This window comes from Emys orbicularis, chromosome 6, assembly GCF_028017835.1.
Source record: "Emys orbicularis isolate rEmyOrb1 chromosome 6, rEmyOrb1.hap1, whole genome shotgun sequence".
Taxonomy (NCBI): Eukaryota; Metazoa; Chordata; order Testudines; family Emydidae; genus Emys; species Emys orbicularis.
In genome coordinates, this window is record NC_088688.1 from 25,526,159 (window position 1) to 25,670,337 (window position 144,179).

General features: G+C 41.8%; 1 protein-coding gene across 6 annotated transcripts; it reads left to right on the top strand.

Annotated features, from left to right (window-relative positions):
• Positions 1-21,848: 21,848 nt before the first annotated feature.
• On the top strand, positions 21,849-107,441 carry SLC1A3 (solute carrier family 1 member 3). 6 transcript variants are annotated; one of them, XM_065407071.1, is made up of 9 exons: positions 21,849-22,029; positions 46,268-46,405; positions 85,826-86,030; positions 87,874-87,916; positions 95,797-96,092; positions 98,812-99,045; positions 102,814-103,008; positions 104,271-104,405; positions 107,237-107,441. In XM_065407071.1, the coding sequence occupies exons 1-9, from the start codon at positions 21,849-21,851 to the stop codon at positions 107,439-107,441; spliced, it is 1,632 nt and encodes a 543-aa protein (XP_065263143.1). The 6 variants fall into 6 exon arrangements, with proteins under 6 accessions (XP_065263143.1, XP_065263144.1, XP_065263145.1 ...); XM_065407072.1 differs by lacking the exon at positions 104,271-104,405; XM_065407073.1 differs by lacking the exon at positions 46,268-46,405.
• The last annotated feature ends 36,738 nt before the right edge of the window (positions 107,442-144,179 follow it).

Sequence of the window (144,179 nt, forward strand, 5' to 3'; positions counted from 1 at the left end):
AGACACATATGTGTTTATGTACAGGGAGCATGTGTGTGTCAAGAGAATCAAACAAACATAAACTGTCTTGAAAACATTTTTATTTGCACAGTTGTCCTGCTGAGTTTGGACAGAAGTGTGCTATAAAAAACAGAAGATTATAATAGAATTGTTCTTGCTTTTTGAAGACTGCTGTGCAGCCTGAGCTCTGAGCTCTCAGTGGGAAGTAATGCATGGAGATTGTGAATGTCCCCTTTATAGTACTGTGTTCAAGGTGCCTGTATGAAGTGAATAGCTCTGAGATTTTGGAACTGTGGGAGAGGCTATTATAATGTTCCGATACCCTACTGCGGGAAGTGAATATGTTCCCTTCTCCGGAGCTCTTATCTGGAGCACTCAGATAGAAACTGAATAGAACAGTGAATTGTTCTAACACTGCTTGGAAGACCAGAGTAGCAGACCTCCTCTGGGAAAACAGTTTAGTAATTAAAAAGAAATCAAGGGGAAGCTGAAAAGGCCTTCAAATAGCAAGGCTTAATTATTGTAAGCTTTGTAGCCACACTAAAAGGGAAAATTTGAAGGTTGGAACCTACTCCATACTTCTGAAAAGTGCAATGGTAGAAACTGTTATTTACATCAAGTGTCAGTTCAGAGGGAAATGGTTCAGTAAATTTCACCTGTGCAGAGGGGGAAAATATCTCTTACTTCTACTAGAGAATATTTTATATTCATTTTGGGTTCAGTCCAGTTATATGGTCTCCATCACCACAAATGTAACTCTTTCAGCTTCCAGATGATTTCTATACTGAAGTTTAATCACCAAACCCAGACAGCCACTCTCTGGTCAATCTGCCAAGGGGACAGACGGCCTGGTCCATCAACTCATACTTCTTTTCTGTTGTCTGAGGCTAGATAAAATTTTCCAATCTCTTTTTTTGTTGTTTTTGGTGTACCACAGGAAAAAAGTAGTTACACTCCAATCTCTTATTCGATTATATTTAACGTCCAACTAATATCAAAGGCCCTGATCCAGCTCTCATTGAAATCAATGGAATTTGTAATGACTATAAAGTGGGAGTCTCTATTGATGCTTCTGGACACAAATTCTATAGTTCCCCCTGGGTCTACAGCTCCCATACTAATTAAGCATGGCCTGTACTGTCTACTGTCACTCCATAGGGTCACCTTCATGCCCATCCTCAACTAAGCAGTCATGGAATGGACTCCTGACTACCGACTCCAAATGCTGGGCAATAAACAACCACAAACAAAGGGCTATTTCCCTTCCACTTTTCAATAACAGCCCATAGCCACAGAGTTTTACCCTATACCACAATGGTGCACTGATTTAGGTTAAAGCAACTCAAGGCTTTTGGTGCTCTTCACTGGAATTGAATTCCACTTAATAGTACTGTGCCACAATAAATGTGGCCATATATTTCTATTAATATACGTAAACTAAAATAAAATTGAATGGTTCATAGTTGTTTGGTGGTTTGTTCTGTAGTGCACAGCATATGTGCGAGTACAAATGTAACTCCATTTACATGTAGAATATCCACTAATGTTATTCAGGATTATGGGCCCAATTCACCATTGCTCTATACCTTGTGTAGTCATTATACACCAGTGCAGAGTGGGTGTAAAACACTACCAGATTAGAGTATTAGCATTTTACACTTTACACTAGTGCAAATGACTTCATAAGGTTCAGGGCAGGAAAAGATCAGGCCCTGTGTGTATGAATCAGCAAAAGAATGGGGAAATGGAAAAGAATGAACTAATATTTTAACAGAAACTGAGCCATATTCTACCTTTATTCTGTACACAGATGCAGGCCCGCTGATGTGGGGAGAAAAGGGGGCAATTTCTCAGAGGCCTGGGCGATTTAAAAGGGCCCAGGGCTCTTTTAAATTGCCCGGGTGGGCCGCAGGGCTCCTACGTGCATGCGGGGTGGTACCAGCAGCGGCGAAGGCACCCGGGCAGGCATGTGGAAGCCCTGGCCATGCAAGAAGAGTGTGCCCAGCAGCGCAGCCACCAGCTCACTGTGCACCAGCCAGTGCAGGCGCAGCACCGCACACACAAATTCAGTGAATGCCATTGTCACTTCACATATTTGTATCTTAAAAAAATATCTAGCAATATTCAGGAAGGCATCTTTGGCTATGATGTTTTCAGGCAGTTCAGTATATCACTATCAATAAGACTGGTCTCTGTCCAAAGATACAAAGCCCCACATTCAGCACATGCATACAAATGACTTTTCCTCTCACGATCAGATAAAGTCCAATATTTTTCCTAGCAATGAACATTTGTGTTGTATGTTTTATTTCAACTTCCTCTTCCATAGCATATGTACTGCATGCGATCCTTCATATCCTATAAAGAATTAATTTCATACCAGGTAGTTGAAGGCTGCTATCAAATTCCCCCTCATTCTTCTCTTCTGCAGACTAAATAAGCCCAGTTCCCTCACTCTCTCCTCATAAGGCATGTGCCGCAGCCCAGTAATCATTTTCGTTGCCCTCCGCTGGACTCGCTCCAATTTCATTCTATAATGTATTTATTTAATTCAAATATATAATTCAAAATAACAAATTCTACATTTTATATGTAAGCTCACAATTTGTTTAATACTGGTGCTATAACTGGAAAAAAAGTTAACTGCATCAAGCAAAGCCACAACTTTTGTATATTGGGTTCTAATGTGTTATAATAGGATAAAAAGTAGTGTTGTGAACCTCATCCATCCCTTTCAAGGGGGCCCATTGACTGTTCTGCCCTGGGGCCCAGAATTGCTGTCAACGGACCTGCACAGATGTCATCATGACTGAAGATAGAATATTATCTGTACAGTTATTTAAACTATCTTCAATTTTTCTAAATATATTATAAATAGTTATTTTTTTCAGTTTTTAATTAAAATTTTACATACAACTTTAATAGCTCATAGTGATACGAAGCCCCTGGAATCTTGTTTAAAGCTGTTTGAAGGCAACATGAACAATGCTGATGATATTAATAAATTCATGGTATACAGCTCTCATCGGATTCTCCTACCATGAGTTTTGGAATTGTTGGAGTTCTGTTTGTGATAATTTATTAGGGACCTGAGCCTGCAATGTGTTGAGTGATCTCAACTTGCACTGGAGTTACTGGGAGCTGAGAGCACGCAACACTTCTCAGGAAGCATGCAGCCACCTTGTGGGATCATGCTTTAATCACATTATACACCAGTATAAAGCCCTGTCCCAGATGATGTGTTTCAAGATTATGGAATGAATTGAAAGTGCGAGTTAATGGCACAAAAAGGGTTTCTATAGTGATTTTAGAGGCTAAATGAATCATCATCAGGAAATGGAAATCAAGACACAGCTGACTCAGGCCCCTATTCAGCACTTCTGACTCACTCCTTATGCAAGTAAAGCTCCCAGTGAAGACAATGGGAGTTCTGCCTGAGTAAAGAGTGGGTCAGGAGTGTTGAACTCCCATTGTCTTCAGTGGGAGCTCTGCCTGCATGCGGAATGAGTCAGGAGCAATGCTGAATGGGACCCATTCACAGAGCAGCTAAGTAAGACACCCAATACATCACTATTTTGAAGTTAACGGTAGGTGGTAGACATAACTGGAAGAAATACAGGCATTTTGTGGAGTTATGTGAAAGACTTGTATAAAGTGGCATTTTAAATGAATTCACTTGTTTGGCCTTATATCAGCCTTTACATTTTTGTTTTGCAAGGTATCTGGCTGTTTGCTCTTGAGGTCATTTGAGTTTAACAAATTAATTAAAATGATGATTTTTTTACACTCCGTTTGTAGGCTAACGGGATGTCCCTGCTTTGAGGGGCAGATCTTGTGTCCCTTGCTAGTTTACAGAAAATGGGAAATTGTTTCAGATTCAATATATTCCAGGCTTGTTTGATCATCCCAGGGGATTTCCACCTACCTCCACTATTCCCATTATGCTGCTCTATGTACTTCACACAGAAGCATAACCAATGACTGCTTCTCCGCTGATGTGTGTGGCAGAGGGAGTCAGTCACATCTGTTGCTAGTTGCAGCTAAGTGATACAAGCGGCAGCAGGAATAGAGTGGCAAGGACTCCATGTCCACAGCTCGGCAGAAGTAGAACTTTCAACTTTATATCCAGACCCTGGTGAGAATGGGTGTTGTGAGATGGTTTGTTCAGTCAGCAGGCCTAGTGATCTGGGCCTCTGACTCCAGTCTCTCTATCAGTTTGTCACAGGGTGGTTTAGTCGGCCAGCAGACCTACTGTCCAGAAGGAGCACAAAATAAGGTATGACTGGGAGTCGGCGTCAAGGAGCAAGAATGATCAAAGATCAATGGAGAACAGGTTAAAAAGCCTGAAATCTCCTACCTAAGTCAGTGGTAAAACTCTCATCGCATTTCAATGAGAGTGAAGTCTGTCCCCCTAAAAATGGAGCTAAGAGAAAATAATGGGGGAACAAAGAGGTGGAGATGGAACTATAGTCAATGGGTGCACTTGGGAGAAGGAGATCACTGTACCAGACTGACAGGAGGGAGTGAGGAGTTGTGGCTCCACCAAAGAAGGGAGCGTAGGAGGAAGTGTGAGGGACCTACTTGCGAGAGGGAAAACAACAGAAGTGAGAGAGGCAGCAGGAAGGACGGAATGGGTGAAAGGGTGAGAGAGCAGATAAGTGAGTGCACATATGAGTGACTGGACAACTGTGTGGGAAAGAGGGTGAGTAAAATACAGAACAGATGTAAGTGAGGGAAAATGAACCAGTGGAAAAATGAAAGCAATACAGGAGCATTTAGATAAGGGAATAGGGTGGCTAACTTAGGAGAGGGAAGGGGGTTTCCACATTGAAAATCTGATCACCGTACACAAATAAGGGAGGAGCAGCATATGGCACTATGATCCCCACCACATATTTTGGGTATCAGACACCACTCAATGTACTAAGGATCTTTTTGAAGTTTATAAATATTTAATATGGCTTTTTTTTTCAGCTTACAGAAAGATCAGACCAAAACTTTATTATTTATTTTTAAAGCCATGTATGACAAGACAGTTACCTACAGAAACTATTACACTTGGACTTGGATGTGCTTTAGAAAAAAATCACCCTTGCTGCTCACCAAGCAGATTATGCAAGTTTCTGATAGATTTAACTAGTAGTACAATTTAAGGCTACATGGGAAATGAGAACAAAAAAGTCAGACAAACATCCAAGCCTTGATCCTGTAAGTTTTTGCTCTGTGCAAACTTGTATACAACTTCAGAGCAACTATGATAGCGTTGTATGTCAGCACAAGAGCATATGGAAACCATTTATGGATTATAGAGCAGAAATAACATCTAATTAGTACATAAAGTAAATAAAAAACTATTTGATCTCTGCTGTTCTATGTGCTTCACACAGAAGCATAACCAATGGCTGCTTCTCTGCTGATCTGTGAGGCAGAGGGAGTCAGTCATATCTGTTGCTGGCTATAGTAAATTTTTGGGTAGGACACGGTACTGTTTGGGGTTTGATTTTCATTTCTTGGTAGGTTATTGTCTGGTTTGGAGTGGTTTTATTCTTGTTCCTACAATTGTGTTTATAACATATTAATAGTGCTTTATTTATTAGTGAATGAATTTAAATAAATAATATACAATGTAGCTGTCACAGTTGCTGATATGGTTGCCCTCTAAGCAAAAGTTTAAATATACAACACTTTAAAGATCTGTAGTTTTTCTAAAATACATCTTGTCTGTTCCATGAATACTCATGTCACCTCTGACACTTGACATGAGTATTGAAAGAAAGATCACCCAACTGAGCAAGCTGAAACCACATTTCACGTAAGTGACATGTCAGCTTTCCATTGAAAAGAGTTGGCCACTGTGCTGTGTAGCTCTTCTACCAGCCTAATTTTCATATAGGGTCTGAAGGCTGCCCTCTGACCATCTTTTGAGATGGAGAAAGGGTAGTGGGCAGTAAAGGCCTGACCCAATGCCCTTTTAAGTCAATGAAAAGACTCCCACTGTCTTCCATGGGCACTGGATCAGGCCCCAGCAGAGGACAGGCTTTCAGAGAGAAAAAAAGGATGACTACCACATAGCATGAACGGCAGATGCCAAGGATACTCTGAAGCAGAATGGCATTTTGAGTTCTCTCCTGTGTTATATGAAACAGAGACCAACTAGCAGAACATAATGACTTGAAATCATCTCAGTCGTTATGGATTGATTATATACACAGACAGTAACACAAAAGACTTTTTGCCATTCCGTTTTTTAAACTTGAAACTGCATTTTCCCCTTGCTAAAAAATTTGCATATTTTCTCAGAGCTTGTTTCTTTCTCACAATAAACAATGCATAGCCCTCCTGCCAAAAAAGTCCAAATGCTAAACAGTTGCTATAATAGTCATTATAACAGCACTTTGAGCTGTGTGTTTTAAATTATAATTATTTTTTCAAAAGATTTCTATGTGGTCTTGATTGCTATAATTATGATTCTATAACAGTAAACGTATGAAAAAATCCACATTAACATAATGCTCCACATAAATGAGTTTCCTTAATTGAGCTTCATTTAAATGAGTGGTGTTCTTTGTATTTTATTTGCTAATGTAAAAACTACCCAGAATTCATTTAATTTAGACAAAGTCATTTAATTATAGGTAAAATGCAGATGCATAAATGAGAGTGTGTACACAATACGGGCTTCATACAGAGATGCTATTGGAATGAGTCCATTTTAGAAATAATAATTTCCTTTAATCATGCTTCTCGTGGGTCTGTCCTGCTTTCGTGGGGGCAGGATGTCTAGAAAACAGAGGGAAAGAGCAAGGGAGAAGGAGCCAGAGTGACCGTGATCATTGTATGGGCCAGATCATGCCCTGGTGATATTTCTATTAATGGAAGAGAAGTCATCCACTATCTCCACAGCATCATATGCCTCCTGTCTCTGTATCCCATGGATGGGGGGATACTCAAGGTGGGAGGGTGAGCAGCAGGATCCAGGAAATGCACATTGTCCCCTACTAATCCTGTGAGGAATCTGCAGAGAAGTTAGCACAGCCCCAAGCAGGTATTCTCACCCACAGTAAAGGGGGTGAGAAGCCTTGTGCCTTTGCACTGAGGCCTGCTATGGGGTAGCAGAGGAATACATGCACTGAGCTATGCTGGCTCCATCAATAGCACTGGTCTCCCTGGAAGGGGCAGGAGTGGAACTATGGCTCTGTTCCCTTGCCACCTTGGCCAGCACTGACCTAGAAGGATACAGCTGGCACTGCAGTGTGCATTTCCCAGGCAGAACTTTTCCTGGGGACTCTCAGTAGTTCAGTTAATTCACAAACTGGTTAAGGTTAGAATTGATTGGAGAGAAGCCTAAGAAAACAGGTAAGGGAAAACAGAATGGGGATTAAGTGACATGACAGGGAGGAGACTGCAGGATTCTGTCTGCAGTGCAGTCCCCCCTCACCCCCCTTTCCTAATTAGTCCTGAAGCTGCTTTGGAACCCCATTAAGAGGCAGAATGTTGCCAGAAGCTGTGGTGGAGACACTGCAAGGCAGCTTGGAACCAAAATCTCCACCAGCCATTGTAGAGTCCTCCAGTAGATCCCTAATACATGGAGGCCAAACCACCCAGCTTGTTCTATGGGCAAACTACCTCATTGTACATTGTGTATACACACACACACACTCCCTTGATGTAATGCTTTGGGGGGGAAAAAGCCACAAGTTGCATTCTCTACTTGTGTAAATCCATTACGTTTTCCTCTCGCATATCCTAGGAGGTGGTGATCTGTCTCCTTATATTTAAAGGAAACAAGGTTGCCTCTTCAGCTACAGTCATGCATACAATATATGTGAGGGTCCAGTCAATCTATGATGTTGAATGGCGATATCGGAGGTTCACGTTTCTCTGCTGAGAACTTTCGCAGGGCAAAGAGGAACGTTGCAGTTTTAGGTCGAAAGCTGTCAGAAATCTCAGCATAAAGTTACAATTTATATTCATGGCAAAAACCTTTTAAATGTTCTCTAATTAAAATGAAATGGCTTTTAGAGAAAAGAAGTAAAAACAAAATCAGAGGATTTGTCTGCCGGCTACAGTCAGCAGAAACACAGTAACGCAGGGGAACAGCCACCACTGTAATTTGAAAACAAATATAAATTTAGAAACAAACAACTGAAAATATGAGTCCTGCGGACCAGATAGCAACTGTTTTGCCTAATATCAGAGAAGATGTGCTTCCAAAACATCACACTTCTGGGGGCTCAGTAGGATTTTATAATAATATTTTATACTCCATCATCAAAAGAGTGGCCCCTTGGCATTCTCTTCCACAATTTCCCCATCATAAATCACATTGGCTTACTGACTATTTGCAACCAATGAAGTGAAAAGAGATGGCTGAAGTTGCCAGTAGAGGAGGTTTCACATTGATGACCAATTATGACATGAAGATCTTTTGCCATGGCTTAGCAAAGAGGAGGTTCTTTGCCTCCTCACAGCATCTGCGAAATCTTGAGCACCAGAGTTATTCCATGTACTCATTAACTGCTGAATCCATGCTATCTCTCACAGGAGCTGATAAGAGTACCTTCTATTGGAAAGAAACTGCCTTTTATTTTACAAAGAAAATTGTTCAGATTAGAACTGAATGAGGGCCCTGTCCCCCCATTTCACACTGGCTCATAGCGCAGACTATAGCAGCACAGGAACATGCTGCAGTATCTTAAAGGATCCTTGCTCCCTTACATTGATGAGCAGGGCACAATCTAGCCCAGGGATGGCCAACCTGTGGCTCCGGAGCCACATGCGGCTCTTCAGAAGTTAATATGCGGCTCTTTGTATAGGCATAGACTCCGGGGCTGGAGCTACAGGTGCGAACTTTCCAATGTGCCGGGGGGTGCTCACTGCTCAACCCCTGGCTCTGCCACAGGCCCTGCCCCCACTCCATCCCTTCCCGCCCCCTCCCCTGAGCCTGCAGTACCCTTGCTCCTCCCCCTACCCCTCCAGGGCCTCCTGCATGCCACAGCTGATTGGGAGGTGGGGGAGGAAGCAGGAGGCACTGATCGAAGGGGCTGCCAGTGGGTGGGAGCTGATGGGGGGCTGCTGACATATTACTGTGGCTCTTTGGCAATGTACATTGGTAAATTCTGGCTCCTTCTCAGGCTCAGGTTGGCCACCCACCCCTGATCTAGCCCTTCATGATGATTTGAATGGAAGGGGAAATGCTGGATTTCAAACACATTCATACATTTGGTGAAAGGAGACGCCGTCTGATAATGTAATTTTGCACTGGTGTTGATAAACAGCCATCAAAATACTACAACTAGTAATTTGTTATTTATAACTGTACAGTATAGAGGAAAATATTGGATTTCCCTTTACCACATACAGCTAAGTAATAAGCATAGGACTGGGTTTGAAACCACTCCTGCAGGGAATGGCAATGACCACACATTCTTTTTCCTGATGTTACAGCATACCTGTAAAAATGTGTACCTGGCACAAGCCACAGACAGATGCAGGCATGTCTACTGCATGTCAGAATTGGAGCTCTAAAATAACCTGACATATGATTGCCATTAAAGAGTCAGCATTTGCCAATAGTTACCACACAGTGGTATCTGAGCTATAGGAGATAGCTGAAATAATTGTGTGGTGAAAAACTGGCAAATATCAGCCTTTTATGGCTTCCTCTGTATCTAGTACATTAAAGCAATTCTTATGTGAAACAAGACTGGCACTTGTCCATAACTTAATTTTCCCTGGAATCGTGTGTGTTCAATTATAAGACATGGGATAGTTAGGTAAACTTCATATAGTTTTCTCTGCATATACTTACACCTTGTTAGGGGACACCTTACATTTTCAAATATGATCATACCATACCTCCTATCCAGGAAAGAAAACCCAGAATGGTTCTACAGTAAGCTTAGCCTGTTTGTTTGTTTTTCTGTATGAATTTAAATTGTATTCCTTGTTTCATTCTTTCCTTGGCAATATTTAGAAAAAGCAGCACTGAAGCATTTGTTTAGAAAAACAATCAGTCATTATAAAGAATTAGGTGATCTTTGCTAATATATTCATAAAGGTATGCAGAGCACATATGAGTAAATGGACCTGGACATCTTCAGGTCCCACTGGCTTTAATAAGAATTTTGTCATTGGCTATAACTGGATCAGAATTTGGCCCTTAATCACCAGTACTGTACATTTTTCACATCTGATCAGCCAAAAATCAGATACATTAGAATCCACTGTGATAAGCAGAGATGGGTGAACTGGTTTGGATTAAAAAAAAAAAAAAAAAAAAGCCCTAAATTTTCCAACCAAACCAAACCTTGAAAAAATCCTACCCCTTCCGTTAACTCACCTAGACTGGAAACAAAACTGCCAAAATATCCCAAGAGAAACTATTCTCACAACATGGGAGGGACCGTGATTTAGTGGATAGGGGATGAGACTGGAAAGCTAGAGGCCTTCATCTGTCTCCTAGCTTTGCCATTTACTCACTAAGTCACCTTGGACAGGTCATGTAAACTCTCTGCACCTCAGTTTCTCCACCAGTACAGTAGGGGATAATGATACTTACCCACATTTCTAAAGTTGTCTGAGGCCTATGGATGAGTGCTAAGTGCATTCTGTCCCACTGGATCAAAGGCAGGACATATCAAAAACCATATATGAGAACAAGTTCTCATGAGATTTCCATACCAGGTTTTCTGATAAAAGATAATTTGAGTAAGGCCTGGTCTACACTAGGCGTTTATGTCGAATTTAGCGCCGTTACATCGAATTAACCCTGCACCCGTCCACACCACGAGGCTATTTAGTTCGACATAGAGGTCTCTTAAATTCGACTTCTGTACTCCTCCCCAACGAGGGGAGTAGCGCTAAATTCGACATGGCCATATCGAATTAGGCTTGGTGTGGATGGAAATCGACGCTAATAGCTCCGGGAGTTATCCCACAGTGCACCACTCTGTTGACGCTCTGGACAGCAGTCTGAGCTCGGATGCTCTGACCAGCCACACAGGAAAAGCCCCGGGAAAATTTGAATTCCTTTTCCTGTCTGGGCAGTTTGAATCTCATTTCCTGTTTGGACAGCGTGGCGAGCTCAGCAGCACTGGCAACGATGCAGAGCTCTCCAGCAGAGATGGCCGTGCAATCCCAGAATAGAAAGAGGGCCCCAGCATGGACTGATCGGGAAGTCTTGGATCTCATCGCTGTGTGAGGCGATGAGTCCGTGCTTTCCGAGCTGCGCTCCAAAAGACGGAACGCAAAGATCTATGAGAAGATCTCTAAAGCCATGGCAGAGAGAGGATACAGCCGGGATGCAACGCAGTGCCGCGTGAAAATCAAGGAGCTGAGACAAGGCTACCAGAAGACCAAAGAGGCAAACGGACACTCCGGATCCCAGCCCCACAGATCCCGTTTCTACGAGGCACTGCATTCCATCCTTGGTGCGGCCGCCAACACTACCCCACCACTGACCGTGGACTCTGAGGATGGGATATTGTCCACGGCCGGTTCCTCGGACATGTTAGCGGACGGGGAAGATGAGGAAGGAGATGAGGAGGACGAGGCAGTCGACAGCGCTTACCAAGCTGATTTCCCCGACAGCCAGGAGCTCTTCATCACCCTTACAGAGATCCCCTACCAACCCTCCCCAGCATGTAACCCGGACACAGATTCAGGGGAAGGATCAAGCGGTAAGAACATAACATAAGAACATAAGAAAGGCCGTACTGGGTCAGACCAAAGGTCCATCTAGCCCAGTATCTGTCTACCGACAGTGGCCAATGCCAGGTGCCCCAGAGGGAGTGAACCTAACAGGCAATGATCAAGTGATCTCTCTCCTGCCATCCATCTCCATCCTCTGACGAACAGAGGCTAGGGACACCATTCTTACCCATCCTGGCTAATAGCCATTTATGGACTTAGCCACCATGAATTTATCCAGTCCCCTTTTAAACATTGTTATAGTCCTAGCCTTCACAACCTCCTCAGGTAAGGAGTTCCACAAGTTGACTGTGCGCTGCGTGAAGAAGAACTTCCTTTTATTTGTTTTAAACCTGCTGCCTATTAATTTCATTTGGTGACCCCTAGTTCTTGTATTATGGGAATAAGTAAATAACTTTTCCTTATCCACTTTCTCAACATCACTCATGATTTTATATACCTCTATCATGTCCCCCCTTAGTCTTCTCTTTTCCAAACTGAAGAGTCCTAGCCTCTTTAATCTTTCCTCATATGGGACCCTCTCTAAACCCTTAATCATTTTAGTTGCTCTTTTCTGAACCTTTTCTAGTGCTAGAATATCTTTTTTGAGGTGAGGAGACCACATCTGTACACAGTATTCGAGATGTGGGCGAACCATGGATTTATATAAGGGCAATAATATATTCTCAGTCTTATTCTCTATCCCCTTTTTAATGATTCCTAACATCCTGTTTGCTTTTTTGACCGCCTCTGCACACTGCGTGGACATCTTTAGAGAACTATCCACGATGACGCCAAGATCTTTTTCCTGACTCGTTGTAGCTAAATTAGCCCCCATCATGTTGTATGTATAGTTGGGGTTATTTTTTCCAATGTGCATTACTTTACATTTATCCACATTAAATTTCATTTGCCATTTTGTTGCCCAATCACTTAGTTTTGTGAGATCTTTTTGAAGTTCTTCACAATCTGCTTTGGTCTTAACTATCTTGAGTAGTTTAGTATCATCTGCAAACTTTGCCACCTCACTGTTTACCCCTTTCTCCAGATCATTTATGAATAAATTGAATAGGATAGGTCCTAGGACTGACCCTTGGGGAACACCACTAGTTACCCCTCTCCATTCTGAGAATTTACCATTAATTCCTACCCTTTGTTCCCTGTCCTTTAACCAGTTCTCAATCCATGAAAGGACCTTCCCTTTTATCCCATGACAGCTTAATTTACATAAGAGCCTTTGGTGAGGGACCTTGTCAAAGGCTTTCTGGAAATCTAAGTACACTATGTCCACCGGATCCCCCTTGTCCACATGTTTGTTGACCCCTTCAAAGAACTCTAATAGATTAGTAAGACACGATTTCCCTTTACAGAAACCATGTTGACTATTGCTCAAGAGTTTATGTTTTTCTATGTGTCTGACAATTTTGTTCTTTACTATTGTTTCAACTAATTTGCCCGGTACCGACGTTAGACTTACCGGTCTGTAATTGCCGGGATCACCCCTAGAGCCCTTTTTAAATATTGGCGTTACATTAGCTAACTTCCAGTCATTGGGTACCGAAGCCGATTTAAAGGACAGGTTACAAACCTTAGTTAATAGTTCCGCAACTTCACATTTGAGTTCTTTCAGAACTCTTGTAAGTGCTTTAAATATCTAAACCTTTATTTTTTACAAAACTGGAATATTAAGACTAATAACAATGTATGATTCATGATTTCTTTACCCTGGGCGCTTAAGTAATCAGTTCCAACTATTTAAAAAAAATCAAACAGTGTCCGGTTGTGCATGATTCTGCTGCCCAAGCTGCTCCACTCTTTAGTCCCTGCTACTGCAGCTATATTAAAATCCGGTCTATATGTCCGGGGATAGAGCAATAATCCTCCACGGACATCTCCACAAAGCTCTCCTGCAGGTAATGGGAAAGCCTGTTCATCAGGTTCCTGGGGAGAGCGGCCTTACTGGGTCCTCCGAAGTACGATACGTTCCCGCGCCAGGAGACAAGCAAGTACTCCGGGATCATTGCCTTGCATAGCATGGCGGCATAGGGCCCCGGTCTTTGCAGGCTTTCTCGAAGCATCCGTTCCTTCTCGGTGTCCGGGATCCTCATGAGAGTTATGTCGCTCATGATGACCTGCTTTGAATTAGGTAGGGGACTGTTAGTATTGGGACTGCTTGCAAGTTCCTTTACAGAACTGTGACCGCTGGTTTACAGCCACGCGGTGGGGGCGGGAGAGGGGCAGCATACAGGGATCTTTCCCTGGGACATCCGCGAGGGGGTGGGACAGGGCCAGAGTTCCTGCTTGGCCGATTGCTGGCAGCAGAGACTGGCATTGCTTTCAATGTGAAAGGAGGCCAGTGGTACTCCTAAAGTTTTAAGCAGCCACAAGTCTACGGCTTACCATGTTTGCCTGCTACAGAGATTACCGTGTCCTGCCCCGCTTCCCAGATCGGCAGTGCAAAAGCCCAAGCACTGAAGGCGAGGTCCGAAAATTCGACCTTGTCCTGAGTGCGCATGTGATAGGTGCGGGGCATGGTCTTGTTCACAGAGAAAGACTATGTTCTTTGTTCACAACTACATTTATGTTTCGGAGGAATTCACTACCTTTTTCTCATTCCCACAGCCACATCTGCAACTGTCTCCCAACCCAGCCTGGCATCACACTCCCAGAGGCTAGCGCACATTAGGCGGAGAAAGAAGAAGACGCGAGAGGACATGTTCTCAGAACTAATGGGCTGCTCCCGAGCCCAGGCAGCACAGCAGAACCATTGGAGGGAGAATTTGTCCCAAATGCACCGGACACACATGGAACGTGAGGAGAGGTGGCGGCAGGAAGACCAGCAGGCGACTCAAACGCTGCTTGGACTTCTGAGGGAGCAAACGGACACGCTCCGGCGCCTTGTTGATGTTCTGCAGGAACGGAGGCAGGAGGACAGAGCCCCGCTGCAGTCTATCAGTAACCGCACTCCCCCGCCACCAAGTCCCATACCCCCCTCGCCCAAAGTCCAAAGAAGGAGGGGCGGCAGAGTCCGTGAAAACTCTCACTCCACCCCTGCAGACTGCTCAAGCACCAGAAGGCTGTTATTCCCCAAAATTTGAAAAGTCCTTTCCTGCCCGCCTCACCCAAGCCCCCGTCCAAGTTTCACCCCCCAGTTTCATGTCTGGTTGTTAATAAAAAGTACGTTTCTGTTCATTACTGTTTCAGTCAGGTTCTTTTGAGGGAGAGTCTGTCTGAAGGGGGGGAAGGGGCTTGGTAATTGGACAGGACAGTCACCTTTAGCAGGGTACAGAGGCGGGGGCAGGTCCAGCAGCAGGGCACATACACAGTGCAGTGACTAGTTACCCTGGTCAGTCTGGGAGATGGTTTTCATGTTCTGTGCGTGGGGGGGGGGTTGCTCTGTGACTTTGTGGCGGGGGAGGGCAGTTACAGATCTTATGCAGCGGTCCTTGTCCTGGATCACAGAGCCACGCAGCAGGGGATCTGTAACCCTCCTCCCCCTGCCATAAAGTCACATAGCCCCCACATACACGCAGTCCCGCTCAGGAGGGCTGGCAGGCTCCATTGAAACAATCAGTCCGCCCCTGCGAATCCTGTCATTCCTGGAGTTTAGAAGGATCATTTGCATCAGTACACTACACCCGCTCCCCACCACAGTCTGCGTCCCAGGTTTCAAACATTCCCGCGAAAACAGTACTAAAGACAACGGTGTTCAATAACAAAATAAAAATGATTTTATTTTTTTGGAAGGGGGTGGAGGGGGTCTGTAACTGGAGAGGATAGTCATCATTAACTGGGTAAAGAAACGGTGGCAGGTTCAGCTTCTCTGTACAGAAACTTAAAAGTCACTGGTTACCCTGCTCACTGTGGAACCTAGCTTTCAAAGCCTCCCGGATGCACAGCGCGTCCTGCTGGGCTCTTCTAATCGCCCGGCTGTCTGGCTGGGCATAATCAGATGCCAGGCTATTTGCCTCAACCTCCCACCCCGCCATAAAGGTCTCCCCCTTGCTCTCACACAGATTGTGGAGCACACAGCAAGCAGCTATAACAATGGGGATATTGGTTTCGCTGAGATCACAGCGAGTCAGTAAGCTTCTCCATCTCCCCTTGAGACGTCCAAAAGCACACTCCACCACCATTCTGCACTTGCTCAGCCGGTAGTTGAACAGTTCTTTTTCAGTGTCCAGGGCGCCAGTGTAGGGCTTCATGAGCCAGGGCATTAGCGGGTAGGCTGGGTCCCCAAGGATCACTGTAGGCATCTCCACATCCCCAAGACTTATTTTATGGTCCGGGAAGTAAATACCTTCCTGCAGCCGTCTAAACAGACCAGAGTTCCTGAAGACGCGAGCGTCATGAACCTTGCCCGGCCATCCGACGTTGATGTTTGTAAAACGTCCCCGATGGTCCACCAGTGCTTGCAGCACCATTGAAAAGTAGCCCTTTCTGTTAATGTACTGGCTGGCCTGGTGGTCCGGTCCCAGGATAGGGATGTGAGTTCCATCTATAGCCCCACCGCAGTTTGGGAATCCCATCGCGGCGAAGCCATCTATGATGACCTCCACGTTTCCCAGGGTCACTACCTTTGAGAGCAGTACCTTAACGATTGCGTTGGCTACTTGCATCACAACAACCCCCATGGTAGATTTGCCCACGCCAAACTGGTTCGCGACAGACCGGTAGCTGTCCGGCGTTGCAAGCTTCCAGAGGGCTATGGCCACTCGCTTCTGGACAGTCAGGGCTGCTCGCATCCGGGTGTCATTGCGCTTCAGGGCAGGGGACAGCAACTCACAAAGTTCAAGGAAAGTCACCTTCCGCATGCGAAAGTTTCGCAGCCACTGGGATTCGTCCCAGACCTGCAGCACTATGTGGTCCCACCAGTCCGTGCTTGTTTCCCGTGCCCAGAATCGCCGTTCCACAACATCCACATGACCCATTGTCACCGTGATGTCCTCGGAGCTGGGTCCCGTGCTTTCTGACAGGCCTGTGCTACTCTCAGACTTCAGGCCCTCACCGCGGTGCCATAGCCTCCTCGCCTGGTTTATCTGCATCTGCCTCTGGGAAAGGTGGATGATAACCTGCGAGGCGTTGACAACGGCCACAACTGCAGCGATGGTCGCAGCAGGATCCATGCTCGCAGTGCTGTGGCGTCCGCGCTGTCACTGACCCGAAAAGTGCGCGAACTGATTTCCCGCCGGCGCTTTCAGGGAGGGAGGGAGGGCGGTAGTGACAGACGGATGACGACAATTACCCAAAAGCACCCTCGATCCTTTTTTTTTACCCAGAAGGCATTGGCGGCTCGACCCAGAATTCCAATGGGCAGCGGGGACTTCGGGAACTGTGGGATAGCTGCCCACAGTGCACCGCTTCCAATGTCGACGCTTTCCCCGTTAGTGTGGACTCACAAAGTCGAATTACTGTCCTTAGTGTGGACACACACGTTCGAATTTGCAATATCGATTCCACATATTCGATTTAAGTGAAATCGAAATACCCTCGTAGTGTAGACATACCCTAAGACTTTGATAGGCCGCTCATGAGCGTGTCTAAACCTCAGAACTTTTGAGATTCACCCAGCATTAACACACAGTGATCATTTGCTTAGAGGTAAGAATGGTTAAAATGCATATTTCAGCTGGGATCAATGCACTCATTTGTGTTACATATATGATTATTATCATCATCCAAAAAATGGTCATATTGAAGTTTATTATGTATTACTTAATTTCCATCTCTTATGTTTTATACAGCTGGATTGGCTTGGTTGCTGTTTAATAGTTTGATGTATCTATAGAGATATAATAACAATACTTCATATTTATATAGAACCTCTCATCACAGTGCTTCACAAAGGCACTCAGATACTTCAGTGATGGGTGCCAGTAAAACCCTACATAGACAAAGAAATAAGTATTATCTCTGTTTTAGAGCTAGAGAAATTGAGGCATAAAGAAGTTAACGTAATTTGGTAAAGATCATACAGTGAGTTAGTGGCATAGACAGGCATAGATTACAGGTCTCTTAATTCACATTCCCCTACTCTAGCCACAAGACACACTGCCTTCTCTTTCTTATATTCTCTTTGTTGATTAACTTCAGTCTAACATTATCATGTTTTTAAGTACCTTTCCCCAGAAACAATAAAAACTCTAGCACTACTGGAACGATAGGTTGAATTTAAAATGCTAAACTTTGACACAGCTCAATGTCCATTTTCTCATTAGGTTTCAATGTTAAATTCATTCCCTTTCACAAGAAAAGAACAGTTTTTAAAATTGTATTAATACTACATTCTCACAATATCTACAAGTAGTTAAATGAAGAAATACTTGCAAATCACCTGATTTGGTACTTGATCCTCTCCCACTGAACTCAATGGGAGCTTTAACATTGATTTCAATGAGGGCAGGATCAAGTCCTTGTTTGGGAAGTTCCATAGAAAGCTTGCCAGCCTCCAAGGGAAAATCAAACAAGCAGATCACTAAGGCCCACAGGTCAGCTAAAAGGTCAAATCCCAGTTTCAGGCTACATGGCAAAAGCATTTAAAAACTGCATCATGAAAAATACCATTCTGTTGATTGATGGGATAAATAGGAACCCTTAGGCAGGAATTTAAAGTATAGCAGGTACAGTTAAAGAAAATAAATTTGCAACATTACAGTCTGTCTATAATCACTTGCTCATTTTATTAAAATAGATAGTATATAAGGTAATTTTTAATTCAATAAACTATATATGCATTCATCCAATTCATTGGCAGTTCAAAATGAGTTCAATTTTGATGTTTGTTTTCTTTACTCAGTCTTAAATATCTAAGTACCAGATTCTTCAGTCTTTACTCAGAATTTGGACCTAAATTAACTACAAATGTTGTTCTTTAATCCAATATTCTTTACGTCTAAAAGCAACATTGTTAAGCAGAGTAGACAGTAATTATCCATTGACTCTACCTGGTTTTTATAGAGATCTTTTTATGTACTCATTTTATTTAGAATACAGCTGAAACCAGGCACAGTACACATGCTAAATATAGACTTACTCCCTAAATAAGAAAGCAGAAACATTGGTGTGATTTTTGGCAAATAATTCTAATCCTATCAAATTTATTCTCTGAATTTATCCTTATTATGTCTAGTTTGTATGATGATTGTGACATTTAATATTTTTTCTTTTTACAGAAAGCTTATTAACTGAAAGTCCTGTCCTCTGAAATAATATTAGCACCTAGTACATAGTATACTTAACACTTTTCATCTATAATTCTCAATAGGTAGTCACATCTCAGGAATCTGATGAAAGATATGCTAAAATGTAAGACCCTAGTATTTAAACAACAAGATTTATCACCCAGCATCTGTCAGTTACTCAGCCAGCATTTAAAATCAAAATTCATATTCTGAAAAGGTAAAAGATGCTGCTTTTTTATTTATTTATTGCAAAATATTCTTCCAATGGTGCAAGCTTTTAAATGCAAAAAGGGCCACTTATTTTTTAGGAAAAGCTGGATGTTTTGTACTTTTTCCTTTATTAGTCACACTGTGCTGTTGAGACAATCTTTTCTGAACTGAGTTGACTCTAAAAGAGTTTAAATTACTGAACTACAGACAAGTCTCATCTTGCTTTTTGAGTAACAAGAAAATTACAAAGAACTATGTCTCATCATATTCTGATCGATTCTTGATAGTGTTCAGTTACTCCTGAGAAATGTAAAGCTGTTTCCCACCTTACAGAAAGATGCTTCCTTAAATAAGTGTCATTAAGGATTAGAAAACACTTTGGAACCAGAAATCAAAACACTTATAGTAGACTAACATCCTCAGATATTTCACCGTTGTTGTTTTTTTAAAAGGTAGTGGAATAATGTTATATAATTATGTTTAACTTTTACAGACTCCTGGTTTGGAATCTCTAATCACAAAGACTTCCAGCCTTCTGTGTTGTGTCATTCTTCAATTCTTCCTGAGTCCTGATTTTGCATTTCTAATGAAGCTGAACTGACAAAGCGTGAAAGTGGTCTAAAGGGGAAAAACAAAGAAAGCAACCCTGTTTTCACTGTGCCAAGATTAATCAATATTCCAGAAGCTCAGCTCCCCCCCCCCCCTTCAGTTGTGTTTTTTATTTTTTTCCAGAGTTGGATTAATAGTCTCCTCCTCTTTTCTTAAATTGCAGTGATAGTAAGTTGCAGTATCCGGAGCACATGCATATTGTCAGTCTTCTCCTTCTCTTGCTCACTGAATTTTTCATCTTTTTTGTACCTACTGGGAAATTTACCTTGTTGCTTGCCTTTTGTGCTGGGAACATTGCAGAATTTGAAAAGGTGAGCTTGTTTACTTTATTGGTGTTTTTTGCTTTTCATTCTCTTCCTTTGTAAAATACTTTTCTAGGTCATTTGATATAATGATGCTTTGGGGGTATACTGAATGTTCTTTCTTGATCTTAATCTTACTTTTAAAGCGCAGATTGGGGTGATATTGTGTTAAATGGGGGAAAAGAGGGTTGGGTGAATCTATAAGCTTGTTACAAAATATTCCAAACTAATTTTCCTAAGAAAAATCTTTCAAACACACAGCAGTCATGCCTCCAAGATCAAAAATACCATACACAATAAATTTAGCTCAGCCTAAGAACTTTCCCCCTACTCTGCAGCCAATTAAGAAAAGACTAATTAACTATTATAGCTTTTTCCAATTTAAAATATACATTTGTTAAAAAAAAAAGGAGAGAGGGGAGACAGGAAAGGGGGAATGGAAAGTGTATAGACAATCTTGTTAAAAAATATATTACAATGTATTAAAATGCAGGGAGAACAGTATATTAACATATTAGTTTTAAATATATATTTAACTTCAAAAGCAAGACCAAATCCCATCAAAAACATTTTCTTGCCTTTTTAAATAACATGATAGCCCCTTCAATCATCCTTCTTCTAAAACTTGAACTTTCTAAATGCTTTCTGCAAAGCTCATTAGGCAATAGATGTAGCAGGGCAGAAAGACATAAATGATCTATATAATTGAGAATGGATGTCAGTGGTGCAGCCAGCTATATCCATTCATGAATTTGTGACCCTACCAGAGAAATACTGGAATAGATAGCAGGCATAGTTGTGTTATCCAACATTATGGAAAAGCAGATTCCCACTTTGCAAAATAGTTTTGTACAGATTTAATTACAGAATAAATTAATTTCAAGTGGTCAAAAAAGTTACAGCGTGTTTGAAATGAAAAGTAGATTATCTTGCGAACATGTCCCAACTATTTTAATGAAAGCTTTAAAAAAAAAATCTTAAAGCCAAATCTGTAGTGTGATTTTTATCAGATCATATCAATGCTTTGCCAGTCAATGCAAAGCATTATCTTGTAGTGTGAACTTGTAATAAACATGAAGTAACAAGCGAACTGGGTTACATCTTCTGATGTTTTACAGATGTGTTCAGAGTAGCTTACACACTTCAAAGATGAATGTTACTATCAAAGACATACCTCCTGAGTAGTAAGTAAAGAGAGAAACTATTCCTGCTGTGTTTTGCAATATAACAGGAGAGAAATCAATGCAGGACAAAGCATTAAAATTATCTAGAAACATCTGAAATACATAATATTCTGAATGCTATGATTTAAAAAGATATTATTTATCAGAAGTTTCATTGGAAAGGTGGGATAGGCAGATTCTGTTCAGATAAATGTGTGCCTGCTAAATACATGAAAATGAGGCTTGATCAATAGTTATAGATATACAGCAGCTGATTCTCCTGTGACATCCATTTTATATTATTGTAACTCCATTGACTGCAGTGAAGTTACTCCTCATTTATACCAGCGTGAAAGAAGAATCAGGCCCATTCCCTGCAGATGCAGAAATACAGATCTGAACAAAATCTGTATTTTCAAATCAGGGTTGCACCAAACGTTGCACATATTTACCACATACTGCAATCAAATAATTAATCTAAATAATCCAAGTCTGATTGTTATATGATGAGTATTTGCCTGCATGTGTAGATATGACTAATCATTCCTCTGAAGTTTAACTTATTGTGACATTTGACATATCTTGTCTTCTAGCTTCCTCCTGCACTTCCCAAGGAAGAAGGTCTTCTGTCTTTCTGGGGAGATTTTAACAGCAGTAAATTATAAAAGAAGAAATCACTTTTCAAAATATAGATGACTAAAAGTAACGGAGAAGATCCAAGATCTGGAAATAGGATGGAGCGCTTTCAGCAAGGAGTACGGAAACGTACACTCCTGGCAAAAAAGAAGGTGCAGAGCATAACTAAGGATGATGTTAAAGGTTACCTAGTGAGGAATGCCTTTGTGCTCTTCACCGTCACTGGTGTCATTGTTGGTGAGTAATTTGATCAATAGGGATATTCTGTTTCTCCATTGCATTTGACAGCCTTAGAAAATGTCACTTGGCCTCAGCAATTAGCATTCTGAAAGAGATCCCAAATTCTTCTCCACTGATAATAACTTGCTGGCTTGGAGCATTTTTGGCTATGAAAGTGTATGTTAAAGTTTTGGAGAAAGTGTAATTTTAGTTATTCTAGTATTCAAAGAGGTGAATCATTTCGGTGAAGGACATTAATTCCTCTGTTTTATTAATTCCTCTGTTTAAGAATCAACTGTACTATAACAGAATCAAAAGGACTGAATAATCAAACAAAATCTGTTTCTGCCAAAAAGCAGTTGCAATACAATGCCCCAGAATGTCACTTTCCACTAACCCATACAATTAACATGTTGAAATGAGAGACAGAAGTCCCCAATATTAATTATAGGGTCATTTGCTTCTCAGACAAGCCAAATATCAGAGACCAGAACCCAGAGTTTTAACCTTTTGTGTTTTCCCTTGACGAATATAAAATAAAACACAAACCTAAATCCAAGGTCATGCTTTCTCAATTACTCTTATTCTTACACTTGCATCTTTGAGATACAATCTGAGAGGCAATAAGAGTTCTACCTGCTCAAGGACTGCAGGATGGTGCCTGATTAGACATTGTTTTTAATACATGGTGGAAATTCAGTAGATCAAATAGCATGCTCAAACTTCCATTGACTTCAATCGGAGGGGGTCTGGCCCGCAAAATGAGCATTGCTGGATTTAGAATGTGCCAAAATTTAAAAATATTTTAAAATATTTTTAGCTACATAAAAGATTGATTTGATGGAAAGACTTTTTATCTGAAGACAATGAATTTTCACCAAAAAGTGTTCTATATAGAAATATTTTATCATTATTCATAATTGTTATTTTTCTTAACTGAAACTTCGCTATCTAAACAATATCATCTTGCACTGAATAAAACAATTCCTTCTATTGTGGAGCAAGTAGATTTTGGTTATATAATAAAAAAAAATTGTGATCAGATTAATTTCAAGCCTAAACATATTAACCCGCTCACCCACATGCCAAATTTTAGAGTTTACAAATGAGGCCAAATCCTGCTTGGGTGAGCAGTCCCATTAATACCTTGTAGAAACTGCTGTAATGATGCTTTCTTATGTGGATTTGATTGCTTCATTTCCTAAGCTTCCTTAGGAATCAGACATCATTGTTGCTTTTACAGTTCCTCATATCTGTAGGATTATTTGTAAGAAGTCCCATTTTATTGGTGGTCTTTTGCTGACAGAAAATGCAGTCTGGGGGCCAAATACAGTACCTACTTTATATCCCTAACAGAAATAGCACCTTTTCGCTTTTTATTAACAGTAATTGGTTAACAGTGTTTTGATTCCTAAGTAAGAATTTGCCACAGTCAACAAAAAATTAATTAATATCAGTAACGTAAAACATAAAGTGTTTTTAACTGGTTGTCCACTAAGGAAGGTGCATTATAGGATCTGAAGTTAAAAATATGATCTAATTCAAAAGCAATCTAATTCTTAGACTGTAATCTGCTCACAGCAGGGTATATCATTAAGTCTACACTGAGGCACTAGCAATTCTCCCAGCATTGGTCTAGCACTGGTGCAGTTCCCCCAGCACTAGCAATGGTGGGAACATTAATATAGGCTCTCATGTTCACTAGCGCATCCACCATTGCTAGCACTGGTGGAGCAGCAGTGATGCTTGAACTGTTGAAAATTCCCAGTGTAGAAAAGGCCATTGTGACAAATTCTGACTACTCATACACTGGTATATCTGGAGTACCTCTCACTCCAGCACCTTCAGAAGAGTTACTTTGGATACACTAGTGCAATGGAGAGCAGAATTTGCCTATGTTTGTAAAATGATGTGTAAACTTACAGTATATGCACAAATAAAGGGAAGGCATATCTATGGCTCTCAAAAAAGCAACTTCACTCTTTAGTAGTTATAAATAAGTAGACCTCCTGTTACTTGTATGCTGAGGTAGAAATATATATTAATAGGGGACTGGATGGTTTAACAGTATGAACACCTCTAAATTGTCACTCTGAATCAGGTTGGTAACGACTAAATTTTGTTACTATCTCTCAGTTGTTTGGCAATCTACATAAAATCAGATGGTGGGCTTGGTCTAGTTCCTAGTGGACAGTAGTCCACATCACAAAACTAATCACCATTAGCACGAATTGACAACCTTGTTGGCTGTCTCAGTAAAAGGACCAGGGTTTGAATGAACATGAAAACTGAACTGTGTTTTTGTGCCATGGCAGGGTTGAAACATCACCAAGGGGTAGCAGGCAGGGCACATTTGAGGAAGCTTTCATTGCTGACAGCCCAGGCTCTAACAATTAGATAAATAAACCAAGGGCTTTAGTTTCCAGGGCTGTCAGTACAGTAGCTTTCAAAAGGACTCAATTCACTAATAGTGAAATCAAACGTTACATACCAACACTTTCCTGCAGGCCATTTTGTCAAGGTGAGAAAGCAGGTTTAATATGGCACTTCCCACTTCATTTGTTAAGCAGGACTGATTCTGGTAGAGATTAAATTTGTAGGATCATAGGTCTTAGCCCACAGTTTCAGGACCATAGTTTCAAATGGGCATCTGAGTTCATGTAACAATTGTTATGAATGCATAGATACATATTTGCTCATAGAAAGTGAATACATATTTATATGATTTGTGCACATATATTTTGTTGACTTAACTGACATTACCTAGCACTCACCTATAAGCAAGAGCATAGTGCACAGGGAAATAGCATCATGATCCTCACAAGATAAGGGGAAGTGTATCTATTACCTCTAACTTCAGGTGCTACTGCAATGAAAATTGAAGAGAATGAACAGAACTGATGAAAAAGGATGGGTGTATACATGCTATTGCAAAGCATGAAACATGAGAGAAGGCAATGCAAAGTGCCAATTATCTTTGAGGGGGAAGCACAGAATCAATTGCCCTAGGGTACAGATAAAAGGCTTCCGTGGCTGCTGCAATAAAAACAATTACATTAAAAAAATAAAGCTATTGATATGGAGATGTCAGAAGTTTCTCCAGAGCTAAAGCTGAGACTAACTTCTATAATATGCCTGGTTTTGGCACCTTTTCTGAAACCTTCAAGAAAGTTCTTTTTGGTGTCAAATGTATGGTCTGTGGCTCATTATTACTATTATTATATTTTTATAAAATTGGAGCTGATTTCAAACAAGCTATCTTCGAGAAATATGATGTGGAAAAAATAGGTCATTCTAAAGTTTTGAAAACTTCTGTAAGTTTTTTTGTCTGCAAAATGAGTTGTCTAGAAACTTTAAATGAGCTTTTCAGTGAATCTTGGCAAGATCTAGGGTACAGGACCTATTCTGAGATGGAGAAAGGCATATTTGGGGAGTTGTTCACTAGTGAATTGAGTATGACAAAATGATCAATAGTACTTCTAAGGTGTGCTGCAGGTCCTGATGGCTTTTGGAAAGTTTGCAGGAGGTCTTACAGACTTTGAAATGTTCTCCAAAAACTTTGGCATAATCTCAACGGCTGTTCCATTCCCCCATGCTTCCCTCCTTGTATAGTCTCTCCTGATTCCTGTTGCCCACCACCCAGTTTTCAAAACTCCACAGGAGTCCAGATTTTTTCCAGAAGAACTCTGAAACTCCACAGGAACTCCAGTGGAGTTTGGTGGCTACCCAAGGGAAAAGCTTAAGTCACATAGAGTTTATGAGTAGAACTCTTGTGAAGCTGGTCACAGGGGAGCACTACTAAAACTGAGAAGTCCAGTGGTGCTAAAGAAGATGGGGAGTACATAAGATAAGCAATAGTTCCTGCATATTTTGTGAGGTGATCATGACCCTAATGAACTCTCTAGCTAAAATCTTTTCACAGTGCCCAGTCTAACTAATCTAGTTGTGCACTGGGACACTCCATGGGGGAAAGGGAAGGAATCCATTCCCCAGTCCATGGAGTGAAAACGGTGCTGCTTTGTTACTGCTAATTAAGCCTAATGGCTGGAATAGGTGAAGGACCAGAGCATGTGCACAGCAGAAGATCCTCCTGCCTCACCCCACAAAAGAGTAGAACTCTGAGCCATACAGGTGATGTGCACCCCAGCATGGTGTACCCAAATTTTACCTCGCTGGTGTGGTGAAACTGCTCCTCTTCTGCTGTTCAAGGGCCCTCTCCAGCCCGAGAAGAGGGATGTAATTTTCCCCATGTAAGATGCACATGACCCCAATATACACTTCGTAAGTGCACATGGCCACAGTGCCTGAGGTAGGGAGCTTAAAATTCACATGGGACCAAGACATCAGGCTATGATAGTAAGGAACCACACCAAGGTGTGGTTTTAGGTGAGCAGGCATGAGCACATCACATAGGGCACAAAGGGTTCACCTGGAAGCGAGCAAAAGGGACAGAGACACATAAGAAGACACTGAAGAACCTGCACAGTTCACAAGCTCCTGCACAGTTCACTGACTCCTCTCACTGAATAATTCCAAACTTTTCAAAAATGCCTCAAGCATATTCCCAAACACTGAAATTGGAGTTAAGATTGAAAAAAAATCACTATGGGAAAAAAATGTAAAAGATCACTTTAATTTTCTTACAACAGAACAAAATCTGAAAGTTCAAATGTACCAAGTTTTCTTTATCAGTTACTTCTTCTTACAATACTACCATACCTTTAATTTTACAGTTACTACACACTCTCATATTTTGAAACTAAACAGAATCCAAAATTTCAAATGACTACCATTTTATTTAAAGCCACATGCAGTACAGAGGAATCACATACTTGGTCAATTTGGGAATCAAAATGTACATATTGGGGACAGATCAACCAAGGTACAAGTGCTTTTAGATAAATAACTAGATGTACAAACTTCCTATGCTCCAAACTCTGGAACTATCATAGGGTAGAATAGTGCTGAAAAATACCATTTTGGAGGAGTCATAAAATCTGTGTGCAGAAGTACACATTTACTGCACTCTACATACAAATTGTACTAATATCATAACTTTTTCTAAATAGATATCAGAGACCTTCTAAAAACTCATTCTAAGTTGTTTAAAGCTGATTTAAGACTACTTCTTACAGACTAGATTTGAAGGCTATGTTGCATGGAATGTGAGAAGTTGGCATGAGCACAGCATTAAAGATGTTTGTGTGGCTTTAACTATGATTTCAATAAGAAATTCTCTATGTGAAAAGATAACAGGACAGGGCAAAGGCTCTATGAAAAAAAATATGTTACAACAGATAGAATGGGTCACCTGAACTTTGTCTGAAGGTCATTTTATGGGCTGTATATTTTCATGACACCCAGCATATGCCTAAAGGGGATTAAAAACACTATTTTAGCTGGAGCTATTGTAAAAACTATTGTTAAGGTTGCCTGACCCTTTCTAATCTATGATTCAGTTGCTTACAAATTTCTGAAACTTTCATCTTTCAGGCTGAAATTTTCACTATCATTTCCTTAACATAACCTGGAATCTAAAAGATTATATTAATATTTAAACCATATTTCAGGGTAATTCCAAAGACACCATGATATGGCAGATTAAGTAACATTTTATATGTAGCTATTATGTTTACAGATGAATTGTGAGGGAAAGTATTTTGGAAAGTAAATAAAGGGCTCCTGGTTTTAAGGATTTTAGTATGAATCATGAAAAAAAGGAACAAGAAAATTGTTAGATTTCTGTGTCTATCTGGTATATCCTTGGCTACATAAGGTAGGCTGAGTGACAGCCAGTGATAGCTAACTAAGACTAAAAAGACATCCAAAATAATTGCATTTTGAGGAATTTTTTGAAAGAGGTGATTTGGGGCAAAGGAAGAGGTGATAGTTCTAGGTGAAAAGTACACCTGGAAAGAGGAGCAGGGTTGTAAGTAGGAGAAGAGACAAAGGGAATTGGAGGTAGTTCAAACAATTAACATTAAACCTTCATGTATAGAAGCAGTAGGTGTGTTTTCTATGAATTTTCTTGTTTGTTTGTTTTTTACAAATCTGGAGATTGGCTATTGGGATGGGTTCTAGGTCATAAATAGAAATCAGTCAGATGGTCTTATACTTATTCTTACCAGATATTGGCATGGCTTCCACATTTCTTTGCAAATTGGCAGAACTGACACAATGTTTGTTCAAGAAAGGTGTAAGATTGAATAAGAGATGTGTTGTGCATCCTGGTTGATCTGTTTTAGGTGAAATACTGTATACAGAGAAGGTTACATGTGTCTACTTATACCCCTAACTGCATCTAGTTCATTATAGCCGTTCCTCAATTTCATGAGGACCAACTTTACAAACAAAACAAAAAATGCCACACACCTGTCTGGGTATCAATCTATCAAGACTCTACTTAATCAGATATTATTGGAAGTACCGAAAAGGCAACTCACAGATGACACTGTCTAGTGCACAGATTTTGGCGTTTCTTACAATTATTTTCACCTAGCCTTTTTTGCCATTAGTGTAGTCTTTAGGATAAGTGAGTTGTAGCCCTTTCTGAAAAACGTTTAACAGACCAGGAGATTTATTTGTAGATGCCATATCTGCAGGTGATGTGAATATACATTCATTAATCCTGTATGCAACAGGATTACAGGAGCATGATTCATGGACCACCCTTCCTAGAGGTGTGATCCTTCAAGAGGTTGAGCACCAAAGAGAATGTTGGGAAGATACAGATGAGAGACTCTGAGGCTGAAATGTTAACAGAAGTGCTGTAACAAATCGATACATTAAACAGACTGCACTCTCAGTAATACTGGACAGTATTCATCCAAGAATTGTTAAGAAATTTAAGAATGAAGTGGCTTAGCAAATATATGCAACTTATTAAAAATCAGCTAGTATACCAGAGAGCTAGAGGGTTGCAAGTGTTGTACAGGAACCTATCTATATTTTAATAAGTTGCTAGAGGTGATCGTGTGAATTACAGATCAGAAAGTCTTACTTCAATACCAGGAGATATGATTGCAATGATCATTAAAAATTATAAAAACACTTAAATAAGCATGATATAATAGGGACAAACTACCCTGACTTTTGTGACAGGAAATCCTTGCTCTAACCTACTCAGATTGTTTGTGTGTGTCAAGAAATGTTGGCTAAACGAGAACTTGGAAATATAATTGAACTGGATTTTCAAATCTCCTTTGACAATGTCCCTCACAAGAGTCTATGTTGCATGAAATGAAACATCTTTACTCCCTAGTGTTTACAGGCATAAAATACTTTTGGCACAAGCAGAGTTTGATTCAACAAACATTTCTTTAGCACTGTGACAGACACCTCAGTTACACAATTAGACTACCCAAGTACTAGATTTCATACATTAATGAGGGGTGGTCATTGCAGGAATCAGGAGTTATGATAGGTCTCTACAGAGATCATGTATTCTGGATGTTAGAGCAAACAGTTTCAGGAACTAATGAAAATAATGAGCATATTATTTATAACTGGGATTGTGACATGGTGCCTATGACTCCCTCCCAATAGAGTTAGAGGGAATGAGTGATAGGAGTTAGAGTATGATATGAAGCTTGATGTCATATGAAGTATGATATGAAGCTAAAGCAATATTGGAACTACTAGCAATTATCTTTGAGATAATTGATGATTGGAGAAGGGCAAACATAGTACTTATCTTTAAAAAGTGGAACAAAGAGGACCTAGGGACTGGTCATCTAACTTTGATATCTAGAAAGATACTGGCATAAATTATTAAATAATCATTTTATAGGCACCTAGATGATAATAAGGTTATAAGTAATAGCCAACATGGATTTGTCAAGGACCAATCTAGATTTCCTTCTTTGACAGAGTTACTGGCATCATGAATTGGGGAAAGATGTAAATGTGATATGTCTTGATTTTAGTAAGGCTTTTGACACAGTCCCTCTTGACATTCTCATAAGAAAAATAGGGAAATGTGGTTTAAATTACCATAAAGTGGGTTAAAAACTGGTTCAAAAAAGTAGTTATCAGTTGTCAAACTGGGAGAATGTATCTAGTGGGATCCCACACAGGTCTGTTCTAGTTCCAGTACCATCCAATGATACAATATTTTAATTAATGATTTGGACCTGGAGTGGAGAGTGTTCTTTAAAAAATTGCAGATAAGAGGGATTAGTAGCACTTTGGAGGACAGGAATAGAATTCAAAATAATCTTGACAAATTGGTCTGAAATCAACAAGATTAAATTCAATAAAGACAAGTGCAAACTTTCCTACTACACTTAGGAAGGAAAAATCAAATCCACAACTACAAAGTGGGGCATAATTGGCTAAGTGGTAATACTACTGAAAAGGATCCAGAGATTATAATGCATCACAAATTGAATGAAACTCAACAATGTGATACAGTTGTAAAAAAGGCAAATACAATTCTGGGGTTTGTTGAGAAGCGTCATATGAAAGACATGGTAGGTAAGTGTCCCACTCTATCTTGAAGTAGTGAGGCCCTCGACCAGAGTACTGAATTCAGTTCTGGGTACCACACTTTAAGAAAGATGCAACAAACTAGAGAGAATCCAGATGAGAACAATCAAAATTATAAAAGGTTTAGAAAACCTGACCTATGAGGAAAGATTGAAAAAGCTGGTCATGTTTAGTCTTGAGACAAGACAGCTGAAGGAGACCTGATAACAGTCTTCCAACAGATTGGGCAAACACCTGTCAGGGATGGTCTAGGTTTACTTGGTCCGCCTCAGTGCCAGGTGCTAGATTTGGTGACTTCTCAAGGTTTCTTCTGGCTGTACATTTCTATGATTTTATGAAAGTGGGCACTTTCCACAAAGTATCATGCACAACTGTACATCCAAGAAGTCAAAGCTAAGATGTACTGATTAGGTAAAACAGGTATAAGACAGAACCAAAACATGTGTATCTTTTGTGGGAAGGACTCCTACCTGTAGTTATGGATACGCTGTTCATACATTTAGACAAAATGATGTGGGATATTTTAAACACAAATACAAGACACTGTAAAATCTTACATAAGACTGTCTCTTAAATTAGATCGTTAACTCTTTAGGGAAAGGACAAAGTGTGTTCCCGGGTGTTCATACAATGCCTGGCTCTACGAGACCTGGATCCTACCTGTGGCCTTTGGATGCCTCACCAATATAAAGGAAAGATTATAATGGATGTGGATATTTTGAAATTGTTGTACAGTAAATGGGAAAGAATCATAAACTGTTAGAGAATATGTCAACTTCCAATCCAGGGAGAACTGGAAAAGAGAGAAATGTAAAGTTAATAAAGAAACTCTGTAAACTGACCAGTATACTAAAATCAATATTCCATTCTGCTTAAGAGAGAATAACGTACTTATCTGTTGGAAGCCATTATTTTAGGGACCAAAAATATGAGCACTTGTCAAGAGGGTGCAGCAGGAGTGATATCCAGACAGAAAAGTATGTCAAGATAATTGTAAAAAAATATAATAATAACAACTATAAAGTGGCTAACAGGACCTTAATTGTACATAAAACTTTGTAACACATATAATGGGATATAATCCATGAGCCAGATTCTGATCTTGCTTACACTAGTAGTGATCTGGTGTAATTCCAGTGACTTCAGTAGAATTATTTAGGATTTACATCAGCATAACTGACATTAAAAACTGTCCCTCTACTTCAAAACAGATTTTAAAAATAGGACAGTATTATTCTGCACTTCTAAATAACTTCCATCTGAGGATCTCAATGCATATTAATGAACTATATTTCATAGCAGCCCTGAGAGTTCTGACAGAATTATTCAGTTCATCAAAATCGAAACATCCTGTGTAGATTATTTTATTTCAACAAAGTTCCAATGGAACTCTGCCTGCCAGGCAACTTTTGAAACATGTCTGGTTTCCTGCCAGCTTGCTTCTCAGTCCCAGGGCTTCCAGTGTCTACAGCCTTGGGGCAGCCAGCCAGAAAACCTGCTCCAGAGTTGGTGTCCCAGGATCCATAGCTCAGAGGAAGCCAGACAAATGAACTGCCCCTGAGTCAGGGACCCCAGATCTTCTAGGGTCTGCAGTTCTGAGGAAGCCACCCAGGTGGACTGCCCTGGAGACACAGACTCCAGGACTTTCCTTTACCCAGAGATTTTCAAAATTTTTAGTTTTCATTCCTAATTGGAACAAAATCAAATTTCAAAATATTGAAATCCCCTGTGAAATGGAGACAGGTTTCAGAGTGGTAGCCGTGTTAGTCTGTATCAGCAACAACAACGAGGAGTACTTGTGGCACCTTAGAGACTAACACATTTATTTGGGCATGAGCTTTCATGGGCTAAAACCCACTTCATCAGATGCATGGAGTGGAAAATACAGTAGGAAGATATATATACGTAGTACATGAAAAAATGGGAATTACCACTACAAAAGTGAATTTTCCTCCTGCTAACAATAGCCCACTTTAATTGAATTGTCTCGTTAGAATTGGTAAGGCAACCCCCATCTTTTCATGTACTATGTATATATATATCATCATACTGTATTTTCCACTCCATACATCTGATGAAGTGGGTTTTAGCCCCCACAAAAGCTTATGCCCAAGTAAATTTGTTAGTCTCTAAGGTGCCACAAGTACTCCTCGTTGTTTTTTCTGTGAAATGGAATTACCTTCTCCACACAAGTCTACTGGCTAGGTACAGTAGTTACAGCATTATTATCCCAATTTCGCAGATGAGGAAACTGAGATACAAAGAAGTCATGTGACTCACAAGAAATCTGTGACAGTAACAGGAATGGAAGCCACATCTGATGATTCCCAATCCTATGCTTTAGCCACATGACCCTCTTTCCTTGTAGTTCAAGTAAAGGAGAAATCAATGGTGAGAAACCAATGTAAGAAGGATTCATGGAAGAAGAGGGTTTTAAGGAGAAACTTGAAGAATGACAGAGAAAGCATTTGGTGGCTAAGAAGCAAGAGAGTATATAAGTTCTAGGTATATAGGGTACCATAAAAGATGTACTGAAGCCAAAAAGTAAGGAGAGTGAGGTGGATGAGAGATCTGAGAGTAAACAATAATGTACAGCACAACTCAGTAGATAAGGAACATCTGAAGGTAGCAAAGGGTTGACAGTGATTGTTTTTAAAATGTTTATACAGCTCTACCCCAATATAACATGACCCAATATAACACGAATTCGAATATAACGCAGTAAAGCAGTGCTTCGGGGGGTGGGGCTGCGCACTCCAGTGGATCAAAGCAAGTTCAATATAACGCGGTTTCACCTATAATGCGGTAAGATTTTTTGACTCCCAAGGGTCAAGTGTTATATCGGGGTAGAGGTGTAGTTGCAGCTTGCAAGTAATTAGCCTTATCATGGCACTTGCAATATCACCCAATACAAATAGAATTGGCCAAAACATGAGTTCAGGTTCACAGGAAATTTTGCTATTTTAAAATTTTGTGAAAACCCAAATTCCAAAAATATTTTGTTTCAGAAACACCAAGACATGGCGTTTCTGAAACTAAATTTGCTCCCAAGGACTCTGACAGCCACTGAGTGAAATTGATGTCCTTGATAGTTTCACTCAGCAGCTGCCTGGAGCTCCCAGGGTCTGTGGCTCTGGGGAAACCTTGACATGTGAGCTGCCCCGGACTAAAGACAGTAGGGCTTCCAGACTCCCAGACCAGCTGGCAGCCTGAATCATCAGTAAGCCTGAGGGTCTTAGGCAGTCCATATGGCAGGGCTGCCTCAGAGCCACAGATCCAGGAATAGAAAGAATGAAATTTTGATAATTTGAGATCATCCATTTGATATTAGGGAAGATTTCAAATATATGTATATGTTATAAGAAAGCATCCAGGTGATTCTGGGAGCACAGAAATGCAGAAGGTCAAACAGTATTAAGAGTAGAAGTGTTGGGGGTGGTGGTGTTTGTTTTGGTTTATTTATTGTGGGAAGAGTCTCCGATCAAATCAGGAATTAAAGGTCATATCTGTGATAGCTGATGTCCCACCAGATAGTTTCATTTTTTGGAACCTGAGCCTCTAATGATTTTTATGCCCTCATCATGGAGGAATCTGCAAAAGATGAGACATGCTCTTGATCTCAGATGAGACATGCTCACATGTAGAGGTTAGTAAAGGGGAAAGGAACAAGTAAGGGAAGTAAGGATGTCATACAAATGAATAACCAACCAATCCCACAGCAATAAACACTAAATGCCCACAAACTAAGTAAAAATAACAAAAATGCCCTCATAGTCTCCCCACAGGCCATAGTTGGTTGGTGGAGTTGGAGATCAATGAGAACTAAAAGGCTGGTGGTGTCCTAGCTCTTCCTTCTGGAAGAGAGGTCCTTGGTGGCCACAAGCCTTGGCCATCCCTGGTTTCTAGTTCAGAGGAAACTTAGCAGGCTTGGGTGGCAGGCAGCCCTCACAGGCAGTGGAGTGAGAGGATTCAGTCTCTTCCATGTGGAGCTGTGGGCTTTGGGTCAGTCTCAGGTCCCCTGGCTGAAAGAGACAAAACAGCATCTTACTTTCTGCTGCACTGAGCAACCCTTGGGTTGCTTCCCTCCAACTGCTGTAACTTGTCACTTTGCAGCCAGTTCTATCTTCACAAACTGTTCCTGCTTGTGCTCAGCTCACAGGTGGGGCAGTCCTAGCCATGTGCAAGCTATCTGGGGCCTGCAGTTGAGTGCCTGGCTTGTCCATAGGGTGGCTGGTTTGGCCCCAAGCTGTTTCTGTCTCTCAAGCAGAGGGGGAAGCAAGCAGTCCCTATTTCAATTCCCCCAGTTTCTGCTATGTGCTGTAAGAAGTGCTGGGAGCCGCTTCTATCAAGCCCCCAACTGGTAAGGGACTACACCCAGATAAATTAGGAGGATTATACTACCAAGAAAAATATATTGGGTGATATTCTGTGCTGCATCTTTAAAAGAAAACACACAGATCTTTTAGCCTAAGAGAACGGGAATTAAAGTGGCTTTAAGCTATCTTAACACCCTCCCAATTCTGGGCTGCTCCAGGGTCTGACATAAACCCCAACATAACTTTGTCCTTGGGGCTTGTGTGAATTACTGCAGTAGGCATCAGTGCAGCCCAGAAACACTATGTGCTACAGCCCTACCCCTGACAATCCCCTCCTGCTCCTAGCCAATCCCAGGCATGCCTCATACTCCAGAGCTTCCAGAAGACAGCTTGTAGAAGGAAGACAGCATCCTCCTGCACCAAGGGAATTCTCCCCTGGCTAGAATAAGGACTTTTAGAACCTGATTAAACTATTTCACCCCTTTTACCTGAAATGAAGGGGCTGAAAATGGGGTTAGAATCTCCCCCACTGAGCACACAATATTAAGGAAAATCAAAGAGGCATAATAAAGCAGTAATAATGGATGATTTCATACCCACATATAAAGTGGTCATATGTCACAGTGGAACAAGGTTTAGAGAATCAATTTCTCGACAATTTAAATGATTGCATGATGGAACAATTAGTTCTCATGCTCACAAGAGGCAAGACTACACTCAGCTGAGTCCTAAGTAAAACTAGAGTTGGTTTAAGAAGTAAGAAGAGTAAGAGTTTAAGATAGAGACTTTAAGACTAAAACTAGAGTTGGTTTAAGAAGTAACTACTACTTTAAGAAGTAACTACTGAGCAGTACTGACAACAATATGATCAAGTTCATCTGGAGGTGAGAATCTAGTCAAAAAGACCCTAAAGTAAAGAGTATATTAAAATCCATAGGTTCATCATGGCATTTACTTAAGTATATCATAATGGAATCACAGAAAGTATGCTTACCCCTAAATAACAAAGGAAACAAGAAGGCAAGAAAAATAGTAATGGGGTTAAATGGCAAGGTACAGGAGGTCATTTTAGATGAAAAATCAAACCCATATGAAGCCAATAGAAAGGAACATAAACTAGGGCAGATAACATGTAAGATGGAAATAAAAAGGGTAAATTAATCAAAGTCTTTATATTCAGTGTTGTTGTAGCCATGTTGGTCCCAGGAACAAGGTGAATAAGGTAATATCTTTTATTGGACCAACTTCTGTTGGTGAGAGACACAAGCTTTTGAGCTTACACAGAGCTCTTCTTCAGGTCTGGGAAAGGTACTCGGAGAGTCACGACTAAATACAAGATCAAATAGATTGCTTAGCATAAGTAGTTAATGCAAGGAACCATTCAAGGTGAAGTAGCCCATTAACACTTCTCCAGTCATAAGCGAGAAAAGGGGGAAAAAGCTGGGGGGAGGGTTTAAGTGGGTCATAGATTGTTGTAATAAACCATAAATCTATTCAGACCAGGACTTTTAGTATCTACCAAAGTTATGAATTTAAGCTCCTGGACTCATCTTTTGAAGGGGTTGCACAGGTTTCCTCTGAGGATAAGGACTGAGAGGTCAGATAGACTGTGTGAGTTCGTTTGAGAGCATAGCAATCATCTTGTTTCACACACCTAGTTGCTATTGGGCCATTTAGTGGACAGGATGAACTACCCCACATGTGGTGATAGGCATGTGTAGGACCCATGGATCTCGAAAGGTGTGTTGTGGGGGGTGTTGACCATCATAGCAGTGGAGATAGATCTACAAATTTTACATTCGTTGTTCTGACAGTCTCTTGCGCCATTTTGAGTTAGTGTGTCCTGGTCTTTGAGGAGCTAGCTCCTGATGATGAGCTTGGCAAGGTTGGGGGGGGGGGTTATTTGAAGGCCAAAAGAGGGGTCCAGGAAAGATTTCTTTCAGGATGTGGTCCCTATTGAGTATAAGTTGTAATTGTTTGATGATACCCCGTATGGGTTCCAGTGTGGGGTGACAGGTGACAACCAGAAGTGTGCAGTTGAAGGGAGTTTTATTTCTGTATCAACGCAGGTTCTATCAGGGTATTAGGGTGGCCCGTTCCATGATGCAATCTACTTCTCTCATGGAGCGTTGTTTAGTGAAGTCGGTTTTAAGTGTGTTAAGGTGTATATCACGGACTTTCTCCTCTGATCATATTCTGTGGTATCTGAGTGCCTGACTGTAGATAACAGGTTTCTTGGCATGTTTGGGGTGGTTACTGGATCTGTGAAGGTAAGGATGGTGATCCGTGAATTTCCTGTATATAGTTGTCTGTAAGGTTCCATTGCTGAAGCTGATTGTGGTGTATGAGAAGTTGTGCTAGTGTGGGAGTGTTCTAGAGAGGGATTAATAGATGGTTGTGGCCACTGAAGTTGTGGTGGAAATCCGTCCAGAGGATGAAAATACCATCGATGTTTCTCAGATATATCATTGGTTATGTGGTGCATTTGTCCAGAAATTCTTCTTCAAGGAGGCCCATGAAGAGGTTGGCATATTGGGGAACCATCCTAGTACCCATGGCTGTTCCCATGGTTTGTTGTTGAATGTAAAATTTGTATGGGTAAGGATGAAATGGATGAGTTTGTCAATGTGTTTGGGGCGGATGTCTGAAGGTTGTCCATTATCTTGTAAATATTTGAGGCAGGCAGCAATGCCATCATAGTGAGGCATATTGGTGTATAGGGAGGTGACATCCATGGTGGCAAGGATGGTGTTCTGAGGGAGGTTGTTAATGTTGCAGAGTTTCTGGAGGAAAACGGTTGTGTCCTGGAGGAAGCTGGGCCTTTGTGCAGAGAATGGTTTGTGGATGGTTTCTAGGACTCCTGATATTCCTTCAGTAAGAGTACTGTGGCCAGATGTGATGGGTCTGCCTGGGTCCTCCTGTTTGTGTATCTTGGGAAGCATGTAGGAGGTCCTTGGGATGGGTTCATAGGGGATGAGGTTGTAGAGCTTTCCTGAATATTGCATGGAAAGTAAAGTTAAGTGGGTGCATTGACCCGAAAGATGCCCACACATATGACATTGTGTATCACATTGAATCCTACACCAAGAATCTATGTAATGGGTTGTGTCAAAAGGTAAAAAGCAACAGAAACCAATACCCATTTTCTATTGCACCATGGCTGGAATTCATTAATTGCCTTGCAAAGGCTCAAATGGATGGGGAAGTGGTGTCAATAGCTGATGCAGAAGCTAAGTACAGAGAAGTATGTGCTTTGAATGGCATTGAAGACAAACAAATGCTTACAAGAAAGGCTCTTACAGCATTTATTGAAGATGAACTGTGGGAAACGGATGTACTTTTTAGCAATCCTATCTGCAGAAATGAATCACAGTGCATATCCTTAAAAGCTACAAAAGATGTGGCTCTATCAAAAGTGGAAGAAAGCACTGATGTCAACAGTAATATGAAGACTGTTTGCAGCTAATAAATTTTTGTGGAAAAGCTTTTTGTCCTGCAGTATGTGGAAGTTTCAGGGATCCAAAGCTGATGCCAAACCTGAAAAATAATACCATATGACATGTACTACTTCTTTAAGTGGTGCATTGGTGATTGCAGTGACGTCAGCACCAATGAGAATGAAAATAAGCAAGCGGAGAAGAAGGCTGCCATTTTATCAGAAAGCCTTATATACAAGTGCTTCAATGCAAGGCAGGTTTCCAACACATACATAACTGTGGAGCATATGTGTAGTCTACCATGACAAGTAGCTATTGGTTTAACAAGGGGGGGCGGGGAGAGAGAGATCTATCGGTGTTACATATGCACAGCATTGGCTTCTCCATTGACTGTAACAAAGCATTCTACCAGGAGACTGCAATTGCAAACAAAGTTCTTTGCTACATGGAACTGAATGAAGGGTTGTCCATTCCCCCAGAACTTATCAAGGGTAAGTTTATATTTTGTGCTGTTGATAACCGACGCTAGCCTCGGTACTGTGGACGCGGTCCGCCGACGTAATGCACTTAGAGCATTTTATGTGGGGACACACACAATCGGCTGTATACAACCGATTTCTATAAAACCGGCTTCTATTAATTCGATCTAATGTCGTAGTGTAGACATACACTTAGACTTCCTTGAAGATACAGCTGATGGCAACGGTACTCTTTATGCTACTGTTATGGTCAGGAGTATATTAATGGGAATCAGTCTCAACCTCAAGTGCTGTCTGGACCAACAAAAGAACCCTTCCTTGAAGGAGCTTCCTGACTTAATGACTCACTTTCCTACCAATGTCCAAAAAATCTGAAGCCAAGAAGTCCAGTTTTCATTGAAGCAGCAGTTAAATTGACTGTAATAGAGTTTTCTATATTTGCTATCTTTGACCTCACTTGGTTATTGTGCAAAACTGGGATGCACTCCAGAGGTTAAAAATAATTGAGTATGGCTTCAGCTGAAGAGACAGAAAACGTACCCTCAAATGATCTAGACACCCAGGAAATACCATACCAAACCATTTCAGGAGAAAGATACATTCCAACCTGGTCAGCCTTTAATTCAGCACTATACAAGGTACCAGAGCAAATGACCTGTATGCATCCTGCCAATCATACCTGCTAGTCCCACTGATCGCTCAGTTCACTCAGCAAAATTGCCACCAACAAGGGATGCATTTATACCTGCTTCAAGGGGGCAAGTTATCCAGCAATGGAATGGCTCCAGGATTATCGAGTTCATCCAAAGCTATCCTCCCCTATCAGGCATGGATGGGTCTTGGAAGATGGACCAATGACACCAGTTATGTGTGAAATACCACATGCTTCCAAATCAATCCTGCAGCTAATCAAATCCAGATGCTCTCCACGCAGCAAATGTTTACCTTGAATGGACCTGTGTGAGTGTAGCACAGACAAGGATTAGTGTGACAATGTGTCTAGCAGTGATGCACTAGACGGAGATGACACTGATGATAATGTTCATGAATAAATGTTTTCAGTCCTACTTGTCAAGGCTTACTTCTCTAGGATTACCAAAGATCTTTTTTTTTTTAAGTAAGCAATGCAACCCTGTGTTAAAGTACAATTTTAAAAAGTTGATTTTTAAATATTTTTTCAAATATATATCTACATAATTGTTTTAGGTTTGTCATGTTTGGTACCACTGTGTTCATGCGAGAAAGGGCTTTCAAATGATACCAAATTCAACCCATTTCCAATTACTGTATTATCAAAATTTCTATGAAGTGGAGGACCTGGAACTGGGAGCCGGAGGTGCACAATAGTGGAAGGCAGCAAGTCCTCCCTGCCATGCCCTAGACAGTGACACCATTGAAATTATGATTCTGTAGATGCATACAAATCAAATGACACCTCCCTTACCCTTCTATTAATAACTTGCCCAGGGAATGAGATTTTACTACATTATACTCCCAGACTACGAACATGACAGGACAGGGACAAACGAGTATGGCTTTAGTAAAGGAAAATCAACTAGAAAACCTTACACATGCTAAAGGAGAGGAAATAGCACATATAATTCATCTGAAGTTTCAAAAGCCTTTGAGTAGGAATAATTGGTCCGTTTTCAATAAAGTAACAGATTAACAGGAGGGTGCCCCAACATTTTGTACTGGAACTGGTGTTGTTTACTATACTTTTTAATGCTCTGGAAAAGGGAGTGAACTACAATATATCAGATAGACAGACCTAGAGAAAACTGTGAGGATTTCAAAAAGACTTAACAAAATCTTGGTGAATGGACAATATGGTGGCATATGAAATTTAGCTGCTGACAAATGCAAAGTAATTGGAAAGAATAATGTGAACTACTCATTGCTAATTCTAAATTCAGTGTAAGCCCCAAGGGAAAAGGTCTAGCGGTGAATGTGGACAGCTAATGTGAAAGCTTTGCTCAGGTCACAGAAATAGTAAAATATGTATAGAAAGGGTCTATAAAAATTATTTCGAGCCATGGAGATTTTCAAACACTAGTGTGCAGTTCAGAGAGGAAATGAGTAAGAGGGACAGGGTAGAGGTATATAAAATAATGAATGGTGTAGGGAAAATAATCAAATGCTTCTAATGGTGTTGAGATAGTTACTCAAGTGCTCCTTACACAAGAACAAGGGAATATTCAACAAAAATGAAAGACACGTTAAAAATTATTAATAGAAACACTTTTTATGAAATACATAATCTGTGTATAGAGCTCACTACTACAAGATATCATTAGATCCATGAGGTTAGGAGTCAAAAAAATTACACATGTATGTGGATTATGGGAACATCCACAATCATATAAAAGATATAAACTCTCAAGCTTCAGGGCATAAGCCAACTACTAACTTTTTAGAGTGAGAAAGAAGCTTATTGCATTCCATATATGTCTCTAATTGAGAACTTGCACCATCCTCAGAAGCAACTGTGTCTGGTCATTGTGAGGAACAATTGGACAAGTGCTCAGATCTGACCTGGCAGGTTCCATTACTACCTATGTAAATCAGTGGCATCCAGTTATTCATTATGTCTTATTTGAAACAGAACATTATTCCCAGGATTGGTGCAGGGCTGGTGCTGAATCAGCATTATTAGCCACCCTCAGTTTGGTGCGTTATATTTAACCTAGTGGAAGAGTAAGGACTTCTATCTCAGTTAGGTGACAGGTTTTGATGTCTTCTGTTTGCACCAGTAAGGAAAATTCAGATCTTGTACCTTGTAATGGAAGCACTGTCTAGTAATTTTCTTGTGGAATACATGTTGATGTTTTCAGTTTGAAACAGCTATGTCTGGCTTTTGATCATGTCAAAAATAAAAATAATTTATTTTTATATATTTTGTTCTGAAATATTCTGCAAAGAAAGTTTATTTAAGAAATGTGCACTGTAAATAAATCTGCAGTCCTTTATGTCCATAACTGCATGCTTCTGAAATAGAGAAACAGGTTAGGGATTCACGATTAGTTTTAAAAACTGGTAACTCAATGGTTTTACAAAACAGAGTTCCTGTTACTGTTCATTTCAAAATGGTTTGTCTTTTTATCTTTGAGAATTTCTGTGCTAGTTTCAATATTTCAGTTATTTCAGGGGAAGAAATCTGTTGAAGCTACAAGACTTAGTGAAGGACCCAGCCACAAAGTTCAGATATCAAGGTGATGAGCTCAGGAAAAAATCAGCACTAAAGAGGAGATTAGATTTAAATTTCCCTAGAATTCAGAAGTGCTTGGTTCTGGGTTAGAGTCCACCGCTAATTTTCTAACTGTGACCAGATGGTTCTATTGATGTAGAAACTAAATCCTATTTGAAGGTATGTGGCCTGCCATCCATCCCATCTATACAACACAATGAGCCAGGTCCTGGAACAGTTTTCTACCATTTCAAGACCAAACCCACATTGTAGTATAGACAGGATTTTAAGAAGTTCTTTATCTGCTCGATAAGGGGATTTTTATGTTCATTTTAAAATTCATTTTACAAAATGAGGCATAATATTTTATCTTTCAAAATAAACTGCTGGTGCTTAGATTCCTCTCGTAGAATCTCAGAAGACACCTTTTGTTGTGCCCACATAGAAAAATACATCATTTATATTCACTGTTACTCAAAGGAAAAAGAATAAGAATTATCTTCATAAATAAATTATTCTCAAAAATTAGTTAAAATTTATTAATTTTGGTCTCTCTTCTTGCAGAAAGTTTAGTTGTAGCACACTAAATCACTCTCCACCTGGTGTTTATACCTTTCGGATAATTATAGACAATTATCATGTTTCCTAGCCATTAGAGAAACAGGTATAGTTTCCAAGATATGAATAGGGGAAAATGGGCACTCTAAATTTGTTACATCTTCTTGGTGCAAAAGTGTCTAGAACTGAATGCAATATTCCAGTTTTAGTTTCACCAGAGTCATGCTTCTCCCTGTCTTATGATATCATGGCTCAGTATAAGCAATCCCAAAGCACATTTGCCTTTTTTTTTTATGCCATATGTATTATAAGATCACATCTAACTTGTTTACCCACTTCCATTCCTATGCCACTGCCAGCCTTATTAATTTCTTCTTTCTATGAATAATTTGTGTTTTGGACCATTTTGTCAATTGTGTTTAAAGATGCAGAATCTCATTTGAATATAATCACTAAAAAAAACTGCAATAAAATATTCCCAAGGCTGGGTCTAGGATTTTGGAAGCCCCACATTCTTCATGGCAGATTTCCTCTCTTTCCTCCCTTCCCAACTATGTTTTCACCTTGTATCTCCTTTCTTCAAATGTACCCTTCCTCGTGTGTCCCAGGGGAAATTGGGGCACAGCATCAAATTCCCTCCATCCTCACATTCTAGTCAAATAAATGAAGAAGTTCTAGCAGCTGGGTGTTTTCTCACAGTTGGCCAACAGAGATCACACTGTCCTCTGCACTTTTAGCACTGTCTAATGCTAGTCCGTTAGTAAAATGTCAATCGATGCACGAAAGACAACAAAATACTCCACCATTGGAACTGTCCCACAAGCTGGGAGTTTTCCAGGAATTCAATTGCATCTGTGACAGGTACATCCTAAAACCAGTCTCTGATTATTCCCAACCTCAGTTCTTTCTGTTTACAAGAATAAGTGTACAATTCAACCAAGGGTCTGGTTTTGTTGCAGTACCATAGTTATCTTTTAAAATTCCACTCACTGACTTTAACAAACAATATTGATTTTTGTCTTGAAGAAGCCAAAAGATTCTGTTACAAAATGGTTCTCCACTACAATGCAGAAGTGGTGCACTATTTTACCATTCAGAAAGTTGGGCTTCTGATATCATAGGTTGCTTGCTCTTTACTTGTATAGAGGAAAAACCCGTGCAACAGGTTGTGGGAACATTTAATGTGAGGCTTTGTTTCAGTACAATGTTCAGAGTGAATCGGAAACCTGAAACTCTTACTGAAAAAGGCCAGCTCCAGCATTCAGCCTCTTCAAGCCTGATCCTGCAGGGTACTAGCAACTGCTAAGAGATGTTAAGCACCCTGCTTCACAGCAACACTAGATCAGGCCCTGCTTCCTGATTTGATTTTGATAGATAGCCTTATCACTATACTTTATCTTTAAAGGTCTACTACATCAATAAGCTGATTTGTCTCATTGTTGAAGATTTTTAAAAGCTAGCACTACAGACTGAATTGAAACAAGTTAAGAAAATTTGCCATATCTTTTTCAGACTCATTAGTCACTTAAAAAAAACATTGTAAATATGTTCTTTAGCAAGGATATAAAATGTGGTATTTAAATATTTAAAATCACTACTGAAGTCATATTAAATATCTTTTTTATTTTGCATAGATTTTTAAGGTCAGACAGGATTATTATGATCATCCTGACCTGACCTTCTACACAGCACAGTCCATTAAATTTCACCTAGTGACCAGGGCCGGCTCCAGGGTTTTGGCCGCCCCAAGCAGCCAAAAAAAAAAAAAGCTGCGATCGCGATCTGTGGCGGCAATTTGGCGGAAGGTCCTTCGCTCCGAGCGGGAGTGAGGGACCGTCCGCCGAATTGCCGCCGAATAGCTGGACCTGCCGCCCCTCTCTGGAGTGGCCGCCCCAAGCACCTGCTTGCCAGGCTGGTGCCTGTAGCCGGCCCTGCTAGTGACTCCTGCACTGGAGGGAATTATTCTTTTAAATCCTTTCCTGCACTGCTAATAACATTATCTGACCATAATTAATCCTCAAAACACACCTTTGAGGCAGGTACATTACGTATCATTATACCAGTTTTACAAGAGGGGAAACTGAGATCCAGAGAGGTTAAATGACTTGCCCCAGCCATACATGATGTCACTGGCAAAGCAAAGATTAGAGCTCAGCTCTAGCTCCCAGGCCTCTGCTCAGCCCTCTAGATCATTCTCTGCATCTCAGAAGTTCTGATTCCTTCCACTGTGGAATGCTGGACAACCCTTGTAATACTGCACACAGTGGTTTACTGAACAGCATATTAAATAAAACTGAAAAATCTGCAGAAATTCTTGGCATCTCAAGTTTCAGGAGCTGCAGTAACTTGCTTTCACATTCAGATAATATTCATAGAACTATCCACTGAAGCAGGCACATAGTGGGGCCCCAATTCTCCATTAGGTGCAAAAAATGGCCTGACTGGACCAGAAAATGTAGCCCTTATAACACAGTATAAGGATTGGATCCTGACATGCTAACAGACCCTTACTGATTTCAGTGGGGCAACAGGATGCATCCATCTGAAGATAATTACAGGATCAGAGCCTAAGTAAGAAGCCGGTCTATTTTACTTGCTTATTATTCAGCATAGTGCTTATTAAGTGCAGAAATGAAGTGTCCACATACATTACTCCAATGGATTCTTTATGCACAAGAATTGTGTTTCCTATACAAAGAAGAGAACCATAGACAACTGGTGCCTCTCTATACTGGGGTGGAGGCACAATCTAAAGGTGAGGACACATGACTGCCCCATGTGTCTCCTCTCCCAGTGACACCCCCCACCACCCTGAGCCCAGCCCAGGACGCCATGTTCTCCCCGCCCCACATTACCTGAGGGAGAGAGGGCTCTGTCCTTCTCTCCCTGCGCTTCCAGCTGGCACATTTGGCCGCTCTCCCTGGCAGCCGGGCAGGGAGCAGGATGGAGCTGCTTCTGCCTGAGAGAGCCTGGCTGGGAGACAGTGGGGACCCACCTCCCGGCTGGGCCCTGCTGCCGGGGGACAGGGGCCGAGCAAGCTGGAGCCGCCCCCACCCCGCACCGGCATGCTTGTCCCTTGTCCCTGGCAGACGAGCCCGGGTAGGGAGCAGGCCGCCGCTGCCTCCCAGACAGACTCAGGCAGAAGCAGCTCCATCCCACCCCCCACGCAGCTGCCAGGGAGTGTGGCCAAATGTGCCAGGGAGGGAGGCACAGAGAGAGAACGACCGAGCCCTCTTCCTTCCCACCCCCAGCAGTCTAATCTGAGGAGGCGCTTGACCCACACATGCCCCCCCTACACATCGCCTCTGAAGAGAACAATCACAATCATATTGCAGTAGAATTTAAGGACAGCTCCATCCACAGAGCAAGGTGCCGGCTCCATAACTTGCTTTGTGACCTGGTAACCTCACAGATTCCTTCTCTCCCCAGGCCATATGACCAGTGCATTATTGTTTTTTATTTGAAATTGTATATTTTAATATTACAAAGGGACCTGGAGCATTAACTGGGCACCTAATGACTGAAAAATCTTTTCTATAAATCCAATAAATAAATAAAATTATAGTGCAAACAATAAACCACCTTCTGATACTCTTACTCATGTTCAGAAGCAATTTCCATTTACCTCAATGGGACTACTCAATGTGAGTAAGGATATGAGAATCTGGTCCATAAAAACACTGTATGTTCTATTGAGACACCTAACGGCAACTACTGCACACACATTTATGTTCATATTATGTTACTAGTGCTTAACCTAGAAAAGTAAATCATGCTTTTTGTTTCCCTCAGGCATAATCCTTGGATTTTGTCTCCGACCATACAAAATGACCTACCGGGAAGTCAAGTACTTTTCCTTTCCAGGAGAACTACTGATGAGAATGTTGCAGATGTTGGTCCTACCACTCATCGTATCCAGTTTAGTTACAGGTACAAAAGCCTAATCAACTTTTTAAAAAGTTCTCTCCTCTCCATGAATTTGTTAAAGATAAAAACATGAAGTCATAAGAATGTGCATTCCATAATCTAGACAGACATGGCATTGCAAAGCTATACAACAAATTATACTAACCTGCAACATGAGGCATTGCTCACAAAAAAGTAGATCCACACAAAAAACAGCCAAATGATCCAAAAACATTTTTCAAATGCCAAAGTCATTGTAACTACACAAAACAACATATCTACTATAAAGTTGCAGTTGGCTGTACTCTTCTTCCTTGCCCTTACATCCTACCCAGAAACTGTCTTCCATAATGTCCTACTGCCATCAAGGGTAAGAGAATAGTCTGTATTCCACTGTTGTTCCAAGACTCACTGGAGATTTAAATTACTCTGTGCTGAGCTTGGGCAGGTACCTCTGCCACTCCTCTGTCACATACTTGTCTACCTCCAGTCTGTTCAGTGGCAGGATGGAGGCCAGGAAAATATGTATCTGTTGTGCAAGAGACTTCAGCCTCCATTCCATCACTTGTGGAACTTCTCCCTCATTTCTGGTTTACCTTTTCCACCCAATAGGCTCTTCTAAGCCTCAAGATCTCATTATTAACTTGCTCCGGGTATTAGTCAAGCTAGCGATGATGAAGTTGCGGATGAGGAGGAGAATAATAAAAATAAATAATGTGTTGTCCTTTTCTAGTGACTTTCTTACAAGGATGACCATTAATTAATTAAGGCTCACAACACACCTGTGAGGTAGGAAAGTATTGTTATCCCTATTTAATAGATGGAGAAACTGGGGAATAGAGAGGTTTAAGTTTTCCAAATTTACACCACAACTCAGTGGCACAGCTAGGAATAGAACCCAGAACATATGACTCCATTTTATGAGCTAAGCACTAGGCCACAGTAGCTTTACTGCTATAAGATCCATACATAGGGTGACCATATTTCCCTATGCTGAATACGGGACACCTGGTAAAATTACTCATATTCAAGCAAGTTCAATGGCAATCAATCAGAAATATGCAGTACAAACGTTCAAATTAACATCAAGTTGATTGAGACCTTGTTAAAAGAAATACTGCGTAGCAGGATTCTTTTTATTTATCTTCTTATCTTTAAGGTTCACACGGGGAGAGGTAACAAACACACACTCCCATACACCTCTCTCACACAGGGTAGGTAACTGACCAACTTGACCCTCCCTGCCCTGTGCTCTCTGCCCTCCATGCCTGGCTGGGCCCCTGGGACAGACCTGCCTCTCCTGGTACCTGGCGCAACATCTTCCAGAGGCAACTTATGCAGGGTCACATGCCCCACTCCCCAGATTTCTACCAGGGTTCACACCAGAATGTGGCCAGCAGCAGCCTTTTGGCACTGTGCGGGAGGGAAAGGGTGGGAGCCGCTTCCAGCCGCAGGCGTGGGGAGGGGGGAAGGGATGACCTGGCCCATGTCTTTGCAGAGCTTATCTCTTCCAACCCCTCCACCCCCCTCGCCCACTTCCCTGCGGCTGGAAGCAGCTTGTCCCTTCCTGTCCGCACAGTTTCAAAAGGCAGCTAACACCTCAGGCTGCTACTGGCCACTGAAGTAACCCAGCCGCCTCCTGTCCCCCAGCTACAGCATGAGCAGGAAGGGGTTAAGCCCTAAGGATGAATTGTGCACCAGGACGCAGGGAACCTGACTTCAGGGGCTTCAGCGAACCCGGCCAGAGAGGTGGCTGAGCAGGGACGGGTGTCTAGGGGACTGAGCAGCCCGTCACTCGCTAGGGGTAGGACCCAGGGCAGGGTGGAGGGGCTGGTGAAGAGGGTGCTAAGCCCCTGCCCAGGGGCTGCTGTGGAACCTGCAGGGTCAGGGCGCAAACAAGCTGGAAATCGCTCCCCTCCCCCCATCCCCCTGCCACTCCAGAGCTTAGCTGAGGCGTGGAGAGGCTTCCCCGTGCCAGCGCTGTGCGGGGTTCGTTCCTCCTGGCCAGCGCCCTGGGCTGGAGGGTCTTGGGCTTTCCCGGGGCGCCGGCCCAGCCGGAGGCAGTGAGGGAAGGAAGGAGCCTGCCAGCCAAGCTGTTGGTGAGCTGAGCGCTCTCACCAGGGGCTGGTTCTCCGCACAGTGCCGGGAGCGGGATGTGCCCCGCCGGGGGGGGATATGGAGGAGCAGCGGGGTGCGGGGGGTAAAGGGCAAAGCAGAGAGAGGACAGCGAGAGGGAGAACATGCAAAGGGGCGATGGCTGGGCGCCACAGGCAAGACATAACCGGCCGCTGCCTGGGGCCTGCCCACACGCACCAGCCACCGCAGCTCACAGCCAGTGCCGACCAGAAACGGGATGGGGGACAGGGCCGTGCTGACCAAGAGCCAGCCTGCAGCAGGGGCTGCACTGATGGACCAGCAGGGGGAGTGGCTGGCCTTGCACGCTGCAGCGTTACCCCGCCACCAGCCTTGCACACCCACCCCCATCGTTGGCCACTGGACCCCCGCCACTCACCGTTAGTGGGCAGGCAGCTGGCGAGCAGGGATCCGGCCAGCAGCAGGACCTGCCAGTACTGATGAGGGGGAGACAGAAAATATAGGACAATTTACCCGTTTTAAAGAAAAAGTTGGGACACCTTCAGGATGGCTTAAATACGGGATTGTCCCTATGAAAACAGGACGGCTGGTCACACTGTCCATACACTGAGTACAACAATCTTCTGCTCTAGTGGTTGTTAAACTTTTTACCATGAGGACAAACTTTTCTGAAAGCAAATGAGCAAAGACTCCACCTTCACAAGTGCTAGAGAATTATGGGTGTTTTTTGCTATGGGGCAAAGGGGGAGTGACCCCCTTTCCTGACTTTGCATAGCTCCTCGCCAGCCGGCACTGCGATGTCTCCCCCCCGGGCCCGTGAGAGCTGCTGTGGGACAGGCTGGACCAGAGGCCAAATCTCCATGATGTCACTATCACCCCACTGTCCCCATTAGCCAGACAGGAAGCAGCAGCAGCGGTGGCCTGGGCTGGAGCTGAGCACAGAGTGACCCAGGCCCCAAACTCTGCCATGGAACGGCCATCAATGAGACACCCTCCCGGATGGGAATGGCCTGCTAACTCCCTACAATGAGCCACAGCCTCAGCGGGGAGGTAGAAGTAGGTATGCAGACACAACTTTGCCCTCCTTTAATTTTTTTGAAATAATGCCCAGGAGACAATATTCATCCACACGATATATATAGTACCTATATGGCTCTGACAATGTCAAATAGGCCGCAGCTGACTGCAGCCCCTAGGTTGAGAACCACTGATTTAAACTTTCGCAGTGATACTACTTGGTGCTCTATTGTTACAAATAACTATAAACATAGATATTTGGTGCTACATTATCTAAACTGATAGTTCTGCCAATTGTTGGCATAGAGGTTTTATAAACATATACACATGGGGGTTTGGTGCAGAGTTATACTCAGGTAAGTCTGCAGTAAGAATTTAATTTATAAATGACAGATTATCATCTTTCTAGAGATAGTATGATGTAATTTTTAATTAAATTCAGATTTTGTATATTATAAGTAACTCACTAGCTAAAAGCCTAATGCTTCTCAAACCAGTCTTGGTACCATATAATCCAAGCTGTTATTGTTAATATTTTGAATGTATACCTTTGTTCTTTGTAGATTTGGGAGAGAGTCTCACAGAACTTAATGTTCTGGGTTTCTGCAAGCTTTTATCTCTGTGTGACCAAAACATTTGGATGTGTGGACAATCCCAGAAGGTGTATGTGGTGACCTATTTGCCCATATACACTCTAGAATAGATTGGGGCTGTTTAATTTTGTTGAGGATTACTGTGGTGTGGAAGAAGTTACAAGAGTGTACAACTGAGTCATAACTACACAATAGTTGCTGGCTATTACACAGCTACTAGATGAATTCAGAAAGTGAAGAGTTCTAATCTTCCGTCAATACATCTACATAATTCTGAAAGTTAATCACATAAATTCATAGGAGAATAAACGTCAAAGGTTGAAGACAACATATTGGCTGTACATTCACATCCCTAGACTATTTTGGTCTTTTTCCAAAAGAAACAGTTCAGGGCCTCCTTTTCTTTGGCTATTATAATATTTAACAGAAATAAGCATATATGGATTTATTAGAAGCAATTTTATTGACCATATACTTTGCAAGGGTCATTAGGCTTTCATTACTTTTTATGAAGATTATGTACCAACATTTTTGAGACGTTACATCAGGATCACCATGCAATTAAAATGCATACATTGAAATATAAAGCTTTAAACTTTGCCCTGCAAGATTTGTCTGAGTATTTCAAACAGGGAGACAATTATTCAATGTGCAATCGTGTCATTGTGAGGTATGGTTTCACGTCCAAGCCACACATTTCTGAGCAAAAATTCACCCAAATTACTCATGAGCGGTCTTTTTAAGAACATAGTCTCTATGCAGAGTTTGAGACAAAATTTGAAATCCAGGGAGTTTTGTGAAAATTTCGTTGCAATCTTTTGCACAGATCTAATCATATCCCAAACTGGTGGAGCCTCTGGAACGCCTTTTTTGGGGGGGGGGGGGGGTAGTAGTTTGGGATTTAGTTACACAGAGATCGTTGATTTTTAAAAGTGTTTTTTGTGACTAAATCATTGTAACAAGACAGGCCTTTTCCCCTGCTCACTGCCATGCCCACAGTCTCTGTCCAGATGGTTTTATGTCCAAACTTAGATCAAATCACCAAAAACACAGTTTCTCAGCTCACTCTGGGCTACATCTCCCAAGAGTGTTTCCCTCTTTAGTTCTCAGATTCCTTCTGCCTTGTTAAGTCCTTAAACAGATCGGCTGCTTCTGCTTCCCAGCCTTCCCTCCCAAGAGACTCTGACAGTCCTGCGGCTCTTCAAGACTCCCTATTCCCAAAGAGCAGGCAGTGAAGGCCATGTCTGCTCTCTGCACCCCTTTCTTGACTGTCTCTCAGGCTCCCCCTCATCAGGTCTCGCTCTCTCTAAGCCCAGGTGCTCTCTTTTAAAGCTCACCTGGGGGTCAGTTGACCAGTCACAGGTGAGGAGCAGGGCCAAAGGGCCATTGCCACCCACAGGGCCGGCTCTAGGTTTTTTGCTGCCCCAAGCAAAAAAATGTTTGGCTGCCCCCCACCCCAGCCCTGAGCTCCCCCCCAACCTGCACCTCCTGCTGCCCAGCTCTGAGCTCCCCCCCCCCCACCCGCACGCCCCTGCTGCCCCAGCCCTGGGCTCTCCCCCCCCACACCTGCACCCCCTGCTGCCCCAGCTCTGGGCTCCTCCCTTTCCCCCCCACCTGTGCCTCCCCCACCCACACACACCCTGCTGCCCCAGCCCTGGGCTGTCCCCCCTCCACCCACACCCTCTGCCACCCCAGCCCTGGGCTCTCCCCCGCCAACTGCACCCTCCTTCCACCCCAGCCCTGGGTGACTGGTAACTCACTCCCAGGGTGGGTCATTCAGCAGGAATTTTGGATGTGCACAGAACACAGACAGGTTTGGTTCCCATATGGTTACAGAACTCTAGTAAAGTGGAACAATTTTCAGCTTGTGTGATTGGAGGATATCTGGATGCATATTATAAAACTGTCCTCCATAAATGAGGAAAAGTTGAGGTGCATTTATTATTTTTTTGTTCCACTCTGTTTCTATGGGGAAATTTGCCAATGCAATATCACTGTCTTCCTTTTAAACAAGTAAAACTAAAAAAAAATTTAAAAAAATTAATTCGAGTCCTAATAACCACTGGGAAGCATTTCTTGCTCAATTTTATCCTACTTTTTCTACAGCAAGTTACAGTGGATCAGTATATTTGATTTAGGAGAAATGAAGTAACAGCTGCCCAAATTGAGCTTGAGCATGCCTGAATTTTGAGGGTGTTCAAATCTGGAAGGCAGGTGCTAGATTCCCTTTCTGAATATTAGCTAAATCTGGAAAGGAAAAGTCAATTTCTGCTTCCATGGCTCAGAAGTGGAAATCCTCCTATGAGCCTGGTACTGTATCTAAAGCTGCCCAAGTCCTCTAGCAGAGCCTCCCCTCCCTTACTTTTCATTTTAAATTCTAGTGGGATCCACGTACCTCCCTTGCTAGGCTTCAGATAGAGAGGTGCACTGTCCCTTTAGTCCACCCAATTCTTTCTTTGGGGGGCTGCAAGGTGAGGTCACAGCAGTATCCCTAATCCAGGCTGGGGATGTCTTCTGAAGGGGATCTCTGGGGCAAAGCCTTCTACTCCTTGGGCACACTTGTTCCCCATTCACAGGACCACCACTTCTAGCAGTGAGCTCTCCATTCACAGCAAGCTGCAGCATGAGGTTTCAGCTACATACTTCCTCCCCCTCCCTTTCCTGTTGATAGTGGCCAAGGGAATGCTGGGAAATGTAGTTCTTTCCCTGCTCCAGGGCTGGCTCTATAGGCAGGGAGCTAACCAAGGAACTACAGCTCCCATGGCCCCCTGTTGGTTCTCAGCTCCCATGTTGGATCCCTGCCGGCTGCTGCCCCTGCAAATGGGCTGCCCCAAGCACCTGCTTGCTTTGCTGGTGCCTAGAGCCACCCCTGGCCACCCAGTGACAAATCTGTGCAGCTCTCTCAATTTATTTAGGGATTATCAAAAGTGATGATAAAATACTAAAAAAGCACTAAGAAAAAAAAAAGTTTTTTTTCTAAAGGTAACAATTCTAGATTCTGCAAAAGTTCTACAGGTCTACACACTTTGGACTTGCTCCAAATCCTACGGAGGTCAGTGGAAAGACTACCATTGACATCAGTGAGCTTTTGATCAGGCTTTTACGGTATTGTAGGCCTTAATCTTGAAGATTCTAGAAAATGGAATCAGGAATCAAAATTAATGTCCCTGTCTGCTGCAACACTACAAAACTGGTAGGCTCAGCAAACATAGGGGGAAGGTTACTAACACCGGATGACGCAATTATTTCATGATCACAACAGTGTGTACAGCATTGTACAAACATACTTGCGATTGAACTGAACATGTACTTCTAAGAAAACCCAGGATGTCAACACTACTGCAGTCATTTGCCCTTAATGAGCCACATACAGTTTCCTATAATTACATATAAAGGCTCTGCTAACAAGCATTTCCAAATTGTGGATTGTGATGGTCAGAAAAGTGTCCTTCCGTTCCTCACCCTCACAAGACACTTTAAGTGTAGCTTGACCTCTCTTCTATTTGCCCCACAAAATCACAGCATGAGGAAAGAATTAGACAGAATGAACATGTACAAACTTTGTTTTTCCTTTCTCCAACTGTGAAAGAACAGCTAACAAGAAGCAATCAAGACAAATCAGGTTACGACTCTTTGGCTGTTTGGTAACTTCAAGGCAAGATCACAGGTTGTATTTTGGGAACTGGTCCTCTGCTACAATGGGCTTCCAAGCATCTTCTTCATAGATTTCCCTTTCCTCCCATGTTGAAGTATCCTATCCTGGACACATGGGTGGCAATGAGTGGGCCCAGTAAGGTGACCAGATCTCCCGATTTTATAGAGACAGTCTGATATTCAGGGCTTTGTCTTATGTAGGCGCCTATTATCCCCGACTCCCTGTCCCAGTTTTTCACACTTGCTATCTGGTCACCCTAGTGTCCAGATACAAGAAGACATGCAATAGCAATATGGCTATCTAAAGAAGGAATGGCACTTGTAGATTTAAAAAGCATGCCTAACTCTTCGCAATCTTTCATTAACACTTAGTATTATTTATTGTGTGTGTTAGAGTAGAGTTTAGGGGCCCCAACCAAAACCTGGGCCTCACTGTGCTAGGCATTGCACAAACAAGTACTGAAGGACAGTCCTGCCCCAAAGAACTTACCATCTAAATAAATAAGACAAACAAAGATGGAGTGGTAACAGACATACAGAGAGGTGAAAAGACTGCCTGACATTACACAGCAGGTCAATGACAAAACTGAAAATAGAACCAAATCTCCTGACTCCCAGTCCCACTGCCCTCTCCACAAGAACAAAATGTCTCTCCAAATGCTGTCGAATTCTCTTAACCCAAAGATACTTATGTAACAATACAGTGTAGAAGATTGGGTATGGAAAGGTTACCCAAGCATACATAATCATCATGATTGCTGTTAGCTGTACCCAAATTCCAAAACTAATTGACTACCTGAACAAATGTGATGAGCAAACAGGTAGAATGCTCTCAAATGGTTTGGCACATAAGCTCATATATGTTCATATTCTTCAAGTAAAAAAAGGGGAGCATTCGCATTTCACTCTGTACAGTAGACAACAATTCATATATCAGTATGTGGTGTGGTTTTGGTTTTGCAGTTTATTGGTATAATTTTTAAGGCTGCTAGTTCTGTGCTCAGGAGCTATCTCATTTCGTATTTACTCAAATTACCTAGAGTTGATGGGCTATTTTCTATGCTCGTGTAAGCAAACAAAACTCCATGGACATCAATGGAGTTATACCTATTTATGACCGAGAATTTGTCCTGGTGTATCTTAGTACCAGGTCTGCTGCATCTCTGTCCAAATTGGTTTCTTTTACTAATTCCATTTGTCTAAGGACATTATTCTAGAAAGGAGCCATCAGACACGCATCATATGTATTAATTTAGTTTTGATAAGTTTTGTGCAGCACAAGGGGGAAAGGGGGGAGACCCAGGCCCGCCCGCTACTCTGGGTCCTGACCCAGGGACCCTCTAACGGCAGCCTCTCGGCCCTCCTTCTCTCCCCTTGCCTTCAGCCTTCCCTAGGTCACTTCCCCTCTGACCCCATTGCACCCTCTAGGCCCTTCCACTCAGGGCCGGCAGTCTGGCAGGTAGCAGGCTGAAGCTCCACTCTGCTTCCCTGAGCCTGCCCAGCACTGCGCTGTCCTGGCCGCTGGTCTCCTGCTCAGGAGACAGACCTTCCTCCCTGAAGGTCTGGGACAGACTGCCTCTCCTCTCTCAGAGCAGCCTTTTTATAGGGCTGAGCCTGGCCCTGATTGGCTGTCTCCAATCTGGGCCCTGATTGGCTCCCAATAAGCCCTTGTCTTATTGGGTGCCGGGCTGCACTAGTGTGAGGGCTGCAGGGAAGCCACCCCACCACAAGTATGTGGAAGTGGATTTTCCGCAAAAAGAGCTGTGTATCCCAATGACCAAAGGTGGGGAAAAGAAGGCAGAAGAATCTCATACAGCGAAGCACAAGAAAGGAACATGGGGAGCAAGCAATGGTGCCTCAGATGCCCGCGCAGTAGTCTGCTACCAGTGTGGGGGCAAAGGACACATAAAGAGTGACTGTCCCTACATGGACTATAGGTTCTGAGAGTGGACAGGTGTAAAAAGGGGACATGGGGTAAGAACGATTTCTATCAAAGTAGGCAGAACAACGACAAGGGGTGTTGTGGATTCAGCGGCAGCATGTTCCCTTGTATGGAGTGCCCTGGTAAGACTGCAGTGGCGATAGGAGGGGGCAATGATAATGATCTATTGTATACATGGGGAAAAGAGCATTTATCCCATGGCCTTTATCCCCTTGGAAGTATCAGGGAAGTTTAGATGGCAGTGAGTAGGAATAGTAAAGTCATTGCCTTACACAGTAATGCTAGGAACTGACTGGACCCCATTCCTCTTATATAGAAAGGGTAGAAAGTGGGAGAAGGGACCCAACTGGTGGGTCAGCATGAGAAGCTCATGAGTGTACACCCTCCAGGAGTCCTCCAGGTCCAGTGTGTGATAACCCTAGACATAAGAAAACAGGCTCAGAAAGAGATGATACACTGGAGGACTTGGTGGGAGGAGAAATGTGAGAGGACAGTGAAGCCAGGGTGACAAAGCAGTGACACCTAGAGGCCAAAGAGGGTGGAGGCTTAGCTGACACCCTCCCCCCCCCCCCCCCCCAGAAGAACAAGCTGAATTGAGGGGGGTTGGGTTCCTGACAAGGAAGCCTTGGTGGGCCAACCTACCCTGGCAGTCCCAAACCAGGGGAAAGATAAGGCAGGGGAAGAGAGGGATCCCAAAATGATGGCCCTAGAGGGACAATTCATGTGGATAGATATAAGCCCAGAGCCAAGTAAACTGGAGCAAAGGCTTGTGGGATGTGACTGGTGCGATGACCTATGGGCTGAGGCAGAGCTGTAGGGATAACCTCCATTGTCAAAGTGTATTTTTTGTGGATGGAAGGCAGGAGACCCTCACTGGTAGTCCATGAAGGGCTATCCCCAAAGGGCACTGACATCCCCAGTAGAATCCCAACCCCAAAAAGAGGATAATGCATGGGCAGCAAAGAGGACCTCTTTCAGAGGCAAGAAAAGGCCTCAGGTGAAATAAGGGGAGGTGTGTAACAGGGCACTATCAGCAGCACCCTGACACAGACATTGCTGAAGTCTGAAGAAGGCTGCAGGCCCAGCTGGAATTAATTACAGGCTTTCTGTTGGGGGATTGAGAGCACTTGGGTGGCAATCACTGAGCTACCAAGGTAATTGGGAGAATATAAATGGATGAAACAGGAAGCAAGGGGTAGCTCAGAAGGAGGCTCAGAGAGTGAGCCAGGACTGAGGCGTTAGGGCTGCAGGGAAGCCTACCCTTGCTGTAAATCTGCATTGCACTGCGTTACTATGTAAGAAAAAAAACCCAGTGTGTGTTTGTAACTGTGAAACTACCTGAACTGGCCAGGAAGTGTGGTTCACCAGGTAGTGAAGGAGGTGCCCTGTGACAGTCCTTTAGTAAATTTTTATAATTCTGACAGTCATAAATATCCTTTTCTAACACATGGACATGAGTATTAGTAGACAACGTAAAGGAACAGATTTCCCCCCTCCTAAGCGGTAACATCCTTGAGTGCTAGAGGAGGCAGAAATAATAATGCTTTAAAACAGATTTTAACTCCCTCCTTGATTTCCATATATAAATCCACGGATTGAACAGAGAATAGTGCCTGCTCCAAAACTCCATAAACATCCAGTTCCAGGAGCATCAGTGGAATGGCATCCACAGGGTTTCAGGGAGGGAGATCCAGGGCCATGCAGCCAACATTCCTCCTCTTACATGAAGGAAGGAGGCATTGCACTGCAATAAAGCTCTTTCCATGCATGTTTGTGGAAGAGACCATTGGCTCTGTATACTACACATGCAACAGTTTGGGTATTGAGAGCAGAGATGGAAGCTAAAAATATTGGAGCACCAGTCTGTCCTGGCCTTCTATGTCTCGGGTTAAGAGAAGCTAACATTCCTGCTCCAGCTCATACAGTACATATATGAAAACTGAGAAACACCTGGGTAATATTTTGCCCTATACAGTAGGTCATAAGAGTGATATATGTTTCACAGACTTCTCACATATTTCTTTTGTAGGCTCTAAAAAAACTCTAATATCTAAGTGCAGAGTCAACTGAGAAATAGAATACTTGGGAGAGAAATCCAATTGTTTACTTAGCAGAATAATATAAGAGCTGTTTATTTTGCTTCAGCATGTGGAATGTTTGCAAGTTCTACTGAAATGAATTATCTCTTTGAAATTAATATGGTTTTATGATCTACATACTGGTCCCATCTAGGAAGAGGAAAGACAAAAATCCCATAATTTACAGCCTTCTGGAATGTCATAGGTTTTAGAATTTAAAATATTGGGTCAGATTCTGACCCCAGCGAAAACCCTTTGTACTGTGCTGCTCATGTAGAAAGTTGGCTTGATCAGCCAGCTGAGAATTTCCAGGGTGGGGGAGATTCTACACAACAATATGTACCCCTATCAACGTCAGGTTGGAAAGTATTCTGGACATCTGAATCTTGGTGCTAATCTAGACACTTATATGATTATTCAAATCATTTGATTTCTTGCATTCAGAATCAGAGAATACAAAACATAATTTTCTCTCCTACAAAGCCCTTCAAAACTCTACCTCTGCCTACATCTCTACTCTCATTCATCAGCAACCCCAGCTGCCAAACTGCTGCCTCAGAAGTCCCAATTACAATCATTCCACTAGTGAATCCTGCCTCACTTCTCACTGTTTCGTTGTTTCATTCTTATCTTTGGTATTTTAGCATGCCATCCCTGGTGCTCTTCCAATCTTCTTTAACATCCTTCCACAAAGCCCATTAATGCTAATCTTGTGACCCACTATAGCTAAGAAGGGAGTGAAAGCAGAAAAAAAATCCCTTTATGAGTCAAATTCTGATTTTAGTTAATGCCTTTACCAGAGCTACTCCAGATTTATAGTGGTGTCTTAGGGCCTGAAACTCATAGGCTTTCTGCTGGGTTTTTAACCCAGCTCTAAGAGCAGGCTCTGACCCTATAACTAACCCTTCCTTTGGGTCTCCCAATGTGTTTTGTGTTGTCTGCCTACTTTATAAAGTAAGCTTAATCAGCCCACTGACACCACAAGTAATCAATGACATAAGGTCTGAGACTATAGCAGACACCCAAGCCTACAGACTATTCAGCCACACTAGATGTCAGTATCCACAAAAAATGTCCAACTTAGAGTGTATTCATTTTTAACACACTGTAAATTAATTAATATACAACAAAGTATTTTAAAATGTGTTTTAAGAAAACAAAAACATAGGGTATTTAATATACTTTTAACTTCCGCCTACCCCACCGCTACAATATGAATATATTCCCAAGTATTCCACAGTTGTAGAAACCAAACTGTCAGGCAGCTTCTGTTTTGTGCACTTGTACATTTTAGGGGCATATACATTTCTGTATGTGCACAAGCATTTACTCATGCAGTTTGCATAACTGGACAATTGTACTACTTGATCTGACCGTCCAAATGCTTGTTTGTGCACACACAGAAATGCCTGCATTTGCACAAAATTGAAGCCAGGTAAAAATCTGGCAATACAAATCTTTTTGTTTGTAAAGGACCCACTCCCAATCTTTTTTAAATGGGACTATTTGTGGCAATAAGAACAACGCATGTGAAGAAAGGTTGCTAGGACTGGGTCCATGCTCTGTAGCAATTTCTTTGCAAACTAGCACTTCTATAGCAGCTTTGCGTTGACAGTCAGCAGCTGAAATCTACCAACAAGACTTCTTACACTCTGACTGCCTGCTGGGTATAAGCAACCTTTTGGATCTCATTTCCATGGAAACAGAAGTCAGAAGGATTAAACTCCATGGGCAAAATTACACAAGAACACGGGGTTTGCAATACCAGTTTAGACCAATAGTTGCATCAAGTCTGGTAACCTGTCTCCAGCAATGATTTGATGTTTCAGAGACAGGCAAAAACCCCAAAATCCTACAATGCACCTCTTGACTTGTGCAGTACTGTGCATGGTGTGGGGGTGCTGAACTTTAATAATGATGTAATGAAAATCCCAAGATGACCTTAATTTGTCACAAGTGTTTCACTCAGAATGCTGCTTGACAATGGTAGAAAATGGCAAGATAAAAGCTTTGGGGAATTAAAAAAGGAGTCCAAGAAGCACTAGTACTGAAATATTTGGAAATTAACAAACAGCCCAAGATCTCAGTCAAAGCAAGCGGGCATGAATGGAGGGCTGTCCCATCACTCAGTGGCCATATACTTCCAAAGCACTGACTTAAAATACAACAGAATTATAGGCAGATTGAAAGAAGTGCTGGAAATTTATTTGCTTATGTGCAATTTCTTGAATATGTTTAGGGGGGGAAATTGATGAAGGTAGAAAAGGTATATACCAAAGCCATATTACAGAAATCATTGTGTCCTGGTGTTGAGTGGAGAAGAAAGGAAGGAGAAAAGGAGATGATCAGGTCAGGGACACCTGAACTTCAAAAAAAAAAAAAAAAAGAAGAAGAAGAAGAAGAAGGAGGGATGAGATTTGATGGGATTTGAAATGTACTCTAGGGCCAGCAGCATTTGGGATTTGAATGGCAGGGCCATCACTAGCGAAAGACTTCCAAAATGGACAGGGAGGACTAGGATAGGTCATAACTTTAGCTATGGCTAGAATTCTGTGTCAGATTTCTACTGAGGAACATCAAACCTCAGAACGGTGGAGAGATATGACAATATTTTGCCAGAGTTTCTGAAACATCTTGGCACCAACGCCCATCAATGGTTAGCCAAATTCCTGACACAGGTTGTTAATGCAGGTAGCCTGCCAAGTATGGGCGGTGCGTGACGCCTCCATTTGGGGAGGCTGCATGTTCCTGAACCATGGCCCCGCCCATGCTCTGCCTCCTCTCTCCGAAGCTGCGCCCATGCTCCATCCCCAGCCCTGTTTGGCCCCTACCCCTGAGGCCCCCTGGCCCACTGCTCATGCCTCTTCACCCCCTCCCTCAGGGCCCCCCACTTGTCAACCAGCCACTCATCGTGTGCCTCTTTGCCCCCTCCTCCAAGCTCCTGCCTGCCTGCCAGCCGGCCAGCCGCTCACCACTCACATGCACCTCTTCACCCCCTCCTATGAGGCTCCCATGTGGGTGGAGTGAGGATGGGAAGAGGCAAAGAGAGGTCAGGGTCTCGGTGGAAAGAGGACAAGTGGGAGCAGGGCCTCGGGGCGGAGCCCAGGCAGGACCACAGCCAGAGCTTCCTTTCACCAGCAGTGCATTCCAAAGGTGGCGGGCCAGCTGTTTGGGGAGCCTTAGCCTCTCCTGGCCTCTTATTCCCGCTGCCCATGCTTCCAAGCATCTGGAGGATGTCAAAAGTGATCGCTCTTCTAAATCTCGGCGAGTACCCACACAATGCGGCAAGCTACCGACCAATCTCTCTGCTATCTGTCGTCTTTAATGTCCTTATATCTCCAGAGGTGGGGACAATTCTCGGTGTCAATCAAGCTGGCTTCCAGAAGGGTCAAAGTGTATGTGACCAAGACAAGTCCTAGCCCTCACTACATATATAGAAAATGGGTTTCAACAGAACTTGAAGACAGGAGCTGTTTTCTTGGATCTGACAGCGACCTATGATACAGTATGGCACACTGGTCTTCTGGTAAAAATGTCAAGAGCTCTCCCAGCATAGGTGATGGACATAGTTGAACTTCTACTTCATGACAGGCATTTTCATGTACATATGGGTGATAGAAAAAGTGCATGGAGAACACAATCCAATTCTTTACCCCAAGGCTCTGTGCTTGTGCCCATCTGTTCAATCTGTACACAAATGACCTGCCACTGACTCAGTCATGCAAGTTTATCTATGCAGATGACATCTGCTGCAATATCCAGTGGCGCTCTTTCACCACATTGGAGAACATCTTGGATGCCGACCTGACCAAGATGGCAGCCTAGTGTAGCAGTTGGCGCTTTCAACCAAGTGTAACCAAGACAGTTTCAGGCATCTTCTACCTCCACAGTACAAGCATGAGTTAGACATCTTCCTCAACAGAAAAGGACTGAAACACGAGGCAAAACCGGTCTACCTTGGTGTCACACTGGACTGCTCTTTGACTTTCCACTATCATCTAAAAAAGACTGTTACCAAAGTCAGGACCAGGAATAATCTAATCAGCAAATTAGCCAGTTCAACATGGGGTGCAAGCACATAGACACTTCGCACAGCAGCTCTAGCACTGTGCTATTCCTCAGCGAAAAACTGTGCCCCTGTGTGGCATCATTCGCCTTACACTAAATTGGTAGATGTTGAATTGAACTCGATCATGCATGTTATCGAAGGCACCCACGCCCCACTCCTATCCCATGGCTACCAATTCTGAGCGACAAAGCTCCTCCACACATTCATCACAGTGTGTCTACAGCCAGACTGGTAGAAAAGTGAAGTGCCAATCCAGGTCTCTCACTGTACATGGACATTTTCAGTCACCCCCAAGCATGACTTGCATTGAGGTGTTCATTGTGGTCTCAACTGCCAAACCTGAATCTGTCAGCAGCATCCCTATGGCATGATGAGTGGTTGGCTAAAGACCTTTGGAATGTTTCCTTGTTGCTGATCCAACCATTTGACTGCCAGGATTTGACCTGCCACGTCACCTTTGGACTCTGCTGAACAAGTTCCGAACTGGCCAAGGAATATGCACTGCTAACCTCTATGTATATGGTCTGTGCAACAACCCGCTTTGTCAATGCAGGCTCCATTAATCAATGGTGCATGTTGTCGACGAGTGTCAACTGACTAGATTTCATGGTGGCCTTAGGGCCCTTCATTCTGCTGATGAAGGTGCTATCGGGTGACTTGGCAAGCATTGCAAATGCTAGAAGAAAAAGAATGCCAGTTTTGCACCACCATTACCCCATTTACTTCAGTAGAGTATCAGAGGGGTAGCCGTGTTAGTCTGAATCTGTAAAAAGCAACAGAGAGTCCTGTGGCACCTTTAAGACTAACAGAAGTATTGGAGCATAAGCTTTCGTGGGTGAATGCCCACTTCATCAGACGCAAGACAGTCTTAAAGTCCAATACTTCTGTTAGTCTTAAAGGTGCCACAGGACCCTCTGTTGCTTCTTACTTCAGTAGAGTTATTCTTCAGCTTAATGGTTGTGACTGAGTGCAGGAAGAGGCTCAGTATGTTTCTTATTCTGCTTGAGATCAAGCAGAGTGAAAGAAGACCAAATAAATGTGGATTTGACAAGAGCTGCATATGGTACATGAAAAAGCCACATACATGAGCCTCTAGGAGGATCACTGGTTAAAGAAATACTTAAAGAGTCACCAAACTAAATGCTAATTATCTGGAAAAAAAATGTTCCAGTGATTTTTTTTGGACACTTGAATTCAGCAACAGTAAAGAGTATTTCACAGGTCTGTTCTCATTGATATATGAAACAGGGTGTGTGATTATACTGTACTATATATGTTTGTATTTTTTTTTAATTTTATGGAATATCCCAGGCCATGATCCTGAAAACACTTAGGGTATGTCTTCACTACCGGCCGGATGGGCGGGCAGCGATCAATCCAGCGGGGATCAATTTATCGCATCTAGACTAGACACGATAAATCAATCCCTGAGCACTCTCCCGTCGACTCCTGTACTCCAGCTCAGCGAGGGAGGGAGTGGCAGATGTTGACTCACCGTAGTGAAGACACCGCGGTAAGTAGATCTAAGTACGTCGACTTCACGTAGCTGAAGTTGCATAACTTAGATCGATTCCACCCCCCACCTCCAGTGTAGACCAGGCCCTACAGGCAAGTTAACTTGAAGCATATGAGTAAATGTTTGCAGGTTCAGGGCCCTATCTTATAGTAATCCCACAGACAATTGTGGTCACACTTAATCAGTGCTCAGATTTCTGCAGAGTGGGAGGTAATAGTTGGTTATCCAATATCACCACTTTTCACTGGTGGTAGTTTAAAAAAAGGCTGTGACGCCATCACATTGGGCACCAATACTTATCTTTCCCCTATCGAAACACCACAATTAATAAAGCAAAATTCAATAATTACATTATTAAGGCCATTTCACCCACCCACTCCTGGTGTACATGCAAATATTTTGATAGTATCAGGGATTCTCCAATGAAAAGAGACTCTTTTCAGAGCTAGAATAAAGTAGGTTTCGGTCAAAAGTTCACTTAATGAATGGCCTTTTATTAACAAAATGTTCTTACTCCAGTAGTCTACTTTATTTCATATTCACAACTGCAGTGAGTTTAACCCTTAAATCACTCAAAACAACTGATTTGGAGAAGTCTAAACTGGCTAAATGTAGCTAATATCTGCCCCTTTGCACTGTTCAAGTAATGCAAAGTGGGGGGGGGGATTTTGGGAGAGAATCAGGTCCTCAAAATCAAGATAGGATGTATAAATATTGCTTTTTAATGTTCAATATCTTGAAATATGTGAAAAGCCTTCCTATCTGCTCTGCATAACTTCAGAATCTAATAATAATATTGTTCTAAAGATATCTTCTCTTTCATCTGTTTTCCTCAAAAATCACCAACCTTTTGGGAGGACCTCAGACCTCCTAGAACTTCTGATCCTTTACTCTGGCCTTAACTGGGTCCTGCACACATGGCAACTGTGTACCACATGAACTGTGTAAGCCAAAACATATTTTTCAGCCCCATTTAGCAACATCAGGACCTGGAAAGGAGCTGAATAATACCATTAAAAAGCACTGAATGCTACTGTCATGCATTCTGGAGGAAATCTCATTTCTTTCCATTGCCTCCTACAAGCAAGTGCAGAAAGATAAAGCAAAAATGTAGGTCTTTGATCATGTAAGGCTTTGACTGCATTAGTGACATGAAGTTCAAGGGTCACTAGAACAAAGAATAGGGAAAAATGAAAACAAAAGCCCATTCACAGAAATGTCAAGCGTGCACTTTTGTAATGAGTTCTGCTAACAGTATAAACAACATTACTGAGTTACAAAATAACTGAAATATAGGTGCTGTTAGAAAAGTAATGAGTTAATTGCAGCTAAAACAACGTGACACCTTAGTATTACTGTGGCACATTGTCAGACGATCCTAACCACTGAAATAAGAAACAATTTTCTTCTAAATCCCATTTGATCATTATCAGTTGAAAATGCAGTGGGGTTGTATTTGTAATTTATTTATGTGGGCTGGCGGGGGAAGGGAAAAAGAAAAAATGAGTTAGGTGCAGGACATCTTGGTTATTTACTACTAAGAACAGCCACTCAGGGATCTGAACTAGTGTTTTGTTATCCGACTGTCTTTGGTAATAAACTTTAAAGTACATAAGTCTTCTCTACAGTACATTTTTTTTCTTCAAATTTCACACCATTTCACTGAGGACTAGGGCAGCTTGAAGCTTAGAGTTTTATAACTTGACAAGTGGACTTTAACCAATGCATCAGGCAAATGAAGCAAAAGAAAAGTAACACCCTTAAAGATAGGGTGCTGGAACATTCTTACCAGGACAACCGGATTATTTGAGGACCTCCAACAAATCATGATGCACACAAAACTGCCGTGATCAATGATAAGCTGAAATGACTCAATGTGGATATCGCATCCCTCCAAGAAATGTGGCTAGTATCAGTTGGATCTCTCAGGGAGAAAGACTACACATTTTTCTGGCAGGAGAAAATTGCTGAAAAAACACGAGAGCATGGAGTCAGATTTGCCATCAAGAACTCACTTCTGGGGATGACTGAGTCACCTACAAATGGATCAGAGAGAATTTTGGCACTATGCTTGTTCACATCTGAGGGCCCAGTCAACCTTGTGAGCGTGTATGCCCCAACACTCTCCTCGTCTTCGGACATCAAGGACCAGTTCTACAACCAGTTGAACACCACTATCAGCATGATTCCGAAACATAAATATGTTTTCCTGCTAGGGGACTTCAATGCAAGGGTGGGAGCTGATCATAAAGCATGGACTAACTGTCTTGGTCAACATGGAACTGGTAAGATGAATGTAATCAGACTGCTAGAATTTGTTCTTATTATGACCTCTGTGTAACAAACTCATTCTTCCAGACAAAGCCAAAACACAAAGTGTCTTGGAAACATCCCAGATCTGGCCACTGGCATCAACTGGATCTTATCATCACAAGCCAAAACAACCTTAACAGCATCCTTATTACCCACAGTTATCAAAATGCTGATTGCGACAAAGACCATTCTCTGGTATGCAGCAAGGTTAGACTTAAACCAAAGAAAATACACAGATCTAAAGCAAAAGGATGTCCTCATATTAATATCAGTAACATAGCAGACCAAGAAAAGTCACAGCAGTATAAGAACATACTACAACAAGCCCTTGATTCCAGTGATTGTGCCACAAGCGCCCAGCTGAAATGGGAGCAACTAAAAAATACAATCTAAGATGCAGCTCTGTCAGTCTTTGGGAAGAAGGAAAAAAATACTAATGATTGGTTTGACACATATTCGAGTGAGATGACACCAGTCAGAGGCCAAACACACTGCCCAAACCAACTACAAGAGAGACCCAAATGAAAAAACCTTACAACCACTGAGAGTGGCAAGAACCAAGGTACAACAAACTGCTTGACGTTGCACAAATGACTATTGGCTGCACTTATGCAATAGCATCCAAGTAGCAACTGATACAGGCAACATCAGAAACATATATGCTGAGATCAAGAAAACCTTGGATCAACTTCAAAGAAGACAGCCCCATCGAAATCAACAACAGGGGAAACAATCAATGACTGCACCAAGCAGACGGATCACTGGGTAGAACACTGTGAGCTTTACTCTCATGAAAATATTGTTACAGACGCAGACATCGGCACCATCGAAAGCCTGCCTGTTATGAACCAACTCGATGATGAACCAACAGTCAAGGAGCTTAGCCTTGCCATAGATGGCCTCTCCAATGGAAAGAACCCCAAGAAAAGACTGCATACCGTCAAAGGTCATAAAATGCAGAAAACCTATCCTACTGCAACACCTTCATGAGTGTTCTACCTGTGCTGGAAAGAAGATGAAGTACCACAAGAAATGGGAGACACTCTCTATAAAAACAAGGGTGACAGGAGCAATTGTAACAACTATCATGGCATTTCCCTTCTTAGTATCATGGAAAAGCCTTTGCCCGAGTCATCCTGAACAGACTTCAGACCCCTGCGGACAGAATCTATCCTAAATCACAGCGCAGCTTCAGAGCCAAAAGGTCTACCATCGACATGATCTTCTTGCTGAGACAACTACAAGAGAAATGCAGAGATAAAAAAAAAAACCTTTACGTAGCCTCAGGAGGCCCTCATCCAACACCTCTTCTTCACTGATGATGCAGCAGTGACAACCCACACAGAAGCCCATCTCCAAAACCTCATGGACAGTTTTTCCAAAGCCTGCCAAGACTTCGGGCTTATCATAACCCTAAAAAAGGTTATAAACATAATGTGCTAAGGAATTGAAGAACCACCCTCCATCAGGATCAACACCTATGAACTTGAAGTGATGAACAACTTCACGTACCTGGGGTCCACTATCACAGTCAACCTCTCACTTAAAATGGAACTCAACATCCACATCAGAAAAGCTGCCACAACAATATCTAAACTGAGCAAGAGGGTATGGCCAAACAACCAACTGACAGAACACACAAAGATCTGTGTGTATCGTGCATGTTATCAGCACACTTTTGTATGGGAGCAAGTCATGGACTGTATACTCTCATCAGGAAAACAGGCTCAACAGCTTTCATGTGTGTTCCTTCATCGAATCTTTGGAATCTCCTGGAGGGACAGAGTCACCAACACTGAGGTGCTCAAGCGGGCCAGTATATCCAGCATGCAAACACTCCTCAAACAGAGATGCCCCCGCTGGTTTGGGCATGTGTGCCAAATGAATGATGGGCGCATCCCAAAGGATATCCTCTACAGCGAACTGGCATCTGGAAAAAGACCCAAAGGACGTCCAAAATTGCATTTCAAGGATGTGTGCAAGTGAGACCTCAAAGAAATGGATATGGATGTGGATAACTGGCAAGATCACACTCAGGTCCGCAGCCTTTGGAAACAAGAGCTTAACAAAGGTCTCTGGAGTTACAAGAGGAAGCTGTCCAGCTTAGCAGAGGAGAAAAGAGCTTGCAGAAGGCAGAGCCCAAAGGGTCAAAACACCACCTTTAAATGTGACAGACGCGGCAGAGATTGTCTCTCTCAAGTGGGTCTCTTCAGCCACAGCTATGGTTGCCATAAGACCATCTGAATAAATTCTTTTCCTCTCAGGGGCCACATATCCATGGTCTCTCGAGACTAAAGGATGCCTACTATTACTACTAGAGTAGCTCAACTGGTGGCAATAATGTATCCTAGTGCAGACAAGGCAGCAGCAGCCACTGTCATTTTAACAATCATGTCATCTAGAACAATTGTAAATATGTGATATATTCCCCTTTTTCATTATTGACCTGTTCCAAAGCTCACTGAAGTCAATGAAAAGACTCCATTAAGGCTGCCTCCTGAGGTGCCCATTGCAAGCCCCGATGTAAGGGCTGTGCCAGGATGGGAAGGGCACGTCGACATAGGGCTACATCTTGCAGCCCATAGAACAGTGCAGGGAGACTGCTGTAACTCAGGACCCCAGATCTGTCTAAGTTATGCTAGGGGCCTCTCCAGCCTCCGGAGTAGCCCAGGATCAAGAGGACACAAAGGTTAGGGCATAAACCCACCTTAGCTTCCCCTCCTCAAGAGCTGCAAGTTCTGTGCTGCACCTCTTAAGATAGAAAGATTTGAAAGTGAGAATGGGAGGAGGAAACAAAGGGAATAACATGATATAAGGAGAGGGCAGAGTACAGGAGGTAACATGGGGAGAAGCAGCATATGAGATGTTGAGCTGTGCCTAGACTTAAAATGAGGATAAGGAATTTGTATAGAATTTAGAAAATCACAGAAAGTCAGTGCAGAGACTTGAGGTGGGCAGGATGACATGCTCAGAGCAGTACGAAACGAACTTTATTCTGACTACTGAATGTTGAAGAGGAGAGAGCTAGCCAGGTCAGAGAGTTATAAATGTCCAAGAGAGAGAGAACCAGGTCGTAAACTGGGGTTTCAGAAGAGGGGCTGATGAGGAAGAGGTGGATTTTTAAAGTTATAGAGAGGGAGAGGCAACAAGACTTCGTGAGAGCCTAAGCCTGAGGACAGAATGAAAGAGAAGAGACAAATATATCCCTAAGAATTTACATAACATAACATGAGGTCAGGTTAACAAAACCCAAGGAATGGTATAGCATACGTTCACATATTAACAAATCCTGTACTGATGAGAAACTATAATTACACCATTAAAAATCTTTATATTATATTTGATTCCTCACTGAGTAGCAATTACTAGAATCCAAGACTCAAGTCTGTTGGATTTAATAAAGACATTTTCACAAGAAAACATGGGTTAGGGATTCACTACACAATAATTAAACACATCCTTGTGAGAAAACGTAATAGGAGAATACATATACAATTCTCAGCAGCATACTTCTTTTTTCAGGTCATCTTAATATTGTTAAATTACAGAAGAAAGGTGACATCTCAGAGCTTTATTAGTTGTGTCAAGAATTAAACTCTGGAAGTCGAAATCCTATGGCCAAATTGTAATCACAGTTACATCAGTTTTACACCAACACATGTTAGCTCATTTGTGGATTTATTCCCGATTTACAGCAGGATAAGTGACATCAGAATCTGACCCTATATAGAAGATCCAGAATTACTTAGCTTCTGGGTGGAGTGTCTACTTTTTGGATGCTAAAATTGTCCTTTGTGTAACTCAGAACCAATTTCATGATTGACATTAATTAGCTTAAAAGGGAAAAATGGCTCTGCATTTGATGAGATACAGAACCTTCCTGCTCTACTTGTTCAAATCCTGATTAAGTCACTTGTGACTGAGCAAAAGATCCAATCTATGGCTGTTCCGTGAACTATGTAAAATGAGTTTTAGTGGTGTCAATCCAGTTCCCAGTGGACAAGCACCTTCACCAAGGAAACTATCACTACAACTGGAAGATTCAGCAAAGAAGACTAAGACTGACTTGACCAAGAGACTGAACTACCTTCTCAACCCTAAAGTGGTCCCTCAGGTCACAGCTGAGGCAAATTAGGATAGAGTATAGGAAATCTTGTATGCCTGTACACCATATATATCTTTTCTTTAGAAAGAGAATCTCAGTTTCCTTTCAACCAGCACCTTTCTGAGAAGAACTGAATTTGTTTCATTTTTAAAGTAATTTAACATAAATGTATGCTAATATGTATCACAAAATAAAGATCTAAAAGCAAATATACTTTTATACTATAGACATACAGTAAGTACTATTAATTTAGGAATACGTTAAACTCACAATTGTATTCAAAATGTATGGTCAGATTTTGTGATTTTCATCATGAGTTATCCAGTCAGATAACATATGCACTGTCTATTCCTAGAATGTCATGCTTCATATGTACAGAATGTATTGCTGTATCATAAGTGTTTAATTTTCCTTGCAAAGTAAGTTTTTTCTTCACACTTTCAGGTTCACCTGTTGAAACCCAAATTCAGTGGGACTACATGCATGCTTAAAGTTAAGCTCATGCATATGTCTTTGAAGGATCAGGGCCTTAATTTGTCAGAATCCAGATCAAAGTCTTAGTAGATTAAATTCAATACCTTGAACTGCATTTAGAAGCCAGTGGAGCCTGTGGAACACAGGTGGAATATTCTTAACACAGCTGGGAAAGCAAGTTGCCTACGTCTTCTTGAACAGTAGTATCTTTCCAGAATATAAACGCGTTATTTTTGGCAATGATTTACAGAATAAATGGAAGGCAATATTTTTCATTTGGTTATTTTTCATACTTTAGATACTGGGATATTTATTTTTGTCTTATAACTACAAACTTTGTGGGTTTCAGATTATGTTAATGTGCTTTGCCTTGCCAGTTACTACTATGAACTTACTTCTAATTAAACTGAAGTAATTTACCATGTTACATCACGCTTATTTAACATTAGTAGAGCCAAGCAAATCATCAACTGGCAATCCTTTTTCTTAAGCAAATGTTCTCTGGTTGATTTTTTGCCACTGTTCTAGTGAATGGGAAGCTTTAAACCTAAACAGAAAAATCACATTTCTAGGGGAACATACTAGTCTTGTCTTTAATGCTTTTTAGAACTGCACTGCGCAGGTAGCAGCAGTGTTTTGTTCACAACAAACATTTTGAGCAGCTATTTTCTGTGTTCCTGGGTCTCTGATTCTTGGCACTGGGACAGTTAGTCCTTTGTACTCTGCTATTACAATGAAGTAACCAAAGAAAAAAAGAGTCTTGGTCTGAGATTGTCAGCTGTTACTAATCACTGCTTCATGGCTTGCTGTGAATCCCCGCTTGCTTCTCCCTCCTGCTCTGCTTAGCACACATAAAGAAGATAAATTACTCCCTAGTTTCCCTTCAAAAACCATATTGTTTAGCACATTCCAATACTGTGAGGAAAGGATGGAATAATGCGAAGAGTTAAACGGGTATCTAAACAGCCCCACAGCAGGGCCCTGCTCTGGCAGATGTGGGTTTCAGGAAATTTACTTTGGCATTTGGTTATCCAAAAGTTTCCTGTTACCTTGCAGCATTTCAAAGTAAATCATTTCTGGTCTGCAGAACACTACAATATATTCCTGCAACAGTTGCACTGCAATTTCCTGCAGTAACAGGAATTACATACAATGAGATGCAGCATTTGAGAGCACTGTATATACAGTATACCTTTCATTTAACTGTGAAGTACAGTACTCTAGTTTCAGATTAATTACTTAGTAATACATGTCATACCCTGGAGAGGTTTATTTAACTTTCCCCTGCCTTCATTAATAGACTCTGTCCTGATGAACTTATAACAAAGAACTTCAAAAAAATAGTTCCTTATTTATTTTATGTAAAGCATGCACAACTCATGCAGGGAAAATAGAAAGAATATTTAATTAAGAAGCTGCAATATTCAAATTGAAACCATTTTCAAGCAAATCACGCACTGCTGTCATTGTAAATTACTATATTACATGACAAATTGGTGGTTTTATTGCATTGGCACCAAACATGGTTTTATAAGATTTACAGTCTAAAAAGAAAGCAATAACGATGTTAAATGTTAATGGTCAACAACAACAACGAAAGATACTTTTATGGCATTTAATTTTGGTGTGGTATAAAGTATCAAAATGTAAAAAGCAGCATAAAACCACTTGAGATTTTTATTAGTGCCTACAGTGTCCATTCAGTCACTGATGTCTCAATATTTTAAGAGGCTACCGCAAAAGTGTTCCTTCCCATAATAAAATTCTGTGTAACCAGGAGTGCAAGTGTTTGCAGACAGGAGGGATGGAAGACTGGGAAATCTATTCAGATGTTTATCTATTTAAACATTTTCTCATAGCAATAACCAAGGAGGGATGAATGAAACACCCCTTGGCAAATCAACCTATATTCGGCATACTTGCTACTGTAGCAGTACTTTTACTTTCTGACAAAAAATACTGAACCTCTTGATAACAAAGCAAATGTTCTTCCTACTTGTGTCATGTGAAATGGTGTGTGTGCACGCGTGCATACACTTTGTAGAAATATCCAGAGGTATCCATTGCTGGCAAAAATAGCTGGCATTTAGTGCAATCTAGTGTATTTAAAATGAATTATTCAAAAGTGCTTGTACAATCATCAGGGATTAGTCATCTCTTGGAGGGATGATTTAGCAGCCTCCAGAGAGGGGGTCACTCCATCATATGCAGGGAATCATCCCAATGATCCCTTTAGTTTGGTGGTGGAAGGTTAACAAAGGGTCTCAGAGAGTCACTTAGAGCACATCACTCTACTCGGCTGCTCATCTGGGCTTTTCCATGCCCTGTCAATTCCCATGGTTTTCTTATGGTCTTTTCTTTCTTTGTCTCATGCAATGGGACTTCTTCTTACATGCAGTGGGATTTTCACTGGCAACCATGCAAACAGTTATTAGATGGGCAGCTGAATTAGTCACAACCATGTAAGTGTGGATTGAATTTACTTACATTACTTTAATAAGCAACAAAGAGTCCTGTGGCACCTTATAGACTAACAAATGTATTGGAGCATAAGCTTTCGTGGGTGAATACCCACTTCGTCGGACGTATTCACCCACGAAAGCTTATGCTCCAATACATTTGTTAGTCTATAAGGTGTCACAGGACTCTGTTGCTTTTTACAGATCCAGACTAACACGGCTACCCCTGATACATTACTTTAATACTATTTTTTCATGAGGTTTTTTCTTGTCCAGTGTTTGAATAAAGCTGGCAAAAGCCTATTAAAATGTGTAATCTGATTATTAAAACTTCTAGCTACGTAGAGATAAGGGGAATTGAGAAATTCAAGGGTCCTGTCTACATCTCTCACCATGAAGCAGATCCACACAGCAAAACATCACACAATGCTGCATTTTAGACACATCTTTTATGTGAAATTCAGGTTGTCATCAACTGTATTAATTTTCGCACTGCTGAGTTAACGTGAAGCTACAGTATTAAGTATCTGCAAACATTAACAATGTTGTACTTCTTTGCTATTGCATTATCTCCTTCTATGTTGATTAATTAATTTTTTTAAGTCTGGAGTTTAGTTGTGTCTAACTCTGTATTAATTTAGGGCCTGATCCTGCAAGGTGCTCAGCACCCTCCACTCCCATTGGCTTCAGAGGCAGTGGAGGGTGGTCAGTACCTCCCAGGAGACACTCAATGCCCCTGAGGATCAGGGTTTCTGAGCCCACGCATGTTGACTACAGTCAGACAAAAATTCCCACTGGTTTCAGCTAACTAATGACTTTTCTTTAGAACTTTACCAGGCAGATACTTGCTCTGATCTTGTTATTCATTCCACATATCCTCATCGTCACCCACAGTGGGAATCATTCTTATAGTCTGAAGATGTCAGTTTACTCATCCTGCAGTGCTCAAAAGGATGTGGTGGTAAGGAGTGGTCTACATGTAAAATTTAGGCTGACATAGCTATGGCGTTTAGGAGTGTGAAAAAATCCACATCCCTCAGTGCTCTACCTATGACAAACTAACCCCCAGCGTAGAGGCAACTAGGTCAACATGAGAAATGTTTCTGTCAACCTACCTTCCGCCACTCAAGAGGTTGTGTTTCTACAACAACAGAAAAACCATATAACACTGACAATATCCTGTAATAACCTGAACAAACCTTAATTAAGATAAATTAAGATAACCTTTACTGAACTAAATTAAACCTTATTGAATTAGGGTTAATACTTTTGAGGTATATTGTATTAAACATTGAGGAGTCCAGTGGCACCTTAAAGACTAACAGATGTATTTGGGCATAAGCTTTTGTGGGTAAAAAACCCCACTTCTTCAGATGCATGGAGTGAAAATTTCAGATACAGGCATAAATATACTGGCACATGAGGAGAAGAGAGTTACCTTACAAGTGGAGAACTAGTGTTGACAAGGCCAATTCAGTCAGGGTGGATGTGGTCCACTCCCAATAATTGATGAGGAGGTGTCAATACCAAGAGAGGGAAAATTGCTTTTGTAGTGAGCCAGCCACTCCCAGTCCCTATTCAAGCCCAAATTAATGGTGTTAAATTTGCATATGAATTATAGCTCTGCAGTTTCTCTTTGAAGTCTGTTTTTGAAGGTTTTTTTGTTGAAGGATGGCTACTTTTAAATCTGTTATTGAATGTTCAGGGAGATTGAAGTGTTCTCCTACTGGCTTTTGTATGTTACCATTCCTGATGATAAACATGTAGTTGTGTGTGTGTTATTGTGGGATTGTATGTATGCACCTTCTGTAAGAGACTGACTAATGCAATTTCTGGAAGGTATTAGGAACTTCAAAAGACTTTGGAACAATATCTGTGAAGTGGATTTCCTAGGAAGTACCTGGGGAATGCAAATGACCCATTTTGAATCCACCCTTTTGAAGCTAAGCTCTGGGAAGGAAAATGTATTTTCTAATGACCTGCTCCTGACAACTTCAGATCAAACCCCCCTGAACTGTATAAAGGGAAAACTAAACCTATTATGAGGGTGCTGTGATGAACTTGTAACCACAAGGAATCCTCTGGGGTGAGGATTTGAAGGACTGCTCCTCCCAGAATCCATCTTAGAATTGGGGTGTGGGGGGAAATTCCTCTGGTAAGTGCATTAGCGTGTGTGTAGGTTATTTCATTCCTTTTAGTATGTTTTCTCTGTTAATTTTTAGTATGTTTTCTCTTTTTACTGCAAGACTAAAGTAGGCTTGCTCAGAAAGACCTGTGTGGTAACTATAATTGTGGGCAGTCACGCTGTTACTCATTTCTGAAGAGGAAGCAAGCAGGTGCCCTTCAGCAACCTGTCTGTGCTGTGAATAACATAGTGAAGGCAGGGAATTGTGCAGCCTGGAAATAACCCAGTCACATGCATGTCTCCATTCTGGGGAGCTGAAAGCCTGTGAGTGGGTGCCCTTGCTACACCACTGAGGGGAAATATAGGAGCAGTTGCCTTGAAGTGTGACAAACCCCTTCTGTCACTGTCTACTATGTCTACATTAGGGGGTTAAGCTGGCATAGCTATGGTGCCACAGCTTTGCTGATACAGTCCCTGCACGGTAGGCGAAGCCTAAGACTGTTTCTTTAGGGAGTGAAAGACAACTTTAAAAAACAAAACTAAATTAAGGCCACATTCATGAATCAACAGTTGGCTTTACCACTGTTCTACCATAGGACACTTTACCTAGTAACTCCAGCCTCATAACGAAGAGTCTGTAAAAGGATAAATAGGAAAATAATTAGCAACAAAGATTCTGTTTTCTATGTCATGTTTTGAAAAACAGACTGAAACCTTCAGGGGAAGTGTATGTAAAAAAGTATTTTGGAAAGAGCTTGTTGCCAATTTTGTTGCCAAAATGTGGAGCTAGTATTAATTTAAAATAGCTCCTAGACATCACTTTCTATTTATCAACCATATTAAATATTCATGAAAAACATAAATCACTTTGCTCTATAACCACTCATCAGTTGGATATTAGTTTATAATTTTAAAAATTAAACACAGATCCCGTCAAGTGCTTTATAATTATACATCAAAACTATGTTATTACGACAGCTTTATTTTTTTAAAGCAGCAAAAAGTTGTAAAGAGTTTGGGGCAAAATCTTTGCTGTGTTTTGTCTCAGATATTTATTTATTGTAGAAGAGCAAAGAAGTAAGTCTCTTATTTTCACCAATGGGTACTGTTAGAGAGAGGCAGAAAAACTCTGAAAGTATGATTTAACAGGTGAAATCAGGAGCAGAGATTACCCCAAATTCCCAAATTAAAGAAGAAAAGTAATTATACCAAGGGCACAATGCTGCTTTCACTAACATCATATGGCAAACCCCAAGTAGGGAAGCTACCTACATAAGAACATAAGAATGGTCATCCTGGGTCAGACCAATGGTCCATCTAGCCCAGTATCCTGTATTCTGACAGTGCCAATGCCACCGCAGCTCTCTCCCATGGAGGTTTTAAGCCCTTCAGTGATCACCCCGCTACACCCCAGCAATGAGTTCCACAGGTTGACTGTGCGTTGTGTGAAAAAGTACTTCCTTTTGTTTGTTTTAAACCTGATGCCTATTAATTTCATCAGATGACCTATGGTTCTTGTATTATGTAAAAGGGTAAATAACACTTCCTTGTTCATTTTCTCCACACCATTCATGATTTTATAGACCTCTACTATATCCCCCTTACTCATCTCTTTTCCAAGTTTAATAGTCCCCGTCTTTTTAACCTCTCCTCATATGGAAGCTGTTCCATAACTCAATCATTTTTGTTGCCCTTCTCTGTACCTTTTCCATTTCTAATACAGTTACTCCTCACTTAAAGTCATCCCGGTTAACGTTGTTTCGTTGCTGATCAATTAGGGAACATGCTCGTTTAAAGTTGTGTAATGCTCCCTTCTAACGTTTGGCAGCCGCCTGCTTTGTCTACTGCTTGCAGGAAGAGCAGCCCCTTGCAGCTAGCTGGTGGGGGCTTGGAACCAGGGAGGACCGGCAGCCCCCCTATCAGCTTCCCGCTCCCCTAAGTTCCCTGTGCAGCAGCTGCCTGCAGTTCAGATGTGTCCCTCCCCCCACTGCCATGTGTTGCTCCTGCCCTCTGCCTTGGAGCTGCTCCCCGAGACTCCTGCTTGCTGTGCCGGGGGGAGGGAAGGAAGAGGGGGGCTAATGTAAGGGTGTCCCCCTCCCCCCGCTCCTGCACCCCGCTTACCCCATCTTCCATAGAGCAGGGCTCAGGACGGAGGGAGCTTGCAGCAGCTGCGGTCTCAGCAAGCTGATCTAATTAACAAGGCAGTGTACTTAAGGGAAATGCGCATATCTCCCTCCATTCCTGCTGCCTTGCAGAGTGAGAGAGTTAACCCTGGAGGGCTCAGCCAATTGCTAGTTCATCATTTAGCAGTAAGGGAAATATCCCATCCTCTGACTCCTCCACCTCAACCAAGCTTCACAATCATCATCACTGTGTACCAGTATTAAATTGTTTGTTTAAAACTTATACTGTTTGTGTGTATATATATAATATAGTCTTTTGTCTGGTGAAAAAAATTTCCCTGGAACCTAACCCCCTCATTTACATTGAGGGGGGAGGGATAGCTCAGTGGTTTGAGCATTGGCCTGCTAAACCGAGGGTTGTGAGTTCAATCCTTGAGGGGGCCACTTGGGGATCTAGGGGAAAATCAGTACTTGGTCCTGCTAGTGAAGGCAGGGGGCTGGACTCGATGACCTTTCAAGGTCCCTTCCAGTTCTAGGAGATGGGATATCTCCATTAATTAATTAAACATTAATTCTTATGGGGAAATTGGATTCGCTTAACATCGTTTCGCTTAAAGTCACATTTTTCAGGAACATAACTATAACATTAAGTGAGGAGTTACTGTATATATTTTTAAGATGGGGTGACCAGAATTGCATGAAGTATTCCGGTGCGGGCATATCAAGGATTTATATAGTGGCATTACGATATTTTCTGTCTTACGATCTTTCCCTTTCCTAAGGGTTCTTAACATTCTGATAGCTTTTTGACTGCTGCTGCACATTGACCGGATGTTTTCAGAGAACTACTCACAATGACTCCAAGATCTCTTTCTTAAGAGGTAACAGCTAATTTAGACCCCATCATTTTGTACGTATAGTTGGGATTATGTTTTCCAATGTGCATTACTTTGTATTTATCAACATTGAATTTTATCTGCCATTTTGTTGCCCAGTCACCTAGTTTTGTGAGATCCCCAACTCTCTGTAGTCTGCTTTGGAGTTTACTATTTTGAGTAATTTAGTATCATCTGCAAACTTTGCCATCATATTATTTACCCCTTTTTCCCAGATCGTTTATTAATACGTTGAACAGCACTTGTCCCAATACAGATTCCTGGGGGACACCACTATTTACCTCTCTCCGTTCTGAAATCTGACCATTTATTCCTACCCTTTGTTTCCTGTCTTTTAACCAATTACTAATCCACAAAGGGACCTTCCCTCTTATCCCATGACTGCTTACTTTGCTTAAGAGCCTTTGACTGCTTTGAGCCTTAAGAGGGACCTTATCAAAGGCTTTCTGCAAATCCAGATATACTACATCTACAGGATCACCCTTCTCCACATGCTTGTTAACTACCTCAAAAAATTCTTATGGATTGTTGGGGCATGATTTCCCTTTACAAAAGTTGTGTTGACTCTTCCCCAACAAATCGTTTGCATCTACGCATCTAATAATTCTGTTCTTTAGTATAGTTTTAACCAATTTGCCTGGTACTGAAGTTAGGCTTATCAGCTGTAATTGATAGGATTGCCTCTGGAGTCTTTTTTTAAAAATTGGCGTCACATTAGCTATCCTCCAGTCATCTGGTACAGAAGCTGATTTAAGTGATAGGTTATATACTACACTTAGTAGTTCTGCAATTTCATATCTGAGTTCCTCAAAACCTCCTCTACTGACACCTCAATCTGGGACTGTTCCTCAGGTTTGTCACCTAAAAAGAATGGGTCAAGTGTGGCTATCTCCCTCACATCCTCTGCAGTGAAGACCAAAGCAAAAAATTAATTTAACTTCTCTGTAATAGCCTTATCTTCTTTCAGTGCTCCTTGAGCACCTCAATCGTCCTTTGTTTGAAAGGCTTCCTGCTTCTCATGTACTTAAAAAAAAATTCTGTTAGTTTTTGAGTCTTTTGCTAGTTGCTCTTCAAATTCTTTTTTGGTCTGCCTAATTATACCTTTACATTTGACTTGCCACAGTGTATGCTCCTTTCCCCTCCTCAGTAGGATCTGACTTCCAATTTTTAAAGGATGATGTTTTGTGTCTAACCACTTCTTTTACTCTGTTGTTTAACAGAGGTGGAATTTTTTTTTTTTGGTCCTCTTACTATTCTTTTTAATTTGGGGTGTACATTTAATTTGATCCTCTATTATGGTATTTTTTAAAAGTTTCCATGTAGCTTGCAGGCATTTCATTCTTGTGGCTGTTCCTATTAATTTCCATTTAACTAGCTTTCCCTTTTTTTTGTGTGTAGTTAATCTTTCTGAAGTTAAATGCTACTATGGTGGGTTTCTTTGGTATTTTCCCACCCAAAAGAATGCTAATTTAATTACATTATGGTCGCTATTACTGATATTCATCTCTTGGACCAGATCCTTTGCTTCACTTTGGACTAAACCAAGAATTCCCTCTCCCTGTGTGCATTCCAGGACTAGCTGCTTCAAAAAGCAATCATTATTGGTGTCTAGAAACTTTATTTCTGCATCCTGTCCTGAGGTTACATGTACCCAGTCAATATGGAGATAGTTGAAATCCACCATTATTATTGAGTTTTCTAAACAGAATTCAAAAAAGAACTAGATAAATTCATGGAGGATAGGTCCATCAATGGCTATTACCCAGGATGGGCAGGGATGGTGTTCCTAGTTCCTAATAAACCTAAGACCCTCCTCTCTACACCATTGTCTCATCCACACACTGAGACCCTGCAGTTCTGCGTGTCTAATTGGCCCTGTGCATGGAACTGGAAGCATTTCAGAGAATGCTATCCTGGAGGTCCTGGACCTTAATCTCTTATCTAGCAGCATGAATTTGGCCTCCAGAACCTCTCTCCTACCTTTTCCTATGTCATTGTTATCTACATATACCATGACCACCTCCTTCCCAGCACTGCACATAAGTCTGTCAAGCTGTCTCAAGAGATCTGCAACCTTCGCACCTGGCAGGCAATTCACCATGCGGATCTCCCAGTCATCACAAACCCAGCTATCTATATTTTTAATAGTCAAATCCCCCATTACTATTACCTGTTGCTTCCTAATAACTGGGTTCCCTCCCCTGGTGAAGTATCCTCAGTGTGAGATGATACCATGACATCATCTGAAAGGAGGGTCTCAACTATGGGATCATTTCCCTCCACTCCAGTTTGATGTTTTCCTTGCCCGAGATTTTCATCCTCCTCAACGGCACAGAGGCTGTCATACTGGGGTGGGACTGCTCTACTGTGTCCCAGAAAGTCTCATCTATGTATCTCTCTGTCTCCTTAGCTCCTCCAGTTCAGCCACTCTGTTCTCAAGATTCCATACTCGGTCTCTGAGGGCTTTTTCTCCTTGCACCAAATGCAACACATATGTGACCTGCTCACAAGCAGGTAATCATACAAGCTGCATTCAGTGCAATAAACCAAATAACCCCCACTCTGCTGCTGGACTTCTGCCTGCATTCTTTTTAACTCCTGCAGCTTTTTTGGTTTGGTTTGGTTTTTTGGGGGGGTGGCTTCAGGGCAGTGTTTACTGGCCTAAGTTTAGAGAATGTTAGGTGTATCTGGCTGTCTCGCTCCCTCTCTAAACTACCTCATAAAACTCCTGTTTGCTGCTCCTGGTCGCTAGCTGGTCACTTAGGAACTGGTTTTTAAACCCCTGTCTTCCCTAAGTTAGCCCCCACCTGCTGGTTAATGGTTCCTAAAGAGATTAGGGATCAAAGCATTGTTAAGAAGCTCTTAGATTTGCTAGCAGGCCGCTAGGCTCAGCACACAGGCCCCCAAACAGACCACACTATATACTACAGTCAAGCAGCAAGAACACAAATAGACAACAAACACCCCCCCCCCTCCAAGGGTCATCTAATTGCTCCTCCTTCACCTGGAAAACTCCCTCACAATACCCCGCTGTTTGCTGATCCTGGTCTCTAGCTGCTGATCAGCAATGTGCCATTAGCTGTGTAATCTTTTCTGTTCAGCTATTTTATTAAATTCTGCTCATGTATGTAGAAAAGCTAAAAGGTCAAGGGCAGAAATATATCCTTGATGGACTATGATGTACTGACATATTAAAGGTAGATGTGGGCTTGAACCAGATTTGAAAAGTTCACTACCCCTGACTTTGGGGTGTCTAAAATCCATCATTTGATCAGGATGCCCATTTTTCAGCTTGACCCCAACTCTAATCAAAGGGAAGCGCATTCCAAAGTTGCAGGACTGGATGGAGAAGGGTTGCCTCTTAAGATTATACCCTGGAGCAGTCAGCAGCTCCAAAGCCACTGAATTTAAGTGCTATGATGAAAATATCTACGTATTATATTCCTGGTGTTATTGAGGAGCACAAAAAAAGATCACATATTTTATCATCAGTCTCTGGTTAGTTCTTTACCTTATCACAACACAAAACTACAAATTAGCTTATACCCATCTCAGAACAACTTTACTGAGCCCTGTTTGCAATGATTAAGAAAATAAAATAATTATTATTATTAATAATAATAATAATAATCCAACTGGGTTCAAGAAAATCACCATATCACAGCCCTAGGGTAATTTGTATGGCTGTGCTCTGGTTGGGAAGGAATAAAATAGTGTCTGGTAGTCAATCATTTTTGGTAAGATGCAGTCTGTAATTACTGCATGCCCATAATTAACTACAACGCTTTGCACTCTCTCTCAATTACCGTTCTTGTTGCTACCTTTCCTAGTTCTCAAAACATTTTGTTCAATTTCCTCTCTAGCACCTTTGTTAGGGAGCGATGTACTGCTTTGCCCTTTGTCCCAAGCACTCTGGAGAACTGCTTGTTATGTCTTTATTTCAGCCACAGTATGACTGATTCACACTCATTTCAGGAGAAGAGGGGCAGAGAGTATGTGAAGAGGGGGGTGGAATTTGGGTTTGTTTTGAATCTTAGAAACCTCTTTTCCCCCAAACATGATTCCCATTCATCCTGTGTGTGTGTGTGGATACAAAAATTACAGGCACTCTGCTCATGGTTGCCTTGACAACAGCAAGGCATTCTTGTTTATGGTGACCAGTGGGCCTGCAAGTTTCCCAGGCCCATGGAGAAGGGGGGGGCACACGAAGAAGAAGATGGAGCAGAGATGAATGAGATGGCAGAGTAGTTGAGAGCCAGCAGCCATGTGGGAGAGCAAGCTGCAAGCAGGATTAAAGGGGCACATACATCTCCACAGAACAATGGGAGCTTTTGCTGGCTTTCTATGGAAGAAAAGAATATGTACACAATGGCCTGTGACACATAAAAGCCTCAGAGCTAACTTTATTGCTTCTCCATTAAGGACTTTGCCAGAGACCCATTCAGCCCTAAGAAGTCTCATCAACCCTTAAAAATAATTAAGAAAATAAAACCTTTCATTCTTTCTTGTTTTAAAAAAATCTGGATTTTTTTGGATAATTTTTTTATAGTGTTGACACGATGAAAGCTGTTGAAAGCTTTGGGCTCAATCCTGCAAAGTGCCAACAGCTTCTCGTAAGGCGCTGAGTGCCCTTTGCTCCCAATGACTTCAGTAAGAGGTGAGGATACGCAGTACCTCCCAGGAGCAGTCTCTGTGAGGTGGAAATTTGCCTCCTCATATAGCAAAACATGATCCTTTGTTAATATTTGGCTCTCAACACTCTATCTTGAATATTTATTTTAGCACTCTTAACAGTCAAGAACAGGGGGCAGAGCAGTCAGCCCCTCCTTGCCTCAAACTAGAAAATCCTTTGTCTGAAGAAGAAAAGCAGGAATAAGACCAGAACAACTGAAATACAAGGCAACATCACAGCATGATCGCAGAATAGGAAGCCAAGTTGGAAAGCAGCTTAGTAAGAAAAGAATATGACTCCTGGTACCTACTCAGGGTCTCATCCAAAACCCACTGAAGCCAATGGAAAAAAACTCCCATTGACTTCACTGGGCTCTGGATCAGCCCCTTAGGATATGTTTATACTAATAAAAGACCCAGAGCTGACCTAGGTCAGCTGACTCAGGTTCACAGGACTTGGACTACAGGGCTATAAAATTGCAGTATAGACATTCAGGCTTGAGTTGGAACCTGGGCTCTGAGTACCTGCAAGGGGGAGCATTCCAGAGCTCAGGCTCCAGCCCAAGCCCGAATGCCTACACTGCAATTTTATAGCCCGGCAGCCCAAATTCCATGAGCCAGAGTCGGCTGACCTGGTCAAGCTGCAGCTGAGCCACAGATCTTTTATTGTAGTGTAGACGTACTGTAAGACAACAAATCCAGCTCATCACACTACCCCCATGCCAGTCCAACAATGAAATAGGATCATAGGGTCTGATTCTGCAAAAGTGCTGATCACTGCCAGAGAGGTGTTGAGCAGCCCCAATTCCCCACAGACTTTGGGTATCTGGCCAGTGGTACAAGGAGATGGTAAAACCTATAAAAGCATCAAGAGGCCAAACCTACAAAATCTCCGGGAGTTGAGGGCACTCAGCATTAGCCCCCAAGTCACCTGGCAAGAGCAGGACAGTATCTCCTGACAGACGACATAACAGAGACTATACCTGATCTTAGCTAAAATGCAGAGGAAAAAAATACACAGCATATTGCTACTTGTTTAGCAATATAGTACAAGGGGAATAAGAACATATGATCATTTAAACTCAAAATTCATAAGCAAAGTTTTGAACAAGTTGACTTGAAAAGTGAATATAAATTTATTCTTGATTTTGTTAATCTCACATGTTCTTTCTATCTTTGTTAATTATACATTTTTTTATCATGCTGAAGAACTAAAAATATAATCCTAACAAATCCCATCTGGTATAAAAATTGAACATGTTCATTATGGAACAGAAAGGGCCAACAATTACTAAGTTTGTGTTTAGACATATTAGTAAAGTAGGATGGATATTTGAATTCTTTTGTGGAACTTTGGGGGGGGAAAAGAAAAGGGTTTATCTTTGAAAAAAAAAGATAAAAGGGTTTTTATGATTTACTTCCTGTTTAAAAAAATACTACTCCCTCTTTGCACTCACTAGTACTGTATATAACATCCAAGGATCTCAAAGCACATAACAAACGTGGAATTAGACTTCACAACATCACAGTGAGCTACCGTGGCAAGTATGATGACCTCATTTAACAGATGAATGATCTGAGGCACAGAGGAGTTACAGGCCATATATTCCAAAGGTTGGATTCCCATTTGACAATAAAATTTGTGCCTGTAAAATTTTGCCCTTGCATTAGAAGTAGAAGTTTAAAAAGGCAGTTAAAAATGTCAGTATAGCAATCTCCTTCTGCATCATTTTGTGGGTGCAATTTTTACACAAAAAGGGAGTGCAAATGAAAGGTTAGGCCTGAGTGACATGATCACATTCACACCAGAAGTCTATGGCACAGCCAGGAATGGAACCCAGGTGTCTCTTTTGAGCTTAGTTACATCAGTGTACATCTAGGGTAATACCCTTGTAACTCTAAACAGTGCATGCTTACAGCAATTACAATGTATAATAAATTTTACAAAAACCAATCAGTTTAACTAGGTCATGGTTCTTGTTTTAGGTTTGCATATTATTTATGTTCAGACACTTTATATTCATGGCAGTCCTTTTCTATATGTTGCATGTTTTACCTATGAGATAGGTTCTCAAAATGGGTGCCTTTCACTGTACTTCATAAATTCAAAGACAGATATAAATGAAAAGACAATGCTCAGATACTATGGTGATTGGTATCAATATAAGAACCGAGAAAGACAGACAGACAGAAACAGGAGACACCCTAGGCTAAATAGTGCCCAGCACTATGTGAGTCCATGGAGAGGATATAGGGATCTTTGCCCATCCCCTGCATCATTCCACAGGTGGTAGGTACAATTTCAGTGGAAGCATTATTACTGATTTTAAATAGCTGTGTTAGCATCCCAAATGCAGGCTGGGAAGGTGTTTCACCCCTTAAAGTGGTAACAAGAGGAGCACTAACCATATCTGTTTAAAGAGTGATGGATCAATCACCCCAACTGCATTTCCTAGGATCCTTGGGAAATTCTTACTTAGAGAGCCAGCGTTCCTCTTGGGTCTCCTATTACAGAAAGGCTCCTCCACTTGAAAACCACAATCTGACCCTGTTTGTGCAACCTAGTGAACAAATGATTAAGTAGATGCCACATTGGGCACCCTGGGATCCACATTAAATCGGAATTGTACTAAGATCAGCCAAGTGTTAGGATTAATGTCTCAAACTTTTGGGACGCCTACAAAAGATTCCAAATGTTTAATTCGTACAATCGCAAGGATTTTCTGAATTAAACTAATGTCACTTAATCTATTTGAATCTCCCATGGCTTGGGCCAGAGGTAAACCCAGGTCATTGCATTAAACATTTAAGAAAGGCCCTCCATGCACACACACCTCTATAAACACATCAGGTAGTCAATATTGTCTGAAAGTACTCTGTGATTTCTTCCCTGCCATTCCAGATTAAATGCAGCAGATTTCTATGAAGCATTTTTGGATTATGCTTAATCTGTCAACCAAAACTCAATGTATTATCTCTGTGGTACAAAGGAATTGCCACATCGGATCAAACCAATGGTCACTCTAGTTCCGTATCCTGATTCCAACAGTTGCTAACACCAGATAATTCAGAGGAGAGTTAAGCTCTCCTGACAGACAATTTATGTAATAACAAGCATGGGGGGCGGGGGATGCAACAATAGCAGCACTACCTGTGAAGAGGAACAGAGTCGTTTTACTAGGCCAGTATAACTTGGGTTACTTTAAATGTACTTGTTATCAGAACTCCTCTCACAAAGCCATACTCAGGTTGCTGAGTTTACAATCTTTACTCACAGTTTTATGAGGTGAATGTCCTTGTGCTTAAATTTATTAGGAACGGCTGCCCTGGATAATAAAGCATCAGGGAAGATGGGAATGCGAGCAATAGTCTACTACATGAGTACTACTATCATTGCTGTAATTATTGGTATAATCATTGTGGTCATCATCCACCCTGGGAAAGGTACAAAGGAAAATATGCACAGAGAAGGCAAAATTATGAAAGTGACAGCAGCAGATGCCTTTCTTGATTTAATCAGGTATGGCTATTATATTGTACATCTTCTGTAGCAGTGGCAACAGCAGCAATATTTAGATGTACATCACAAGGAAAATTAACATAGACAATCTGGGACAGTGACTAGCTAAACTAGCCAAACTTCACTTGAAGCTGGTGATGCCAACAGTGTCATTACAAAATACAGAACTAGCACAGTAAGTACTTTCAAATAAGCAGCTGAACAAAATGTCAAGGAAAGAAACTGCTTTTAAAATTCAAAGCAATGTTCTGTTCAGAAACCTGCTTTACTGCCTCCACATGTTCCTCTTCTCCCCCCAAAACTACAACTTCTAACACCAAGTTCCTCTCCTCTCCTTTACCCCCTACTCCAGCAAGAATCTCATTCCACCTGAATCCATTCATTTAGTCATTCATCTTATTTTACATGGCAGCCCCTGCTTTGGGGCCATATGGTTACCTTTGCTCAATTTGCATGGAGAAGAGAGAGAAACCAGGGAAAAGTAGATAAAAAGCATGAAGCAGCATGGAGCAGAAGCAATGTAGCCTGTTTCCTCCAAGCTAAAAGAAACTCTGCAGTGCCATTTCTATCCAACTGATGTTCCACAGGGGTGTGCCAGGAAGTGGGGAAGCAGATAATGAATGTGAACCCAATGGCTTTACCACCAAGAAATTCAGAAGAAGTTCATGCTTTGTTAACTCCAGCAGAGGGGGTCACAGAGCACAGACATGGAGGGAGGCCTCCAAGAGCCATGCTGCCAGGAAGGTGGTCTCCAGAATGGAGCAAGAAGAGGCTTTCACTCAAGATAATTCTTCAAGATCAGCTAGGTGCAGACTGGCATTTATTCCTTGCGGAATTTCAGCATTGTGGAAAAAACACTTGTAATACATATAAAATATGACCCTAAAATACTTTATGCCATGTCAAATGTACTTTAACATTAGAAAGAGAGCTATATGAACAGATTTTTCAGTTTGATGGCAATTTCAAAAAATAATAAAAAAATTGTTTTGGATCAAATGAAAAATAAAAATTTTCAAAATTTTAGGCAAACTGATAAATCAAAAATAATTTGCTTTGGGTCAAACAAAATGAAACATTTTTGTTCAATTTTGACCATTAACGTTTTTTAATTTAAAAAAAGTAAAATAAAAGGAACTTTCAAAACAAAAAGTCATTTCAAATTGAAAAATTGAAACACTTTGTTTTGAAAGTGTCAAAACAAAATGTTTCGATATTTTGGGGGACATTTTGTTAGTTTTTTTTTTTTTTTAACTGAAACAATTTGGCAAAATTGACATGAATGTGTGAAATGTTTAAGTGTCACTGAATCTGTATCATTTGCTGAAAAAAATATTTTGGTCAAAAAATGTCATCCAGCTCTAATTAGGAAAACTTACTGACTATTCCCTTTTAGTAATCACAATAAGACACACTAGATTGTGTGACTATCAAAATGTCAGCAGTTTTCATTTGAAAAAAAGTGGTGCTGCATTACATATTGAGCAAAGTTAATCTGTATCCAGATCATTTTAATAAATACCTATACCAAAAAAGTCAGTACAGACCCTCTAATCATGTTCATTTGGCAAACCAACCAACATTCTGTTTCATGGCCAGGCCTGTTATGTAGGATTTGAAACACAGTTCTTTACTCACTGGCCCAAACCATCCCTCCTAAATTTTCTTGAAAAGATAATAAGGTAATACTATAAATGAGGCCCTATTCAGTGTAACATATACACATGTATTTTTTCATCTTAGTGATCCTTTAGTAATCAGTTTATCCCCATCAGCTGAGCTACCGGTTAATATGTTGCTAGAACGTGATTAATATTTCTGACATTTTATCTCTTTTTCACAGAAACATGTTCCCTCCAAACTTGGTGGAAGCCTGCTTTAAACAGGTAAAACTGTGCTGTTATTTCTAACTGAAACTCCAATATGGTATCTTTCATGTAGTAAATTAAAGACTGAAATGTTATTAATATTTTTTTAAGGAACAGCCAATGATTTTGCTTGTCCTTACAGCAATCATGGATCTTACATGTACTGTTATTTTTCAGCTAAAGAAAATTAACTAAAATGGATATTTGTTTTCATTCATTTGTACAGTGGTACTTGCTGTGAGAACTTGGGAAAACCCACTTAGGCCAGCAAGCTCAAAAATTAAAACTTCTCCAGATCTGCCTGATTCATGAGCCTAAGGCAAGCTTAATGAAAATCAATGGAGAATTTTCTTTTCAAAGACAATATTGGGCTCAGGGGGATGAGGAGATGGTGAATAATCAATGTACTATTGGTACAAAGGCTGGAACGCATCCAGGAATATCACATGGGAAGTCTGCAAAGAACATAGGTTGGAAGTAGAGGAGCCAACTCTGCATACTTCAAAGGCGAAACATATAGGTCAAATTAATATAAAGCATTGCTTGTATTTCTCACTTACTGACTGATGATAAGGCAGGAATGCCACTTAATTGTTACTTATCGTGTTCCTCCACCTGTAGTCTAGCCCTAACCAACATTCCTGTTAAAAGGGAAAAACAAAAGACACTAATGAGATTTTTAAATTCCCTTTAAAATTTTTGGAGAGCAATACATGAATATAGTGAGCCTTCTACATATATGTATGTTGCTATGAATATGATTATTTCTTTCTGATACTATAGTTTTTCATCTTTAGCTGATGCTATACACCATTCATTAGTGTCTGTATCAGAAACTTTGCCTGGAGCCATAGCTGTATCTTGAGGCTTCTCTATGCCTTACAATATCTTTAAAATGTCTCACCTTCATGTGCTCAGTACTCAGGGGGTCTAGTCTTATTAAATAGTCTCAGTAACGCTCCAAGCTACCATGGAAAAGAGTTCTGAACAAACACCTGAATGAGGCCAGCTTAAATGACTGATAGCAGTGAACAGCAAAGTAGTTCATACTAGTTATTTTAAACCCAGTATATGCAAGGAGATTTTACCTTAGTATGAGAGTTAAATTTTTATTTAAATGCACAATTTCCACTCTATACAATGCAAGAACTGTTATGCAAATAAAAATGTTCTGTAGGTTTTGTTGACAAACATACTGTGCTTCTCAATTTACCTTACAGTATAGAAGAATTGCCAGAAATAGCTGAATAAATAGGAGATATTTAAGGACAATTGTTTCTGGCTGGTCCCTTTCATCATTAGACTGTGCTTACTGAGAAAGCATCTCTTTAAATCTGTCCATTTCGGCATTATTAATGTTTAAATCATACCTTGAACTTAGAATTAAGTAAGATAAATAAAATACAATGGGATTTTTAAAAACTAGAAATTATTTTATCATCAAATCTGTAATATAAAATATTAATCCATTTCACAGCAGACATAATTATGGGCCAGATTTACAAAGGTATTTAGACATCAAAATACCCTGGCCCTGTAGCCTTCTTTTCAAAAACTTACTTTAAGGTTTTCAGTGTGTTTCTCAGAAGACTCGTGAAGAAGGTATTATTTAACTGGCATAGTCTGGTTCACTAACATTCTAAATATTAGCATAAAGACTGAAAATTCTGACACACATATTTCATAATCCTTTGTTCCCAAGAGATTACAATGATGTATGGCTGCAGAAAGATGGAAACCGCAATTGCCATCAGCTCTATATCCAAATTGCCATCAAATCTGCATCAAAATCAAGCAGTTCTGATAATCTTTTGAAAAACAAGATTATTTGGTAAATTCTGTGGTGACATGGTTCTCTGCTCTGTTGTCGCCTTCAAAAACGAATATATTTGCTTGAAGAGATTTGCGAAATATGCATTAGAGCCTTTTCTTTCTTTATCCTGCTAGCCCACACAGGAAATAATGTAGTGAAATATATTGAGGTTTTATTCTCCTGCCCTTACATACAAGTATTATGATTCTGTTTGAATCATTGGGGTTTGAATCCATGACCTTCAGCACTGGAAACATGAGCCTTTACCTTTGAATTAAAAGAGTAGCTCTATTAAGCAGCAGCAGGAGCAGACCAGTTATTTTCAAATTTTGTACTCCATCCTCCCATGTGCTACAGCCCATGCTCATATATATCAACTATTAATGGTATGCTACAATACTGTGGTATATGACATTATATTGTCCTTACCATGACTCGTTTCCTTGAGGTGGACCCTTGTTTTCCATTTGCATGACTGAGGAAAGTAGGAGAAAGGGGAGCGGAATGCAGCAGCCAGGAGAGTTGGGGGAGCAGGAGTAACTGTGGGTAGTAAGGTAGTGGAAGGAGTCAGGGCAGACTGGGGGAAGGAGGGAGACCCTGGGATAGCCTGGAGTGGGTTACTGGGGGAGGGGAGAGAGGGGAGAGCCTGGAACCCTGCGGATTGATCAGGCAGGATCTTGGAGCAGTCTTCCCCATTCTGCCCTTGCTTCCGCTTCCGCTTCCGCTTCCACTTCCCTTTCCACCCTTTGACCACCCCCACCTCCTGTTCTGTTCCCCTCCATTCTCTATCAGCAAAACCCTGAGGCAACAAGCTGCTGCCTCCTCTCCCTGCCCTCCCCCTCTCTGCTGGCAGGTAGGAGGAATCTCCACAAGGGCTGCACCAGCAAGAGGAGCATTGAGAGTGATGGAGCAGACAGTCTCTCCGCACTCAGCGCCAGCACCACAGCAGCCACTGGTGGGAAGGGGGAGTCACTACAGGGTAAAAAGGCCCTGCTCAGTCCCCACTGGGTGCATGCGAGGGATGTTTGTCAGAGCTGGGAAAACCCTGCCAATAAATTCCCAGCAAAAAAGTAGCACAAGGTTATTAGGCCCCCACAAATGGGGTCTAGCCCCACAGTCTGAGGGAGCCTATAGTGGACTTTTATTTGGACCAGGCACTATAGAGGGACAAAGACCCACACTGCCATGGTGTGTCAAGCTGGAAAGAAAGGTGCTGACACATAGATTTTGTCAGGAAAGTTAAAGTGCTTTCCCCCCCCAATAAATCAGTTTTACCACCTTTAGTCCCCTGCTTTTCCTCAGGCAGTTCATCATCACTACCAACGTCCCATTCTAAGCTAGGCAATACACTTCTCTAGACGTTTGGGAATTGCCTGGGAATTTTTGTGTTACTCTCTTCTCCCACTATGGAAGAACACATATACTACTACCTCCCTGTGTCTCTCAGATCTCTTCCAGTGCATCAATAACAGGTTTGGATCACTGCTAGCCTCAGAGGGTTAAACTAAATTGTGTGAGTCTTTACACCAGTTGTGTCCATCCATGTGATAAGTGTCAAAGTCTTCACTCCACTGTACATTGACAACTTGTTTTTGTGGTTTCTATTAGCAGTGGATGAAACTCAAATGATTCAGTTCCAGTAAGTATCCAGATAGCTTGGGTGCTTATCTGACGCTTAGATAAATTTATTCAAACTTTTCTCTCTTCATAATCCCCGTATTCTCTCTCACTCATGACATTCTAATAGATTCCTGGCACAGCCTTCTATCTCTGACCCTGATCCCTTCATTTCTTTGCCTCCCCTAAATTTGAAGAGCCTATGGTATGACCCAGAAGAATTAGTAACCGGTCTAGTAACCTGCAGTTGCTATTCAGTTCTAATTCTTCATGTTCTGAGGCTATGTCACAGGGGCGAGAGAGATCAGGATGAACTGGACAGCCCTGGGGAAGGAAAGGCAGCACAAGAGCCTGTGGGATGGTCAGCATTTTGGCAGTTTTCACTTGAAAATAAGTGGAACCTGAAGCCTATTGAAGTATCACAAAGAGGAATTTGTGGCACCTAATGTTGGAAATTAAGAAGGTCTGACATAAGAGAATGGCAAGGGTCATCCTGCTAACTGTATTTTTTCTGAACCTGTTCATCCATTTGTTATTATTCTTTCCTGCAAGTCCCTGCACAATGGAACAGAAGTGTTAAGCATACAACAAGACACATTAAGTATATCAACATAATGCTAGCTATTGCCTGCACTTACAATAGCTGGTTGAGATATATTACAGCTACTGTTAAGATGCCTGATTCATTAATACTTCCATAAATAATTTAGTATGATTAAAATGTGCATCACACTAGTCTGCATGAAATTAAGAGAAATGCTGAATCAGGAATCTGAGGTACCATTTTTCTTATGTTCCTCATTTTTGCTCTTATGGTGTATTTCACCTTGGCAGTGGCAGGTTGGGAGGTTTGAGCTGGTATAATGGTCACCATTAAAAAATATTTCACCAAAAGTTACACCACAGTATCTGAGTCACCAAATTTACATTATATTCTAATTGCATTGTCTCACATACCATGGTGTTATCTCTGTTGGTAACTACTGAATTTTAATAGTAACCATTTTATGTCACTATCTTTTTTGCAAGTTAATTACTGACGTGTTCAACTACACTAGTATGAGGTTGCTAATTTAAATATCATGCAGTAAATTAAAATCAAATTGCTTTCAATGGTTTATATCACCAAATACAGTGATAATTCATTTTAGTATGTAAGACAATCAATACTGTTTCTTTTCATACTAGGATAATTTAATTAAAATTCATCTTGAAATATATTATTCATTACTGAAATAACACCACAGCTTGCAAAAGTCCAATAATGCCATTCTTTTAATTTCTATAATTCTATCAAGGAAAAAAGGCTCTGCCTTGAAATGAAGGGGCCATATCCTCAGCTGGTATAAATCAGCATAGCTCCATTGACTTGTGAGGATCTCTGGCCCGTCATGTACTGGTAACTTGGACATGGTGTATTACTGCCAAAAATATAACAACCTAGTTTTCCTGATACCCCTGTCCTGCAATGCCTTTCTTAACTCTCATGAGTAGTCCCATTGAAGAAATAGTCAAAAGAATAAAGACTCCCAGTATCAGGAAGTAAGATATTAAAATGTCACTTTGATCTAACTGAACTCTACTAGAGTTCAGTTTAACCCTGTAATTCATAGAAATATCCTCAGCCAGCCCCCAATATATAGCTTGTGCCTTTCCCTTCACATAAGGGCCCACACAGATAACCTAGCTCTCCTCCCACTGAGATGCAGTAGCTGCCTACTTAAAAGTGACCATCTTCTGGTTCCCATCTTGGACTGATAAGGGCTGGGATTTATTAGCAGTTCAGGCACTGCATCTCAGACTGTGATTTGGTGTATAAACCCCACACTGGAACTAAAGGGGTTAAGGAGCAATTCAGGGCCTAGGTGACCTTACCCAGCCGCACCTGCAAAGAATGTGCCAGCTGAAGGTGGAGCAGAAGGGACCTGATAGGGCAGGGAGAAAGAGCTATCTTGAGAGCTCCTGAAGAAGGGTGCTGCAGAAACCTTTTCCCTGAGGGAAAGAGCCTGCCTGCTGAGCCCAGAGGGGCTGAAGGTTCAACTATTCTCTTCTTCTTTCACTACTTTGAGGCAAACTGTAAGACTTTGGTGAGAGAGTGGGTGGTAGGAAGTGGTCTGGGGAGACAGCTTTAAGGCAGTCCTGGTGCTGGACATTGGTGCCTCTTACAAGATCCTGGGCCACAGACTAGTGGAGTGGGGGGCCTGGGTTCCCTTACTAATCCCCCTTGTTAAGAAGGGCATGAAAATTCTCACTTCCAAACTCTCCCTCAGGGAAGGAAGCAGAGGGTAAAGACCTTTAGAATCCTGCAGCAGGGATTGGACACCCACAGACAGACTAAAGGTTCCCCCCCAATCCTGAGGGTGGGGGACACCATGTCTTCCTTAGGACTCTGTCACCCTGCAGATAGATAAGACTGAAGGGTGACTTGACTGGAGGCTCGTGACAGTAGCCAAGGGAAAATATTGGAGGTGGGGCAAGCAGAGGCCTAGCCCCCTAACCACTAGGTGATGCCACCAACTAACACCGTCCATCACAGAGACTTCAACGCAGTTGCTCCTGGAAATGTTGCTGCTGTTGGTACTCCTACATAAATGGCAGCAAGACTTGTTGAACAGCAGCCTGGGGTTGATGTTGTTGACTCAGCAATTCAGTCATCGATTTCAAGACCTAATACATTTACTCCCTTTGTGAAGAAGCTGTTTCATCTTGCCCTGACACTACCTGTAAGCAGGTGGAGTTCCCACCCTGCTCCTAACACAATACACTCACTGGCTGCAGGCCAAACTTACCCCCTTCTTGGGATTTCCTTTATTGCAACCTAAAAAGCAACAACAAAACATAAACCTCAGCCTATATTTTCTCCTGAGACCAACTAGAATTCTTCCCTGCACTAATACTGTGTCCTAGACCCTAGTTTTCTGTGCCTCAGAATGACACCCATTATCAACTCAGACCCTTTCATATCCTGGTTTGGTATTAAAAGGATGCCATAATCTGTCGACAGGGTGAGTCAGCAGAAAAGCTCTACATCTGTGCAGGGTTCTAGTGCCTGACATCAGGATGAATCAGCAGAAGAGTTCTGAATCTCTCTGTAAGGTCCTTGAACTTGATACCCTATTTCATGCCCTTAAAAATAATATTAACTAATAAAGGATCAAGTGTTTCTCTATATTGAAATGGAATTTGAGAAATGGTACTTCCACTGGGAGTTAAGAACTGAATCCAGCTTTATGCCTGCAATGGTTAAGCAAATACTCGAGCAGTGAATCAAGACTTTGTGTCTGATGTATGGAATCTAACCACACCTCAGACCAGTTGAACTCTTTTCTTCTCCTACACTCAGTTTGCTGTTCTTAGTCACAAGAATGCCAACTGTGCATTCATTTCACTTAAAAACTTCCAAAGTCTTGCAATAGTTTCGAACTATTAGTAATAGTACTGAACTCCTTGGGCCTGATCCTCATTATCAGTGGGTAGGTGTAATGGGGTAAAATTATCAACATCACCTAAGTGACTTAGATGCCTAAGTACCATTGGGTGCAATGAGATAAAAGTTCCTGAGTCACTTAGGTGCTTTTAAAAAATTTTACCCAGAGAGGTGTAAAGGTTGCCTTTATGTAAATGAGAATTAGGTTCCTTGTGTTTAGACAGGATAGGGCTGTGATTTGTTTTCTGGTACAGATATAAATATGCAGGATATGAAATTATCATGGGAAAAATAGAAATGAATGCATTGTGGAGTATTGTTTTCAAAGCAAAGATTTGGAGAATGCGGAGAATTTGAATCTGATTTGTCCACTTGATGTCAGTGGTCACACGAGACAGAATTCTTTTGTAAAGAAAGAGGTAAATCAATAACAAATGGTTAAAAGAGAGAGACAAATTCATGGCTTTGTCATGGAAAAAATATGTAAAAGTCCTAATTTCAGTATTTAAAAAAGGAAAAGTCATGATACATGATACTTATATTATCCTTACATTTATTTTTCCAGTAGAAAAATGTGAAATATCTGTAATCAATAGTTTAAAAGCATATAAAGAGCCAAAAAAGTCCAATTAATGGAAAAGTCTTACTGAGTAGTAGGCAAACTCAGTGAAAAAATCACGACTCATTATAAAAACACAAACTAAAAGACACATTTTTGTCACAAAAATCATATATCTGACAAACATACAGCTTTGATCATGACTATGAGAAATATTAATCTGAGCACATGAATTCTTGAAAATAAAGGTGAAATGCTGGCCCCATTGAAGCCAATGCAAGGTTTTCCATTTACTTCAGGGGATCCAGAATTTCACCCTAAAACTTTATTTTACCCCTAAATATGACACAAACTAATAACTCAAAAGACATTTTAAAATGGGGAAGTAATAATGCTAGTATCACGAGAGTGATAAATGACGAGTGTACTTGTCTATTTTTGTAGTGTCACTCTGTTTTCTGTCTTTTCTTCTTTTTTTTAAGTTCAAAACGAACTATGACAAGAGAATGTTTAGAGTAGCAATTCCACCCAATGAAACATCCGTTGTGGCTTCCGTAATAAACAATGTATCAGAGGCAATGGAAACCCTAACTCGAATGAAGGAGGAGGTGATCCCTGTTCCAGGTGCCGTCAATGGAGTGAATGCATTGGGACTGGTGGTCTTCTCAATAAGCTTCGGATTGGTGATTGGGAACATGAAGGAGCAAGGGCAGCCATTAAGACACTTCTTTGATAGCCTTAATGAAGCTATCATGAGATTGGTAGCTCTAATCATGTGGTAAGTGCCTCTGTTAAATGCTATGTTAAATTATTATGTCAAAATGTTTTGAACATTCAGCACCAGTATGTGCTGGATACTGAGGATCTGTGTTTTGTAGGAGGTCAGATTAGAAGTTCATTGTTCAGCTTTGCCGGAAGGAGGACAGGAAAGACTGGCTGTGATTTTGTTAGGCCACAAGTTTATTCCTAAATGTCAGTGAGTACCTGGCAGATAAAAGTGTACAATGCAGGTAATTCCATAATCCTTTACATATGCCTGGGGGGGGGGGGGCTGCTATCAGCCCTCCCCCTTTACTCATCCTGGTCCCCAGCCAACCCGCTGCTGTGATCTCACCACCTCCCCCCCTCAAATGTGGGTTAAGGGGGGCTATAAAAGAGGTGGGGTTGGCTCCCTGCTGTGCCAGGCATAGGAGCCCTGAAGCCCCCTTTCTCTTCATTTAAAGAATATCTCCTTTAAATCCTTTACCAATCCATTTTATGTGATCACTGTATCCCTTCCCTATGGAGTACCTGCACTAGACATCCACCCACATTGACATAATGAGTCGCGACATCGTAACCTAACCGTCATTTCATGTTTGCCCCAACTAAGCCCCCAACCCACTGTAGGGAAGGTGAAAAAACCCACCTTGCCTTGGCCAATCTGGTGGTATAGGAAAAATGCCTTCCCAGACCCCTGAGAAAGGAGCAACTAGAGTAATCCCCACAGCAGATCATGAAAAACCTGGTATTTAACTATTTCTTGTGGGTGGGAGGATTGGTGATGCTCTACCTGATCCAGGTAAAAAGAGGGCTTTTCCTGAACCAGCGCAGACCTAAATAGTCTCCCCTCTTCCAGTCACCAGGGGCGGGGAATGGGTCAGCATCCCCCACACTGACCTGGTCTAAAGCTGCTGCAGCAAGTCACTGTCACACTCAGCAGTCTTTCCAGGGGGGCAGCCTTTCCAGCCTAAAAGGGGCCACACACCTTTTCCTTCAAGCCAGACAATGCCCCCACAGCTTAATGTACAGTGAGGTCATCATGGTCTCTTCTGGCCTTAAAAATCTATGAATCTAAGAATCTTCTGCTGCTGAAAATTGGTATAGCTCCATCAACTTCACTAGACCTACCCCAATTTACAGCTGCTGAGGATCCAGTCCTGAAGGATAATATCCGTTTAGCTATTTATAACTAAACATGATGTTTTAAAATTGAGTTCTGCACACTGATAATCTGAAAAGGATCTAAATATTTTAATGTATATTCATCTCTTGATGCATGTGAGTAATTCCTATTGTCATTACCATTAAGAGGTAAATATACTCTTTAGAGTCCATGACAGAGTTTGCTTGGCATATAAAGATCCTCTTATCATATGCTAACTCCTATCACTCCTTCCCTCTAACTCTATGGCACCATGTCAATGTCCCATTTATCAACAATATGCCCATTATTTTCATTAGTTCAGAACACTATTTGCTTTTCCAATGTGCATAGCATATTAATATGTCACTGCTATTCCCAAATGTTCATTCTCCTATGAATTGTTGTTAGTTTTTATATGGTATTCTACAGACAAATGACAATGAAATCCCTGCTCAGAAGGGTTACCATAAAATCTTTACAAAGTCTAAGATGCAACATTTCTCAGTCAGAGGCCAAATACAACAATTCATTTATGAAATGACATCTTCCCTCACATGCTACAGCTGATCATTTTACACAAACACATATACATCTCCAGTGTCATGGAAACTCCTTAAGTAATGGATGAAAAGCTATAAAGAAGTTTATTTTTTCTAATAATTTCTAATATTTTTTCAAACATTTTGTCCTTTACAATCACATTTCTAAACATATTAATTATGAATTGTTATTATTATCCTGGAAATGTTTGAAAATTTAAAATATGGAGTGAGAATTATTACATTGGGAAAACTTCAAGGTGGGTTTGATGGCTGCTGAGTGTAATGTTATAATCAATGTAATAATCAAGTTCTGTTATTTTACATGAGTGTAGTAAAATGACAGGTAACAACTTTGTAAATAAGACCCTGTGAAAAGTCCAGCTGCAATTAAGATTATCTTTTATATACCTTAACTAGCAGGTTGACGTATTGAGCGCTAGATCCCGACCTCAGCTCTGGCTGAGTAGTATTTGGCACAGCTGAGGAAAGTGGTTTAAGCTTCTTTTGCAAAGCCCCAACCCTGTGCATAGTCTCCATCATAAAAGCAGCCTCCAGGTGGCTCTACCTATCCTATGCCCATCTGCCTATGGCCTGAAGCAGCCTGGCATCAGCCAAACCTAATAGCTTTCTGGTTGTACCCCTTTCCCCAACCATTTTCAGCACTGGGAACCAGAATGCAGGTGGCAAAGAAGCCACTACGCCAGCCCTACACAACCCAGGCATTCCCCTACACAGAGGTAATCCTCAGGGAATTGTTTTAAAGTGGCCTTTAAATGGCAGTCAGGACTCCACAGGAGTCCATCAGCTGTAGATGGCTGGGAGATGGACTGACTGCATTCTCTTCCTGACCTCCTTTTTGCTGACCCTGACCCCAGCAGAGCCACGCAAGTGTTGCAGCCACTTTCACTGCTGTAGCCTCCACTAGGTTGACTTGCCACTGTCCAGCATCTTGAATTGGGTCCAGGATGTTTGTGGTCATTATATCAGTATAACTTTGTAAACAAACATCTATTTGTTCAGCACATATTGATTTGCTTACTTATTTGTAGGTATGCCCCACTTGGTATCATGTTCTTGATTGCTGGGAAAATTGTTGAGATGGAAGATATGGGTGTGATTGGTGGACAGCTTGCCATGTACACTGTAACAGTTATCATTGGTTTGCTCATTCATGCTATTATTGTTCTACCACTACTCTACTTCCTGGTTGTTCGTAAGAACCCTTGGGTATTTATTGGAGGACTTCTGCAGGCACTGATCACAGCTTTGGGAACATCTTCAAGGTACGCTATGAAATTTTTAAGTCCCAATTATACATAAAATCTACCAAAATGTTTCCAATCCTGCAGTCCATATGCAAATTTCCAACGGATGTCAATGAGAGGGCCTTAGTCTACACAAATACCATGAGGCATTAGAAAATGGATATGAGTCAACAGTGTGCCCTTGTTGCCAAGAAGGCTAACGGCATTTTGGGCTGTATAAGTAGGGGCATTGCCAGCAGATCGAGGGATGTGATCGTTCCCTAGGGTTACCATATTCAAACATTTAAAAAAGAGGACACTCCAAGGGGCCCCGCCCCCGGCCCCACCGCCACTCCGCCCCTTCCCTGCCCATGGCCCCGCCCCAACCCCACCACTTCCACGCCCCCATTCCAACCCCTTCCCCAAAGTCCCTGCCCCAACTCTGCCCACTCCTCTGAGCACCCCACATTCCCCCTCCTCCCTCCCGCTCTGATCTTGGTTGGGGGTTGCTAAGTGCTTCCCTGCTCCCCACTCGCCCTGCAGCCCCTGCACCCCCCGCCCCTGCAGCCTCTGCGCCCCTCGCCTGCCCTGCCCCTGCAGCCTCTATGCCCCTGCCTGCCCTGCTCCTCCTCGCCCTGCAGCCTCTGCGCCCCCCGCCTGCCCTGCCCCTGCAGCCTCTATGCCCCTGCCTGCCCTGCTCCTCCTCGCCCTGCAGCCCCTGCACCCCCCCGCCTCTGCAGCCTCTGTGCCCCCTGCTCCCCACTCGCCCTGCAGCCCTTGCACCCCCCCACCCCTGCAACCTCTGCGCCCCCCGCCTGCCCTGCCCCTGCAGCCTCTATGCCCCTGCCTGCCCTGCTCCTCCTCGCCCTGCAGCCTCTGCACCCCCCGCCTGCCCTGCTCCCCCGCTTGCCCGGCAGAGGGAGAGCTGCGGGCTCCACGTGGACCCAAACACTGTGCCGCGCTGCTCTGCGGGGGAGGAGGGAGCAGGGGAGGGGGAGGGACTCTGGCTGCTAGAGGCCCCAGTGGCTGCAAGCGGCTTTCAATCAGGCCCAGCCGTCCAATCAGCCGCGCCACACTCTGCATGAGGGGAAAGGGGAAATCCCGGACATTTCTACTTTATTAGAAATCCCCCCCGGACGGCCATTTAAAGCTGAAAAAGCCGGACATGTCCGGGGAAACCCGGACGGATGGTAACCCTATCGTTCCCCTCTATTCGACATTGGTGAGGCCTCACCTGGAGTACTGTGTCCAGTTTTGGGCCCCACACTACAAGAAGGATGTGGAAAAATTGGAAAGAGTCCAGCGGAGGGCAACAAAAATGATTAGGGGGCTGGAGCACATGACTTATGAGGAGAGGCTGAGGGAACTGGGATTGTTTAGTCTGCAGAAGAGAAGAATGAGGGGGGATTTGATAGCTGCTTTCAACTACCTGAAAGGGGGTTCCAAAGAGGATGGATCTAGACTGTTCTCAGTGGTACCAGATGACAGAACAAGGAGTAATGGTCTCAAGTTGCAGTGGAGGAGGTTTAGTTTGGATATTAGGAAATACTTTTTCACTAGGAGGGTGGTGAAGCACTGGAATGGGTTACCTAGGGAGGTGGTGGAATCTCCTTCCTTAGAGGTTTTTAAGGTCAGGCTTGACAAAGCCCTGGCTGGGATGATTTAGTTAGGATTAGGTCCTGCTTTGAGCAGGGGGTTGGACTAGATGACCTCCTGAGGTCCCTTCCAACCAGGGGCGGGTCTAGGCACCAGCAAAGCAAGCAGGTGCTTGGGGCAGCCCATTTGCAGGGGCAGCAGCTGGCAGGGATCCAGCATGGGAGCTGAGAACCAACAGGGGGCCATGGGAGCTGTAGTTCCTTGGTTAGCTCCCTGCCTATAGAGCCAGCCCTGGAGCAGGGAAAGAACTACATTTCCCAGCATTCCCTTGGCCGTTATCAACAGGAAAGGGAGGGGGAGGAAGTATGTAGCTGAAACCTCATGCTGCAGCTTGCTGTGAATGGAGAGCTCACTGCTAGAAGTGGTGGTCCTGTGAATGGGGAACAAGTGTGCCCAAGGAGTAGAAGGCTTTGCCCCAGAGATCCCCTTCAGAAGACATCCCCAGCCTGGATTAGGGATACTGCTGTGACCTCACCTTGCAGCCCCCCAAAGAAAGAATTGGGTGGACTAAATGGACAGTGCACTTCTCTATCTGAAGCCTAGCAAGGGAGGTACGTGGATCCCACTAGAATTTAAAATGAAAAGTAAGGGAGGGGAGGCTCTGCTAGAGGACTTGGGCAGCTTTAGATACAGTACCAGGCTCATAGGAGGATTTCCACTTCTGAGCCATGGAAGCAGAAATTGACTTTTCCTTTCCAGATTTAGCTAATATTCAGAAAGGGAATCTAGCACCTGCCTTCCAGATTTGAACACCCTCAAAATTCAGGCATGCTCAAGCTCAATTTGGGCAGCTGTTACTTCATTTCTCCCAAATCAAATATACTGATCCACTGTAACTTGCTGTAGAAAAAGTAGGATAAAATTGAGCAAGAAATGCTTCCCAGTGGTTATTAGGACTAGAATTACTATTTTCAACAGCCATTGCCATTTTTTTTTAATTTTTTTAGTTTTATTTGTTTAAAAGGAAGACAGTGATATTGCATTGGCAAATTTCCCCATAGAAACAAAGAGTGGAACAAAAAAATAATAAAGGCACCTCAACTTTTCCTCATTTATGGAGGACAGTTTTATAATATGCATCCAGATATCCTCCAATCACACAAGCTGAAAATTGTTCCACTTTACTAGAGTTCTGTAACCATATGGGAACCAGACCTGTCTGTGTTCTGTGCACATCCAAAATTCCTGCTGAATGACCCACCCTGGGAGTGAGTTACCAGTCACCCAGGGCTGGGGTGGAAGGAGGGTGCAGTTGGTGGGGGAGAGCCCAGGGCTGGGGTGGCAGAGGGTGTGGGTGGAGGGGGGACAGCCCAGGGCTGGGGCAGCAGGGTGTGTGTGGGTGGGGGAGGCACAGGTGGGAGGGAAAGGGAGGACCCCAGAGCTGGGGCAGCAGGGGGTGCAGGTGTGGGGGGGGGAGAGCCCAGGGCTGGGGCAGCAGCAGGGTGCGGGTGGGGGGGGGAGCTCAGGGCTGGGGCGGCAGGGGGGTACGGGTGGGGGGGAAGCTCAGAGCTGGGCAGCAGGAGGTGCGGGTGGGGGGGAGCTCAGGGCTGGGGTGGGGGGCAGCCAAACATTTTTTTGCTTGGGGTAGCAAAAAACCTAGAGCCGGCTCTGCTTCCAACCCTGATATTCTATGATTCTAAAAGGTGGTTTTCTGCCATGAAGAAATTTACAAATGTCACTGGAGGTACTGCTGTAATTACTATGGCCACAAAGTTAAAACAATACAGGTCTGTCTCATCTTACGCTGGGGTTACGTTCCGCCGTCAGCGCCTAAAGCGAAAATCGCGTATAGTCAAAATTACATTGGGTGTAATGGTGGGTGGAATCGCCCGCACTACACAAACAGTATTTAAATTGTTATTTTTCTCTTTTTTGTTTTTTTGTTTTTTTGTTTTTTGCCGACCGCATAAAGCTGAAATCGCACATGTTAAATGCACCTAAGATGCAACAGACCTGTATCTAAACCTGAGAAATCTATGCTATAATATTATTGGTATGATAAACAACGTAGGCTGATATAACTGAATAAATTCATTGTCATAGACTAATTTTTTTATGCTTTTGGACACTATTTCAGGCCTACTCCTCTCTTGTATAGAATATTATTATATAAATGAGTATGTATCTATATTGTCTTTTTTCTTGTTTTAGTTCTGCCACCCTACCCATAACATTTAAATGTCTGGAAGAGAATAATGGAGTGGACAAGCGTATTACAAGATTTGTGCTCCCAGTGGGTGCTACAATTAACATGGATGGGACTGCTTTATATGAGGCTTTGGCTGCAATTTTCATCGCACAGGTTAACAACTTTGAACTGAATTTTGGGCAGATTATCACAATCAGGTACAGAAGCCATTATCTATATACTTTGATTCAAGGTGCCTTTAAATAACAATGATGTGAACAACTGATCATTGCATTTAAGAGGGTCAGCAATAGCCATAATTTTAAAAGTATTTTACTTTAGATAGCTTGAGTATCTATGCAGAATTTAAAAGCTGTAGATTTATATTCTGCTGTCCAGTGGGTGCATACTCCAGTTGCAACTTGTGTTAGAGAAAGTTATTATTTTGAAGAATGCTAGGAGCAGAAATGGTGTTATTGAGATATAGCAAAGTAGTTGATGTTGTCTAATTGTCTGTTTCTATTTGTGATTCATCTGCATGTTAAGTACGTACCATAAACAATCAGCACAGTAACATGCTACAATACCAATGCTAAGGGAATACAAATTAATTGGAGAAATCTCAAATTTTGTTCATTATGAACTTTGTGCTGTAAGAAGCATTTCTAGTTTTAAAAACGGTCATCCTAGTTCAATATTCAATCAAGACAAGGGAAAATTCTGCTTTTCAAAATTCAAAAGCCTCATGACTCATTTTGATTCTGGATATCTGCTCTCCAGTACATATATGAAACTTGCCATGGATTATATGGATACTGTCTTTTAGATTAAATTCTCCAGTATTACATAGGGATCATAAATGATGTGTTATCATTAGATCTGTGCTTTAAATCTTGATTCCTCCATAAGATACAGAAGATTATTTATCAAACAAAGATGAGATGAGACCAAGAAAATTCAGATCGAGATCCACATTTCTCTAAAGCCCAAAAGGTGCTTAGATCCAGGGTTTCAGTTTGACCCATTATTAAGATAAGGGCTAACTATGAAGCTTGGATCCAGATCCACACTTTCATAAAATTTGCATGTGTTCAGATTGGGGATTTAGATCAGACCCATCTCTAAAACAGGCATTTCTACTTAAAGAACCCTTAGGTCTCTGCATCATGTGTTTCTCCAACAATGTGAAATTGTATGAAAAATCAAAAAGAAAACTACCCACTCGAATGCCTGACTTGATTCAGATTTTTCTCTAGAGCCTTTATACAATTAGGACAATTGTCTTTTCCTCTTTTGTTTGTACAGTGCCTAGTACAATGGTGTGCTGCTCCATCCCTGGGGCTGCTAGTTGCTATCATAATTATAACATGTATTCATCCTAAAGTCAGTAATTTTCTTAACTTTTAAAATGTTTACTAAATAGTAAGGAGAATTATTTTTGGAAATTGACTTATTTCTTCACTGTCATCTCTCTGCATAGCATCACAGCTACAGCTGCCAGTATTGGCGCTGCAGGAATTCCTCAGGCTGGACTGGTCACCATGGTCATTGTGTTGACATCTGTTGGTTTGCCTACAGAGGACATCACTCTTATCATTGCAGTGGACTGGTTCTTGTGAGTATTTCTTACAGAGTCCGTAAAGGGCTATAGCATATTATAAAATACATTGGACAGGGACATTCTGATAATTTCTGAACCTGCAAGTCATGTGATCAGTTGGCTTATTCCTTTACTGAAAATAGTTGGAAAATGTGGTTACTTTGAAGAATAAAGTTTTACCCTACCATGAAGGAGGCTCAAAGTCTGAAAATTCAGTGGCTCAGTTCAGAGCTGATTTATCCCAACCCTTCTGGCTGTACAGACCAGTGAAGGTTTGTGTGCTTTCCCTAAGGATGGGTGAATTGAATAATTAGTCTTCTGAATAATATGCATATTAGCATTATCAGCCATCTGAATATGGCCAGACATTTGGCTAATGTGGCTGACTCATTTGTTTCTCCACCCCTGTGTCTGCTAGAGCAGGGGTTCTCGACATTTTCTTTCTGAGATCCCCGCAACATGCTATAAAAACTCCAGGGCCAGAGAAAGGGAGTGGGGGGCTGGCTCAGGGCTCCAGGCTTCAGCTGCCATGGACTCCCAGTTGAGAACAACTGTGCTAGAGGAGGAGAACACTGAGCAGCATTCCTACATCTGTAAGTACTTGTGGAATCCCCTTAGGCCCCCTGCATTTCTCTGTGCATGGTTATTGGGATAGAACAGCATCACTGTCAGCAGCAGAAGCCAGGAACCTTTCCATGTCTGCCAGTGCAAATAAGGGTGACAGACAGGCTGCTCCACTTACCTGGAGATGCCTTTGTGGGGCTGGGGTAATTGAAGAGGTAGGTGTTCCTCCACTCCATGTCAATGTCTGTCAAGAAAGGATAGCAGCCATTTTCCCCTTTTCTCCATCCCAACTCTTCAGAGAGTATTTGTTTGGATCACTTGATGATTACCTTTTCTGTTCATTCCCTCTGGTGCACCGGGCATTGGCCACCATTGGACGACAGGATACTGGGCTAGATGGACCTTTGGTCTGACCCAATATGGCCATTCTTATGTTATGTCCTTTTCACAGTCCTGCTTCTTATCTGGGCAGGGTAAAGGGGAATGCTGCTAAAAGTGAGAAGGCAGAGTAGAGATGAAATGGCTGTTGTTCTCCCATGGAAGACATTCATACAGGGATGAGAGATCACCTAGCTGTTCATTCCTACCACCACCCCCACTTCCTTATAGCAGCTCAAAGTAAATGTAGCAAAGTGTTTGAGCCCATTGCTAGGGAGTACAAGGGAATTCAGATGAGATATATGGGGGTTTAAACAGTTCCCCAATACTAGGATCATTTGCCCATCCCTACACTTTACGCTATTCCTCACAGGGTTGCCTATGGATGGTGCTACTTCTAGGACTGAAAATATAGCAGCACCATGGCTCATGTTGTGATTCAGTGAGTACCAGAAAGAAAACTGAACTTTACCCCAACAGTAGTGTATGGCAACAATGTTCAGTTTTTAAGGGTATCACAAACTCTGTGAAATTCTCACCATGTCCATAGATCCCAAACATTTAAGGTCTAGGCAGGTGGATGTGATGAGAAGGTGAAATCCAGTCCCAGCCTGGCTCCAAGATTGTTGTGCATTCTTCCTCTCCAGCTGTTATTCCAGCCTATGGACTGTGTTGGGAGTCACTAAGTTTACATAAACATGTCTCAGTAGCTCCTCTGTGGACCTTCCTCCAGCCCTTTACCATTGGGGCCTTCTGTGCAACTCTTTCACAGCATGTAGGGGTTATATTTACACCTCTGCAGAGCTGGGTAAGCTGCTGGGCTGTCCACTAGCCCAAGAAGAAATAATGTCACAACAGAGTATTGGTTGAACCAAACCTTAAGCAAAAATGTCAAAAATTATTTCCTGTGCCCACTATGGACTACAACTCCCAGATGCTTTTCCTTCACATCTCAGCCACTCCAGATCTTTCTCCTAACACAGGGACTCATACAGGAGCATTCCTGCCATCTTACAGCTCAACTGAGCTCTTGCTGGCCTTTATATGGACCAGCACCCAGCTCCTCAAAAGCCTCAATTGGGATGCAACTGATCAGTCACAGGCAGGGCTGGGCCCATCTGCCCTTAAAGAAAGGGGCTAGTCACCCAGTGACAGGCTGCATGCCTGCAGTCTCCATATGCAACCATTTGGGGGACTTAAGTGGTACAAAGGCCCTTGCTCTGGACCTTTGCACCACGCATGAATCTCACCCTAGATTATTTACAATAGTTTATTTTCATTCTGGGCAGGACAGCTAAGAAGGCAACATTCAGTCAATTCAGATATCAGGAGGTCATTACAGCTGACTTATTGTAACATACTCACAAGCCCCCAAACATGAACTACCACAAGCCCACTCTGCTCGGATCACCTCATAACACAGCAATCATATCCTCCTGTGAAATGGCTAGTAACATTATGTCTCAGGTCACTGCATTAGACTTAGAATTCTGGTACAATTGTTAGTTTCCGCAAAGATGGAATAATGCTATTAACATTTCTGATAAATTAATACACATAGAACTATTGGATCATCTCATGGTTATTTTCAAAAGCTATTTTAACACAGGTTTCAGAGTAGCAGCCGTGTTAGTCTGTATCCGCAAAAATAACAGGAGTACTTGTGGCACCTTAGAGACTAACAAATTTATTAGAGCATAAGCATATATGCTCTAGAGTGAACCATATATGGTTCACTCTATATGCATCCGAAGAAGTGGGTTGTAGCCCACGAAAGCTTATGCTCTAATAAATTTGTTAGTCTCTAAGGTGCCACAAGTACTCCTGTTATTTTAACACAGAGACTCTGAATGTTTCACTTAAACAAGTGGGGAAAATAAGACTAACTCAATTATTTTCCACAGGGACCGTCTCCGTACCACTACAAATGTCTTGGGTGACTCCATTGGTGCAGGGATTGTTGAACATTTGTCACGGAATGAGCTGAAGAGCAGGGATGCTGAGATGGGTAATTCTGTGATAGAGGAAAATGAAATGAAAAAACCATACCAATTGATCTCACAGGAAAATGAGAGCGGAAAACCATTAGACAGTGAAACCAAGATGTAGGATAGACCAGGCATGAGTCCAACACTAGAAGTGTGGGAAATATACTTTCTACAACCATTTATATCTTGTTTTCAAGAAGTCCATTTATATCTTGCTTTCTCCCATATGATAGCATTGGAACAGAGTTAATCAAAAACATTCTGAATTAGCAGTGACCAAGGTATGTGTTTGCGTCCCACTTCAAAAAAAATTAACGAGTTATCATACTGGTCCTGCTGGAGATGTGCTAACTGTGAGGGGACAGGGATGGGAAGAGGGAGAGTGTCTATTAAATCATTAAAAAACATACTAGTGTATATGTTACTCAATCCTGTAAATGTGATCTTGTTTTTATAAGCTGGAAAGTCACAATAGATAATACAGCCTGAAAAGGGTTTTATTTTTTTAAATACCTATTGCCCATTTCTTAACATCAGTAAGCACACAAATCAACATTTTTAACTTGACAACTGCACCCAAACAAGGAAATTAACAGGATTGCTTTTTTTCCCTTCTGGTGATATGTTATTTCTTTATCCTATTACTAGCAGGACAATAAAAAGGAGGACTTTTAAATTTAAAAAAAAGTAGAGATGTTCAGGTAAAAAAAATACCCATGATCAGCACTTTTATCAGCTGAGCTGAAATGTCATTTCTGAGGAGGTGATTTCATCTTAATAGGACACTTTAGGGTCAGTGAGGGCCAGTTCTTGACAAGTGCTTAGCACTTTCAGCTCCCACTGACCAGCACACACTTATACATATGCGTATTTTCACTCACCTGAGTAGTCCCCTTAACTTCAATGCCACTACTCACATGAGCAATGTTACACATATGCAGAGAAGTGCTTGAAGAATCAGGGCCCTAGATTGTATGCTCTTTGGGGTGGGAAGTGTACTTCATCTGTGCTCACACTGTGGGTGCATTCACAATCTAAATAATATGTAATAAAAATAGCAGAGAGGGCCAGCACGTTGCAAGAGGTACTTCATACCTGGCAAGAGATGTGCAGAACCTAACTGGATGGGGCTCTAAACCTGTCTTTGTGTTGCTGAAATTGCATTGCTGGAAGTCCTGTGACCCAAGAGGTCACTTTCAAAAAATGGAAATCTTGTCATCAATTAGCCTGGTGTCATTCCATGAATAAGTAGTAAAACTATTAGCCAAATGTACCTTATTTTACATAGGGAAGAGAACTCCCCATCCCACTGGGAGGTTCCCATATCTTTGTGGGTTTACCAGCAGCATCTCAAATATAAAAAATAATTTTTTAGAAAGCAAAACTAATGGGTGCTCTATTACTTACTAGGAAAAAATATATATAAACTGCAGAATAGTAAATACATTTAATAAATTTTAAAAATATAATAAGAAAAGATTTTTAAGAGTAATATTGTAGATCTCCTTCAAGTCACAGAGAAGGAAAGAAAAAAAGGGGGGGGGGAGAAATACACTCCGAATCCTATGGCTTTTTTTTGTTCATTTCAAGATTATTCCCTGAAGAAACCCTTTTATGAAAAATATTAATTGTATATATTTTCCTTTTCCACTCCTTGTATTACTGTAGGAGTCAAACTGGAAAGATTTATGGTGCAGTTAGAGATAGGTAGCTGAGGAATACGAATCCACAAGCACAAAACTGGTTGAGTGGTCTATTTTATTTGAAAATGTTTGGTTTTGTTCTGAACTAAAAAAAAAAGAGAGAGAGAGAGAGAGACACACACACACACAGAACTGAGACATTCCCATGTCATACCACAACTGCCACTTGCCAAACATTTAAGAACATCTGTAGCTTTTGTCTCTAGAATACCATAAGAATTGATGTGTAAATGTCAATGTAACTGGTGAAAATATGAGTGTGATAATTGAGGGCAGTCTTTCCCCACTTTTAAAGCAACAAGGCAGGCTTCTTTTTCCAAGAATAACAAATCCTATTCATTTTTAGCAGCCCAGTCAATGTGAGCAGGAACAACTCATGAGTGAAGTGAGCAGAATTTAGCGGAGAGTATTCAGCAGTCAGTGCTTTAATCACCTCAAAACTCTAGATGAATCTCTGACTGAAAGTGATTAAGTGTGAACTTTTTTTGCTAACAGAATGAAAACCTAGAATGCAGACAGGCATCTTTGGATATGTAATTAGAGATATTTTTATATAGATCCTGTATTCAATGTGTGTTTATAAAAGTTAACTTTAGAATGTCTGGAGTAACAGTTTAATTTTTGTTGAGACTCTATTTGGAAATACCCTGCAAAGACTTAATGTAAATGGTTGTCTTTCTATGACATAAGTTGAGAAAAATGAATTGTGTCACAAAGTTTGTGATTTTTTTTTTTACTAACTTTGTTTCTTATGGAAATCAATTACTATAGAAAGATTCCATTCCCCATCTCTCATTGGCTCTGCATTTGGTTGCACCCAATGTGGATTGAGAAACATTACTTTGTAGATGTATTTTCAATAAAAATAGTTTTACGTTATTCCCGTATTGTGTGATTTCTTTCAAATTCTCTGTAATGGGGAAATCTTCAAACACACTCCAAATATTTGAACTTGTATTGTAGGGTTTCAGGAAATCCTGTACTTTTTACCCAGCAGGAGCTTATTAATGCATCAGTACTTCTCAAGAATTCAAATGCCCATTTCTTAAACTCTCACACGAATAAAACGGTTAGCCTCCATAGAATGCAAAAGGCGATTAAAGGAAGAAAAATGTGACAAAGGGGAAAAAAAATGTAAAAAAAACCAGAAAGAAATGTTAATTCAAGTTAAGTTTATTTTGGTTCAAATTCAAATTCATATAGATGTTTGAATCTGAAGATACAGTATAATAAGAGCTTTCATATGACTTGTAAATTACATATATCAGTGCAGAGAAATCATTTAGAAAATATAATTCTAACACTGATTCCACCGCAGCCTACAGGTTTAATTAGGGTATCACCACAACTGAGCAAAGAAAAATAAAATCTGAAGAAAAAGAGTATGATGTGATGGTTAGAACTCAGTTCTGCCTTACAATCCCATCGAATTACAACATAATTGAGAAGTGGTTTAATTACATTTTCACTGATGGGTGTATTAGCTTTATTTCAACAATTCTACTGTCTAGTGATTGAGTTTAGTTTTCATGCCCTAAAATACAAAAATAGTTACTTCTTTTGGTGGGTCAAAGTAGGGAGTTTTTCTAGATGTAATGCCACATGATTGGTCATTAGAACTATAACTAGAATTGTGCATGGAAAGTGTTTCCCTAATTAGATTACCTCTAGTTTGTGGCTTTCAAAGACATATTCTTAACTGGAGAATTCATCCACAGCCAAGGAGCTTCCATCACCCACTTTTTTAACTTATAACTGTTCAGAGCAGAATGGAAACTCCCTAGTCTCTCATGTATTGGTTGAAACATGACCAGATGTCAAGGGTAGATCAAATTTAGGCTACTTATTTGCTGAACTGAACAAGCAACTGAACACATTAACAAGAAAAAAATGAAACTAATATTTAATACACAAAACTGCAAATGTATCCCTAACACAGTCTAAAGGGCTACAAGAGGCGGGAGTAAAAGAGAAAGGAAGTCCGCTCTGCACTTTGTCCATAAAAAGGCTCCCATTGACTTTAATAATGCAGGATCAGGGTCTTCGACACCACTGAGTGGGCTTTGGGATGCTCTTGTCCTTCCACCCAGATCTCAAATTTTAGATAATTCCTCCTTGATGTCTCTTTAGGAGTGATGAGTGGCTGAACACCACTCCTCCTTCATGAAGTTTGTTCGGGTCTGATGTTCCCCCACCCCATCTTGCCTCTAGGTCCTAAAACAAATATTCCACAATGACCTCTTAAGCTGTAGGCCATAATAAAAGGTCCTCAAAATTGTTTTCCTTCAATTGACTGTTCTTTGGTAATTTAAACCCAACAGAACCCAGAATATTACTGTAGGTTACCTTTGCAGTCCCACAATTGTCAGAATTTCCTTTTACAACGATGTCTGTGCTCATTTTCTTAGGGCTGGTCTACACTGGGGGGGGAGGTCGATGTAAGATACGCAAACTTCAGCTACGTGAATAGCGTAGCTGAAGTCGAAGTATCCTATTCAACTTACCCCGCTGTGAGAACGGCGGCAAATCGATCGCCGCAGCTCCCCCATCGACGCCGCTTACTCCTCCTGACGAGGTGGAGTACGTGCGTCGATTCGGGGATCGATTTCTACCCGCCGATCCAGGCGGGTAGTGAAGACGTGCCCTTAGTATGCTACCCTGAATGTTACATGGTGAGATGCACTTGTCACTATGATAAGCTGTAAAATGGGTTTGAAATTTTAATTAAAATTTTAACTTCTGTGTTTGCTGCTAGGGAAGACAGTCTTGATGAAAAGTAACATAGCATTTGACATTATTAGCTGTACAGTATCTAATAGACAAGACCACAAACCAACATCCATACTCCTCTCATGCTGTTTAACAGATATAAGGTGAATTCTTGCATGTGAACTTGAAAAACTGCTTCAGACATTTCAAACACTGATGCCTAGCTTGTAGTGGCAATAAATGCAGTGACTCAGGTTGTCTCCTGTGCAGAGATCCACTGGTACAGGAGAGGAGGTGGGGGCATTAAGGAGCTGGTAACAGCTTTCTGATTCTCCTGGTGCACATGCACTGGCCTCACCACAGGTTAGAGCAGCACAGAGGCTGCTCCAACTACACCAGCTCAAAACAGTCCCCAATTGTCAGAGGTAAACTGCACCAATGCAAGCCACTTTTTACACCATTGCAGCAAGTCTACACTAGAAGTTTGCACCAGTGCAACTGTATGATTTGCTAGTGAAAAAAACACAGTAGTCAAACTCTCCCAACTTTCCCCAGCTTTCATACTCTGCTGCAAACTTTTCCCCAGATCCCATTGACATTAGCATATTACTGTCTAACAATGTAGCCCTGCCTATGCCCCTAGTCACACCCCCTGCTTAAGGAGCCAGGAATAGATTGGTATAAGAGTTGCTGTGCCATGTAGGTACTCCCCTATGTAGGGTGAATTCTCAGCGAGCCCTCTAACTTAAGTTTGAGGCTGTTTGTAGCTCTGGAACATCACAAAGAAGCTGTAGCAGGGCCAGGGATCTGACCCAATGATGCTGACCAAAGCACATGCAGTGGGGCTAGAAAAAAAAAGTTTCTCAGACTATGTTAGAGCGAGGTTTCTCAACCTGTGGGTCTGGACACAAAATTGGGTCACCAGAATGATTCAGAGGGTCGCGTGGCAGCTCCTGTCCCACCGGGCTGGCTGGGCTCACCTCCCTGCTCCAGGCACTGCAACCTCTTGGGTCCCAGCGCCACTCGGGTTTGGCCCAGCTGTCATGATGACGGGAGTCTGAGTAAACCAGATTTGAGTGAGTGGCACTGCAACCCCATGAGCCAGGTCACAACTCCACTCACACAAATTTGGTCCAGTCAGAGGGGCAGGGCCAAATCTGAGTGGCGCTGCAACCCCAGAGGTTGCAACGCCTGGAGCGGAGAGCCAAGCCCAGCCAGCCCCACAGCACAGGAGCCATCACTGTGGGGGGAGTGCCAGGCAGGATCCAAACCCCTCCGGGGGGCAGGATCTGACCAAAACCGCAGCTGTGCCCTGACCCACAGACTATTTACTGGGGTACAACAGGCCATAAACATTTACAAATAGTCCTGAGCCCAAAAAAGTTCAGAACCGCTGAGGTAGAGCACACTGGATTCATCCTAAATATAGCTTACTCCTCCAGAAGACCCCTTGAGGATTGTGTGCCTGAATTCCAACAGGGGGAACCAGAGGATTTTCTACCTAAAACTGTAATTGTGCCTCTTCCCTTTTTTGCTAAGAACTTTTTCTGTTAATGAAGGAATCATATGCACATAGATATTCTGGATACATTACTCATGGGAATGCCTTTGCTGTTGGAATGCTATTAGAAGAGGGATTGAGTCTGGGATAGTCCAGTTTCTATTCCCAGCCCTGCCACTGACTCATTGTGTGACACTGGCCAAGTCACTTACTCTCTCTGTACTTAGTGAAGTTTATCCATCGGTAAAATGGGTAGTGTTAATAGTAATAAATAATAATTACCTCATCAGGGGGTTGTAGAACTTAATTTGACTGTAAAATATGTTCACTTTGGCTGAAAGGTGTTAGGAAGTGCAAAGAGCAATCATGTACATAAACTGAACCACTGAGATTTCTCCTACTTTATGTAATAAACCATTATATTCAGGCTTACAGATTGATTGAAGGGCCTGTTATTTCTGGAGTTACTACCACCATTGGCACAGCTAAAGACAAGGGTTTAGTTTATCACTTGGTGATCCTACCCACACAATTGCTCTACCTGTTAAACAGTGCCTCCTTCACTGTAAAGGGCCCTGAAATTCTATAGTTTTTCAATAACTCTTTTATTTGAGAGTTGGGGTACATAATGAACACCCTATTTGGAGACAAGAGCTTATGTCTGTGAAGCAGCATGTGGGCAGCATAAAGGAAAATGATCATTCATGTAGAAAATCAATTATGGGCAGAGCAAAGTGCTTCTGTCTCCCTGTTTGAAGTACTGTACTCACACAAATACTCACACAAATTCCACAGTGAAGTTTGTACTCCATTATGAGAAATGCCATTTTGTTCAACTAACACAATACCACATCCTTCATAAAATAGCAAGTTACACTGTGCCTGGGGCCAATCATCTATTCAGCAGCACACTTTACTTCCAGTGTGATCGAACTGCACTGTTTCCCAGTATAGAATAAATGAGAGCTGGGTGGCTAAGCACCTTGCAGCACTTAATAGCATCACTGTATTGAAAGATTAGCATAAAGTGCAACTATGGAGTAACAAATGGAGAGAAAGAGAAAGCAGGATGCACAGTGTGTAGCATCATGCAACATCAGAAACACAGACTTGCAACAAAAAATAGGACATCAGCAAAGGCAGCAAGATTCACAGTCCTAACGGAGGAAACATTAATCCCAATACACACAATTGGTGGACTGAGCCCTTACAAAGAAATCTCCCAAATGCATCCACCAGAAGAAGTGTGTGAAACTCCCAAAACTCAGTGCCGGAACATTTGCCTCTGAAAACAGGCAATATGGCTCATTACACAACCTCTTTTCTTCAGGCACCTTGTATTTCTGATTTCCCCATAGCTACTATTTCTCATTTCCTTTCTCTGTGTTGTCATTTGGTTTTTCAGTAGTTTCTCAAGACTCCTTTAAGAAATGGCAATAAGTAACTTCCTGTTTTCCTGATATTCTCCCTGTTGTTAGCCAGCTATTATTTATATGGCTACAAAAACTTATGTCCATTCCTCCATCATTTCCTTCTTCTCAATCCCTCCTTTATTTTCCATGCCTCTCCATTACTCATATTCCACTTTCCTTTTCCTGTTTTCTCTGCTCTTCTCTTCAATTTCTCCAATTTCCCTCTCTTGCAAACTCCCTCACTGTTGCCTCTCTTTTCTCATCAGAATAGCTTTGTCTTTGTTTCCCGAAGGGAAACATCTCGTTTCAATTTAGTTTCTCCCTTAATTCTCATAATTCCTCTGATATCCAAAACAAATGGAGTTACTCTGAATCTACGTGCATGATACCAGAACTACTTCTGATTTTAAAAAGTTTGGCCATATTTTGTTTCTTTGTGAAATTGGAGAAAGATACGAAATACAATTCTTCCTTCTTTAAAGATATGAACTTTCAAATGTACAAAGAACCTGTAAAGTGTGCAGGGAACATCTCCAGCTAAGGGCATGCGTTCATCTCTTACACTGGTAACACAAACCCTCTTCAGGAATGACAAGTTCTGCTGATTTATGGCTGTTTGGAGAGAGACATAACAGTCCAAGAAGAAGATGAAGTAATATGGAGAAAGGAAGAAGAATACTGTTGCTGGAGAGCATTCATTTTTTCTGTGGCAAATTCTGGATTACATATGTAACTCTTCTTTGTACATACCATACAAGATAGAGTCTGACTTATAACTTTTTAATGTCATATAAATTATTGTAATTAATGTCCTGGATTGAGAAGCCAAAGGTTGACTGGGACATGGAGGCAAGATGATCCACTGGTTATGGCTCTCGAGTGTGACTTGGTAAACCCATGTTCAATTCTCTTCACCACAAATTGCCTGTGTGACCTTGAGTAAGTCACTTAGCCTCTGTGTGGCTCAGTTTCCCATCTGTAAAATGAGGATAGTAGTACTTCTTTGCCTCACAGGGATGTTGTGAGGATAAATACACTAAAGATTGTGTGGTACTCAGCTACTATGGTAATAAAGGAGATATAAATACCTACTTCGAGCCTTGACTACCCTCTAAACCAGGGGTAGGCAACCTATGGCACGTGTGCCGAAGGCGGCACGCGAGCTGATTTTCAGTGGCACTCACACTGCCCGGGTCCTGGCCACCAGTCCGGGGGGCTCTGCATTTTAATTTAATTTTAAATGAAGCTTCTTAAACATTTTAAAAACCTTATTTACTTTACATTCAATAGTTTAGTTATATATTGTAGACTTATAGAAAGAGACCTTCTAAAAACATTAAAGTGTATTACTGGCACGCGAAACCTTAAATCAGAGTGAATAAATGAAGACTCAGCACACCACTTCTGAAACGTTGCCGACCCCTGCTCTAAACCCTCCAGAGAGGTGGTGCCTCCAGTGCAGATGCTTAGGGGGCCTGACCTGCCATTGACTGTGCTATTGGTGCTCTATGTATGAACAGCTAAACTAAGTTCACTTTAAAATAAATTTTAAATTAATTTGTTCCTTGCTGCTATGTATGAAAACAGAGCCAAATCCTGCATTCCTTACTCAGATAAAACTCGCATTAATGTCAACTGGGGCGACAACAAACCCAAGACCATTGGACTTGGCTCATAGAAGATAAACCAAAATGAAAGTGTTTTTAAAACTGAGAGTGAACTTAGTACCAAAGACAAAATGTGCCTATCATTAGCTCAGTGTAAACAGGTGCTGTACAAGTTTCCCCATGCAGTTGTGCCAGTTCACCTTGTTCTTGAGCTGTGGCACCCCAGCTATTCTAATCCTATTCCTCTCCCAAGCAGAGACTGCCAGTCGTGCCAAATTGTGTGGCCGATTTTGTGATATGCACACATGGGAACTAGGATGAGACCACCCAACTTGCTTTCATTTATGAGCTAAGCCAGGATGTAAGCCCAGGTCTCCAGAAGAAAAAGACTATGGCACTAACCCACTGTGCCACTTAGCCCCCACAATGAGAAAAAGCTATTCAAATGCTGCCAGTGCTTCATTTTTTGATGTACTGTGGCTCTTTATCAATCGGCTTGCTAAAAGCTGTAAATGTTTCCCAGCAATGACAGCCAAATTTGGTCAGGGTGGATTCTGCTGCCATCATGTGGCAACGATTATTTTTACAGTAAACATGTTCCTTTCTCTCCGCCCACACCACCCCCATTTGCAAAACTAAACAATCAAATGAACAACTTCGCATACTCTTTAATGTGCTAGCTTCAAATGTAGCAAAATCAAGGGAAAGCACTTAATTAGCATTACTATTAGTTATTAATTCTGGGGTAGTTCTCAGAACCCCTGGTCAGGATGTGTTGTGATACACTTTGTGGAAACACATTCTGGTTTTGTTGAAACATAAGCAAAAACACTTTCTTTCTCTGTGTGTGTGTCCATTTTAGCTTGTTTCCTTTGAGCCTCTCTCAGAAGTGAACAAGGCCTTCAAGTGACAGTCTGAGAAACACTGAGTCAGATACTATGAAGAATGATTGCATATGGGAGGATTGCTATATGTAATAGCACTGAAAGCCAACACAATATAGCTGAGCATCCAGAGGTGCTGGAACAATTTGTATGGGGGGGGAGGGCAGGGTGCCGAGAGCCATTGATCCAAACTGTAAGCCCTGTATGTGATGGAAACCACTTCAAGCTAGGAGATGCAACAGCACCTATGGAAGCCTCATTCAAAGTCTCAGTTTTACTCTATAATGATCAAACAAGCTTGCTTTTGTCAGTCAATTGTTACTGAAGAGGCTAAATGAAAATTTTAGACTGGAAACTTTCTGCATTTGGAATCCTGGTGTTTTAGAGACTGGGCCCAATCCTATTCCTATAGAACGGAAAAAACACCATTTGCTTTGCTTTCAAAAACACAAGCGTTTCCATATACTTTTAGACAGAACAAACTTTATTTATATAAAGAGAACAAGATAAGGCTGAACAAGGATGATGTATCTGTTAGCAAGCATACAGTGTCTTTCTTCCGGAACAGGTTGAAATACACAAAGCAGAAGTTTGCGGCAGGCAGCACAGTCCTAACAGATGGAAAGGGGCAGAACACTGAAAACAAGGTGTAACAATTACACACTGCCTCCACAAGGAGCAGGAGCAAAGAAGCAGAGGCTTCTACTTGACCAACTGTAAAGATTTTTCACAGAAATCCTCACATTAGTAATGAATCAATAGACTAAGGCCAGGTCTACACTACCGCGGTAGTTCGACGGCTGGCAATCGAAGTTCCGGGTTCAATTTATCGCGTCTGGTCTGGACGCGATAAATCGATCCCGGAAGCGCTCGCCGTCAACTGCGGTACTCCAGCTCGGCGAGAGGAGTACCGCGGAGTCGACGGGGAGCCTGCCTGCCGCGTGTGGACCGCATCTGAACTGCGGTAAGTTCGAACTAAGGTATGTCGACTTCAGCTACGTTATTCACGTAGCTGAAGTTGCGTACCTTAGTTCGAATTTGGGGGTTAGTGTAGACCAGCCCTAAGATTCAATTCTTTAGCTGTGGCCAAGGACCACTTAGTGCATCTGAGGAAGAGAAGTACAAAGGCCTTTTTCATTCCCCCAGTCCTGGGCCCCAGTGCCTAAAGTATTCTAGAAAAACAAACCTCAGTTTTTTTCAAACACAGAAATGAAAACATCACCACATCTGTTGTGTCCTCCCCACCCCCCGTCTGCCCTCTACGCTCAACTCCGTTCTTCCTGAAGCTATAGGAGCTCTTCACCTCCCTTGCCTGGGAGAGGAGTGAGTGTTGCAGGGAAGGAGGAGCAGTCCCTTGCTTTCAGGAGGGGAGGGAAGAGGGAGCAGTACTTCCCTGCATTGCTGGGCTCTTTAGCTCCCACAGCCCTCCTCCCCCTCCCCGCGAGAGTAGTTCTCCTGAGGGAAGGGAAGGGGGAGAGAGAACTGCTCTAGCCTCCACCAACTGCCAGGTATCCCTGGGGATACCTGAAGGCGGCCAGGTATCCCCAGGGCATACAGAAGGCCCTGATCATCACCCCTCCTCTCCATCTGCATCCCTCATGCTGGCAGCCAGGAGAGAGGTGGCAAAGAAATTTAGGCCCACCTGAGATTTCCCCTGGACAGGGGAGCTATTCTAGGGCTAGATCCATTGCCTATAGCTTTGTGCTGGTGCAAAGTGGCCACTGCATAGTACAGGATCATAGGACAGGCCTGTGTTGCCTCTTCTTTCAGTGCTGCCAGCTCTTATGGAAGTAGGTGTTTGTACTTAAAACTCCCAGACTCAAGTGACTGCATGAGAATCTGTTTTTATTTTTTTTAAAAGTTAGTTTCTGGCCCTCATGGTTGCAGAGAAGAGCCTGAAAATATAACTCAAGTGTAAGCTAAAGGCTCAGAAATCACAAGGCAAAGAAGCAACAGCTCAAATTTACTATTTTTAAGCAAGTCTCAAAATTCTGGGAGGCCTGACTTATGAGTTTTGAACACTTGTGGTTGGTGATACTGAACCATAGTAGATGGCCCATCAAAACCTGCTCAAGCAAACAAAACTCTGTAATATTTCTGAGGAAATAACACTGCATTAAGAGTTTGCCAGTTCTGCAGAGACCCCTTCAGCTGTGAAAGGGGGATGTGCTCCCACCAGTTCTTCAGTGACCTCTTCTGTCATGCCAGAGGTATGCACTTAAAGTGTGGTGAGTGCTCCTTTAAAACCATCAAACTATATTAATTTTAAAAGAACGGTTAAAAATAATTGAAATGTTTGCACAAAATCTGTGTTTATGGCAATTTTAAACTGATTTTACCACCTTTGGTTATTAACGCAGCCAAATTAAAGGAAACATTATTCTAAAGCTAGTTACCTAGAAAACTAAGTGGTGGGGCATATAAAAGTAAGTGCTACACTAAGATCTCTAAATCTCCTCTGACCAAAACTATCTCCTGCAAGGTGCTGAGTGCTCGGCCCTACCATCAACTTCTGTGGAAGTTGAATGCTAAATTGCAAATCAGGCCTATAAGTTTGATTTGAATCTATATGTCTTTTGGGGACTACATGATGGCAATAAAGATCTTGAGCAGTAAAGCTCTGTATACTACAGATTAGAGCAACCCTGTGACAGGGATATGTGTTTCACCATTAGGCAGCACCACCTCCTGACTGTTCTGGGAATTAGCTCTGCCAGACCAACATCCCTTCCTGCAGTTGCACTCAGTATCACTCTCTCTCTCACTCACTCTGCAGCCCTTCTCTCACAGTATGAGCTGCAGCTTCTTCATGACTCAGCCCTCCACCCAGGTCACTAAGTGGTTTCCCCTTCAGGCTATAGAGTCTCACTGGAGCTAATGTCCAGGCAGTGCCAAGTGGCTGGTAGGGGAACCCAGATCCACGCACTATCCTGGGTTCCAACCCAGGGACCCTACAACACGCACCCTACAGGCCCCAGCCTTGCTGCTATCTCACTGGCCTGCTTCCTACTCACCTCCCCACAAGCTCGCTTCTCTACCCTTGTCTCTTCAGGGTACTTCCTTTCCTCAGGGCCAGGCTCCTGGGATCCTATTATTTTCCTAAGCTCCCTCCTTCCCTCTCTAATACACAGAGGATAGCTGCAGACTTCTTCAGTACAGCCATTTCTGTTGTCAGCTCCCTGGCTTTATACTAGCCTGCCAAAACCTGCTCAGCTGAGCTCCATCTTCCAACCAGGGTTGCTTCCCCAGCCTAAACCCCTCATGTGTAGCTGTCTCACTAACTGGCCCTTTCTTAGCTTCCTTAATGCTTTCAGGGCTGGTGTGGGGGTGATCACCCCATCACAATCAAATAAGGCTATGACACACACGAGCACCCATTCACCTTTTGTGGGTCAGGGTTACAAAAGGCTAATACTCTGGTTACAAGGCAGAGATCAACATGCAGTGATGCCAGTGGCTATTATTTCACCCACGAGCATTCTTTTGGCTGGCTGAATAGAATAATGTATATATTGCAAATTGTAAAGGGTAGCAACCAAGTGTGCTTAAGGCTAAGGAACTGCATCTCCCCGAGCAATGGGAGCTGGCTCAACAGAAACATTCTTCCATCTATCTAGCTGTGTCTACACCGGGAATTAGGTCCACACACCCCTGAGCACTAGAGCTACGTCGACCTAACTTTTAAGTGTAGACCAGGCCCTTATCTCCCTCTTTATGTTTAAGAGGGTTCACAGGCCTTGCACCAACCCAGTAGGTAAGGATTAAGTCCACCCTAACTCATGAAGTGCAAATTCTTTGTTTCCACTGACATCTAGTGGACATGAGTAGAAAGCTGTTTTAACCAAATCAAATTATTTTTGTTTCAAGTTTTACCCATGTTTAAAGTACCGGTTTATAGGAAAGTTTCCTACAGATTTCATTAAATTGTACATAGGGAATAAGGATTGATCAAGTGAGGAAATTCAGGGATGTGGTGAATGGATGCAGATCTGTGTAAAGCCTTCATAATTAAACCTAGAAATCAGGAGACATTGGACTTGCACTGAGTTTCACATAAACCTGTGTTGAATTATAGTTTTAGTCTGAAACCATGTGAAACTTGGTGGTTTTTTATATTTTTGCCCCCAGCTCAGGCACTTAGAATTCAAAGGAAGCCAAAAACTTAGACTAAAACTCCAGGGAATGCAAATCCATGCAAAACAGAAACACAAGGTACACATGCACATGAATGGAAACCAAAGCAGCTCTGGATACATGAAAAGTGAAATAATATCTATCCATACTGTATTGTGACAAAGTCAGACCTGACAGCTCTGGAAGGGTGGTTGAAACCGGTATATCAGTCTTAGAATGGTTAAAGCTCTTTTTCCTATGAACTGAAAGAGGTTACTTCAAGTTAATTATGGACACCTGTGTCTAATCAAGGGCAGCCTGTAACCTTTAAAAACCTCTTCAGTGAGAGAGAAAAGAGAAGGGCTGGGAAGCAAGTGTAGAAGGGTGGTGTGAAGTGAGAGAAAAGACTGCTTCTAGCTAAAGAGCTGTTTTCCCCTGTAAGGAGAAATATGGTGTTTATTTCTCTTTGGGGAGAAGCCCAGTTGTAGGGATATTAAAGAAGGTACTAACAGTGATTCCCCCAAGTGACAGTGACCCCCCCATAATTTGTCCCCCACACTTTAAAATCCAACAGTTTCACCAAGTACAAAAATATCTTGGATCTTCTGTTAAAACTTGTAAGCTACTGTCTGTAGAAACCATTGATTGTATCTGTCCTGTGAAAGATACTTTATCACTATGTAAAACTTACAAACAAGTTAATTGACTTTGTTCTTGAAGTAATTGATACAATGTAAACAAACGCTATAAACCGTTAAGTGACTTTCACTTCATTGTAACAGCAACGGCTCCTAGGAACCGACCCCCACCCTCTGTGATTAAAGGGCCGGGAGTCTCAAATGAATTAGCACACACTCCGAAAGTGGTGGAGACAGTAAATTAAAATATGGTTAAGATATGGAATGTATGTTGATGAATGCTTGATGTACATAAATGGTTAGGGAGGTGCCAGCCTAAAAAGGGAGTATCCATCGGCCGAAGAATGTGTAAAGTGGACCACCAGAACCCCCGGAGGGTAAACTGGGATCCACCCCATCACCTGGAAGGATGAGAAACACAAACTTTGGACAGTGTGGAGCCACCAGGAATGTGCCCAGGAATGTGCCATCCACTGATTGAGTCAGCAACAGCAGGATGAAACAGCTCCCATAGACTAACATAGGAATTAAATCCTATAAGAATGGTCTCTCAAGACTGAGGATTTTGAGTCTCTGGTTCTGCTGCCAGCCTCCAGGAGCATCAGGTGCACCTGACACGGATTCGGCTCCATCCTCATGACCAAGATACCTGGCCAGTAACTTGGCATGAGCAACTTCTAGTCTGGTAACTATAACACCTATACAGAACTTAAATGAACGATTGTGTGAATGAATATATATGTGTGTGTGTGTGTGTGTGTGTGTGTGTGTGTGTGTGTGTGTGTGTTTAAGAAGTAAGAAATAAGTAGTAATAGGAATAAGTAGTCAAAACAACGTTGTTTACTTTTATCTTTTGCTTTATCATTATATTTACAATAAATGTGGCATCTTTGCCTTATCCCTCTTAATAAGATCCTGCTGTTTTTTTATTCTATTGGTATAACACAGTATGGGTTAGAGAGAATGGCTGGGGACTCGTAGCCAGCATAAGCAGAGGCAGTACTCCAGTGGGAGTTAGGAAATGTAATTTTTTGTTTTTTGTTTAAAGAAGCCCTCGAGCCACCCCTAAGGCTTACCCTGTAAAACACTGTAAATAAACCAACATGAAATACTAAACCTCTGGAGTGGGACTGATTTACCCCAGACCTCCTCAACACCCATGGGAGAAAAGCTGAGTCCTGACATGATGAAAGAGATGCATTGTCACAGGATCCGTATTTAAAAACAAGTCAGGATACTGATTTTCTTGTATAACAATACTATCTTATACCATTTTAACACAAATAAAATTTACAACTTTTTATTTTGGCATTTCCTGGCTTTTATGTGTCTAACCATGCAACTTTAATTTTCTTAATGACATTTTAGTGTCCACCTCAAAAAAGAGACACAGGCATCATCGTGGATGCCAAAAACGGTTGTTGAATGTGCCAGATCAGTCAAAAAAGCAAACAGGTCAAGATACGTAAGTAATAGATGGATGATACCAGAGAAAATAGTGAAAAGCTGTTAAATAGCTAAATGGTATCCTATCACCTGCAATATTGTGTTTGTATCTGGTCACCCATAAAGGACATAGGGGCATTCAAAGAGAGATAACAAAAGTGATTAGAGACATGAAAAGAGATTGAAAAGACTGTTTATAAAGGAGATAAATAAGAAATGTGACAGAGGTATGTAATATAGACAGTAAACGGAAAGGAGAAGGCAAATTGGGCACTCCTATTTACCCCCTCACAATAGGAACACAAGGGTGCATTCGATGAAACGAAAGGCATCAAATTTCCATAATGCATAATTAGCCTGTGGAAATCATTGCCACAGTATCATTATGTTCAACAGATTTAAAAACAAAGACTGGATGTTTATATGGATAATAAAAACATCCATAAGTACATTAGATAGGCTTATTTACAAAAAGGATTTGGAAAAAGGTATAAATCCTTGCGTCTCGGAGCATAAGCCAACCTCTAACTGAAGCAGGTTGGAAGAAACTTTCCTTTTGGGTGTGTTCTTCCCTGACTGCCTACTTCAGGATTCTTGTATCTTCCTCTAAAGCAGCTGGTACTGGCCAGAGACAAGATACAGAACTAAATGGATCACTGATCTGATCCAGTCTGGTAATTCCTATGTTCCTAAGTTCCCCAGCTGCATAGAAAAGAGTGCTAAGGAACAGAAAATATGAATGCACACTACATACATCTCAAACACACCTGTGCAATTATGTATCAAGTTACATTTTAATGGCAACTTTTAAAATATTTAAGCTGTTTGTCCTAACCTATTAATTATTATTATTTACAGTATATTATTGACAGTCCTGTTATTCCTGTTCCAAGCATGAATAATTCGGTGGTACCTCATATAGCCATTGTTTCATTGAGCAATACACACACACACTCTGCCTACTTGAGATATTTATAATGTTCATATCACCTTAGTATCTAAAGCTCTGATCCTACTGAGCACATGAGCTACTTTACTCACATAAGTAGACTATTTGAATTCACTGGGACCACTCAGGTGAATAAAGTTACAAACATGCATAAATCTATACTGGAAAAAGGAATATATGGAGCTGGCCAAATCATTTATTAAGTAAATTTAGCATTTTATTCTCTTCTACATTTGTTTATGAATGGGCTGAAATTTTTACCAATATATTTGCTGTTTAGAATTGTTCAGTGAATGTTTATGTGAAAAAATTCCAGCCAATAGACTACATAACTGTTCACTGCAAGGTTTGAGTTTTGTTGTTGGGTTTTTTTGAGAATTCAATATTCATCATTTATAGACCTCTGTCATATTCCCCCTTAGTCATCTCTTTTCCAAAGTGAACAGTCCCAGTTTTTTTTAATCTCTCTTCATATGGAAGCTGTTTCATACCCCTAATCATTTTTGTTGCCCTTGTCTGTACCTTTTCCAATTCTAATATATCTTTCTTGAGATGGGGTGATCAGAACTGCACACTGTAGTCTAGTTGGGTGCATACCATGGATTTATATAGTGGCATTATGATATTTACTCTCTTATTATCTATCCCTTTCCTAATGGCTCCTAACATTGTTAGGTTTTTTGAACATGACATTAGCTTTTCTTTTTTAAATACAGTCCCAGCTCCTGGTATCAAGTGAGAATCTCGGCTTTCATTTTAAAAAAGTAAGTTTCTAGACCTCATGGCTGCAAATAAAAAAATTGAAAATGTGACCAGAGTGTACCTAAAGATGCAGAAAGCCAATAAAAAGAATCTCACATTTATAATTTATTAAAAAAAAAACCTCATGATTTTTAAGCAAATATCATGATTTTTTTGAGACCAGACCCATGATTTTTAAGTGCTTGGGAGTTGGCCATATTGTCCTTTGCATGATTAATATTTGAAAATATACTTTCATTTGATTTAATATCTCTTAATAACTGCCAATTGGGAACTGGTTGCAATACAATAGGCACCAAATGTCCCTTAAAATACAGCAAAGGTGGTCACATACACTGGAGCAACTCCCTTTTCTTAGGGAAAGGAAGATAATTTCTGAGGAGTTGCACAGGTGTCAGCAAAAGCAGAGTGTGAGCACTTATGGGCTCAAGACAAACCATCGCCAGGCCCCTGGTCGGGTTTAAGAAAAAGATATTTTAGCTAGGGGTTGCCCCCTTCAGGCAGGGTACCACCTGCATGCAGCAGAGTTACTCAGCATGAGCGGGTAGGTCACTGGTAACAAATCAAGCTGTAATCCCACTCAGGCCTACTTTTCCTCAGGGAGGCTCTGGCAGTCAGCAGTCTCTCAAGTTGTTCCTAGCCACAGCCAGGCCTCCCTCACAAATGAGAGTTAGAAATATGGCCCCCTTCCCAGTCAGACCCAATGAAACCTAGGGTGACCAGACAGCAAGTGTGAAAAATCGGGATAGGGGTGGGGGGTAATAGGAGCCTATATAAGAAAAAGACCCAAAAATCAGGACTGTCCCTATAAAATTGGGACATCTGGTCACCCTAATGAAACCGGACTCTCTCTTTATAAGCCATCCCGCCAAGCCTGATACCAACTGCAGGTTTAGCAGAGCCAGGCTGATTGAGCCTACATCAGCTCATTAACACTTTCCTGGCCACTGTGGGGTTTACATACCCCATCATGCACCCTCCCCCTCAAGACAGTACCCTGGGTACTGTCAGCAGGTGTCAACTTCCCCCTCCTCCCCAAGAAAAGAAATCTTCATTTTGGTGTGATTTTCCCACAGTGTTGTACTTTAAGTATGGTTGGAGGGATAAGATAAGATATAAGATTCCATGTATGGATAGTCTCCGCAAAGATGATTAGGGTGTCCCCTGAAAAGCAGATGGTGGATGAGAACAGAGTTTGGCCAATGCTTTGGGCTGAACTTTCCCCAGGAGGCAAACCCCGCTCTCTTTCCTGAGATCTTCTGGAGTATTTTGAGGGTGGCAGATTCATGCCTAGGGTCCTGAGATGCCAGTCTCCGTGATGGTCTTCCCTTTCGCTTGAGCTGGCCTCTTGGCCTCAAGCAGGCTCTCCCTAGCCTTGGTGGCTGTGACACTTCCCAGGAGTACCCAGGGTCGTGAGGCACCTTGCTACCTACACCATCTGCCCTTACTGTGAGAAAGTCTTGTCTGTGCCTGCTATGGATTAGCTCCCTGATTCCACCAGCCTCTGGCAACACAAGCACTGCCTTCCAGGCCTCTGCAGGCCTCGCTCTCTCTGTACAGGTTAGGGATAGGAATGCATCAACCTCCGAGTCCTCCGAGCATCCCTCTGGAGCGCCCAACCCCTGTTCCCCTGAACACTCACAGACCTTTCAGATTCACTATTCCTAAAGGAATCTTACACACCAGTTTATCAGAGTCACTTCAGAAACACCACTCTACTTAACACTTATCTATCAAGTGAAAACAAGAATAAGTTTATTATCAAAGAACAAATATTCAAGTAATAGAAAGTAAGAATATTGGAAACAAATGGTTAAATATAAAACAACATTATAACATGTTTCTAGAGCCCGAACTTAACTCACAAGGCATTCCCCTATCTCCTACAAGATAGCTTACCCCAAGTCCTTTTCCCAGCATTTTCAGCCAGATTCAGAACATAGAAATACATATAGATATTTCTAAGTATACAGACCGATTAAAACTTTTCATGGGAACTTGTGCTCTATTCCAATATCTCACTTGTTGTTTAACTAAAGATCCATGTGTAGGCTTTTCCTGTGTAGATGCTTTAATAAAGTAGCCAGACTTTCTAGATATTATTGTACTAATTTTAAAGATCAATTAGTGTATCATTTTGACAGCAGACATTTGCACAATTCTGTCACTTTATCTCACATTTACTTTGAAGTATTAGCTGATTTACATCAGGAGATCTACTTCTTCATTTTTTATTTCAGAGCCTAAAGGATATTTTGTTTATAAATTTTCCTTTCGGTCCTTTCTGTCACAGGGGTAACTAACTAACTCCCTTGCTACCAGCTCCATAAGTACTATTGCATCAGTTTGCAAGCTTGGATTCCAATCTTATTGTCAGAACAGTGTGATGAAAGAGCCTAACTATCTGATGCAAGAGCTTAGTCCTCTAGTGGCTGATCAAGTTGATTCACCATGTCTTAGTGCTAACCTGTTTGTAGCAGAGCATGTTGCAGACTCTTCAGGATACACATTATTCTGAGTTTGGCACTAGTATTTTCAGTGACCTGTTATAATCTTACCATCCTTCTGCTGCATGGTACAGCAAAATAACGAGCTGGAAAAGTACATGTATTGCATCCACAGGGTCTGCGTCCAGTGGCAATCACAGATTACATAGTGTGGATGCATTCAGTCCCAGATACCTTTCTGAATTTCTGGCTCCTTGCTATATGGTGCTTTATGCTAACCTGCTATATGATATCTCGAGGGAATGGGGGTGCGGGAGTCTGAACTTGCAAGGGCATGAGGGAGGGATACTTTCTCTGTCTTTGCCTCTGCAGCTAAAGGGCTGTGAAATCCCTTCCTTTCTGTCATGAGATGAGCCCTGCTTGAAAATTTATTTTTTTCAGCTCAGCACCCAGTTCTGGCCTGGTTTTATTCATTCATGATTTTATTGAATTTAATTGCTATTTTAATCATGTTTGATTAATGTCAATTAGTGCCAAATTCTACTCTCAGTTACACCTGTGCGGCCACATTGACTATAATAGGATTGTACAGGTATAATGGGGAGCCCAGTTTGCACTTTAATCCATGTTTGTTTTCCAGGCAAGTATCTCTTTTATGGATAGCACTGCACTGCTCACAGGGAACTAACTAGGTGGAACTGGAGAGGAGGTTGCAGAATGGAAACAGCTGTCAAGTGCCTGTTCAACCCTGAGCAAGCCCCTGTGTGTGCTGTGTAGGAGGGAGCCATACTAAGGTGGTGAGGGAGCCATGCTAAAGGAGTGAGACATTCTCTGCTCTACAGCTCCCGTATCCATGGGATTTCAGCACCTAAGGCTGTTATGGAGTCCTAGGTCACCTCTCCCCAGGGCCAGGTTATGCATCCTTCCCTCATTCAAGGAGAACAGGAAATAAATTCCAAGAGGTGAGCCTCACACAATGCTCTATAGGCCTTTACCCTACAGGAAGGGAAGACCCTCCTCCAGATAAACATAACATCAATTAATCTCTACTAATGTAATTAATCATTTCAATACATGGATTTTGCTACCCAAATATATTGTCTTAAAAGCTATTATTCTACACAAACTTCCAAGCACTCACCTCCCCTGTAACATCTCCCTTAACCTCCTCCTTTATTCCTTGTTTCTGCTTCATTCAAACAATGCATTTTAGGTGTTTCCTACTGGGAAGCAAACAGTTAAAATTCAATTTGAAATAACAGTTCCCAGACGTTTCACTTACCTCCAGTAATTACTGCTCATGGGGGGAAAAAAGCAATTCTTAAGTCCCCATAGTTTTCCTGGTAGTTCCTCTTTGAAGCTGACATCATATTAACTGATATATTGTAAGTCAAGCACGAAAAATTAGTCAAATACCAATAACTTTGTTATCCAGAGTGCTGACAAAGGAAATAATGCAGCAATTAAACACCATATTGGGTTCATTAAACAAATATAGCTGCCATTCTACTGGCAGCAGCATATTCATTAAAGCTGGGTCCAGTATCAAGCGGAGAGGGATGGTAGAAGAGAGATGGGGTATAGAGCTATTTTCAGGACACTCTGCAGCCTGGGAAAAGCACAAAAGATTGAAATACTTTTTATTTGGGCTTTTACAGTAAGGCCATCTCCAAAAATGGACTACACAGAATTCCCTTCACATAATCAAATGCTTGGTCACAATTCAAAAAGTGAGTAGTATTTACAGGGAACAAATAAGCTTGATTCTGCAATGAGCTGAGCACCTCCTCCAAGGTGCCCAGTGTCCTTCTCTCCTTCTGACATTCCTAGCAGCTGAAGGAGCTCAGCCCCTCACAGGATTGGCCTGTTAGTCCCCACTGAAGTCAGTGGGACAACTCACCTGCTTAAATTAGATGTGATCTTAAATATCATACTAAGATGGGGTATAAATGCAACATGCCCTCATAATTCCTCATATTTATGCTGGAGATCAGAAATACCTGTTTCTGTCAAGTGAGTGCTATGTAGCGTTACAACAGTGATTTATTTTTCTAAGTAGATTTCTGAGGTCCTCAGTGAAGTATTTGTTGGCCTACCCAGCAATAACTGTCTGGCTGCTTGAACAGGTTGTTTGCTCATTTCAGAGCTCTTCCCTTTTTTCCCCTTGAAGTAAGTGGCATTAATTACAGAAGATATCAAGTGAAGAATATCCTCTGTCTGAATCCACAAACAGGTGTCTCAAAATGACTGGATACTTCTGGGTAATCTATTTTTGCAAGCAATGGAAAACCTCTTTGAGTCTGAGCCTACAGACCTCACACAAGTAAATATCTAATTGGCTTTAAAGGAAATTGTGCCTGAGTAAGGACAGCAGAAGTGAGCTCTTTCCATGGATGTTTTCAAGCCAGCTGCTTCCATTGCTGGCCTGGGAAATCCTGCCAAGAATCCAGCACCTGACACCAAGACATTTATTATTGTCGTATCATATGATGTGGGGATCGCATGACACAAAATAACCTCCCTCCTGCCCACCCTTCCCTGCACACTCACAGCATCTGATGCTAATTTAAAGAAAGAAAGCTCTGCTACACACTGTTTGGCACAATTTTAATATCAATGGAACTGGGATAAATATGCATGAGTTAGAATTTAAAAAGCAATGGTTCAGTAAGCAGGCCCAACAGGGCAGCAGCAGCTCAGTGCACTGTGATTCAGGAGGGCCAGGCTCTGGGGAGGGGCTGGGATTTCTACTCCTAAACAGGTGGATGCTGAACATGTCATGCCTGGGAGGGGGCAGTTAAAGTTGTATACATATAATAGCAATAATACTTACTGGTGTTCATCTTTGAAAAGCTTTACAAACATTGATTAAGGCTGTTCTGCTCCCTTCTGCTGTGAGATGTGGATGGGAGTAAATAAAAGTAAAATAGGGCAGGAAAGCCCCAAGCAGCAGTAAAGGAGAGTAGAGATAATGCAGCATACTTCCCCACTGAAATCACTTCTGGGATTACTTTGGAATGTTCAGGGCCAGGGGAGCAGCTGGGAGTGAGAGGGGTCTTTGGGTAAAGGGAACAGCCACATTCCTCAGCATGCTTCCCTGGCACCCAAGGGATACAAATGATCCTAGCACCATTTACTTCTACTCCCCAGGGACAAGGGGCCAGTTATTTGCTAGAAAATTAAATGTTAAGAAACTGTAAATGAATGTGTCTTTGGAAACAGCACAGTTCATATTATTCAGTTGTCCTGCATCCTACTGCTCTCCAGCTGTGAGATCCTAGTTATCCGCACAGTCTAAATCTCTCATTCATAAATATACACCTAGCCAAATTCATCCCTGGGATAACTCCATTGATTTCAATAAACCTCACGGTATAGCACACCAGTTTCCCCAGTGCACGAGGAATTCCCAGGTGGTGTAGAGCTAACATAGTTACTCTGGACCACCACGTTTTGAACCGTCCAGTGTAGTGGGTGTGTCCTGGGGGAAAGGAGGATTGGCCAGAGTTCAGAGGGGTTGTGACTATGTCTGACTGTCAGAACATCCCTTGGGGCCATAAGCCAAGCAACGTGATGGGCCATGAAAAAGGCTAATGTGATGCTAGAATTTATCAGGCAAGGTGTTTGTGTTAGAGATAGGAAAGTATGGTTATCAGAGAGGCACAGAAGTCTTCAAGGCATCAGCAGATTGGAGGAGAAGGGGTGACATAATAAGAGACAAGAGCAAGTAATTAGAGAGGTGATGAGTTGCAAAGGGTGTTGAATGTGATGACCGGAAGCTTAAAGTCTTTGTGGGGGGAAATAGGAAACAAGTGGATAGATTCACAGGGAGGGAAGGGTGTGATGTGACCTGAAACCCAGGCAATAAAGGTGACCCTAGTAGTTGTCTTTTTGAATGGACTGCAGATGGCCAACATGGATGTAGGGGAGGCCACATACAAGGCGATTGCAGTAATCAAGACAGGAGATGATGAGGGCCTGTGTGAGAGTTTTAGCTATTTGGACATAAAGAAAAGGACAGCACTTTGAGACACTATGGAGGAAGAAACTGCAAGATTTGGAGACAACATGGATGTATGGGGTAAGGGAAAGAAAGGAGTCAGAGATGACTCAGGTGGGAGGATGGTGGGGTTGTTAATGACAGAAAATATGGAGAGTGGAGAGGGCCTGCGAGGAAAGATAAAGAGTTCAGGTTTGGCCATGTTACATTTAAGTTCATGGCAAAACATAAAAGAAATAAACAGATATGGGATTGCAAGGAGGCAGATGGATCAGGAGTGGGCAGGTAGATTTGTGAGCCATCGGAATAAAGATGGGAAGTGAAGCCCTGTCAGCAGATGAGGCACGCAGATTGAAATTATGGAGTCTAAAGTTAAAAGAGCTCCTTGTAAATGAATGATTAGAATATTGCAGGTATAGAATGTTAAATTAATTGGGAGGGTATAGTACTCTAAATCAGCATTTGTGGCCAGTAGTAATTTCAGTGGGATTGCAGTATATATTCTGCCTGTTAAGAGGTGTTTGAAGCACCTCTCTGGTTTAAATAATGAGATAAGCACCTTTCTGCACCCTGCAGTCTAACCACTGAACAGGACTCTGGAAGCTGGTGGAGTTCCCAATGTGCTCAGAATGGACACAGTATATGTCACCCAAATATACACTGTACCTGGGGTTTGGCTTTATTGGTCGCTCAGATAATAATAATAAAATATAAACATCCAGCTTTCCTGTACCCAGCATACATCTGCTGTAATTACTCTACATTTTTATGTCTATCTAATTATCTATATGCCCCCCCACACCACCACCAAAAATATACCTTGCCTAAAGGCCTTTGCTTGGTATTGTGCAGGGGAACAGAGTTCACCCCTTTATATCTAAATGAATGCTATAATAGAATGGTCTTTAAGTAGTTGACAACTACTAGATGTAATAGAGTTCAAGCACATTAGAAAAGATAGATTACAAGTTTGCAAATTACTGAACTTAAGCTGCCATAAAATAGGATGAATAAACCCTACCACCCTAAAGCATCCCCAATTCAGCTCCAAAGGAGATTTTAATGGCTTTGTATTGTTGCTACTTGTATACATTGTCCCCCTACTCTCCAAAGCAGTGACCTAGAAGTGGTTTATGGTGGGTGCAACTTCCAGAAGATCTCATTTAGCAGCAAGGTGCAAGTTGCCTGGCAGCAGCAGGAGTGACAATGCTGAGACTGCTCTTCCTCAAAGAGACAAACTCATAGTGAGCGCCTGCTGCTCTGCACTGGTCCCTGTACATTGCTTCTTCCAAAAATAAGCATTTTTAGGAGATCAAAACTTAAATTCTTGTTTTCACAGTAGCAAGTTACTTGAAAAATACTTTAAAAGGTTGCACCTGGAACTAAAACAGTAATGTGTAGCTGTAATATTCTCTTTGCTTTGGGGATAGTATGTTCTCACTTCACCCCGCTCCCCCCCCCTTTGTTTTTCCATTTTCAAGAAAACACAAAACAGACCAGTAGGAACCTCAGTTTGAGCATGTATGAGGAACACTGCAAGCAGAGCAGATTGTAAGCTCTTTGGGGAGTGGGAGTTGACTTTTTGTTCTGTGTCTGCACTGCCCCGAGTGCAGTGGGGTCCTGGACCATGACTGGGGTTCCTAGGCATTTCCACAAATACTAATAGCAGTACAACATGTAAAGAGAAAAGAGAGCTCCATAAATTACATATGCAACATAGAGTCAAAGGGTCTGATTCTCATTTATAATAACTCTAGCAATGTAAAGGAGAATAAGTTCCCAGGTGTACTTTAGATCAAAATAAAGGATTTATGCATGTCATGTCTCATTCTTTTTGTTGTGTCATTCTGATTAAATTCCAGGAACAATAGTTGCAAAGAAGAACAGCTGTTTTTCCTTGATTTTGTTTATAGTGTGCCCTACATCAACTTGTTCAGTGATGCTGCAAGGTGCTGAGAACTCCCAGCTGAAACTAAAGTCAGCAGGAATTGTAAGCAATCAGCATTCACAAGATCCAGAATCCATTCCATCACTGATCTCTTTCATCTGTGCATCTAGAGAAAGAAATCAATGTGCTCTCCAGTGACTCCAGACTCCATCATGCCTTACTTTGACATAGAATAGTTGTGGATTGTGGGGGTGAAGGCCTGTTTATTTGAATCTTGTGTGAGTACCTACTCCAAAAGCCCCAATAATTTAGAAAATTGCCCATTTAGTTTATTGATCCTTCCAGTTCCAGGCAGTTAGCCAAATAACTATTACGCTGATTTTGTACATACTGCTTATCACAGAACATCCAACTGCCTAAAATCCTTCCACTCATTAACAAAATCAGTTTTATGCCGTAGTAAATCATGGTTCTCTCCAGTGCTGTCTAGACACAGGGTTATTTTAACTGTTAATATTACAAGGGTCAGAATCAGGCCAGCTTGTACTAGGAGTGCTTTAGGAACTGTTGTCTTGCAGGGCAGGCCAGGGACATCCTCTGCTGCTCTGTAGTCAGTGAAGCTTAGAGTGTTCAGTAAGCAAAGCAAAACTCATTAAAAATAAAGGGGAGGCAAGTTGGAAGAATGTAGCCGATTCCAGTACAATAGAAGTTTCATCCTGGCTTCAAGCCCAATAGCAGTCAGGGTGGTGAGGTTACAGAGTGGAGGGGACAGAGGTGGGATAGGGAAGGGGGAGGCTTGTTAGACAAAACGTAACAAACGGCACGAACAGAAACATTTATTTTGGTCTATTTTGTGCCCATATTTCCTTTAAAAAATACACTTATTTGCAAGCTACATCTTTCTGCTGTTTGGCACGTTCTCCTTTTCCAGTAGAAGGAGTCAGATATCTTGCCTGAGGATTTGACCCTGCAAGGTTCTGAGTGAGAGCAGAGCCCAATATTCTTGTTACAGAGCTTCTCCTCCAAAACAATCAGCTTCATGGTAAATATTGCACCAAATTCTAGTCCAGTTAGACCTGTGGCAACCCCACCGTATTTCTCTTCCTGTCTCAGGCCTTTAAATCTGCACTGTAATTTCACACCAACCTCCCTAGGTGAAACCCATAAGGGGAAGAAGGGAGACAAGTCCAGGTCTCATATTTTCACTCCTGGCGGCACCACTGTCATATTCAACTTCACACTCATGCCTATCAACTGTACAGCAACAGATAGAAGGAAATGCATTTGCAGACATGAAACAATTACAAAAGATGTAAATATTTGGCCCCACCAAATGCCTGGAAAATATGTTGTGGCTATTTTAGTATCTTTATTGTTTTAGTATTTTGCTAGCTGTTTTTCAATAAGAATGCTGGAAATACTTAGTACTAGATCCTAGCCCCTGGTCCCGCTTCTTTGCACTGCTATAAAACCAGCAGATCCAGCATCCTGAGGATTCTTCCTGTGTGGGAAAATTCTTGGTCCATGACGAGCAGCATCTGTAACAGCTCCTATGTCCTCCACTGGCCCCCAGCATAGAATGTGTGACCAGGAGCAAAGTAGCATGATTAGGGCAACTCTATAAAATCCCTGGAACAGCCATCAGGGCCTATTGACAGCCACACAAAGTAAAGCAACCAGAGGCAGCTCTGCTTGACACCAGCAGCTAGCTGGCCCCGTGATCAGGGGGAGAAGTGCAAGTGTGGCTTAAAGTCATCTTTGCCCACTCTCCTGAGCTGTGTTGAGCCCAGCTCGGAGGCACACTATGAAGTAGGCCTTGGATTTTTTTTGTTAAGTGCCACATACTAAAAGGCCTTATCTATATGATCACAAAAGAAGAAATGACTAAAAGATATTCTGTTACAATTTACCAAATAAAAAAAATACTTTGTGTTACCAGAGCAGATGTTTTCACCTTCTGTGATAACACAGACGTTTTTATTTCATTTAGGAGGAAAAAATAACTTGCTGAGTTCTGTAATACGATATTCTGAATACATACAACTTATATAAAGTTTGATCAGAAGTAGATCAATGTCAGCTTGTCTGATTCCTTTGAGGGTTTCACTTTCACTCCTAACTAACCAGGGGTTTTTTGGTTGAGTTTTTTGTTTTGTTTCTTTTTTAAATTCTAGATGTCTTGAAACAGTTCCACATTTGTTATACAGTTCATGGATCATCTTGTTGAAGAAAAAGATCAAACCATTGCCAATAGCAACAAAAGTCTCAAAATGCCCTACAAATGTTCCGTTTGTTTTAAGTTCTATAAAGGTTCCGGGTATTGTAACAGTGTTAAGATTTAGTAAAATTGGCTGAATATTGTTATATATTTTAGAAGACTGAATATTTTTTTTAAATGTAGACCAGATCGTCAATGACACCAGCTACAACTGCATCCGGTGTAACTGGAAGAGGAAGGGGAAGTGCAGGGGAAGAACGAAGATGGCTGTAATGCCATCTTTATGTTCTCAGTGATACTGGGGCTAGCTGGGTGTCAGTTCAGACCCATGCCCAACTTAGAGCAGCCTTATGTGGCTACAACAGCTCTCAACAGGCCATTTTAACTGTCAGGGATAGCCAGAGTGCATCAGTGGTCAAGCCATGCCTCCTTTCTCATGGCCACACTCTCAATACACCTCTTATGGCAGGGCCAGCTGGGGATTTTCCTATACTGGGGGAAATCACCATACAGCTGGCTAAGGTGACTTTCTGAAGCACCACAAAGGAGGAATGAGGGCCAAGATCTGGCCTACTGTGTGTTTACGCTATATATCCATCTCCACAGAAATACACATATAAAGATAAATATATATATTATATAAACCTATATTATAGACAGACCAGTAGTGACTCCTATATCTGCGGCTGCCTAATGGTCTCCTAGCTATCATGTTAAGCATGTGCATAAAGTTAAGTACTTGCATAAGGGACTGAAAGTTCAGGGCTTATATTGGCAATCCACTTGTTTTCATTCCAGCAATGTAATTCCACTGTATAGAATGAGAAGACAGTATGACTGATTCTTTTCTCCCATATGCTGGTGTATATTATAAGTAACTGCACAGAAGTCAGTTCATTAACACTGATATAAAAGCAGTGTAAGTGAGAGGAGAATCATGCCTAGTAATTGAAAATATATTTGTACAATAAAAGCATGTTTAATTTTGAACAATATCAAATGTTAGCAAATAATTCTCTTTCAATTTGATCATCAGATAGGGAATTTGGTAATAGTTTATACAAACTTCTTAATTATAAGCTCTTTGAGGCAGGGACTGAGTCTTCCTATACATCTGTGCACCAGCTAACACATTTTGGGCACTACTGCAGTATAATTAATAAAATAGTATTAGGGGGAAATATGAAAGATTATCATTGGTTATTTATTATTTCTTGTGTGGATATGATTTTTTCCACATGTACATTTTAAAAACTGCTTATAATACTGGTCCTGTAATCATAAAGCTGAAAGCTGATTGACAGTATAGTCTTACAACCTAGTCCCACAATCAGTTCTGCATGGATGGAGATATTTGCCTGCATAAGATTCACTGTAGAATCAGGGCCTTTATACCTACTGCTTAAATCTCTTCTAGTTAAGTTTAATAACATTTCATGACAAGGATGCATTTTTTAATATTCTGCCCTGGAGCATAAGAACTCTTCTGAAACAATTACTTTGGTCTTTTAAATAAAGTCATGCCCTTAAAATCATCATCATATTACAAAAGCAAAATTTAGGGCATTACCAAAATGGTAAACAACTTATCACAATTTTTTAAAATTATTTTTGTAATGGAGTTCAGCTGAACAGAATCTTGATTTAGCTGTGTGGTTATTTTCTTCAGAGAAAGAGCAGCAAATCCTGATTAGCTAATCTCATACTGAAGGGGAACTGTAATATCCTTGACTGATTAACTGAATTTTCTCCTATGAATTCCTTACTCTGCTTTACAAGCAAATATTTTCCAGTTACATTGAAAATATTTTAAATTACCTAGAAACACCACCAGAGGGCAATGAAATAAGGTTGATTTACAAAACTTTGCTATAACATGATCGAGTTTACTCCAGGACAAAAAAATCTTGCATATTTAAAAATACTTTTCCCTCAAGTCTATCCAACATGCTATGACCAAAGAGAACAAGAAATGGGCTTGACGGGGCATTTTAGAAGGTGATTGTACAATATACAAAAGTAAAAATACAAAGGACTGAGAGGAATATTTTAAAGATGACAATCAAGGCTCTCAGGGGTCTGACAAAAACAGGGCATCTCCAGCAATTCCTGCTGATGACTAATTGCTGATTTTGTATCCTGATGAGATAATCAGGGGATGAAAGTAGTAAGTAACTAAGTCTGGGAAGCATAGGAGTCCCATTGAGGAGAGTTGTGACACCTGCGTCCATAGGTGAGGTGGTTATTTGCAGTGAAATTTGTTGGGAAACATTTTCCCCTCCCAAACACTTCTAGAATATCCTGGCTCTTTCTGTCACCTTTCCTTCTGCCTCTTTCCATCTGACTGTGTAATTGCCCCATCTCCTCTTATTTTTCCTATTTGCCTCTTTTCCTGTTTACCTTACCCCTTTTGCTCTCAGATAAGTTTCTTCCTGTTTATATATTTCTTTTATTTCTGTTATGGCTCTTTTATGTATTTTAAATATGCACTCCCTTCAGTGTGCTTAACTTTCCAGAGGGTCTGTGAAGATATTTAGAGAGATCAAGGACTGCCCACTCCCCAGGCTATGCTCCCACTAGACATAAGATCTACTTCTTCAGGGCCAAATCTGCCCTCAATTATAAAACAAGAGTACCTCTATTGATCTCAGTGGAGTTACCCTGGATTGACACCAGTGTAACTGATGGGAAAATGTAATCTTTAATTTCTAACTTTTATTGATCTGCAACAATCAAATACAGAAGCGTGTGATGCCTTTGCTGCCTCTGTAAAGATACTTATATCCAGAGATAATCTCAACCAGTGTGCACCCAAACACTATCTTGCAGAACAAATCTTATGTTGATTGCAGAGATGACTGTTCAGTTGGGAGCAGGGAAATTGATGCTGTGTATGGAAAGAAAGGGATGGAATAGAACTGGGAAACTTGGGGCCTAAAAAAGTGCAGTGAATTTTTGGGGTTTTGTTTATTTTTACAAAAAATGGAAAAATATGCATTGGCCATTGCTGTTGATTTAAATCATCACTTTATTTCTCTTGTAAGCAGTGACTAGTTTGATTTCCATTTTAGGCCCTAGAAAGACTGAGGGCTTGTCTACACAGAGGGGTAATGTGTTCTACTGGGGTGTGATTCTAAAGCAAGCTAACATGTTGTGCATTAATTGGTCTGTGTAGACCCTGCTGCAGGTGGGCACTAAGTATTCTCTAGTGTGCTTTAATGAAGTACTGTTTCGAACAGCTCTATGTATTAGGACGCCAGCAAGGTCTACATGTACCAATGAATGCGCAACACGTTAGTGCACTTTAGAAATCACTCCCCAGTAGAGCACATTACCTCTCTGTGAAGATAAGCCCTGAGATTGCATTATCAAGAAATGCCATTTAGAGAGGGCTGAAGAGATGGCACTCAGATTCTTCCTTAAAAAGAATGCTGGGGTTATAGGAAGGTGCCAGTCACCATAATCAAGAAAGCAGGATGGGCTGCAAAACCAGTATTTACATAGATTTGATATTCGTCATGCAGCTCAACTGGGGCCAGAAATTCACTTAAGACTCATCACTCTGACAGGCCCAGGCTACAGTATCAAGTTCTAGATCCACACTTCAAAATCTCCAAAATTTAGATCCCATGGGATCTGATTCAGCTCTTACTTACACCAGTTTAATAGAAGTATAATTTATCTTCAGTAGAGTTACTCCTGATTTACACCAGTGTAAATGAGGAGAATTAGGCCCAAGGATTTAGTTGAAGTCCATGTGAGACATGAGAGTTGTATTAAGGGAATGATGTTGGAGTGGGGCAATGTGAGACATAGGAATATCTTATCTGTCAGAGTGGAAGACAGATATGTAGTTAACTCAAAAGTGGGCAGCATTACCTCCCATAAATGTAAAGAAACTTGTTTCTCTTAGCGATTGGCTAACAAGAAGTAGGACTGAGTGGACTTGTAGGTGCTAAAGTTTTACATAACTGCACTCAAAACCAAAACAATGTAACAAAAAAAAACCACCCACATTTGTAAATTGCAATTTCATGAAAAAGAGATTCACTACCGTACTTGTATGAGGGAAATTGAAAAATACTATTTCTTTTGTTTTTTACAGTGCAAATATTTGTAATAAAAATAAATATAAAGTGAACACTGTACACTTTGTATTCTGTGTTGTAATTGAAATCAAATAGTTGAAAATGTAGAAAACATCCAAAAATATTTAAATAAATGGTATTCTATTATTGTTTAACAGCGTGATTAATCGTGATTAATTTTTTTTAATCTCTTGACAGCCCTAGTGGTAATCATAGAATCATAGAAATGTAGGGTTGGAAGGGATCTCAAGAGATCATCAATTCTAGCCCCCTGCGCTGAAGCAGCGGCAAGTAAACCTAGACCATCCCTGTGAGGTGTTTGTCCAACCTGTTCTTAAAAACCTTCAGTGATGTGGATTCCACAACCTCCCTTGGAAGCCTAGTCCAGAACTTAACTACCACATAGTTAGAAAGTTTTTCTTAATACACCAGATGTTCGTCAGTAGCAACATATTGGTGTCCTTTTGCTAAGTTGCTCCTAAGCGGCTGTTGCTGTTATGGGAAGTGTTATCTGACCAAAGGCAGCCTGCTTTTTCTGTTTCATAAAACAGCTACAGTACATGCTAACAATCTATAATTGTAACAATGCAAAGTATGTTTATTATTGCTACAGTATTACATTAGTATATGTACTGTACATTTTACACATGTGCTCTGTTCTGCATTTATAGCCTACTACTATATTGTATGAAGAAAGCAGTATTTATTGAGTTAATGTTATAAAAGTATCAAGTTTTATTTTTATCTTTTAAGAACAAACATCAACCATGACAACAAACACAACCTTTTGCTCTTACAGTTAAATGTGAGTACAAAAAATGTTTACAAATAATACTTTGTATGCACTGTAAGTCACCTGGATAAGGGTATCTGCTAAGCAAATAAATAATAATACTGTAATAACCTAAATTAAAGTTTTATTCCACATCAAAGTGTATTATATTTATACAGTATCAACTTGTAAATTAATTAAGAATACAAAAATTCACTCATTTCAGGTGAAAGAACTCTGTTAATTTGCTCTGCTTCTTCTCAATCATAATTTTGTTTTCAAGATGGGATACAACGTCCCAGAAGAGATCTGTGGACCCTGTCACCAAGTCCCTCTAGCTGTGAAAAGTGACAAAAAGTGTGTTCAAGATCTTCAACAGCTCAGAGTTTGTCAGAGGTGGAACTTCATCAAAATCATCCTCACTCTCTTGATTATGTTATGTTTCATCAACACAAGTTCATTTCTCTGGCCTTGCAACAGCTGCAGCACTTGGTAATTCCTCATCAGTTAGCTCTCCAAATGTGAGCAAATCTTCATGTACAGCAGCTACTAAGTCCTCTTTTTCCATGTTGACTGGAAGTGGAACATTATTCAAGGGGTCGTCAAACTCTTCAATATCCTTCTCTTGCACACCTTCCACTGGCACAACAAATTTGCCTTTCCTGAAACAGTTGGAAATTGTTGCCAGCTTTGCATCTTGCCATGCCTCAGCAACAAGATGAATGCACTTGAGCAAATTTACAGTTTTCAGGACTGTCTGAACATCAGCATTGGAGTCCACATCAAGAGCAACAATACTGATCAAAAATCACAAACCGGATTAATGTTCCTTGAGGTTCTTAATCACACCTTGATCCATACGTTGCATCAAAGATGTAGTGTTAGGGGGTAAGAATTCAAGCTGAATGTTGGTGAGAACCACTCCTTGGAGCACAGCAGTTATCCAGTCAGAGCTATATCTTACGGCTCTGCAAGCAAAGCTGATGTTCCCACTTTTTTAGCCAGTTGATGAAAATCTCACCTGTCACCCAGGCAGTCGCTGAACTGACATAACTGAGGGGAAGTTTATTGAAATCCTTCAGAAAACATCTAGGTCATTTTAACTTTCCAATCATGAACAGCGGGCATTTGTCACTCCCATCCATGTTGGCACAGATAAGCACCCTGTCCTTAGAAGCTTTCTCTCCTTCTTGCTTTTCATTTTTTTCTATGTCCTCTGTCACAGAGCCTTTCAGATAAAGTCCTGTTTCCTCAGCACTGTAGATGTCGGTGGGGAAAACTTTTCAAGAACATGAGGAATTTTTTTGCACTGCTACTGCTAAGCTGATGATTTTTTGCCATGCTCTTTTTTGAAAGTGACATTGAAGCATTTCTTCCATCTGATAAACCAACTGTCATTTGCCTTAAAATCGTTCAATGCAAGTGAAGCGGCAAGCTGAAGGGCTTTTTCCTTGATTGTAGGTCCAACAAACAGTGTTCCCTGTGCCCTCTTCTCCTTGAACTATATAAAGAGAGCCTGGTGGACATGAGGGGCCTTTTCTTCATGCCCATTCTTACGGCAGCTATTCAACTGTCTGTCTTCGTATTTAGCCAAAAGCTTATCCTTCTGCTTCCACATACTGCACACAACCAACCTGTGCAACTCCCACTTGACTGGATCTTGGTTTTGAGTAGTCCCTGGAGTTTGACAGTCTCAGATAAACTGTACTTTTTCTTTCAGGAGAGACTTCTTGGCATTTTGTCTGTTTTTGAAAAAAAAAAAAAAATGATGCAAGTAAGCATAGAGTGTGACATTACAATGTCACAAATGTTGCTCTAATGTGGCTCTGTTGATGTTACCGAGTGGACAATTCAAGGTAGAGAAAGTGTTCCCAGGGAAATATTGCTTGTAAGTGGCAGTTGATCTTACAAGGTGTGGCTGCAAACAAGCATCTACTGTACCTAACCTAAATCTCCCTTGCTGCAGATTAAGTCCATTACTTCTTGTCCTACCATCAATGGACAAGGAGAACAATTGTTCAGTCCTCTTTATAACAGTCCTTAATATATTTGAAGACTTATCAGGTCTGTGATGGAATGTACCAACCCTGCACTGGGCCAAACAGGGACAGACCAATTACTGTGGTCCCAGGAGGCCACGCCCCCTTTCCCCGGCTGTGCATGCTGCAGGTGGAAGAGCCAGATAAAAGGAGACAGCCCAGCTCAATCGGGGCTGGCTGCGGAGGAGGAAAGACTTGTACTTCAGGGTCCTCCAGAGGTGCCAGTGATGCTCCAGGCGGCAGAACTCGTGGACCCAGACTATGCTGTGGATGACTCACCAACTGTGGAGACTGATGGGGACACCAAGCCGCGGCCAGCTGAGGAGATGCCTGTGATGCAATTTGTGGTATGAAGTGACCCCAGGGATGTAGTAGAAGCTGATGACTAAACACTTAGTGGGGAAGTCCCCGGCTTCATAGGGCCCTCGGTTGGAACCCAGTGGAGCAGGAAGGGCTGGGTTCCCCTACCACACCCCACAGGCCACTAGGCATGGCTGCTGTTTGCTCTCGGTTCCAGCCAGGAGGCTTAGGAGGCTATAGACTATTTGTTTGTTCTGCCACGCCCAGGGGCTACAAACTGATTGTTGTTCTGCTCTGCCTAGAGGGTCAGAACCCCAATTGCTACTGTCTGCACCAGCCCAGAGGCTTAGGGACCATAGACCATTTGTTTGCCCAGCCCTGCCCGGGGCCTACAGGCTGATCATTGTCCTGCCCTGCCCAGAAGGTGAGAACTCCAATTGTTGTTGTCGGTCCCAGGCCAGAGGCTCAGAGGCTACAGACTGTTTGTTTACACTGCCCCTGCAGGGGTCCAGAGCGTGCCTTGCTGCAATCACCTGATCTAACAGGGATCCCAATGACTGGGTGACAAAGTGTACCAACCCCACACTGGGGCAACCTGGCTCGACAAACAGGGCCCCCGTCACAAGGCCCCCTCTCAGTTATCTTTTCTCAAGATTAAACATGCTCAGGTTTTTTAACCTTTCCTCATAGGACAGTTTTCTAAACTTTTTATCATTTTATTGTTCACCTCTCTCTTTCTCTCTCCATTTTAACTACATCTTTCCTAAAGTGTGGTGCCCAGAATTGGACACAGTACTCCAGCTGAGGCCTCACCAGTGCCCAGTAGAGCAGAGTAATTGCCTTCTGTGTCTTACATAAAACGCTCCTGTTAATACACCCCAGAATATTAGCCTTTTCCACAAGTGCATCACACTGATCCACTATAAACCCTAGATCCTTTTTCTGTGGTACTACCACCTAGCCCCATTTTGTAATTGTGCATTTGATTTTTCCTGACTAGGTGAAGTACTTTGTACTTGTCTTTATTAAATTTCATCTTTATTGAATTTCAGATCAATTCTCTAATTTGTCTTGGTCATTTTGAATGCTAATCCTGTCCTCCAAACTGCTTGCAACCCCTCCCATCTTGGTGTCACCCACAAATTACATATGCATGCTCTCTACTCCATTACCCAAGTCATTAACGAAAATATTGAGTAAGTCTCGATCCAAAAATAACACTTGCAAGGCCCTATTCATTAAGCCCTACCAAGTTAATAACAAATCATTGATAACTACTCTTTGAGTATGATCTTTCAATCAGTTGTGCACCCATTTTATAGTAATTTAATCTAGACCACATTTCCCTAGTTCTCTTATGAAAGTGTCATGTGGGACTGTGTC

Bases quoted from the DNA above. Each gene is read 5' to 3' on its own strand.
- SLC1A3 (XM_065407071.1), top strand. From the start codon at position 21,849: ATGACTAAAAGTAACGGAGAAGATCCAAGATCTGGAAATAGGATGGAG. The intron at 96,093-98,811 runs GTAAGTGCCTCT...ACTTATTTGTAG, and splicing joins TTGGTAGCTCTAATCATGTG to GTATGCCCCACTTGGTATCA. The intron at 103,009-104,270 runs GTACAGAAGCCA...CTCTCTGCATAG, and splicing joins GGGCAGATTATCACAATCAG to CATCACAGCTACAGCTGCCA.